The sequence below is a fragment of the Marmota monax genome, unplaced genomic scaffold (assembly GCF_021218885.2).
Source record: "Marmota monax isolate L192 unplaced genomic scaffold, Marmota_monax_Labrador192_F-V1.1 WCK01_AAM20220418_F8-fsc00022, whole genome shotgun sequence".
Lineage (NCBI taxonomy): Eukaryota > Metazoa > Chordata > Mammalia > Rodentia > Sciuridae > Marmota > Marmota monax.
Window position 1 is genome coordinate 3,157,080 of NW_026695215.1, and position 120,217 is coordinate 3,277,296.

General features: G+C 46.6%; 1 protein-coding gene across 1 annotated transcript; it reads left to right on the forward strand.

The window, feature by feature from the left end:
- The first annotated feature begins 16,011 nt into the window (after window positions 1–16,011).
- Arhgef26 (Rho guanine nucleotide exchange factor 26) lies at window positions 16,012–115,966 on the forward strand. The gene is made up of 14 exons (XM_046431591.2): window positions 16,012–17,578; window positions 18,814–18,853; window positions 22,122–22,267; window positions 38,290–38,346; window positions 41,421–41,581; window positions 77,270–77,422; window positions 80,229–80,358; window positions 82,805–82,879; window positions 85,649–85,738; window positions 88,021–88,175; window positions 103,852–104,061; window positions 111,931–111,998; window positions 113,060–113,164; window positions 113,893–115,966. The coding sequence occupies exons 1-14, from the start codon at window positions 16,550–16,552 to the stop codon at window positions 114,033–114,035; spliced, it is 2,562 nt and encodes an 853-aa protein (XP_046287547.1). The 5' UTR covers window positions 16,012–16,549; the 3' UTR covers window positions 114,036–115,966.
- Window positions 115,967–120,217: the final 4,251 nt, after the last annotated feature.

The window sequence follows — 120,217 nt, forward strand, 5'->3', positions numbered from 1 at the left end:
ACTCTATGAGGTGGGGCCTAGTAGGAAGAGGTGGGTCACAGGGGTGGGGTGAGGGAGTGGGCATGACTTTGAAGGGCATCTCTTGTCCCCAGCCTCCCACCCACTTTTTCTCTGCTTCCTGATTGCCTTGAGGGGAACAGCTTCCTGACTTATGCGCCTACCACCATGATGTTCACCTCAGGACCAAACTTGGACTGAACACTCTGAAACTGTGAGTCCAGATAAATCTTTTCTCCTTTGGGTTGTTTTTCTCAGGTGTTTTGTTGCAGTGATGGAAAGTTAATTAGCACGATGTTCACTTACAGGCCCTTGTAGGAACATGTTTTTTCATTTCATTTTGAGAGAGAGAGAGAGAGAGAGAGAGAGAGAGAGAGAGAGAATTTTAATATTTATTTTTTAGTTTTCAGCGGACACAACATCTTTGTTTGTATGTGGTGCTGAGGATCGAACCCGGGCCGCACGCATGCCAGGCGAGCGCGCTACCGCTTGAGCCACATCCCCAACCCCTTTCATTTCTCTTGATTAAATACTTAGGAAGGATATTGTTGGATGATAGAGTAAGTGTGTACTGAACTTTATAAGAAACTGCCAAACTGTTCTCCAGTGATGATTTATGAGAGTTTTGTTCACTCACAGTCTTATCGACACCTGGTATTATCAGATTTTGTAAGTTTAGCGATTCCAGTTGGGTATATAGTAGTGTGTCATTGTGTTTTTAATTTGCATTTCCCTATGACGAATGATGTAGACTGATTTTTCTTGTGTTTCTGTACATCTTTTTTGATTAAGTATCTATTCATATCAGCTGTCCACTTTTATGAGGTCTCTTTATATATTGAGTAATTTATATATTCTGAATAAAGGTCCTTTATCAGATATGGGTTTTGCAAGCACTTATGGTACATTCAGACGGTAGAAACAGTTCTGTAGAGATTCCAAAGCAGCATCACATTTTAAAACACAGGGGGAATAATGAAAAATCTGTTGGCATCTAATAGAAAACAAAAGCAGTGATTTAGAAGGTTGTTCAAAAAACTGACCCATTCCTTAAAGCAGAAGGACCTGAAACTAGAAGAAAATAGAGAATACACTGGATTTACAATTGAGTAAGTGGGAGAAATATCAATGAACTCAGAAAATACATCATTCTTCAAACTGAAAGGACAGACAGAGAACTGGGAAATTAAATTAATTCAAAGGATTAAGAAAAATAGGTGAAGACAAGTAGTTAACACTTCTAAAGGGGTGGGGAAATAAAACATATCAACTTTTGAATATTTTCTGACATTGAAAATGCAAAAATCATTTTTAAAAGGAACAGATCTTACTGTTATAGTTTTGAAATGTTGGCCCATTTGTGAATCATGGAATCAACTGAGTTGTTACCAGCATTTACCTTTAGTCTAAAAGAACAAAATAAAATGGCGATGTGAAAGTACCTAGGATGTATTAAGTGTGAGTAAATTTGGTGTGTGTGTGTGTGCTCGTGATACATACACCACAGAGTCATGAATTGAAAGGCATTTCTAACTGCATATTGTACATGAAAATGCTCCAGAAATAATATATGAGAGATACATTCTGTGGTTCTGACAGAATGTGTCACACTCATACATTATCTCTGATAAAAAGCACCCAAATGAATGTGACAGTTGATTCACTAGTTAAAAACAGGATCAAAATAGCATTAAACAAAACACCGGTAAGCACTTACACCAGTTGGGGATCTGGTTTTCAAAGGCAGACATGAGTTGCTTCGACTCAGGGAGATTTGAATACAGCAAGGCCTATTGAAAGCAGATCCAGCGCTGTATATGAGTCACCTACACATGTGTAACAAATCACCTCAAAACTTGGTGATTTAAAATGACATTTATCCTATAAGGGTTATGTGAAGGCCCACTGGTGGGTCAGCTGGCTCTGAGCCTCCCTCGGCTCCCATGAAGGTGTCCTCAGGGGCTGTGGTCAGCTTGAGGTTCCAGTGGACATGATGCATTTCCGGCTCCCTCAGGTGGATGTGGTTTATCTGGGCCAATGGACCCAGGGCCGTGTTCCCACGGTTCCTGTGGGGTGGCAGGCATCCCACTGCATTGCTGGCACCGTTAACTTGACCAGTCCTGGACTCCAGATGCTTCTGCCACGTTACTTAGAAATAATGTCTTGCTGGGTGTGGTGGTGCATGCTTCTAAACCCAGCAGCTTGCAAGGCTGAGGCAGGAGGACCGCGAGTTCAAAGCCAGCCTCAGCAACTTCGAGAGGTCCTAAATAATTCAGCAAAATCCTGTCTAAATAAAATACAAAAAAGGGCTGGGGATGTGCATTGGTGGTTAAGTGCCCCTGGGTTCAATCACCAATATGAAAATAAACAAAAAATAAAAACAAAGCAGTAATGTCTCAATATCTTCAATATTTTGGGGCATAATCTACAAAAATTATAAAGACCAGAAGAGCAGCAGTTCTTTAAAGAAAACATACAGAAATTAAAATAATTTTATTACATTTACAAATGATAATAACCTGAAACTATATTATTAAACTATATTCTGTAAATACATCATTTACAGAATAAATAATGTATTTCTTCTGTAAGGGGGAGAATATATATGTGTATGTATATATACACACATATACATATATGTACATATATATCTTTTATTTTTATTATAAAAACTTTCAAGCATAAACAAACAAAAAAGAAGAATGTTATTAATCCTCATGTATCACCATCCAGCTTTGGTCATCATCAGCTTTCTTGCCCGTCCTGTGTCATCTCCACCATATACTTACTCCTGGTTAACATATTTTAAAGACTAGTCCACACAACATAAATCATATTATATTGATGCTAATAAACAAAAAGCACACAGAATGGTGTGTAAACTGTTTAAGGCCTTCATTAAATGTATATTTATTAAATTTCTACCACGTGACAAGCATGTAGGCAAACCAACTGAGGTGAAAGCTGGAGTCTGGTCTTCTAGGGAGTGTTTAAGTATTAAAAAGCATAAAAATATATGTAATAAAGTCTGCCAGAAAGTATCACAACAGATTGGAAGGAACTGACATGAGTCTGCTCCAGTCTTCTCCAGAGCAAGTTAACAAGTCATGCATTATGTAATTTAAAAGCTTAGTGTATGCATGGAGTTTTCTGCAGCACAGGCATTATGTTTTTCTTAAAAAAAGATCCATGAAGCATTTTATGGAATGTAGTAAAGAAAATCTTAATAGAGTCCAAATAGTCCAACTGGTAAAAGCACACTCCAACCGCGACCTTGTTAAAGCAAATAATTGTACAGCAGCAAAGTGCAGAGAAACACAAAATGAAAGTCCACTTATTAATTAAAAATAAAACATATGCAACTATTGAGTCATAGAAAGCAAAGCATTAATAGCAGACTCGTAAGAGCAGCAGCCTGTATGGAGCACAACGTATCTGAATTTAAGAAGTGCACACAACTGTTCTCAGAAAGACATGTAACTTCTAATGTTTGTTATTCAGTAAGAATTAATGAAAACATGTGCACCTGTTATTCATTAATTTACTCTCAGTTCCAAATTCACACTTTTTTTTTTTGGTACTGGGGATTGAACCCAGGGATGCTTAAACACTGAGCCACATCCCCTGCCCTTTTTTACATTTTATTTAGAGATAGGGTCTCATTGAGTTGCTTAGGGCCTCACTAAGTTGCTGAGGCTGGCTTTGAACTTGTGATCTTCCTGCCTCAGCCTCCTGAGCTGCTGAGATTACAGGTGTGTGCCACAGCGTCTGGTGAAATTCACCCTTTGTGATTGCTCTCTGGGTCCTTTCAAGAGTTTCTGTTTGCTGGAGGCACTGAAGCATCCTCCCGTGAGTGTGCTGGAGAGACCCTGCAGTAAGAAAGAAATTCCTGCAGCTCCCTGGCTCTGGCTGCTGCAGTGGACTCTCTCCAGCCCCAGCTCCCTCAGCATTTGCAGCCCGTGAGGGATTGAGCTTCTGCAGTTCATGACAGCTGGCAACACCTATGGCGGGGCGGGGGGTGCAGAGCTTGCCTCCTGCTGCCTGCATCTTCCCCAGTTCCAGAGGGAAGCTCTGTCTCCTGGGCTTGCTTCTTGTGCCCCAATGGACAGTGGTGGCAGGTGGTAAAGAGCTGCCCCAGGAGCCCCTCTGGGCACTTTTGCAGTGGTGAGACACCTACCTGTTTACAGCTCTCCCTGGCATCCTAGAGGATTTCCAGCAAGTTCCACAGAGCAAAGCCACAGGAGAAATTCAAGAACTATCCTCCAGAAAAGCTTGCTTCATGTGGTTCTAACTGTTTTTTCAACTTTCAAAAATCAGTTGAGTCTTATGCTGTTTAAACTGTTTCTGAGCATAAAGAAAACTTCTCTAGGTCTCATGGTGAAGTACAGACTGCAATACCCACTGAGGTGGTTAAGACCGATAGAGTCAACATAAAGTATGCAACAGATTCCGTGATTACAACCGGTAACAAGAAAGATAGGAAGGTAGCAATATGTCCCTATTCTAAGTGGTAAAATGCCTACTGTGAGACATACCCTCTCACTGTAAATGTCCCAGAAGAAAATTTGGGAAATTTTTGAAAATAATCAAAATAGGAAATGCCTTTCAAAGTATGACATAGAAGAAAATACCAAACCATTTGCTGTAGATCTGTATAATAAGGAGCACTAAAGAGAATAACAGACAACAAAATGAAAAATATTTGCAAAATGTGTAATGAGCAAGGGACTATTTTCCCCAATACTTAAGGTGCTCATACCAAATTGAAAAAGCATCAAATACCTAAAACAAAAACACAGGAAGGATATAAACAATTCATGCTTGATGAATTTATACATACACACATGCACACATCAGAGCTTTGGCCAGAAAAAAAAATCTTTCTTTTTTGTTTATTCAAATTCTATTTATCATGTTCTCAGGAAAACTTGCTAGTCTTCCCAGAGAAATCCTTCAACATCCCTGGCTTGATACTCGATATTCACATCCCCTCTGTTCGTGTGGAAATACTAAAGGCTTCTTTGAATGAGTAACATCTACACATGAGACTGTTAATGTTACCCAAAGTGAACCTCAAGTGTTCTTAAAGTAAGGACCTAGGGCCATATGCATCAAAATCACCTAAGTATTTTATAAAATGCAGATTCATGGGCCCCACCCTAGACCACATATTGAAAATCTGAAAGTTGAGGACCAGGATGGTCTAGGCAGGCAGTAACCTCCAGTGCTCTGAAATGCTTCTGAGACCATCCAAGTGTGCCCCTGACTTTGAGAATCCATGTTTTGTATAGTTAGTCTATAAGGTGCTTTCCACAGCACTTTCTAATTCATGCTCATGTATCCTGGGAGACTACATGAGCTGGAAGAATTAGCTGCACTTTAAAGATAGAGGCATAAGCTGGGGGCAGTGGCACATGCCTGTAATCCCAGTGGTTTGGGAGTCTGAGGCAGGAGGATTAAGGCCAACCTCGGAAACTTACTGAGGCCCTGAGCAACTAAGTGAGATCCTGTCTCAAAATAAAATATAAAAAGAGCTGGGATGTGGCTCAGGGTTAAAGTGACACTGGGTTCAATCCCTAGTCCTCCCAAAAATAAGGTCATAAAATTCAGGGTGATTTAGGAACTTGCTCAAAGAATCCCCTGAAAATGGTGGAACTCAGTTTAGATATGGGTTGTCCCCTGAAAGCTCCTTTGTGAGACCATCTAGGAAGGTTCAGAGGTGAAATGATTAGATAAGAAGAGTTGCAACCTACTTAGTGGATTAGCCATTGGATGGATTAATAATTCCACGCCCTTCCACCACGAGGCTCTGCCTCACCTCAGGCCCCGAGCAAGGGATTCAGCTTGACCACACACTTGGCCTCTGAAACCATGAGCCAACACAACTTTTCCTCCTTTGAGTTGTGTCTTGTCAAGTCTCTCGGTCACCGCCATGAATAGCTGAGTGACACCCTGACACGGAGTTCAGGTATGCTTCAGGACCCCTGAGCTGAACACTGTCTAGCAGTAGCAGCAGGCAGAACAATGACAGCGACCTCAGGACAGACAAGGAAGTGACCACATCTCTCACAGCTTCTGCCTCCACAGGCTCCTCTGCTTGAGGCACTGCGGGTCCTGCAGAAGCTTTCTATCCAGATTCTTCTGAATCTACCCACAGCCTGGCCTGGGAGTCCCGGCATCAAGACCCCAGGCTTGGTTCTAGAAGCTCCAGTTTCATATTTGCCCTCTGCTCCCTAAGCCAGGGACTCCCTGTTGGGATCTGAATGCTCCTGTACCTTCCCTTCCTCCCTCATCTACAGACCCATCATGGCCTTTGTATGTGTACCTCTCCCTTGGACACCATGATGCCTCATCCCCAGATGGAGCTCACTGTTCCCATGGGAACTAACCCAGCACTGGGACATTTCTGAACTGCCGAAAACCTGTCCACTGAAATGTCCATCCCCAGGGAAACCTTGACCACACCCCATGACAGCTGTACCTTGGTGAGATTCGCCCACTGGCTGAAGATGCTGTGTGCTCCTAGCTGCATGGAATTCCACGTGGGCTATATACAGTACTTTTATTTTTATTTTTAATTATTATTATTATTATTTTATTTTTTAGTTGTAGTTGTCAATACCTTTGATTTTTTTATGTGGTGCTGAGGATAGAACCCAGGACTCACACATGCTCGGCGAGCACTCTACCGCTGAGCCACAACCCCAGCACCCTATGTACAGTACTTTTCAATCCATTCTTCTATTGGCGGATAATTGGGTAGTGTCCAATTTGGGCACGCTACAAATATTGCTGCTATTTTAATAAATTTCTGTTGCATGGCTAAGAGAAGTATTGCTATATATTCAGCCTTAAAGATGATGCCAGAATGTAGCCTTGGTGGTTAAACCAGTTACTCTCACAGGCAGCAGGAGAGTGGCTGTAGCTCATCCCACTGACATTGAATTGTAAAACTTGAGTGTTTTTTTCCAATTTGTTGACTGCGTGCTTCTAATTTTCACTTCTCTTATGATCAATAAGATGCAGCTCTGTGGACATGATTTCTGGCTATTAGATTTCCCTGTCCTATGCACCGTGCCCAGGAGGTTGGCCAGTTTTCCTATCAACTGCAATGAGCTCTTTATGTAGTTTAGATACTAGTCCTTTGTCCATCATATGTGTCCCACACATTTTCTTCCATCTTGTTCCTTGTCCTTTCATTCTCTCTGGTGTAATATTATTACTATTGTTATTTTTATTGATTATTTTGGTACTGAGGATTGATCCCAGGGATGAGCCATATCCCCAGCCCTTTTTGTGATACCAAGTGTTGACTCCAAGGATGCTTGATCATTAAGCCACCTCCCCAGCTTTTTTTTTATCTTGTATTTTGAGACTGGGTCCCACTAAGTTCCTTAGGGTCTCGAAAATTGCTGAGGCTGGCTTTGAACTTGCAATCCTCCTGCCTTAGCTTCTCGAGCCACTGAGATTACAGGTGTGTACCACCACACCTGCCAGCCTTTTTTAAATTGTATTTTTAAATTTTGAATTACATTCTTGCTCAGTTGCTGAGCATCTCATTTTAAACTTGTGACACTCCTACCTCAGCCTCCTGAGCTGCTTGGATTACAGTCATGTGCCACTGTGCTTGGCCAATGCATTATTTTTAAAAAAACATAGTTATTAGGAAACTTTTGTTCCTCAAGAAATAAATGTTTTGTTCTTTCATTTTAATAAACTAAAGTGATTATTTGGATAAAGGAGACAACGAGACATTAGACATTTTCTACCAGACTTTTATATGATATTTGAATTTTTACAGTAGTCTTCTATTCCTTCATTTGAAAACATTTACCAAGCACCTAATATTGTTAAGAACTGCCTTAGTTTCTAGAGATTCATTGATACAGACAAACTTTGATCTTACTGGAGTTTAAAAGAGGAGGCTCAATGTTACTTTTATTTTTAAATATTGCTTTTATTTCAAATTGTGTAAGAGAGAGAGAGAGAGAGACCCTTATTTGGTTTCTATTCAACTTATATTTTGAGTTTTGGGGTGACTATGTATGAAAACAACATGGTTGTTGTATTATCTGTATACTCAAGATGCTGGTATGACATTTTGATGCATTTTATACAAAATTTGCTTCTGAAATCATTGACAAATCAGTAGCATCCTTGATAAAGGCCTTCTGCTTATCTTTGTTGATGTTCACTCTGAGTTCTGTACCATGTTGGTACACAACTAACCTGCTGGGTTAAGTTAAGGAGGAGGGCTGCAGACCTGGGGCTGGGGGGCTGGGATTCAGGCTGACCGCAAAGTAGGGGAGCTGGGCCCAGTACTGCTGGCCAGGCAGGGCCTTGACAGAGCCTCTGGATTCCAGGCCAGCTCCCACACTGGCGCAGGCTGGTTGAGGACTGGGTGGCTGTGAGTGGTGGTGCCAATGCCCTCCAGCAGTCCCAGGCCACACCCTCCCACCTGCCCAAGGCTTCAGAGAGGACATTTATAGAGAGGGCTCTGCCTCCCTCCTCCACCTCAGAAATAAGACAACAGTTATGTCATGTCCCTCCCACTTTCTGCTGGGTTTCTGAGCAGCTCTCTCCTCATTACACATGTCCCCTAAGGGACATCCCTGCCCCTGCATGCTCAACCCCTTTCTTCTTTGCTTCTCCTCAGTTTTGCTTTCCTGGGGGCCAACCTTGGAGGGATTTCTTGTCCCCTCTGGTATCCCTGCCCATATTGTGGTCTCAGGCCTCAGACTACTTCACAGGCCCCACAGCCAGTGTTCTGAGAATGGTGAGCTAGCTCCACAGGTCCGTGACCTCGAGGGGCACCAATAAACGGGTCTGAAACGTATTCCACACACTCTCCTTTCCCCTGCACTACAAAAAACCTCTCCAAAGTAGGGTAGCCAGATTTAATGAATAGCAATGCAGTCTGCACAGCTGAATTTGGATTTCGGGTTAACAACAAATCATTTTTTAGTGTAGTATATCCACATCCTTATTTAATCTGCCAGTTCTACTCCAAAATGGGTTAAATTAAACAGTCTTCCTAATTTGCATATCTTTGCACTAAAACAAAGATCTAGTCCTCCCTCCCATGGTGGTGGCCCATACCCAGCACAACATCCCACCAATTTCAACACCGGGCATTTGGAGTAGCCTTGGGCCACACTGCAGGAAGATTTCAAAGTGGTTGCTAGGTGGCACTTCTGCACTCTGGAAAGCATTTTCCACATTCTATTAGCACGGCTGTGTGAGACGAGCTTGGTACTGAGCCCAAATGTATGTGATTACGAGCATTTTACTCTGTTTCTTTTCTTTCAATTTAAAGATCTATGGCAAAAGCATAAATAACAAGTCTAATGCACTTGGTCTTTTGAGCCAAATGCCAGAATGTCTAGGGAAACACAGAACCAAGTCATCACAGGGCTTAATTTATTTCAGGTATTTTTCCCTGCTGGAGTTTTGAGATAGGCAAGACTGGACGTCTTCCAAACAAATCTGGGCAGGAGACAACTTGAAAGTGCCGGCCGGTCTTGAGTGTCCCCACATGACTCCTGATACAATTCCACCTGGAAAATGGAGTGCACACAAGTTTTTCATCTTGAGTTCTTTTGCAAATACCAAATTCCTCCCATGAAGGGAACAGTGTGGCCTCTTAAGAGACTGTTTTATACAAATTACTTATCAAAGTTCACAGAATAGGAGGTATGATTCTAATGCTGTTTGGTTAATCCAGAGAAAGAGCAGGATCCAAGAAAGGACAGAAGAGGGGAACAGGCACTGGAAAATAACCACCAAAGAAGCGTGACAGCCATGGCAGCAGTGTCCCCAAAGGACCAGAGCTCTGCTTAGCGCCTGTTCACGTGTGTGCCTGTCGTTACATCTTACTGAAAGCCAGCCTCACGGGAAACACAGCTTGGTGCCCCTAAAGGTCCAGTAGGTCAGGCTCCAATCATTCTCACTTTGGTCGCTAGATGTTGCCTGGAAGGGCTGGAAACAGGACCCCTACACCCAAATCCAGCGTTCCTGTGACTTCCCTTAGGTACAGCCCCAAGGAGTGCTATGGGCCACTTGAAGGAGTCCTATCCTTTACTCATTATGGTCTTTTTTCTTTACCCTGGAGTTAGAAATAACAGAAGTTTATGTTAATTATTTGCTGTTCAAGTCAAGGGAAAAGTTAATTAGAAAATACTTGGCAATTACTTAGCCTGGTCCCGCCATTGCTCTGTCCTGCTTTCTCCTTCTGTGTTCCGCTTTCCTCCGCCCACTGGACCAGCCACATCCAAATTATTATAATCTGTGCCAGTGCTCCCCAAACTGTGCGGGTAGGAGGAACAGCTTCATTTTGTGGTTAAAGAAACTACAGTCATAGGGATTAAATGACTTGTCCTCATTCCCACAGTAGGAAAGTAGCAAGCACACAGCTTCCTGACCTCCAGTTTAGTGTCCTTGATCTTGAAATGAAAGCCACTTATTTCTAACCTCTCCTCCAGCTACTGCTCCATTTCCCTCCTCCCTTTTAGTGTCACAATTCCCAAACTTGCAGCTAAGGCCTGGCCTGTTTTCTAACTGCTTTCTCCACAAGCCCTGCAAGCAGGACTCCAAGCCCACCAAGGCATTAGATACAAGCAGCCTTGTTGGGATTAGACACTGTCCATGTTGGTCTTTCCTGCACACCATGGCAAGGGTCAAATGTATTTCTCCACCAGTGCATTTAAAACCAACCCAGGCCTGGCACCAAGAAAGAGCTGAACCCATTTAAGGTGGCTATAAGAACACTTATCTCCCCCTGCAGAAATTCTTCCTTCCTTGGGCTCTGGGGTTCTCTTCTTCCTTGGATGCACCCTCTTGCTTCTCCTATTCACAGATCTGGGCATTACACAGAATGTCCTACTTTGCGTTATGTAAAACTCAAGCTGGGACATTCTGTATAACAGGTTTAAAAGCAGCTTTTGATCATTTAACAACATAGGTTGAATTTGTAAATGAATAATGTTGTATCTAGAACCTAATTTTTGGTGGTTGTGTTGCATATCATTTCTATTAACTAGTCCCCTACCATAGATACCTAATTGGTTTCTAGGTTTTTCCCACCATAGAAATGGTTTGATGAACATCCTTGAACATACTGTTTTGCACACATGGATTATTGCCACAGAATTAGATCTTACAATTACTAGTTTTGGTTAAGTATCAGTTTGCTCTCTAGAAAGTTGTAGCATTTATATTCTTACTGTGAATAATTCAGAGTTCTCTTTTGTTTGCACTTTTATTAAAAATGGATATTGCCTTAAAAAAAAAAACACAAAAAACTGCCAGTCTACTGAATGAAAAACTATCATCTCATTACCTTTTTTTTTTTTGGTACCCTGGTACTGGGGATTGAACTCAGGGGCACTTAACCACTGAGCCACATCCTCAGCCCTTTTTATACTTTATTTTGAGACAGGTCTCACTAAGTTGCTTAGAGTCTTGCTAAGTGGCTGAGGCTGGCCTCGAACTTATGATCGTCCTGCCTCAGACTCCCAAGTCACTGGAATTACAGGCAGGTGCCACCACGCCTGGCTCATCTGGTTACTTTTTGATTTTGCTAATTGTTGAGGTTGAGGATATTTTGATGAGTGGAGAGTTGTGTCTTCTCAAAACAATTTTCCACATTTGGCTCAGTTTCATTATTACCTTTACCTTATTGATTTGAACATACATATTTATGTTGAAATACCTATTAATTATTTTCTATCATTTTTAATATCTATATAAACTTTTTCTCTAATTTCTCTTTAAGAAATAACCCTCAAATTTGTGTGCTTTTGTACATTCTTGCATAATGGTTATATTTTAAAATTGTCAAATCTGTCAATCTTGTTTTTTAAAATCTCTGATGCTGGTGCCATCAGATTCAATTTCTAAAGAATAGCAAAGTTGAAAACCCTTCGGGGAGTGCCAGATGTTATCCAGGCAGAATCCAGATACTTTTGTCTGTGTCCTACAACACAATGTAGTGTCACCATGTTCAGCAAAAGTGACATCCCACAGCCTTTTGATGCCAACTTGTTCTAGCAAGCTGCTTCTCATGTGTCTCAGTGTCCGGGCTCTGAGTGTCGTATCTGAAAAGCAAGTTAGGATTCTGAGTCAACCACTTCCAATAGTGTGAGAGGAGCTTTTCAGGTGCTGGCTTCTTCATATTTTAGTGGGATCAGGACTAGTGTGAGATTAAACCGTGGGTAGTGGATAGGTGGGCTTAACCCACAGCTGGAGTCAGTAAGTTCCTCAGTAACTAACCTCCCCACGGTTTTGCTCACATTGGGACCTAGCTCTGGGATGCCCTTCTCTTCTTTTCCACCTTGAAATATTTGGGCTCAGCTCTATCCCCATCACAAAGGCTCCCACAGAACTGGCAGCTTAACCATGTGTGTTACTCAAGTTGAGTGTCTTAGGTCATTATTTTAATATTCCAGAAATGTTTAATGAGCCAAGTTATAAGCTTTAGGGAGGCCTGGCCCATTGCTTCACATTTAAATATACTAAGTATTTGTAAAAGGTACAAAAATAAAAGAATCAAAAGATGAATGAGACATAACAGCACTGGTAATAAGACTAACAAATTGCACTTAAGTTAGCCTGATTATTATGCAAGACATATAATTGGTTCTGTAAATGTAAGCAATATATCATGCATTATGCCATTTGATATTCCAGCAGTTAAATATTACTATAAGTACACACCAGTATGTTCCTAATAATTCAATACACTTGAGTTTTCCAATTTTAAGGAGTATCTAGTCCCACCTTTTAACACCCTGTATCTTATGACCAAATAGCCATTGGCCAGGTGAAGTGCCCATAAATCTGGCATTGCATCTGTATTTGTGAACATGGTGATGACTCTTGCATTGTAAACATTTCTATTGAATTCTATGCAATTTAATCCTACATACATCAAAGGCATATGCCAAAAAATGCCAGTGAAAACACAAGAAATTTCGACATGAGTCACATCAGGTGAAAGAACTCTAAAGCGATGAGAGGCTGAGATAGCCAGCTAATGTACCTGCAGGACTAATGGTTAAGGCATGGAGCTGCAATTTTTAAAAAATATTTATTTATGTTTTTAGTTGTAGTTGGATACAATACCTTTATCTTATTTATTTTTATGTGGTGCTAGGGATCGAACCCAGGGTTTCACGGGTATTAGGCGAGTGCTCTACTGCTTAGCTACAATCCCAGCCCGGAGCTGCAATTTTTTAGGAACCTCCTCCTGGTCATGGATAGAAAGACTTTGTGGCTTTTGGAAATGCATGATTCAGTTGAATAAGAAAACTACATTTTAATCAATTAGGAAAGTGATGGCATCAGTTTTGCGGAATAATTGTCAAAAACTGGAAGAAAATCCCAGAGACAAGCCTGAAACAGCCTTTTAAGAAATGCTGTACTATTGACAATATTGTGTGAACATGCATATACACACGTTTAATTTTCCTTGATAACTTTCAAGGATCAAAGCATGAAAGGTTCAAAAATTAGTAAATGCAAACTCTCTCTTCTGCAGGTTTCCTAGTCACCCAGTTGCCCACAACTGCCAGTGTGTCTATCTCCCCGCTCTCTCTAATGCTCTGCATGGGAAGGGATTCTAAAGGATTAGGCTTGATGTACAGAACTACAATCAGTTTATCTTGCTTGTCTTTTCCTTTTCTATATATGCATGCTATTAAAGTATCTATGTCTATGTGTATGTAGAAGCACTCTTTCAGTAAATATGAAGATCCTATATGAAACCATACAGAGACATAGTTTAATTAGCAAGTCTTTCCTTTCTTTGTGGGACATACCAATGAAAATGTCTGAGGTTTGAGAACCTCTGACAAACTGAATGGAGGTTAAGATAGGCCTTGGGTTGAGTTTCCAAATGTCCCTTAGAGGGGGAACAGAACTTGAATTCTAATACTGTTGCTGTTTTGCTGGGCATTGTGTTGCTGCTCAGGAAGGAGGTAGGCAGACCCTGTGATTTCTTCACAAACATCAGGGACACTTGTTTATAGAACCAACATAATCTGAATAGCAGCCGGTTTCTCACATCACCATTTTAAGTTTGTAACCCAAGCTGAAAAATGCATTTGCATTAAACACTCCATTTGTCATTAGTTAAGCATTTTTTAAAAATAAACTTACTGTATTTTTCCAATGTAAAACTAATACAATTTGGTTTAGAAAATCCTCTATTTAAAAAAGTATCCATCATCATTATCCAAAGTACATGTATGAAGGCACAAATTGGTGTGAACATACTTTATATACAACCAGAGATATGAAAAATTGTGCTGTATATGTGTAATAAGAATCATAATGCATTCCACTGTCATTTATTCTTAAAAAATCAACTAAAAATTTTAAAAAAATAAAAATAAAAAAGTGTCCATATATGAATATCTAACTAGCCACATTTCTTTCAATAAAAATATTTGGTGAATTTCTTTAAAAAATTTTTCTCCTAAATGTCTTTTTGCCATTTCTTCTAGTTTTAAAAAAAAGTCTCAGATCAAAGTAATATGTGTTCATTGTGCAGTTTTTGGTAAGTATGGAGAAGTAGGGATTGCCTGCTAACATTTTTGGGCAGAAACAAGCAGCATAACTGAAACTCCATCAGGCTGAATGGGTGATGCTGGGAGAGAACTTGGACACAGGCCCATGAGCCTTGTTAACAGAACTGATTATACAGATCTGAGGTTTACAGCCACTTGTCTTCTCAAGTTTGCCTTGTTGTCCTCACACAGCAGGCCTTTGGCCAGGACACCACCAACTCTCTACTATTCAGCAACCAAGCACTGTGGGTGGGTGTCCTCAATTCATTCCTCTTATTCATTCATTCATTCACGTATTCAACAAACCTTCATGAAGCATAGACTGTGTGCCTGTAATACTTAGGGGGAAATAAATGCCGCCCTTGCCCTCTCTGTGGATTATAGTGATAAGAGAATCATAATCACATAAGTAAATTGATAAATTTCTCTAAATCTGGAAAAGGAAGAAAACAGGTGGTTGGGAAGGCAGTGGGGCAGCAGTGTCACCCAAGATCAGGAAGGCCTGCAAAGGCCATGGAGTGCCGAATCACAAGGACAAGAGGAAACAAAAGTGAAGGAGCTGAGGCTGTCAAGTTTTAAGTGCATGTGGCCAAAGAAGGAAGAGAAAGAGAGCAGGGCAGGCTAGGCTGGAGGTGTAGGCTCCCGCAGGGCCTCTGAACCTATGGTAAGGATTTCAAATATTATTCTATGTATAATTATTTTATTCTATCTGTGGATTTTGAATTTTATACTATGTACAGACAGTTGGAAACCAACACTTCTTTGTATTTTAAATTACGTTTAATTTTCCTTGATAACTTTCAAGGATAAAAGCATGAAAGGTCCAAAAAGTAGTAAATGCAAACTCTCTCTTCTGCAGGTTTCCTCGCCACCCAGTTACCCTGCCCACAGCTGCCAGTGTGTGTCCCTCCAGAACTACTCTGGGTACGAACAAGCAAATCAGTCTATGGTCCAAGGAATTTAAAGCAGGAAGCTAAAGAATCAGATTTGTGTTCTATGTCCATCCGAATGCCAAGAGGGGCAGGGCTCTCCCAGAGCTCCGATTTTCAAGATTTTCAAGCTGAGACTCTCATTTCACAAATCCTATTAAGCGGTCAGTTCAAGATTCCTCCGTGGAGACCCTCTGGGAGCGACGCAGGGCTCGGTGAACTGCACCGCGACAGGGCCCCCGCGGGTCCTCATTCTGTGCTCCCTGTCACGACCCGCCCTCCTGCTGGTTGCCTGCCGCTGCGGGCGCCGCTTCTGGCCACCTGCTGGTCGTCCCCAGCCACCGGCTGCACCGCGCTCAGGTGCGCACATTGGCTACCCCGAGGCGGGCGGACGCAGCGCGCGCGGGCCGGAAGACTCAGGCGGAGCCGGGTGGACACAGAGTGGGCGGGGCGGGGCGGGGCGGGGCGGTCCCGGGGAGGGGCCAAACTCGGAGGCGGGACCTGCGCCGCGGCGGCAGTGAAGCTCTGGCTGCGGCCGCTGCAGCGCTCGGTCCTTGACTCGGGCCACCCACCAGGCGGTGGTCGCCGCTCGGCCTCGGTCCCGCAAGTGCCCGAAGGCAAGTCCGGGCCGCTTGGACGCTGGGAACCCTCGGCGGGAGCGGACGGCCGGATGGCGGCGGAGGGGAGCGTCCCGCGGAGAGTTTCTCGAGAAGGCTGAACTCACCCCAAGTTGCTCGTGCCTTGGCTCGATCCCGGCGATTGGTGGAGGCGCGTTCCGTGCGGGTGGTCCTTGGGCGCGGGAGGGACGCGGAGGCGACGGGATCCCTCCGCCTGGGCGGCAGCCGGTTTTTCCCGGGGGCGCGCGGTGGCGGGCGCCGCTTTCGCCCGGGAAGGAGCGGTGGGCGCTGCGTCCGCGCCTCCGCGGGGTCCCCGCGCGCCGGGACTGGCCCGCCAGAGGGACCTGCCAGCCGCCTGGAGGAAAAACTCCGCAGTTTGTGTCTTCTTGGGCCGGCCCAGCCGGGGGTCGGCCCCCAGGGCTGACCGCGAGGCCCCGCCATGGACGGCGAGAGTGAGGTGGAGTTTTCCAGCAACGGTTTGACCCCTTTGTGGCGGAGGCGCTCGACCCCTCCGCCCCAGCTGCTGGCCCGCAGCAAGCCGAGGCCCCAGTCCTACCAGAGCCCCAGCGGGCTTCTGATCACCGACTTCCCGCTGGAGGAACGCATGGCGCCCCCCGTCCCGGCCGGCGGGACGGCGCCCCGGAGCCCGCTGCAGCCATGCACCCACGGGAAGGCGCGGACGGTCTCCCCGGACCTCAGAGCCGCCTCTCCTCGACTCCATCGACCAGAGTCGCCCCAGGTCCCCAAATCGGCGGCGGGCGGCTACCCGAAACCCGCAGCAAATGGCGTGGCTGCCTCTCCCGCGCCACAGCCGCGCACGTCGAGCGCCCCCGGCCCCGGCCCCGGCCCCGAGCGGAGCCCCGCAGGCTGGAGCGCCCGCGTAGTGCCCTCGCCCACTTCCAATGGCCATGTGCCCAAGCACAACTCTCCTGGCTCCGGCTCGCAGTCCAGTCCGCCAGTTAAGGACCCCGACCGGGGGCCCTCGAAACTCTCTCCTGTGCCCCAGAAAAAGTCCTCAGAACAAAAACTCCCTCTCCAAAGGCTGCCCTCCCAGGAGAACGAGCTCCCCGAGAACCCCTCGGTGGTCTTGAGCACAAACAGCCCCGCTGCCCTCAAAGTGGGTAAGCAGCAGATCATCCCCAAAAGCTTGGCCTCGGAAATTAAACTAAGTAAATCCAACAGTCAGAACGTGGAACCGCACAAGAGGCTGCTCAAGGTGCGCAGCATGGTGGAGGGCATCGGAGCGCCCCTGAGCCACGCGGGGGAGGAGAGCGAGGTGGAGAACGACGTGGACAGCCCGGGCTCTCTGCGGAGGGGCCTGCGGTCCACCTCCTATCGCAGGGCCGTGGTCAGTGGCTTTGACTTTGACAGCCCTACCAACTCAAAGAAGAAGAACAGAATGTCCCAGCCTGTTTTGAAAGCAGTGATGGAAGACAGGGAGAAGTTTTCCAGCCTGGGAAGGATCAAGGTAAGAGCGGCGAGCGTCTCTGTCATTCATCATGCCAAAAGTGAAGGTGTCGGTGGGAGGAAACCAGAGTGATCGTGCCTTTTCGGTTCTGTTTCTGCTGTGGTAACCTGTGCACATCTTTGGCTTGCCTTTGTGCTGCTGGCAGGCACGGAATGCAGTTCCATGCAGTTTTGTGGGTAGAAGTGAAGCCCAGTCACTTTTTAAACTCTGGCAAAAATTGAGGGAAGGAAAAAAAAATACTGCTAATTAAATATTGACCCCAAAGTTCTGAGCCCTTTTAATGCCAAAGAGGGTGGGGAGTACTACTCTTGCCTGTGGCCCAGCTATGTGGTATCCCTTTAGAGGTGACGGTCACAGCCCATAATGGGAAATGCTAATTCTCTTGAGATAGTTGATTATTTTTCTTCTTTTACTTGTTTTGTGGATGGTGACCATATACTTGACATCAGTTAAAATGTGAATTCCAAAGTCTATCACTAAAACCATGAAAGACACAGTTTGTTACCTTTTTTGTTGCTCATTTTTGTCATTACTGTCTTTAATTGTGTTTAATTCCTATTTTAAGCTCATGAATCCTTGAGTGCATTTAACACATGGGTAGCCCCAAACCTGAGATTTGGGTGTGTGGGATTGCTCCCTGATGTAGGCCTGGGAGTTGCAGTTAGTAACGGAGGGTCTACTGGGATGTAAAGACATAGGGAAACTAGAGAAGAATATTTTGGAGTGTGTGCTGCCTTCCCAGAAACAAGACCCATCTCAGTAATAGGGTGGAGATTCCTTTTGACAGACACATTTTTATATAGACTGGGCCCAGTCTATATAAATGTCACATATGTAATCATAAGCAAGCCTGTTTTGTTTTATAGTCCGTGGTCTTACGGAAAAGACATCACATAGCCTTCTCTGGGTTTTGTTGTCCAACTGTGTGAGTATAGCAGGGTTCTGGTCAACAGTACAGTGAATCACCAGTAGTGAAATGAGCTGAGCTGCCGGTCCTTGGAGGAGTCTCCCTCTGTTTTGACGGGGTGTGGGGGACATTATATTCATTTCTTCTACTGTTTGACTGAACTGTAGTTCTCATTTGAGTAAATTGCTCTAGGTATCTTCTGCTGTGTGCTTTTGGAAATCTAATGATTGCAACAAGAGAGTACTTTTACTTAAAATAGCTGTATTTTCTATTTGGCTTATTCATACATAGTTTGCTGTTTTTTTTTCTTCCTTTTCTTTTCTCTTAGAAAAAAATGCTGAAAGGACAAGGAACATTTGATGGGGAAGGTAAGTAAGCATGTAATTTTCCAGACTTTATAGCTGTTTCAATGTGGAATCTCAATTATAAGTTGAAATCCAACTGTAGGAACAAAAACACTCGAGATGAGAAAGATGGCCAGCTCCTTTCCAGATTATATAGAGTTCTGCACCAAGCTTTAATTTTTATCTAGTAATAACAGTGGTGAATGAAATTATTGACATTTTTAATAAAGTGATGACTTTTTCAGTAAATGTCTTGCAGTTTTTCTCTAATTTGATTCCAGTTCATCTCTCTGAAAAAACAGAAATTAAGATCAAGCTCTGGCTTTTTAGTTAGAAATTCTGAGGTTGGCATTGACATCTGAAGCCATATTTCCTTTGGTCACATTTCCTTTGGCTCAATAGTCTTTCCCCCCATATTTCCACATTTTATTTTCATTTCTGACTTCCTGTTTCCTTATTAAAGTTTTCATTTGGGAACATCTAACTCTCCTGGCTGTCAAAATGTATTATTAAGAATTTGTAACCCATATAGTATTTTTTTTTTTAAGGATTTCAGAAACAAAAGCGGCTTGAGCCAGGTGTTCAAATCCTAATCAGATTAGGGTTCTTTCTGTAAATAGGTGGGTCCGGTGTCAGCCAACTGGCAGGGCTTGAGCAGATCAGATCCAGCACGGCCCTCATGGGGCACAAGGGTCCTGGAGATAGTGAGACCACTTATCTTCTGTCATGCCTTGAATGCTGAGTGTGCCCAGCATCTAAAACAGAGAGGAAGGCTCTGCCTGGAAGTTCGTGTATACCACCCAGAGTTGTAAGTGGATGAGCTTGGGTGATTACAGAACATTCTCCTTATGTAATTTTTTCTTTTGTATGTTTGTGTGTGTGTGTGTGTGTGTGTGTGAGAGAGAGAGAGAGAGATACTGGGGATTGAACCCAGGTGCACTCTAGCACTAAGCTACCTACATTTCCAGCCTTCTTTATTTTTTTATTTTGAGACAGGTCCTCACTACATTGCCCTGGCTGGCCTGGAACTTGCAATCCTCCTGCCTCAGCCTCCCCAGTCACTGGAATTACAGGCATGTGCCACTGTGCCCAGCAGCCTGTATACTTTCTAGAAAGTTGGGTTTGACATTGTAACATTTAAAAAGGACTAATTTATAAAGTCTTCTCATCGTACCAGTCTTATTAGAGAACAATTGCTATGTGGAGAAGAAACCTAGGTATAGTGTATTAGCTAGTAAAAGTTCATTTCTCTGATTTCATAATTGAGGAAACTGGAGACGCAGAGATTTATCAGCTTGTGCCCTATGCCACAGCTGGTAGTAGCCAGTACTAGGTAGCAGGTTCTGCCTCTTGTACCACTGCGGATACGAGGTGAGCAGGGCTCCTGTCCAACACCTACCCAGGGAGGGGCTTCACATCTTCTGAAATTTGATATTGATGGTGTGATCTTTGCCTCAGCTCCATTTTTTGAGGTTTTTAAAAATCAGAGGGCAGATCATCATTGTCACCAGCTTTATCCTATTTCCTTTCACAAAAAGCTGTTTCTTGCCACTTCTCATATGCGCACACAAAGAATGCAGGATTCTCAACAGTTAATTAGGAGCCAGTCTGCAGATCAGGAGGTGGTGTGCTCCAGCTTGAGAACCTGTGACACTGGGTTTCTGTCCTCCTGCTTCTGCTCATCAGTTGAGTGACACTGAATGAGAACCTTATCCTCACTGAGCCCCAGTTTCATCCTGTGTGAATTGAGTGTAAGATTCCTGTTGTCATGTTGAGTGAGAAGGAATGGGACTCCCATCAACAAGGCTAGGCACAGACCCTCTGCCAGCCACTAAGTGCTTTCAAGCCTGGCGGGGGGAACCAGTTTTACATACCTGTTTCTCCTGTGCAGAAGACTGAAACTAAAATCTTGCTTAGACCCCAGCTACTTAAGACAGTGCCTGGGGGCTGTCTGCAGTTGGTAGGAGAAGAGGCAGGTATTTGCTTGACTTGGTAGAAAAGAAAGCCTTTCAAATTCCCTGGGCCCCAAGCCACACTCACAGTCATCCCCACTGAACTTGAATCTCTTCTGGTGTTCCCATCTCCTGCGTCCCAGTCGTGGGACCTGAAGACCTAGGAATGTCCTTGATGCCTCCCTTTCTGTGTCCCATGTCCAGGCTATCACCCATTCTTCTTGACCACACAGCCCAGGTCGCCATCAGCAGTGATACCCCTAAAGCATCCTGGCTAGTCTCTGGGGTAGTCAGTGCTGCTCTGCAGTCTAAGCAGGCTTTCCTCCAGCGGCTCCATTGTATTCCACACAGTGTGAAAGAAACTCGGTCCTTTTGTACTCTGGGTCAAACCCAGCTCTCTGACACTGCTGTAAAGCCCTGCATGATTTGGACTGTTTGGCTGGTCTCTGTAAACCCTCCTTGCACAGTGTGACTCCTAGGCAAGCATCTTAGTGACCCCCTTTAGTGATTTTGAGGTGTTGTTTCCTCTTGCTCCAGAGCCTGGCCTCCCTGCTCCTCCCGCATGCTGACCTACCAAGCAGACTCACCCCAGAGCCTTTGTCCTTGCGTTTCCTCTGGTGAGATGCTCTTTCCCAGCTGTAGTGTGGCTTGCTTTCTCTCTCTTTTATGCCTTGGATTAAATGTCACCTGTGTGAGGCCTTCCTAAACCACCTTACTTAAAATCTGCATATTGTTTTCCCAGCATTTCCTACCCCCTTTCATGTTTTATTTTTCTGCATGACAACTACTTCAGAAATCCTGTAGCAGTTACTTGCTTGAGCATTGCAGGGCTCTCTCACTTTAATGTCAGCTCCATGAAGATTGAGATTTTTGAAGAAATCTTTGTTCCTTGTTGTAGACCTGCCAGTTGCTGGTGCCCGTGGGCCTTGTGTAAATGCCAGTTGAGTGTGTAGATGCATGAGTGAACAGGACTGTTTTCTTACTAAATCAGCTCACCTGGGCGTCTTGTTTTCCATTTTACCATCAGACCCCAGTGCTGGGTAGATGACAGTGAGCAGGTGAATGAACGGTGGTGGACCTTGGAGAATGCACGGTTCACGCATCAACCTGACATGAGTAAAGTGACCTAAGAGACTGTTTTCCATGAGTCGTGGACAGGGATATGGAAACTGGCTTCAGTTGGAATGTCATATATTTTTCTTCAGTGACAAATCGGCTTTTTTTTTTTTTTATCTGTTGTTGATTAGACCAGAGACCAAGTGGTGTGAAATTTGGAGGTTTGTTTAGAACAGTAGTAGTGATTGGGGCAGCAGTGACACTTCGGGCTTTTTTTCTTGTAGAAAATGCGGTCCTGTATCAGAACTACAAAGAGAAGGCTCTGGACATTGATTCTGATGAAGAGTCGGAGCCCCGAGAACAGAAGTCGGAGGAGAGGCTTGTGATTCACCATAAGCCACTGAGGTCCACCTGGAGCCAGCTCTCTGCGGTAAGTGTCCATCTGCTGTCCCTTCTGAGAGGGGGAAACCATTGTGGAGATTTGCAGCGGCATGGCCTTTACTCTGCCTGTCCGTGATCCCAGATCTCTAAGGAGAAGGACCTTGCAGATTGGGAAATGTCTCTCGAAACTCCACAGGCGATAGTGAGAATGCGAACTTTGAACAGGAAAATTAGGTCTTGATAAGGCGAGGAGCCTCAGGACTAGGGTTCTGTGGACTCTGGAAGCTTTCTACACTGTATCTTTTCTTCCTTGTTTCTGTGCAGTGTATATGTGGTGATAATTCAGTGCTTCCTGAGCTTTGTCATAATCATGGCTGTCCTCATGTGTATGTGCATCTGCATGTATGCTTGTCTATACTTGTATACATGTGTGTTGCGTAGCTGTATGTATGTATATGAATTACCTATGCAAAATAGGATACTTATTACAGTTCTTCCTTGGACATCTCATTTGAAATAGACACATCTATATTTTCTTAAGGTTAATTAATGAATGTTCCATCTTTGTTTTTCTCTGCCTTTGGTACTAGAGATTAACCCAGGGGCACTCAGCTGCTGAGCCACATCCCCAGCCCTATGTTTTATTTAAAGACAGGGGCTTGCTGAGTTGCTTAGGGCCTTGCTAAGTTGCTGAGGCTGGCTTTGAACTCGTTATCCTCCTGCCTCAGCCTCTGAGCTGCTGAAGTTAGCGGTGTCCGCTACCACACCTGGCTGAATGTTTCATCGTGTGTGTGTGTGTGTGTGTATCTGACACTTACTTTTGGGTTGATGAGTAATTTCTCCTTTTTGCATCAAACATCTTTTTGCCTTTTTGCCATAATTTATTTTCCTCCTAGCTTACAGAATGTGGCAGTGTGATGCCTGATTCATCTGATGGGTTTGGGCAAAGCATTTGTGGAGATCTAATGCATTTGCAAGTTGATAGTGCTTGGCTGGCTTGGGCCGTGGGAACATGGCATCAGAAACAAGCCTGCTCACCCCCAGAGTCCTCAGGCACTGTCCTGGCAGAGACCATGCTCTCCTGAGCTGCAGTGACGGTCGCTCACCACCAGGAATCTCATGTACTTAGGGAACCCACCAGTATAGGAAGAGGACTCATGTCTTAAGCCGTACAGCCAGGGCCGTGACCATGCGTCAATACTAATGGTGGGGACAGCTTCTTGTTCCATCCGCCATCCCTCTTCCAACTGATATTAGTATTGAAAATTGTATAAACCAAGTCCTATCTCCCTCCTACCTCCCAATTTTGTTCTAAGAAGAGTCTGGTGCCCCCAAGGTAGCAGGCGTATGGATGAGTGGTGCTGTGGTGTGGGGTCCTGAGAGCCATAGGGCTGCGGTGGGCAGGCCTTGCATAAATCCAGCAGCTCCTGCCTAGCTCAGCCTAGGTCCATACTGGGGAGCCATGTTGCTAGGTCTTCGGGCCCAGAAATCTGTACTTTGATGAGTATCTGCTTCCAGGTTTTAAAGAAATGTTGTGTGAACATAGCAAAATGTCTTGGCTCTTTGCTAAGAGTTTGCAGACTTGGCTCTTTGCTAAGATTTTGCAGTTTCTGTGGTGTTTTATGATTTGTTTGTGGTGAGGTGGTAACACCTATCCACAGAATTGGTGTATTAGGCAGCTCAAAGCGGACAGTCATGGTCTGTGTGGCGCATCTTGTAGAGGACATGGACAGGGCTGCTCTCTTGCCTTCTCTGGCAGCAGCTGAGTGTGTTAGCATCGGCCTTTGAGTGGCAGCTGCACTCTGGGCCGGCCTAGCTGCAGCACTGACAGCGAGGCTGGCACGGGTATGCCTCCTGGAGTCTGCTGTTCTTTAGTAAGCACGTGCGGTGCAGCTGGACAGAGGAGCCTGTCCTGTGGGCGTGTGTTTTCACTTGGGAAAGGGCCAACCAGCTGATGTGCCTTCTGAGGACAAAGTTGGTTTCAAGGAGCTCTCTCAAGGTAAAGTGTAAAATGACAAAGCAGGCCGTCCCATGGGTACACATGTACCTTGGATTTGAGTGTTCCCAATTGGATTCTAGTGTTTGTTGTGTTGTTTTGGCACTTCGTTTCATCAAAGCAGTGTGATTGGACTTTGTCACCTAACATTGCTGAAGTATCTACCTGCATTTCCTTTGTGTTTTTTACATCTCCTTTCACATAAATTTTACCTTAGTTTGTTATCAGGTATTTGACATATACAGAAAAGTAATAAATAAAGGTAAAAAGTAATAAGTAGAGGTCATCGATGGCTGTACTCACCCCCCAGGTTGAACACATCCTCACAGTTTAACCTGTTTTCTTTGGGCTCCACCGGGGTTTTAGACAGACCAGCTTAGCAGCCCATGCTCCTCTCTCCTTTCCTCCTCTTTGCCTTCCCAGAGGGAATCACCATACTGGAGTTCTCCTCTGTCCTTCCCATATGGTTTTTCTGTCCACCAAGAAGGTGCAACCAGCTCTCGGTGTTAGGATAGTAGATACTTTAATGCCCAAATACAGCTGTCCATTAGTAAGTGTGCAGGTTGCAGTTAGGGCCCTAAAGAGAGGCCGCTTGGCAAATGATTAACAACCCCAGCTGTGCCTTACACGCGATCAGCACCTCCACCTTCCTGCCTGAGCTGATTCCCTGATCCCTCCATGGAGAGGACCTGCAGCATTGAGAGCTGGCCTCAGAAGGCTTCTGCTGTCCATGTGTTTCTGCATCACCCTTCTACCCTTCCATGCTTTACTTTTAATATATCAAATTGGTGGGGTTAGGGTTAATCTTTTTTTTTTTTTTGTACTGAGGATTGAACACAGGGGTACTTAATCACAGAGCCACATCCCCAGCCCTTTTTATATTTTATTTAGAGACAGGGTTTTGCTGAGTTGCTTAGTGCCTCACTAAGTTGCTGAGGCTGGCTTTGAACTCGAGATCCTCCTGCCTCAGCCTCCCGAGCCACAGGGATTATAGGAATGGGGTATTGTGCCCAGCTAGGGTTAATCTTTTATGTGTTGCTTTAATACAGAACTCTTTTTTGAGTAAGGCCATGCCCCACAAAGAGAGTAGGACAAGAGGTTTCTGCACATCTTGACTTCCTGCTTGGTCAGGAGTGGGTGACAGCAAGTGTACATTAGCCACGGTTGATTATTTTCTAAAAAATCTCTTGTCTTTATTGCAAACACCTTCCTATCAGTTGACTGTAAGAAGCTTCACCCCTCTAGAGACTCTTGATGTTATGGCTGTTACATAAGGTCCTGAAGCCTTCCTTTTGTTGTGTAACTTAGCTGTTTGTTTATATGTCTCCTTTGGTTTCATTGGACAGTGCCAGGTAGGGCAGGGACCAGCCACACAGGTGACAGACGGTTCCCATTTACAGTGTTGCAACAGGTTTAACTGTCGTGGTCATCTAGGAGGAAGGGAGGAGTAGCTGTGTCAGAGAGGCATTTCATGGGGCCTCAGCAGAGTTCTGGAGTAGATAGGATCGCTATTCTGGAGTGGATAGGATCATGGAGTGGATAGGATCATGGGGACTCTGTCATGCTGTGTCTCTGCCAGCAGACCCTCCAGGTAGAGGTGGGATGTTCTCTTGTGATCAGGAGAGCACCCTGGGCTCCCAGATCTCACTGGATGGGGACAGGCTCTCTCTTTGCCACACGATTGCCAAAGCATATAGATCTAGTCTTGGAAGCCAGGACGTCCTTTCCCGCGGGGAAGGCAGCTCCGTGCGCTGTGCTCTGGGCCTCGGGCAACACAGGGGTGTTTGACATTCCTGGCGTGGTCCTGGCTCCTGGGTTGTGGCTGGGTGATTGTGGAAGGGATTTGAGGTTTTGAACTTGAGAAGTCATTTTTTTACCTCGGAAAATGATTACCTGGCATTGTGCCTGGACCCAAGGAACCTGCCGCACAGGTGAATCGCCCAGTGACTCACCTAAATCAGCACATGGGGACTAAGCCAGCAGTTCTTGGACCTCTGGGAGAAGCTTGTGGGTTTAAAGAAAAGTCTCGATTGTGTTCGCCAGGGCTGGAACACTGGGCGCTGCCCCAGTGCCGCCAGGTGTTCAGCCAGCGGGGACCTGGGTGACAAGTGAGCTTCAGGTTCCCAGAGCCCATCCTCTGAAGGGACCCAGAAGTGTGGAGATCGTCCTCTTCACGTGGGAAGATTTTGCCTGGAGAGCTTTCTTTGTGGTTTCCTTGTCCCATCCCCCCCACTGAGAAATGCTGTCCTAAAGCCCGTGTTTGCTGGTTCTCAGTGGCAGTGCCAGGTGCAGGCTCACTCAGTTGTGCCCTAACCATGGTTATTTGCCATGGGGCGTGTTTGTGTACTTTCTGTCACCTTGAAATGCCGGGTACCTTTGGAGAGGGTGTCCAGGCTCCAGAGGCCCCGGCAGAGACGCGGGCACACTTTCCACACCTAATATAGTCATCCCCTCCCATCCTGGGGCACTTGCTGACGTGGGCTTCGTGGGCGATCTTAAATCATCTCGAAGGGTTCTTCAGCTGACTGTAGATTTTGGACTCCTCCGTGTGTGTGTGGGGGGGGGGGGGCAGTATATATTTTCATCAGCACCTAGGAGCCGAACATAGCATGGCTGAGGGTGTCGTGTGAGATCTGGAACAAGCCCCCTGGTCTCTTGCATCCTGAACTCAGCTCTTCAAGGCACAGAATTTACCTTTGGGAACATTTCTGGAACTTGCAGAATGAGAAAGGAAGAATTTTAAAACACGGGAATATAATTCCACTCAGCTCAAAATAAAACATACACTTTGGAGTCTTGCAGTTCAATCTGATGGCATTTATTTTAGAAATTCTACTCTGTGAAAGGCACAGTTTTGCTAAAAAAATCAGAGCTTGACAAATGTAACCAACCTGAATATCATTCCCTTTGCAGAAATGCTGAATGCACTTAGAGGTCATAGAAAACTTTCATTTTTTTTTTTTCCTAAATTTTCACTCTTGTCTGAATATTTACTTGTTCATTGTCTTGTTGTTTAAAGTAGTTACTTCTGCAGTAATAAAAATTTTCATTTACAGTCTTACAACACAGCAATCTCACAAAGCTATTTTTTTTTCCATTTTAGGTGGTGATTAATGCCTTTTATTATATCCTTTGTGTTTAAAATATAGAAAATGTTCTCATTTTCCATGTCTGGCCTACTTTTAGACTCGTGGTTTAAGCAGTTGGGCTGAACTTTCAGCCCACACTTTCAGGCTGGACGTGGGACTTGGGAAATGCTTGGCTTATCCATAGCAATGGAGTCTTCGTGCCTAGACCTGAGGCCCTAACCGAGGTCCTTTCTGGCTGAAAGGTGAAGAAAGAGGACGGCCAGCTCTGGGCCAGGTGCCAGGCTCTGTGTGGTTTTGCCTTTTCAATGTAATTAGATTATGCTATTCTCTTAACATCTTTGAGAATTAACTTTGACTTAAGTAACAAAACAGGCTGTGTCCTCCATGTGGAGAAGAATTCAAATAATTCGGATAAGACTAAAGCCTCCTGTCATCCCGACTACCATCCCGCCCTACCTCTACATCAGTCTCCTCAAAATTCACATATGTGTACTTAAGAAAAAAATGTAAATTCATGTATTTATATAAGTAATGTACAGATCATTTATTATACATAACTTTTTTTCCAGTTTTGGGGATTGAACCCAGGGGCGTTCTACCACTGAGCTTATTCACAATCATTCTAAAATATGTTTTTATTCTAAGATAGGGCTGACTGAGTTGCCCAGGCTGGCCTTGAACTTGCAATCCTCCTGCTCAGCTTCCTGCATTGCTGGTCTTACAGCCACCACGCCTGGCTCAGCACTTGCTTTTTCGGGTCTTTGTCTGAGCTACAGTGTTATAATTGTGCACTTTCCTGTTTGATGGGTGTACTTAGTCATCTTTCTTTTGTGGGGGTGGTTATATAGGCTTTGAGACTCAAAATATGAACCATGCACCTTTTTTTTAAAAACAAAGTTCACATAAATATATGTATTTATTTGTTTAGTTTCAGTCTGCGGTTATTTTTTTTCTTGACTTCATCTCCAAGTACCAGAATCCCTTTACCATAGCTGTATGTGTTGGGTGCAGTCTTTGATGTTCATACCATCTTGAAAAGTTTTCTTTGGACTGTAACTCAGTGGTGAGTACCTGCTTCACATGCATGAGGCCTGGGTTCAATCCCCAGCACCAAAAAGAAAAGTTTTTTTCTTAATCTCAATCACAGCAGCATTGAATTTTACATATCTGTCTGAAAAACAGAGATCAAGAACAAAACAACTCTGATTGGACTCAGTTTTTAAGGGCAGCACACATAGGACTCACATTACAGATCATCTGAGAGATGGGCTGTGTGTCTGAGTGATTTGCGAGTGACTTCGTCACTCTTCAAGTCTCCATTCAGGGCCTGCTGCCCAAAGCCCTGTGCTGGGCACTGGAGACTGAAGGACTGGCTCACCTTGCTGTCAGGAGTGGTGACTCAGACATCACCTGTCATGAGCAGAGGCAGAGCTACAGCTACAGGAGCACTGGGAGGGACATGCAGGTGCTGCCGTAAGGTCCTGTGGGGAGGAGCACCTGTCTGGGAAAGGTGCTGTCAGTGTCAAAAGAAGGACGTCATCGGCCACCTGAGGTGTCCAGATGGAGAACTCCTAGGCTGAGATGCCGTGTGCACCAGCCCTCAGCGGGGACAGTGGGTGGGAGGAGCTGGAGTAAGGTTGGCTCCTACAGCTGGATGCCCATGGGAGCTCCCCTGTTCCTCTCATTTCTGGACAGTGGATGGTCCAAGCTCTGTCCTCCACCAGGTTCTATGATCTGCACCTGTCATCTCCTCAGCCTGTGGCTGTCAATACACGCCTGTGACTCCCCCAACCTCTTACTGTGAAATCAAATTGAACTGTGGACTCAGTCTACCTAGATTTACCTCTTGAGCAGGGGGACAGGATGCAGTGGAAACCAAAAGCAGCCCAGTCGGCAAGAGAACAGCGTGTTCAGATACCCACAGAGCAGGCCCGGGTGCTTCAGGAGCTCCCAGTGGCCAAGAAGGGCCCCAAAACACGGAGCCTTGGATCGTGGCTTCCATCTTTCGGGTGTGTTTGCCCTCTTGACCTTAAAGTGGCCTCTCCCTGGGTCTCCTCCCTTTGTCCAATGATGGTACTGATTCTCAGGGCCTCCTGTGCACCCGGCTGGCCTCATAATGGTGGGAGAGCATCAGTGGCATGAAAATGGCTAAGGAACCTTTAAATATGGAATTAGTCTTTAAAAATTTGTTACTTGAATTTTGGCGTTTTATTTGGAAGAATTATAGCCTGCTGATGTTCTAGGTGATGAGTCTGTACTGCTTTTAGATTATTAGGATATTTGTTCCCTGTATTTCTGTTGTTTGAGACACTAAGAAGGGTGAGGTAAGTGGACGGTGGCAAGTGTTAGTGCCAGGAACAAACTTACAGCTTCACCCCCTTAATGCTGGCGATTCCCTGCCCTCAGCCCGGCTGTGGCAACAGCCATGGAGCCACTCTTACTCTGTGTGGCAGGGGGGACCCTTCTTCTGGTAGTGGTGGCCAAAGGAGCAGGTTTCTGTCTGCCCAGCAGAGCAACAGGGAGCCCTTCTGTCCATGGGGTCAGAGTCTCTGAGCAGGCAGGCAGGGACTGGCCTGCAGGAGGGTGCAAGCTGGGGGACCTGCTGGGGTCATCAAGGATCGATTGGTTTGCTGACAGTTAAATGATTGACCTGGTCTTTGCAGAGGACTCATCGCATGCTGGAGATCGTACATAACCGTTTTTTCAGCCTCAGGATTAGTGTGCGAGGGCAGGTGCTCGTCTCTGCTTTGTATCAAGGCAGCTGAGACTCTGGGATGTTACGCCTGACCGCTGTCTTGCTTGTCCTGCTGTCTTAAGGTCCTAAGATGACCTGGAGAAGAGCCTCTGAAGATTCCTCAGAGAGTGGACACATGTGCTGAGGTCTCAGGAGGGCAGGCACTGTTGCCCTCAGTGACTCTCTGCCTTCTCGTGAATTGACTTCTTTCCCTTTTCTGTGTGTCTGGTCTTCCTTCTGAGAGCTCTTATGCACTAGTTTGACTTTCTACCACTTAGACTTGAGGTCAACAAACAGGGCCCTCCCTGTCTCTTGAACTGTCTTCTTGAATTGTCCATATTAAACGACCCACTTTCCTCATGAGAGAGAGGATTATTGGCTCAGCCACTTCCCCACTTAGGAGGTCACTAAAAATGTGTTGTCCTTGGGCCAGGTACTGCTCTGTTCTGGGTGGCTTGGGCCTCCATGATGCACTGTGGTGTGGCACGTGGTAGCTGTGGGCAGGTTCTTTTGTATAAGTGTGAACAAGCAGCTTTTGTTGCAGAGGTCTGTGGGACTATGCTAAGTGACCAAGACTGGTCGGCGTTTGCACATCAAGGCATGGGTGTTGCAACCTGGTCTACATCAGTGGCTTAGAATGAGGAATACATTTTATCTCGTGTCCCCCGTATGTGGGTTCTAATGTGTATGTGGGTTCTAATGTGTATGTGGGTCCTAATGTGTATGTGGGTGCATGCTTATGTGTGTGTTCAACAAAAGTTTGGCCAACAGAAATTACTGTCGATACTTGGAATGCATCATGATATTTTGTGTTCTAGGCTTTCTGTTTTGCTACTTTTGAAGAAATAACAGTCGGGGATCCGACTGTTATTTAGTTTGAAGAGTGCTAGTATCTGACTTTGAACCTCGCTTGTATTCTGCTGCCTTGTGGTGGATGGGCAGGTGACACAAACCTGAAACCCGCTGAACGCCATGAACTTAGAATGTGGTCCAGAAGACAACAGGGGTGAAGTGCCTATGGAGGGTTTTGGAAGACTGTGGGGCAGAGTGACAGAGGGAACGGGGCAGAGCTCCGAGAGAGCAGGGAGGGTCGGGAGCTGTCGGCCAGGAACGTGCAGCAAAGCAGATGGGCCAGACAGGCAGAGGAGAAGCCGGGAACCAAAGCACAGCGCGTCCTAAGAGGAGCAGACAGGACGGTTCTGAGTTGCTGTCTAGGGCTGCAGACAGTGAGGTGATTCCTGTCCAGTGAGACCTCCATGCCTTATGCAGCTAATGGAAAGTTCCTTCTCCCTTGTTTTTCTGAAACAAGGTTTAGCTCAGGTTGGTTTTTACTGCAAACCTGAGAAAGTGACTTCACTGGCAATGCTGTTCTCCATCACTCCTTGTTTTGGATTCTGTCATTTCTGTGCATCTGCCGCTTTGTGAAAGTAACAGACAAAACCAGATGGGAGCCAGAGCGTCCTGCGGTCCCGTCCCACCTTTGCCCACAGGTGGTCTCTGCCAGAGCAGGACCTCAGCCCCTGTTGACTCAGGCCTGAGTGTGTGTTCAGGCGTCTCCTGGGCTCCGTCCCTCTCCTGGGCTCTGTCCCCACTCTGCTCTGCTGCCTGTCACCCGTCATTCTCAGCACTGCCTCTGAAGCCCTTGCCTGGTCTGGACCTGTCTCAGAATCTCTCTCTCGTCACCTCCCTTTGCCTTTGCTGTATTCCTTCTGTCTGTGGCGGTCACCTCGCTGTTCCCAGCTTCCCCCTGGGTGACAGCAAAGAAGCACAGGTGCTGCTGACGTTCTCACCCGGCTCCACTCTGTGCCCTCTTTATCTAATTGTTTTTAAGAGAGGATGTAGAAACACTTTAGTTTTTGTCATTTAAATGACCCTTTTATTTCAAAGCCAAGACATATTTATTATAGGAAAATCAGAAACTACCAGTAAAGAAAAAGAAGAAAATTAAAATGAGTTGAAATCCCTACTTTGATCCAATCACTATTGACAGTTGGGTAAATGACCTTTTAGATTTGTTTTGTTTTGTTTTTCCAAAATAGAGATTGTCTATTTTGTCTATTTGTTCCTTCCTTCCTTCCTTCTCTCTTTCTCTCTTTCTCTCTCTCTCTCTTTCTTTTTTTAATAGAGATTGCCCTTTTTTTTTTTTTAAAGCAAAAATTTAGTAGTTCAGGGACAGTTTTATTGCCTGGTTTTCCTATGGAGTGTCTTCACCTGAAGTTCTGTCTGTTTGTTCTCCGCACAGTGTTGTGGATGACTTCCGGTGTTGCTGAACTTCCTTCCTCACCTTTTTAAAGTGCACATACCCTTTTATCATGTAAGTGGGCACTTGATTCTTTTAAGGATTTCACTGATGTTAGTCAGAAGCTTGTTTATCTTTTGAAGTTCTTTAGAAGAGCTGATTGAGTTCTTTAAGTAATGGTGTCTGCATGCCGGTGGTGATGCAGATGCCCACTCAGCAGGGGGACCTGACAGCAGGCAGGCTGGCAGTGCTAGCCTCTGCCCGTTCCCAGTCTCTCGGCTGTAGCTGCCCTCAGGCTGGCCTGCACCTCCGTGGTTTATTAAATACTACGCTTTTTGGAACTGTTCATCTTTTATCACGTAACCTCATGGACTTGCCTCCTGCCCACAGCCATTCACTGTCACCCTGTTTGCTTCTTGGCATTGACTTTGCGCATGTGAACCTCGATTCCCCAGCTGACTGCTGTGGGTCTGTGAGAGCCGCTTCTTGTGCTCATTTAGAGATGGAGAATGAATAAACCCAGGCTCAAGTTCAGTAGCCCAGAGAGTCAGAGAGATGAATTCATTTAGTAGGAGACATTTGAGGACCAACCTGAAAGTTAGATCCCCGGGGGCCCTGCTGCCAGCAGAGCGTCCCCCCTGCTGCGGGAACCAGGAGTGCACTGAGACACGGTTTTGGGGGTGTGCCTCAAGGGGACTTGATTCAGGGCAAGAGGAGCTGCAGATGATAACTCAGAAGTTTATACCAGCGTTTCAGAGGTCAGCGTGCTTCTGTAGTGAGGAGCTCAGGCCTGGCAGGGCCAGACAGGCTGGTCTGAGCAGCCGACTTGGCTGTGTCCATGTTCTTCACTTGTAACCGGGCACAGTAACACTCTCCTTGCAGGGTTCTGAGGCTCAGAGGCTTGGAAAGAACCGTATCTGGTGCACGGGAAGCCTATGGTTGAATGGTAGTGTGGAGGTGAATTCAGGCCATCAGGTACTCTGGATGGGGAATTGGCTACAGGTGGAGCTGGCTGCAGATGAAGGCTCTAGTCTTGTCACCTTCGTCACGCACACAGCTGAGGTTCTCATACGTTTAATTTCCTTCGCATTTGTGGTGTGTGCTCTTGGCTCGCATCTGTGTGGCTACCCGGGAGCGCTGGCCTGCTCTGCCTGGCTCACCTTTGTTCTGCTAGGCCTGATGGTGCCCGCTGCAGCCAAGGGCTTGCTGTTTCTTGAAATCCAAGAACTTCAGTAGGGTTGGAGAATTAAGCTGATCAACAGAAGATCAGACTTCAGAGTCTTCTTGAACAAATGAACCAGGCATGTCACTGGGCACAGTTTGTGAAATGTGCCCGTGTTTCTACTTTCCTTGGTTCATTCCTGTGTATCTATCTATATATATATATATATATATATATATATATATATATATATATATATATATTTTATTTTAATGTATTTTTTTCTGTATTTACATTTTATTCTTTGAAAGAATGATGCCCTCCCCATCTTGACCTTGTCTGACCTTTGTGTACACAGCTCTCTGACCCGTGATGTTCTCTGGGAGCGTAGCTTAGGTCACGTGTGGTATCTGAGGATCTTTCCCTGTGGATGAAGTGGGGCTAGAGCAAGCCTGTGGGGTCTGGTTACAGAGGACCCTATTTCTGGACCCTGACAGATTGTTCATTTGGGGGACATTAAACAGACTCTCATGGTTGCTGTCTCCAAGTTAATTGCAGTGATAACCTCTAGATCTTCTGTAACTCAGGGGTGAGTCTGGTTGTGTTGAGTCTGAAGATGGGCCCGGGGGTATAATTTTACTTTGCAGTCTCTTCCCCTTGAACTCTGGGGTGAAGAGGTTCCATCATGGAGCATCACCCAGGAATAGCAGCTCATGTTCAGCAAGTGGGTGAACCAGGCACATTGAGAGGGCTTATTTTAAAAGGGTATCCAGTGTGAGTGAGTGCTGTATGGAGCCCCGAGTGGTCCTGCATTGTATACAGCCGGTGTCAGTTATAACTGGCTGTGTCTCTGAGTCTGGTTGTTCAGTCTCTGGGGGTCCTCCCATGAATGCTCTTTTCCCGGCTGTTGGGGAATACCAACACCTATCTTCTTGGGAAAGGGCATCAAGTTACGGAGATGCCCCAGCACATGGCCCTGTTCTCCACACAGAAAATGATGATCTGATCCACCAAGAGGTTCTGTTCTTCTCACTCTCCATAGAGATGGGACTGACTCTATGCACAGACAGGCTGGGTGCAGAGGGTGTTGGTATTCTGTGTGGGGCTGAGCTTGGCTTTGTCACCTTTTTCTGTCTGGGCCAGAGAACACTGAGCAGTGTGTGGATCTCCTGACCTGGTTCACTGCAAGACAAAGAGGTTTAGAGTGACTGGCCGGTGCGCTAATGGAGCCTCTGGCTGAGGCTGTCGGTCCCTTCCTGGGACAGTCATGTGTGAAGCTCAGACTGGCAGATGCCCTAGTGTGGGCTGCTGCCACAGCTGCCATGAACTGGGTCACTGTGAACAACAGAGACTTCCTCCTGCAGTTCTGGAGTCTGAGCACAGTCAGGCTGACTTGGCCCGTGGTGAGGGGCTGTTTTCTGGCTCATACAAAGCTCCTTCCTGCCATGTGTTCACATGGTGGCAGGGCCAGGGGTCTCTCTGGGGCCTATTTTTATAAAGGCAGTAATCAAGCTGGCCTGGTGGCACACGCCTATAATCCCAATGACACAGAAGACTGAGGCAGGAGGATTACAAGTTCAAGGCCAGTTTCCTAATTTAGCAAGGCCTTAAGCAACTTAGTGAGACCCTGTCTTGAAATAAAAAGGGCTGAAGATGTGGCTCAGTGCTAGAGCACCCCGGATCAATCTCTGGTACCAGCAAAACAAATCAGCAAGCATAAAGGTGCTAATTCCATTTGCTGGGACACTACTTTCATGATCCAATCACCTCCTCAAAGATGCTGTGGCCTAATAATATCACCTAGGGTCTGGGATTTGAATGTGAATTCTGGGGAGACACAAACATTCAGACCATACGACGAGATGTCAAGAAGGAAGTTAGCATGAGTTTTAGATGAAGGGTCTAATAGTTATTTAACTGTAGTCAGTTGTTAATTTCTGTCTCATTTGAATATGCAAAATACATAGGTTTCAAATATCATGGATGAAAAATTTTAATATTGATTGCAACAGCAAATGTATATCTTACAATTAAGAATTTAGAACTTTGACATCATCAATGAGTTCTCTGCATTCATTCTCTTGAAAAGCCTCAGATATGTCTTCCTATTTTTTAACAGATTAGAAGAGTAGTCTGGCAAATTCTGTTCTTTTATTTAAATTAATGTTTAAACGTTGAGATACTGACATGTGTTCAACTTTGTCTAGAGTCTGCCATGGCTAGATTAGAACGGCTTGATAGGTTGATTAGATCATGCCAAAGCCAAGGAGTTCTTAGAGCTTATAGACTGTTTCTGCAATTTTGCTTGTTGCGGACGTACCTAAATCACCTTACACCATCAAGGAATAGGAAAGATCAAGTGAGTTGCTTGGCTAGCTGGGTGGTCCTATCTGTATGCAGTTGGAGCTTCCAATATGATTTTTTTGTTTTTGTTTTTCTGAATAGGTCTCAGGGTATGGCCCTTGCTGGCTTCAAGGTCACAGGCATAAGCCTTCCTCCCACCTCAGCCTCTAGAGTAGCTGGGCTTACAGGTGCACACCACCTGCATCGGCTTGGCTTCCCTGTGTGGGAGGCTTGCCCTGTGGCCTCTGGGCTTGTCTGGGAGGCCAGTTCAGCAAGCATTGAGGGGAAGAGTTCAGCTTTCAGCTTGGGGATAGGAGGCTGTGTTTGGCCTCAGGTCTGAATCCCATTTTTCAAACATGGTAGACAGTGAAGCTCATACTGTGAGCTTATTCTGAAGAATTTTAATTTCTTTCACTTTTTGGTACCACAACAGGCCTGGTAGGAGTTAGAAGCTGGTTAGAAGTTTTCCACAGAAAATCTGGGCCATGTTAAACTTGACAGTACTTTAGATTCTCTTAGCAAAGACTTGCAAACTGCAGAAAGCATTTGCATTTTAAGACTACGTAGGTGCAAACACGTTTACACACACCTTTAAAAATAATGCATAAGAAGCCTGGGCCTCCAGTGGTCCTGACTCAGGTTTACTGAGAAGGTCCCTGTTCCCAGTTGGGAGGTTTCCGAGGGTGTTTCTCAGGTAATAACTCCTGTTCTCTTCTGGCCCTTGCCCTCCTTCCCGCCCTGTCTGTCTCTACTTGACGTTGTCCCCTGTGGCTACCTCCTCCTCTGGCTTTCTCTGCCTTCTGTTCTGTCCCCAAGGCCCCCTTCCAGGACTGTCTTTTTCTCCTGGATCCTCTATCTCCACACAAGCCCCATCCTCTGAAGGCATCCGGCCTGCTCATAATCTGGAGCTCCCAGACACCTGCTCTCAGGGGCCTCAGGAGGACAGAATGAGTCCTCTTTCTTTGTCCTGTGCACAGTGTGGAAGGTCCAGGCCAAGAGGGCAGACGGGGAGGACAGGCCCGGGCAGTGTCCCGGCAGCCAGCCAGGAGGGACTGCTTTGTCATAACCCTCCAGAGCAAACTCCCAGACTCCCCACATATGCTCCAGTTCAGCTGCCAAATCATAATTAAAAAACGCTTCCTGGAGTCTTTTTTTTTTTTTTTTTTTTTAATGAGGGTCGGTAGTTTTGTGTGGGTTGCTGGGATGTTAGTGGGACTGTGTGGCTGAAAGGGTGTTTTGCAATTTGTCATGTTAGTATTAAAGACGGTGACGGTTGTGTGCACTAGCGCTTTACCTTCTGCAAATGACTTCTCCCCCAAAATATCAACTACTTGAGCTCTGGGTCCCCCCTGACTTTGGATGGGGGGGCCAGACTCTTACACCTCAGCACAGGGCTGGTGCCTAGCAGGTGTCTGAGTCCAGGTGCTTCATCCTCCTCCCCTGAAGAGTTTCAGGAATGAGCTGCATCTGGACGGAGATGCCAGTGGCACAGAAGTCCTTGCTGTGACCTCACCTGTGGATCTTGTGGACACGGTGTCTGCAGGTCCCTGTGTCAAAGTTGTGTCAAGCAGGAAATCCTGTGCAGTCCTCACCGGGGTCAGCAAAGGCAGCTCTGTAGGGTTTCATTCTGTTTGCTAGCCTCCCCCCTTATTAAGAGTGTGTGGAAGGCTTTTGCCGTGAATTCCTGCTGACAGGTTGACCCAGGGTCAGGATGGTGGGTGAGGCTGAGGACATTCCATGATATGTGTGGACAAAAAAAAATAACAAATGGAAAATTTGCTGGGGGGTAAGAGTGTGGCTTCCCATCCAAAGTCAGGGGGGACCCAGAGCTGGCATGAAAAGGGGTCTTGGTGCTGGTACCTCACCAGAGATGGGGTGCTATCTTGAGAGCAGGGGCCTTGGGCCCTCGGCCTAGGGCTGTCAGGCCTGGATGCAGACCCTGTCTACTCCTGTCAGCTGTGGACTCAGTTCATGCCCAGAGCAGCTGCTCATTTTCTATCTGATTTTCTCATTTATGATTTGGGAGATTAATTAGATAACTTACTTTAAAAATATCCAGAACCAAGAGTGGAACAAAAATGCTCAACCTGAAAGAATTGTGTTGTACATACTTCTTAGTTCTTTAATGCTGAACAATGCACATTTATTATTGTGACTAAACTCTGAGGATTTGAGAGCTCCTAATTTGACATTTTGCAGATTTTTTTTTTTTTTTTTTTTTTTTTTATGCTGGTGATTGAAACAAGGAACACTTAACCACAGAGCCACACCCCCAGGCCTTTTTATTTTGAGACAGGGTCATGCTAAATTGCCTAGGGCCTCACCAAGTGGCTGAGGCTGGCTGGGAACTTGCAGTCTTCCTGCCTCAGCCTCCCGAGTTGCTGGGGTTACAGGTCTGCACCACCACACCTAGCTGCAGAATGGATTTTTGAGGGCAGAGTTATGCTTTATGTAATAAAGAAATTGTCAAAGTAAATGAGTTCAACTCTATTTTGCTTTCTCTCCTAGGTAAAAAGAAATGGGTTGTCCCAGACAGTCAGCCAGGAAGAAAGAAAGAGACAAGAGGTACGCTTCCAGAATAGGTGCTTGAGCTGGGGTGTGGGGGGTGGCTCCTGTGCACTCTGTGGTATTATTCTCTGAAAACACGTTTGTTTGTTTTTTCTTTGTTTTACAAAAACAACATGTGGCCATTGTTAAATAAAGCTACCCACACAGAGCCCTCCTAAAAGAAAAGTTTTATGTATTTTAACACCATTTGCCTTTAAGCAACAAAGTACCTAGTCTAGGAGTTTAAAGTGGAAGAAATATTTTGAAAAATGGAACAGTCTAGAATTGACAGGCAGGTTGGTGGAAACACTGGCAAGGTCCGAATGAAGAGTACACGCTGATCTGTAGACAAAGGGACCCTGGGTGTTAATGTCAGCAGAGGAAGGCTTATGTGAGGCTCTGAGCTCTCTGGCAGTTTTCTGTAACTCAAAAAGAACAACAGAATGCAAAGCTTATTCAATGAAAACTAAGATAATAGGGTTTTACAACTTGAAGTTTAAATCAGTGCAGCTTAAAAAAAAAAAAAAAGAAAACTGCTCATTGAGGTAAAACTGTGACATTCTTAAGAATGTCATTCCTCTGTCTCAGGCGTGTTTGTTTGTACACATACAGATGTGAACACAGACTCATTCCTCCAAAGACACAGGAATGTTTATTTCACTGGAATAAAATAAAGCCAAAGAAAGGTCCAGTGTATTGACTATTTAAGCTTAAAGAAAGCGGACCAGAGTACAGAACTTCCGTGTACCCACCACCGAGAATCAACAAATGTATTACATTTAAAATTTTCCTTTATATTTTTTAAAAGAAAATAAAACTTTTGACAAAATAGAAGTCCTGCATTCTCTTGATAACCCCATTCCCTTTGTCTCCCCAGAGACAACTATCATGAATTAGTGCATAATTTTCCAACCAATCTGTGTTTTAAAATCATGCATTACATGTACATTTGTGAGTACTCGTGTTTTAAAAAATGATATAAATCTGTACATATTTTTCAGTTACTTGCGTTTTACACTTAACATTGTTTTTGAGAATCATCTGTTAAATGTATATTAATCTGAATCATTCATTCTGGCTACTATGTAGTATTCCACTCTGGGAATACCACCTTTTCAAAATTTTATCTATTTTCCTAATGATGGACAAGTGGGTGTTACAGACTTTCCCCCTCTCTTGTTAACATGTGCCATAAGGAGTTTCTCTCACCTAGTAGACAAATTGAAGAGCTTCTCCAAAGTCCTAATTCCATTAGAACATTCTTTGTCTTTTAAATCTTATTCATTTGACTTTATCTATTTCTATTATAATCTGAAAATGTCTGTTCGGATTTATGACATAAAAAAGTAATGACAGCTGGTTTGGTGGCCATGCTTGTAATCCCAGCTATTCAAATACCTGAAGCAGAATTGCAAGTTGGAAGCCAGCCTCAGTAACTTGGTGAGACCCTCTCTCAAAATAAAATGGGCTGGGGATGAAGCTCAGTGGTAGAGCACCCCAGTCAGTCCCTAGCACCATTGCCACCAAAACGAGAGAAAATAACACAGACACACACACACACACACACACACACACAGCAACAGGAAAACCCCAATAGTCCCAAACCTAACTTTGTGGTTTCTTTCATATTCTAAATAGGTATTTTTAGTAGGTGTAACTTAATTGGCTAGTTAGACTTGGTTGCAGGATATTTTAGCAATTATTGCATTAACTTTATTAAGCTAGTGCTTTTCCCCTTTGCTGTGATCTATTCTGTGTAGTTGATTATATGTTCTTGCTTCAGTCTTTGTGTTTTGGATCTGACTACACAATCCTTTGCTGTTGATAGTGTCTGAAGTCGTTCTGAGCACCATATCCAGCCATTATTTTTGGCCAGGAAGGGAATTTTCTTTAGTGCCTTATAGTTCTTGGGGATAATTGTATTGATGGAGTAGTGATGTAATAGATAGGTTAAGTGATGTTCTTACTCTTAAGATAGTAACATCACTTCATTCCCCAGAGCACAGCCTGGGCTCCACCAGCACACTCGAAGTAAGATCTAAGGCTCTAAGGCCTTGTTGGATGCTCAAGAGGGAGGTGAACACCAAGATTAGCCCAGGAACCTATGTGCACACTGCAGCCTGGGCTGCCAGCTCCCACCCTACCCCCAGGCCATACTCCTTGGGACAGGGGCCTGAGGGGAGGGGGCTAGAGGTGAGGGTGGTGAGGTTGCCAGGAAGGAGGTTAGTCTCTGGCCTGCAGGATGTTCACCATCCCTCCAAGGAGGACCTCCCCCTGTGTCATGGACCTTGGAGGCTCTGTAATTGACCCTGCGGAGGAGCTGCTGGATTCCTCCACAGGGTGTTGTTGAATATGCACAGGTGGGGTTGGCATGTCCATCACCCACACTTATCAGGAAAACCAGAGCGTGCCTGACATCAAGAGTTCTGCAGAGAGTCCTTTGCTCCTTCTTGAGACAGTGAGGAGAGTAGAAAGAGTGGGTGGCTTGTTGAACATAGTTACTCTCAATTATGTGAGTTTGTATGAAAGAATTCCTGTGGCTGATAAGAACCTTTTGAAGATAGGTGCAATCATGCTGGAATATTTGCTATTGTTATTGACTAGTTGTTTATTTTTTAAAAATCAATTAAAAAATTAAAAAAAATAAGGGAGAGAAAGAGCACACACTGAGGGGAGGGGAGGGGAGGGATGTGGAGGAAGGGATTTCTGAATCCCAAGGGATAGCCATAAATTCTTCCTGTCCCTGAAGCAGCATGCTTTGAAAGCAGTGCTGGAGGGGATGACCCCAAGGTTAATTAATGTCCCACTGAGATTTTATGACACCCTGGCTTCCTCCCAGATTCCAGCCTCTGCAGAGGCATGGCCTCAGGGCACAGTCCCTCCTGATTCCCACTGTGCACAGAGGCTGTCTCAGGATTTGGGTATTTGGACCTTACAGAAAGACAGGACTGGGACCTGCGCCTTGAGCGTTTCCCGGTGCTGTCTTTTTTGTGCATTTTAAGACATCAGGCCATTTTTACAGCAGGATAAAAAGCTATATTTGTCCTTCAGTTAAACTAATTAGTAAAATAGTTCTTTTTCACTCTTACTAGGCCATCTTTGAAGTCATATCCTCCGAACATTCGTATTTACTCAGCTTGGAGATCTTGATACGAATGTTTAAAAATTCTAAAGAACTGAGCGATACGATGACGAAGACTGAGAGACACCACCTCTTCTCCAACATCACGGACGTGTGTGAGGCCAGCAAAAAGTGAGTGTGCTTCCCTTGGCACTGCAGGCCAGGCGTGGCTGGCCTGTGGACGCCCTGTGCCTCAGAAGGCGTCCTGTGTACCCTTGGCTCCTGCCATAGGCCTCTGTCTGCATTCCTTGAACAGGTTTTAGGCTTTGTTTCAAGTGGCTGGTGGGTAGACAGACTCCCAGCAGGCAGCCGCGAGGGTCCCTTCACTCCTGTCTCCCCACGTAGGTTGCCTCTGTCGCTTCTGATCACACGGACAGTCTTGGTTCGTTGCCAGTAGGAGCTCTTGTATTTTAGAAATAAAGAAAGAGTAGACTCACGCTCCCATCTTCTGTGGGCTTGTCTGGCTACAATGGAACATTGTTTTAGTTTTATTTTATTTAATGTTTTTTGCTTTACTTTTTGTCATGAAAAGTAGATGAAGTTGCGTGATTTTCACACTCTCAAAGCTACGAGCTTAAGAATTTTCCATATTTGTTTATCTTTTCTTTTTGGTTAAGTATTTACAAGTTTACAGAGAGTGTTTTATTTATAACTACTTCAGTATTTAAGAACATTTTTTTGCATAAATTAGAGTATTATGATCATACCCATCATTGCTCATTTTTCACTTATTTTATTCTTTTTTTAAAATATAAATAATAGGTTCACATACCTTAAAAATCCATAATATACAAGGCTCTCCAGTCAGATGTCCCTCCTGTGCTGTGGTTCCCTGGCCACCTGAGAGATAAGAAAAGCACCACTCTTTTGGTGCATGTTTTTAGAACTCGTTTATGATTCTTTATGGAAATGTCTTTTTGCCTTGTGTTTGTTTAAATCATAGCGCACTGTAAACATGTTCCGCTGCTTGCTTTTTTCACCTGAATCTTGGAGATCATTACGAATCTACCCTAGAATTTCTCTATCCATTTCCACAATTTTCCCTTCCAAGTTTTAACTGAGGAAAGCAGGCTATTGGTCCTGCAATACTTCCCAGGAGGCACGTGACGTGTGGCTGGCGATCGTCATCAGCTCTGTTAATTTATTGCACTAATGCTTTCTAATTTATTATCTGATTAAATGTTGATGTCATCTAATTTATTGCTCCTTATTCATTTACTAGCTGGACTATTTCTGTAAAGAACAATGTACATCCACCTAATGTTCCTAGGGGGAAAATTCAAGTTATATATTTATTGATCCTTCTCCACTTTTACCTTAGCAATCTTGGATCATGTTCTTTGCTGTCTGGAGCGTTAGGAGCTAGAGGATCATGGTTTCACTTCTTCCCTCTGGCGTGGAATTGGCCATCTTCCCTGGTGTCTTGGTGTGAAATAGTGTTTTAAGACTTCAAGGGAGTGCCCCAGGTGCTCAGTGCTGAGTGGTTTTCCACTGTTTAGTACATAGCCAGAGAGAGGTGTTCCTTCCTGGCAGATGTGAAGGTTCCCCAGCTGGAGTGTGGGGACAGCTGTTCCTTCCCAGTAGATGTAAGTGTGACTCTGCCTTTAGAAGTGGATTAAACTCTGTTCCTCCCACCCACTTTCTGGGCTTTAGGGTATCTTTGGTCTCACTATTACAAGGTTCCTGCTTTGTTCTTCTATCATTCTGCATTGTTATTATTTTGTCTTAGGGGTGGTTTCCTAGAAGTGGAATTGCTAGGTGTAAGTATAAAGGCATATAACAGTTTATTATTTTTTGTAAATTTCTGCTCATCACAGTGGTGCCATTTTGCAGGGCTCTGGAGCAGACAAGCACCTCCTTCCCACAGCCTTTCCAGCAGAGAATGCCAGGAGAACTCTAGGTTTTTGTCAACTTAATGGGCAAGAAAGATTGTCTGAGTAATGTTTCAGTTTGTATTTCTCTTACAAGTTTTTCAGGTAAATAAGAGCCATTTGAGATATATGTTCAGTAATTATTAGCGGTGCTGTTATTTCTCTGTGATGTTGAAATTAATTAGAATTTGAGAGAAGTGCTTACATCACCAAAAGCAGGGAAAGGAAGGAGTTTTCTTCTTGCTGAAATCCAAGAATATTTTTGAGTCTGGCTCAGCAGGTGGATGTGCAAAGTCAACTTAGTGAATCCCAGGGAATCACCTGCTTAACAAGGAGAGGCAAATGTGTTAGCATTCTCCTGCTCAGAAAGAGAGAGGCCAGTACAGACATCTTGTGTGAGAAGTTGACAGAATCACGTGGCAAGTGGAAATGATGAAGGTAACTTGAATCCATCAGACACCAAAGCATTAAAGTGCAAGGTACTCCCTTAAGCTTGAAGGGTGTGTGCCTGTGCCTTCATTTGTTTGGTGATGATTTGAGTTATTTGGTATAGGGTGCTTGCGATTTGTTTCAAGCCTTTGCAACAGAGTGTGCTGATGCAGCTTGCTAGTGAGAAGGGTTCTTGGAGTCTCAGGAGGAATTGCAAGGGTGGTAGCATATGCACACAAGCCAGGCGGCCATGAGGTTAGGTTCTGCCACCAGTGTCAACCTAGAGCAGCCTAGGGCACTGCAGCTTCACCATAGCTGTGGGTCACGAGGCCGTGAGAGTGGGTCAGCTCCCCTATATTCTCATGGGACACTTCCTATGCTCAGTCCACTGTGGCCCCGAAGAGTCAAGCAGTGCGTGTCAGTGTGAGCTTGTGGTCAGGAAGCATGTGGACCTCATCACTCCCAGTGGGTGAAAAAACAAGGGTAGGAGATTCTAGAAGGATTGAGAAATGTACAGTGATGGTTTATGTCATGCATATCTACATAATGAACAATTATACAACCAATAAAAATATTTAGAGAATTATTTAACCCATTTTATCCCATCATCCCTGATGCACAACACCTGTAATAACTCAAACTGAGAAACAAATATACCACTTGTTTTAACTTTGAAATAATATTTAAATATTTATCACATTCACAGAATTGAAAACTGGGGGCTTAATGGATTGATAATATGATAAAATTTTTATATTTCAGATTCTATAGCAGGTCCAAAGACTGGATTTTAAATTTTATTAGATTTTAATAATGGGGAAGGCAACTTATCAGAACGTAAAGGTTGATAGAATTGTGAATCTTTTAAATTTCTTCGTGTTTTTCTGTAGTCTCAGCATGTACAACACATATGGTGTTGACATAGAAAAGGAAAAATAGTAAGAGATAGGAGCCAAGACAAAACAGGGGAGGAAGCTGGACAGGTCAGTGCCTGACAAATCACAACAAGTTAATCCTGAATTACCTCGTTGTGCTTAAACCGTTGATTAAATTCTGTCTTAATTTTAATCATTTGCAAAATTCAGATCCTTCATGATTTTATTGAAAAGTTTTCATTAATATTGTAGCTTATAGTAAATAGCTGGTTTGAACTTGAGAAGAGGATGGGATCGGGGAGGGGAGAGTCTGGGGCGAAGGGGAAGGCGAGGGCCGTGGCATGTTCTGTGCGTGCACCAGTTGACTACAGCGGAACCCTTGTTCTGTGTGATTAATATGCACTAATAAAAAAACGCCAACTTCTCAGCCTCCATTAAAGGAGAAAGACCGAGATACCCTCATCCTTGACATTTTCGCTCTGTTTTCACTTGAACTGCTGCAGCGTTTGAGTGGGTGATATGTGCCCAAGTGAAGTGTGACTGTCACATGACACCCAGGCTCTGAGGTGACTGACAGCACCACGGCTGGTGTGATCCACCTTGAGGCGCTGGTTCCCTTGCAGTCCCACACCGCCTTCGTCACGTTCAGAGCTCACTCCATGGTGCTCTGCCTACTGGTGGGACTTCAAGAAGGACTCCAAGGTGTTCCCTAATATTAGTGTGCCACCAGGGGAGACTGTCTAGTCCCGAGGAAATGTGAATTAAAAATCTCCCAGAAGCACGTGATCAGTGTCTGCGGTGATAGCAGGAGCCGGGTTCAGCCGTGCTCTTGGTGATCACAGCCAGGCTGCCCAGGTTGCTCCTTCCTCACCTGGGGGAGGTTGGCTGCAGGTGACGGCATGTTGAGTGGAGGTGGAGGTCAGAAAATCCTCAAGAGCCAAGTTCACAGTGTGGTCTGTGCCCTTTGTAGAGGTCCCCGTTCTTCACTGTTGCCAGTGATTAATACCAGGAGTCCCTTCTGTGTGAGCTGACACGGCCTGAAAACAGGCAGGAAGGGACAAAGTCCACTCAGGTTCTGGCTGATGCTGTTCATCAGGTGTGTCCCTCCCGTGTGGTCAGCACTCTGAGCCTCTTCCTCTGAAGGCTCCTGGGTTGCAGAGCATGTTAGCTGGTCCCGTCTGTCCTGCAGCTGGAGGTCATCTGGGCCAGGGGTGGCTGGGGGAGGATCCTGGCCTGTGTGCAGAGGCACCCCAGTACGGGGCACTTCCCCCCAAAATGGGCAAGTTTGGGTCTCACTGGAGGTTGTGGATGTAGGGCCCTTGGGGAGCCTGGGGGAGGCCTTTGTGTGTCTGAGGAGTTTCCAGTCTTGGCTGAGGAACCTCAGCATTGCTGATGTGGAGCCTTGTAGATGCTAGGTAGAGGCTGGTGTGGCTGCACTGGGGAGAGCAGAGTGGGGTTACTGTGGAGGGATTGAGGATGATAAGATTGGAGGCAGTCGCAGTGGTGGGTTGCGGGGAGGACTCCAGATACTTAGACCTGGACTCGTTTGCACCAGGTGGGAAAGGCAGGGGTCAGCTTGCCTTGAGGTCTCTGCCCGGTTGACTGGTGAGGTTGTGTTAGCCAGGATGGAGGAGGAGGAGGTTGGGGCTTTGCAGGGGAGATAAGGGAATCACTGGTGGCATGCTAAGTTCTAGTGGCTAGAGTGAGAGGGGGAGATATATAGATGAACAGAGAAAAACGGAAGAGAACTCTAGAAAGGGCTGCAGTAGTGACGCAGATTGGAGCCCCTGGGGTGGCTCTCTCGCTGTGGCTTTAAATGAGATTTTAGATGAGGTAGCAGTGTTTAACCGGTGGTGGTTTTAACCCCCAGGGCTATTCGGAAATGTGCTTTTTGGTTCCCCCAGTGACATGGGGGCTGTGCTGGCATTAGTCAGTGAGGGCTGGGGTCCCAGGGTTCTACAGTTGGTGGAAGTCCCAGGCAAACATGAGTGATCCCTCCCAGATTCCTGTAGTGCCCTTGAAATGAACAGGGGGCGTAAAGAGAAGGTCAAGGTCAAGGTTTGGGCATGGAAGCATCTCAGGAGCCTTGAGTTGGGACAGAAGTACAGTAACTAGGGTAAGTGGCCCTTTCTGCAGTCCCTTGGTGGTAGGGTTTGCCCCGCCTCCTGCTCCCTTGGTGCTGGGGCCTGGCAACTGTTTACATTCTGCTGTCTTTAATAGGTGTCTATGGGGACATCACCTACTGATCCTGCCCACGTCCCCTCCCAGGGAGGGTGCCATTCTTTTTAAGAAATACTTTTATTCATGCGTCATAGTTATACATTAATTGTGGGGTTCATTGGGACATGCCCATGCATAAACTAGAACTGGCCCCATCAGCATCTAGTATGTCCACTCTCCCTCCCCTCCTCACTCTTCTGTTCTGGTCCTCTGCTCTACCTCTTCCTTCTATTTATTGTTTTTAATCAGTGCTTTATAGAGACACACGGAGGTGGCAGTCACCATGGTGTGTTCGTATGTGTACGGAGCATGATTTGCTCAGTTTCATTCCATTCTTCCTCCTTTTCCCTCTGCCACCTGTCCCCCATCCCTTTTCTCCGCTCCACTGATCTCCCTTCTATTTTCCTGAGATTCCCTCCAACTAGTCTTTTTTCTTATTTTTGTTTAGCGTCCACATAGGAGAGAAGACATTCGACCTTCAGCTTTCCAAGTCTGCCTTATTTCACTTAGCACGATGGTCTCCAGCTCTATCCATTTACTAGCAAATGCCAAGATTTCATTCTTCGTTATGGCTGAATAAAACTCCGTTGTGTATATGCATCACAGTGATCAACCCATTGGTCTGTCGATGGGCACCTGGACTGGTTGCATGACTTAACTATGTGGTTGCACTGCTGTACACATTCATGTGTCTGTATCACTACAGCATGCTGATTTTAGTTCTTTTGGATAAACACCAAGGAGTGGGACATCTGGGTCACATGGTGGTTCCATTCTTAGTCTTTTGAGGAACCTCCGTACTGCTTTCCAGCATGGTACCTAGTCTGCAGTCCCAGCAGCCATGTACAAGTGTACCTTTCCCCCACATCCTTGCCAGCATTTACTGTGACCTGTATTCTTAATGGCTGCCATTCTGACTGGAGTGAGATGACATTTTAGTATAGTTTTGATCTGCATTTCCTTGATTACTAGGGATGTTGAGCATTTCTCCTTACATCTGTTGACCATTTGTGTTTCTTTCAAGGAATATCTCTTTGGTTTTTTTTTGCCCATTTATTGATTGGCTTATTGGTTTTTTGGTGTTTATATATATATATATATATTTTCTGGGTATTAATCCTGTGTCAGACGCAGCTTGCTAGGATTGTTCCCACTCTGCAGACTCTTCACACTCTCAGTTGTTTCCTTTGCTCTGCAGAAGCATTTTAATTGGATGCCATCCCACTTTTAAATTTGGTTCTTGGTTCTATTTGTTTGTTTGTTTTTTATTGGTTGTTCAAAACATTACAAAACTCTTGACATATCATATTTCATACATTAGATTCAAGTGGGTAATGAACTCCCATTTTTACCCCAAACACAGATTGCAGAATCACATCGGTTACACATCCACATTTTTACATAATGCCCTATTAGTAACTGTTGTATTCTGCTACCTTTCCTATCCTCAACTATCCCCCCTCCCCCCTCCCATCTTCTCTCTCTACCCCATCTACTGTAATTCATTTCTCTCCTTGTTTTTTTTTTCCCATTCCCCTCATAACCTCTTATATGTAATTTTGTGTAACAATGAGGGTCTCCTTCCATTTCCATGCAATTTCCTTTTTCTCTACCTTTCCCTCCCACCTCATGTCTCTGTTTAATGTTAATCTTTTCCTCCTGCACTTCCTCCCTGCTCTGTTCTTAGTTGCTCTCATTATATCAAAGAAGACATTTGGCATTTGTTATTTAGGGATTGGCTAGCTTCACTTAGCATAATCTGCTCTAATACCATCCATTACCCTGCAAATTCCATGATTTTGTCATTTTTTTTAGTGCTGTGTAATACTCCATTGTGTATAAATGCCACATTTTTTTATCCATTCATCTATTGAAGGGAGTCTGGGTTGGTTCCACAGTCTAGCTATTGTGAATTGTGCTGCTATGAACATCGATGTGGCAGTATCCCTGTAGTACGCTCTTTTAAGGTCTTCAGGGAATAGTCAGAGAAGGGCAATAGCTGGGTCAAATGGTGGTTCCATTCCCAGATTTCCCAGGAATCTCCATACTGCTTTCCAAATTGGCCGCACCAATTTGCAGTCCCACCAGCAATGTATAAGTGTACTTTTCCCCACATCCTCGCCAGCACTTGTTGTTGTTTGACTTCATAATGGCTGCCAATCTTACTGGAGTGAGATGGTATCTTAGGGTGGTTTTGATTTGCATTTCTCTGACTGCTAGAGATGGTGAGCATTTTTTCATGTACTTGTTGATTGATTGTATGTCCTCCTCTGAGAAGTGTCTGTTCAGGTCCTTGGCCCGTTTGTTGATTGGGTTATTTGTTATCTTATTGTTTAATTTTTTGAGTTCTTTGTATACTCTGGATATTAGGGCTCTATCTGAAGTGTGAGGAGTAAAAGGCAAGAAATAATTAAAATCAGAGTGGAAATCAACGAAATGGAAACAAAAGAAACTATTGAAAAAATTGACAAAACTAAAAGTTGGTTCTTCGAAAAATTAAATAAGATCGACAGACCCTTAGCCATGCTAACGAAGAGAAGAAGAGAGAGAACTCAAATTACTAACATACGGGATGAAAGAGGCAACATCACAATAGATACTACAGAAATACAGAAGATAATTAGGAATTATTTTGAAAACCTATATTCCAATAAAATAGAAGATAGTGAAGACATCGATAAATTTCTTAAGTCATATGATTTGCCCAGACTGAGTCAGGAGGATACTCACAATTTGAACAGACCAATATCAATGGATGAAATAGAAGAAACAATCAAAAGACTACCAACCAAGAAAAGCCCAGGACCGGATGGGTATACAGCAGAGTTTTAAAAAACCTTTAAAGAAGAATTAATACCAATACTTTTCAAGTTATTTCAGGAAATAGAAAAAGAGGGAGCTCTTCCAAATTCATTCTATGAGGCCAGCATCACCCTGATTCTGAAACCAGACAAAGACACCTCAAAGAAAGAAAACTACAGACCAATATCTCTAATGAACCTAGATGCAAAAATCCTCAATAAAATTCTGGCGAATCAAATACAAAAACACATCAAAAAAATTGTGCACCATGATCAAGTAGGATTCATCCCTGGGATGCAAGGATGGTTCAATATACGGAAATCAATAAATGTTATTCACCACATCAATAGACTTAAAGATAAGAACCATATGATCATCTCGATAGACACAGAAAAAGCATTCGACAAAGTACAGCATCCCTTTATGTTCAAAACTCTAGAAAAACTAGGGATAACAGGAACTTACCTCAACATTGTAAAAGCTATCTAGATGCCAAGCCTCAGGCCAGCATCATTCTGAATGGAGAAAAATTGAAGGCATTCCCTCTAAAATCTGGAACAAAACAGGGATGCCCTCTATCACCACTTCTATTCAATATAGTTCTCGAAACACTGGCCAGAGCAATTAGATGAAAGAAATTAAAGGCATAAAAATAGGAAAAGAAGAACTTAAATTATCACTATTTGCGGAAGACGTGATTCTATACCTAGAAGACCCAAAAGGGTCTACAAAAAAACTACTAGAACTAATAAATGAATTCAGCAAAGTGGCAGGATATAAAATCAGCACACATAAATCAAAGGCATTTCTGTATATCAGCGATAAAACTTCTGAAACGGAAATGAGGAAAAACACCCCATTCACAATATCCTCAAAAAAAATAAAATACTTGGGAATCAACCTAACAAAAGAGGTGAAAGATTTGTACAATGAAAACTACAGAACCCTAAAGAGAGAAATAGAAGAAGATCTTAGAAGATGGAAAAATATACCCTGTTCATGGATAGGCAGAACTAACATCATCAAAATGGCGACATTACCAAAAGTTCTCTATAGGTTTAATGCAATGCCAATCAAAATCCCAACGGCATTTCTTGTAGAAATAGAGAAAGCAATCATGAAATTCATATGGAAAAATAAAAGACCCAGAATAGCAAAAGCAACTCTAAGCAGGAAGTGTGAATCAGGTGGCATAGCGATATCAGATTTCAGACTATATTACAGAGCAATAGTAACAAAAACAGCATGGTACTGGTACCAAAACAGGCAGGTGGACCAAAGGTACAGAATAGAGGACACAGAGACTAATCCACAAAGTTACAACTATCTTATATTTGATAAAGGGGCTAAAAGCATGCAATGGAGGAAGGATAGCATCTTCAACAAATGGTGCTGGGAAAACTGGAAATCCATATGCAACAAAATGAAACTGAATCCCCTCCTCTCGCCATGCACAAGAGTTAACTCAAAATGGATCAAGGAGCTTGATATCAAATCAGAGGCTCTGCGTCTGATAGAAGAAAAAGTTGGCTCCAATCTACATATTGTGGGGTCGGGCTCCAAATTCCTTAATAGGACATCCATAGCACAAGAGTTAATAACAAGAATCAACAAATGGGACTTACTCAAACTAAGAAGTTTTTTCTCAGCAAGAGAAACAATAAGAGAGGTAAATAGGGAGCCTACATCATGGGAACAAATTTTTACTCTTGGTTCTATTTGTTAAGCTTTCTTTTTCATGGGATGCCAAAGTGAGGTCCTGTAAGTTCAGGTAATACCAGTATGGCTTCTGGTCAGTGCCGGGGCAGAGCCATTGACCTCCTGACTTTGGGCTGCTTTCTTCCACCTCAACTGCTGCTTCAAGTTCATGAACTCTCCTTGATTCCTGATCTGCCTATCTTTTAAGGGCCAGTAATGTCCTAAAAGGCTGGTCAACCCCTGGAAACAGGAATGAGGTGGCTTCTTCCCCCTTAGAAGTGAGGAGACTTTCTTCCTACCTGTACACCCCACAAGTCAGATGCTTTGTGTCTTTGTTTACTTTTCTTTTTCTTTTCTTGTTTTTTTTTTTTTTTTTTTTTATATCAGAGATTGAACCCAGGGGCGCTTAACCACTAAGCCACATCCCCAGCCCTTTTATTTTTTTTATATTGAGACAGGGTCTCACTAGGTTGCTTAGGTCCTCCACTAAGTTGCTGAGGCTGGCTTTGAACTTGTGATCCTCCTGCCTCAGCCTCCCAAGCTGCTGGAATGACGGACATGTAGCACCACGCCCAGCTGCTTTTTTGTGTGTGTGATTATTCCTTCACGAATATACGTGCACTCAGAATAATTTACAGATAATTGCCGAATTAGTGGAAAAGATCTACAAGTGTGATTAACCTATATTAATTTGCAGCAGGATATAATAATTCCAGTTGTTTTTGAATTTAAGATGTGCCCCTCATGAAAGATGAATACTATCAGGAAGAGAAATGGTCTGTTGCACAAAACTGAATATTAACCCTGCTGTTCTGTTTAGAAGCTCTAAGGTCTAGGCAGGGTCTTCTGTGTTAGAATGTTTTCTAAGAAGGAAAATTAGGTGACTTTGATATTTTGTAAAATGACATATTTCTACCCTGAATTCTGGGTGTTCACGCCTCCTTCTCAGTGATGCAATAGTGTTTTGTGCTGTTATTTGTACCTTATAAAATTGGCTGCTGAGGAACTTTGCAAGGATTCTAGTTTCTCTTTTTTCCATTAAAAATTAAAACATGAGTGTTTCTTTGGGAAGCCACTTGAAGCTCAAACTATGCTTGTCTTCAGTTTTTGTAGACTAAAATAAAAATATCCATCAATGTGCTTTTGTGTCCCGTGGAGCTGAACTTGTTCCCAACATATAATGAGCAGCCGATGCCAACTTCTCCAGTTCCTGCTTTGTGTAGGAGAGTAAAGCAGAGTAAAAGACAAATGTCGAATGGGAACAGCACTTACCCAGCACTTGCTTCTCCACAGGAATTTTTTTGGCCTGATTTTAATCAGAGTATAGTAAAATTGAAACATCACAAGACGTAAAACACTGTTTTAAGCACACATGCTTTATGACGTGACTGGATGTTACCAAAAGTGGCATTTTCTTCAATAATGGCTCAGTGTATCTGCATCATGAAATATGCTTTCTATTTAGTCATTAAAATTCTAACCTCCTCAGTGCATTAACCAAATACCAGTAAACTTTCAAAAGTCTTTAATAGAATTAATTAGCCTGTCATCCTTCCTAACTCATAAAACTAAATTTTAAAGGAAAACATTTACATTTAACCAGGCCAGAGAGTGTGGAATTCAAGTTGTGGAACCTGTTTAGCTTTTGCCTAGAGTGTGGCTGTGGGTGGAGTTTCCCGCCAGGCTGGGTTCCCTCTGTATGGAGCTCACAATGTCACCTGACTGTCATAGAGCCCTTTCCCAGCTCCCTTAATTTAACAGACAAACCTTATTCATTCTAAAACCTGTTTCTTCAGCTGATGGTTGAAAGACAGTAACACCCAGAAGCTGCTCCTGCTGACTGTTTTTGACGCTGTCTCTGTCCTGGGATGAGTGGTCAGCGTGCCTTTGAGATTACCTGTAGGCATCCCACAGAAACATGGCTGTACTGGCCTGTTTGCTCAGTCCCGGTCAGTAACCAGCATCTGACGTAATAGTGAAAAAAAAATAAGTGGAGATTTGTGTCTCATTTTAAGTAGAGATATAAGGACTGTAGATGTCATAAGAATAAAGAAAAGCATTGCAAGTGGTCTGAAGTCTTTGTAAAGTTGAGCAGGAGACACTGTCAGTCAAAGATGACTGATTAGAGACCTGCACTGACCTTTGCTCTCTTCTGAAATCCCAGGAGAAATAACCAGAAAGTCAGTGCCAAGTTCACAAGGATAAAGAAAATAAGGAAAGGTACCAGGGGGCATGCCTGTGAGACCCGGGGACTTGGGAGGCCAAGGCAGGAGGAACACAAATTTGAGGCCAGACTCAATTATTTAGTGAGACCCCCTTCTCAAAATAAAATTTGAAAAGCGTTAAGGATGTAGCTCAGTGGCAGAATGCTTGCCTGGTGTGTGTTTAGCTCTGCTTTTGATCCTCAGCATTGCAAAAAGAAAGAAAGAAACAAACAAAAACAGAGACAATAGCAACAGTTTTTTGGAACCTGGAAGTTCAGAAACTATTTCAGGAAGTTGTTTAAAGAATGTTTACATTAAAACCAGCAAATAAGCAGATTGAATTCTCAGAGCCTCTCCAAGGTGCAGAGATTGATGGAGTTGGGATGAATCTCTGACCAAAGACAGGCCCTTTGAGAAAGTCTGTTTGAGATGTCATCAGACCCAGATTACTCTGGGGAGCTGGGCAGTGCCCCTTTCTACCACTAGACCCAGGAATCCAGGCCCACATGGTAGGGTGGCAGATACCAAACAGGTGACAAGGACAGAATGACAGAGATGCCTGGAGCTTTCTGTTCCTTTGGAACTCTGCTAGCCTTTGCCCTTGTTCATCAGAGGATGATTGGCACTGTATGGGTTAAACAGCATTTTGTAGGTTTTATCAGTGGTATTTACATTCAGTTATCACGTTATTATTATCATCAAGTTTTATAGGAGGCAACAAGTTGAAGTTTACAACACCCATGTGTAAATCCTCAACCTTTAACAGTGTATCCATTTTAGTAACAACATGGAGAAGTACTTATTGACTGTAAATCCAGCTTTTTCTTCTAAGGGGAGGATGGTTTATCCAACCTTACTAGGTGGTTTTGAGAATGAAAGGAGAGCACACAGGTAACGTGTTTAACCCGACACTAGGTGAGCTCTCCAAAGGCAGATACTCAGTTGATGGTGCCCTCATGCTGATCATCTGTGCCTGATCCTCTACAGTGTCTTGGGTTTTGCATTTATTGACGTCTGAGTGGACATCATCTTTGTCCCTGCCATCATTGATCTAGCTAGGTTAAAGAACAGCTTTTCTAAACAGAATTTAGTGCAGTGATTTACATGAGTTTGTTTTTAAAGATGGTTATGACACAGTATTACAACATTCTAGCACTGATGTGTTATTTGTTGAATGAAGTTAAAGTAAATGGATTCTTACATAATCATAAGTAGCATAATTTCGTTGTGCCTTAGGCAAGAACTAAAGTCTTGAGTCGTTGCTTTCTGCCAGCCTGGTGTTTTCTGAGAGAGAGAGAGAGAGATTTTCTGTGGACAGTGTTTCAGAGCAAGCCTGGGCCTGCCTCGGCTGCCAATCACTCTCCTGGGTAGACTGGGCAGACCTTTGGGTTCACGTCTTGGTCTTTGCCTCTTTGCCCAGCTCCAGGAGCCCATGGGTTCTGAGTTGTCCCATGGAGATTTCGGCTTGGATAACTTCCTGGCAGGGGCTGTTCACAGGCCTAGTCACTAGCTGCTCTCCATCTTAAGCTAGAGTGGGACTCTGGAAAGAGCCACAGTGGCTGGGGTTTGGTTGCAGTGTTTGGTCTGCATTGCATTTACAGCTGTGGACTTTGAACCATTACATGGATGTTGGATTCTGCCAGTTGTGAGTGGAACAAGCAGGACCACACAGTTTTTCTGGCTGAGGGAAAGATCTTAATGTAAACTTTGTGATCCAGCCAAGTCAAATCCTGCACTTGATTTAAGCTCACCGAGAGATGGTTGGTGGATTGTTTCGAGAGCAAACTCCCATGAGTGTTCGTTGCTCATGGTGCGGCTGCTTCTTCTGCATACACTGTTAGCATTTGAGCATTGACTTTTTTCCTCCGGTACTTATTTCATCTGATTTCATCTTTTATAGGATGTGTGAAGTACCATCATTTCCCTTTTGCTGATCTGGATATTGAGGCACAAATTAATTATATTAATCTGCCTAAAGTCTTTTGCTTAAATGGGATTGAAACTAGTGGGTGCTTTGCTTCTTCACTTGTGCGAAAATACACACATAAGGTATTTTTAAATTTTTTGATTAATTTATTTTTTTGGTACCAGAGATTGAACTCAAGGGCACTTAACCACAGAGCCATATCCCCAGCCCTTTTTATTTTTATTTTGAGACAGGGTTTCACTTTGTTGTTTAGGGCCTTGCTAAGTTGCTAAAGCTGGCTTTGAACTTTGTGATCCTCCTGCCTTGGCCTCCCAAGCTGCTGAGACTACAGGCGTGTACCTCCTCACCTGGTATATGTACAGCATTTTAAGTGCAATTGGGAGTTTAGTCTAGAAAATAACTTTTGGTTTAGGTCTCTAAGGATCACATATCCGGAACATCTTTGGGAATCGCTCCTTTTGATGTACACAACCCAGGGAGCTTGACAGGGAGACAATAGTTTTATTTTCCACAGGAACATCCTTGACCTCTTAAAATAGAAGGACCTTAAAAGCCAAGCACATCTTATTTCCTACAATAGCTCTGTGGCTTGCTGTGGATGTCACCACCCTGTCCTTCCCTCAGGTGCCATCCCTGACCCTCCAGTAAGGGCTGTTGTGTTTCCATCTCAAACAATGTATGCATGTGTCCCCACTGTTGCAGGGTTGCAGGGTGCTCTAGAGGTAAGCAAATGATTACAGGAGTGTCCTGGGGTTCACGTATCATCAGGTTAAAAAGATGCCTGAATAACTTCTGTTAAATTCCTTAAAGTACTTCTAGATTGAGCTGAGGAAGAAAAGAAAATGTACGTTTGGAAAGTGCTGACTTCATTCAGAGTATAGTTATTTTGCTTCTAGGTCTGAAAAATGTGATGTTTCCAAAATAAACTCTTGTAGAAAATTTTGTAAGTCTGTCTTAGGAAGTAAAGGTCTTCTTTGTCCCTTAGGTGGTAGTGTAAACACTGAGCAGTTCATATCAAAATTTATTTTAATTATTTAGAATGTCAACTGTGTAAAATGCTGCAAAGATAGAATTTTCTTGATAAATTTTGAAGTCACTTGTTTCTGTATTCCCAAAAGTTGGGTGAATACTGCTTTAAATATTAATTCAGTATATTATTACTATGTTCTGTCATGTTTTTTAAGAATGTGGATTAAATCATACAGCTTATGTTTTTGGATTTTAGAAGTATATTTGTAGAAAAATATCCTGAAGACCATGTGTTCATGATGGATGGTATTTGTTAAAGAATATAACGGAGACTTTATCTATACAGTGTTTTCTTTGGATTTCAAAAAAGTTTCGGGAAATGATTTGGACTTGGAAAAAAATCTGGTGGAAAAGTTCCATGAAAATGTCAAGATTGGCTAAGATTGACCTTGTCACTTGTGGGGGATTCAAACAAAGGTCCCTTTGTAACCAGAAAATCTGTCTCTGTATTGGGAGTTCATTGGAATTTCTTCTCCAGCAGATGAGGGTTATCTGAACCACCAGGACCGGGCACAAAGGCAAGGCTTGTGCTCACTGCTGCGCTACCCTCCCTCTGTTCTGCATCTTGTGTGTGCGATGCACACCCTTTGGCTGTGCATGGCTGATACCCGCGTGCTGTAAATGGATGTTTTCCAGGACACCCTCCTTGGCCCATTCTCACAAGATGAGATTTTACTTAAGTCCGTTCTGTTGAAAAGGACGCAGGAATGGCTAAGTGGATTTTGCTAAGTAGCCTTGAGTTAAAGATTTTTAGGAGGACAGCCAGGTGTGGTGGAGCCTACCTATAATCCCAGTGGCACAGGAGGCTGGGGCAGGAGGGTTGAGGTTCAAGGCCAGCCTCAGCAACTTAGTGAGGCTGTTAAGCAACATAGTGATGCCCTGTCTCAAAATAAAAAATAAAACAGGGCTGGGAATGTGGTTCAGTGGTTAAGCTCCTCTGGGTTTAATTCCTGGTACCAAAAAAGAGAAGGAAAGATCTTTAGGAGGACTGGTTTTTAAACTCTACATATAGATTTATCTAAATCCGTATCATTTCCAGAGCATCTGATGTAGTCATTGAGGTCCGCATTTTGCAGTTTTGACAGTGTTTGGCTTAAGGGAAGCCTTTGTCTCCTCTTGGTATTTGTGCCCCTATTGTTGCTGTGTTTAAAGGCCTCCTGGTTGGACCTTAAGCTTCTTTTTCTTCCCTCCTTTCCCCCCTATCTTTCTGGCCAATATCCAGTTTTCTTGCACAAAACTACTTTTGTGATCAGAATATAATTTTATTAATTTAGAATATCAGAATATCTTTTTACCATTTATTGGTAAATTTAGAGATCAAGATGTCATTTTATTAATACTTCTGGGAGCACATAGGAGGTGATTTTCTGTTACTCATGAAACGTCCTTTCCAAGAGAGGGGGAAAATGAGTAGTTACTTAGACCCTAACCCTCCTCCCTGGAGTGCTATGCTATTGAACAGAACAGTCTTCTAGACTCCTTAGAGGCCTTGGCATTTGGAAAGTCAGATATTCAAGCTGGAGAAGCTCATGCTTACTTTTGCCTGTTGTATCTCAGGTGGTCTCAGCATGAGCTAATTTCCAGCCTTAACTAGTTTTTGTTGATCATATTTCATGTACCTGAGAAGGGAGCAGGGAATCTTCATCTGTCCTTCCGCAGGTCACTTCCTCTCTGCATGCCAGCTGCTAAGTGAGCTTCCCATCAGCAAGGAACTGATGTTTCTTGGAATAACTGAGGAATCTAAGACCAGGGTCTTGGGTCCCGGCTTGCTGCAGATATGTTACCGCCTGCCCCTAGGAATGAGCTTCTTCCTCCCAGTCCTTTGTGAGGCAGTGCATCTTCCCTCTGGAATGGGGTTCAGATAGTCTGGCAGAGGGCAAGCCTTGCAGTCCACCTAGGGCTCAGAAGTCTCACTGAAGTCTGGATCTGGTTGGCGAAAGCCTTGGGGGATAGTGTGTGTGGCTGCAGGATTTTTTTTTTTTTTTATTAATGTGGAAGGACTTTTTAAAGGAAGTAAAGATGGTTCAGCACGACTCTTGGTTCGTCTGCAAGCTTGCCTTTTCCTTGTGAGCTGTGTGGGTCCTTGGCAGGGATGGGGTAGCGTTGTCTGCCTGGAGGTCGCCGCCCCGTGTCACAGATCCCAGAAAGGTGGCCGATGGTTGAGAGGTCTGCCCACCATACTCAGATGAACACACATGGAGAAAAGTCAGGTGGTGCCAGCGTGTGCAGTGACAGGTCCGTGCCCTGTGCAGCTGGTCTGGGGCAGTACCAAAGGTGGCGCCTGCATGTCCAAACTCAGTTTTTAACCTGACAGTGGTCTACTGCCTGTGCCGTTACTCCCCACCACTTGTCTATCAAGTGGCCAGAATTTCACATGAAGAGTGACACTGGGCATCCTCCTCTCCCTCTTCCTCTGCTCCCTCTCTGAATGAGCCCACCCTTCCTCTATCCAGTTTTTTCCCTCAGAAACTTCAAATGAATAGCTCCACAGGAGCTATGAAGTTTATTTTCTTAAGGTAATAGCCAATTCTCTGAATATGGGATATTTGGAGCATTACGTCTTGCTCTTTGATAAAATATTTTAAGTTGAGTTTTTGTTTGTGGATTATTTATTGAGCCCCTACTGTGTTCTAGGTGCTGAAGACAGAAGAGTCAACAGGACCAACATGATCCATCTTTGTGATTTGGTGGGGTAAATGTGAGGGGCAGGCGCCTGTCCAAGTGGGACCTGCACCAAGGACCCAGGGAAGTGGCCCTTTCATGCCCCTCACTTTCTCTTCTTTCCTCATCAGAATAATGTCAGAAGATTAATGGCCTTAGCTGTATTTAGCAATGCCGGACTAGGCTTGTTAGCTATTTTATGTTTATGTTTGCAAGTAACCATTGAATGGGCATCTGGGATCCGTGGAGCCCGTGATAAGCCAACATTTCTGTCGCACTTAAACTGATCAGTTAGCTACAACGTGAGTGTTTTCATCTAAAGAAAAGTCGGTCCTGGATATGTCACATTTCAAAATAATAAGCATGCTTCTAGTTTGCAGGCATTCTTTTTCAGTTTTCTTGTTCTGAACAAGTTATGCTCTGGGGGATTTGGTCCAGTTGATCTGTCTAGCTTGAGGAAGAGTCTGATGTCCACTTAGGTACACTAGAAGCTCCAGGACACCAAGTCTCAGGTAGTGCTCAGTTTTGTTAGGCCTCCTGTAACTCAGGATTGCAATTTTGCCTTAGACCCTCCAGGTCACTAATTTGAAATAGGAAGTAGCAATGGTAACACCTGTCTGCTGCTTGGCCACTGGTTCTTCGGCTGGACCAGGCTAGCTCTCCCCTGCTGTTAATTTATCCCTGCAGGGCCCTAGTGGGCCTCAGCTGCTCCTCCTGGCTCTGTGGGCCACCCTTCCAGGCTCTTGTCCTGTTGAGGGGAAGCAGCGCCCGCCTTTCTGTTTCCATGCCCATGTTGTAATCAGGCGTCCTTCTCATGGTCACTGAGTGCCACGCTCTTTGCACTTTGTGTTATGGTGGTGATTCTGCTGTTTAAAGCTGTCCCCCAGCTGAGGTGCTGTGCAGTCTCCCAAGTGCAAGAATGTAGTGCTATGCCGTGCAGAGCAAATGCACGTGCCAGATGTGCTCAAGGTGCTCTCACGAGTTCTAGTTGCAATGCTGCAGGCCGTGGGCTCGGGGCCAGTCTCAAAGAAGCATATATACGTGTGTGTGTGACAAGGTGTCTTTAGACAAAAGCATAGTGCAGCCTTGCACGTTGATGGGCTGATGGAAATGTTGTTCCTGGATGCTTTTAGGAACCTAGCCCTGGGTTTCAGTAGGAGTGACGTGTTGCTCAGTGTTCATCAGTTGGCATTCACAGGGCATTCACAGAGCCTGACTACTGTGAATAATGGAAATTAGAAATAAACATGGACCTGGACGTTGCCCGCTCCCTGCTACTTCTAGTTAGGTCTTTTTCTCTCGTTATGCCCTAAGGTACAGCAAGAAGATTTAGTTTAGGTGTAAGAAAAAATGGTTTGAAGTAACAAAATAACTAAGGGCCACGAGAACCTGCAGTTACACTTGAATTGCATGTTTCAGGTGTCGTCAAGATTGAGACTTGGAGAATTTGATGGGAGTGGCATTGTTGACAGTGTAGGGTGGTCACTGAGGGTCACCTGTCCTTGATCTCCCGCCCTGTGTGGCCTGGGTGAGCTGTCATCTTCCTGCCCTAGATTCACGTGTGCAAAGGGAGAGGGAAGCAGGACCTGCTTCTCTGGTCGTCATGGAAGTGAAGCCAGTTAGCGCATGTCATTACGGAGCCTTGTCTCTGCCAATTTCACACACAAGTAGTGAACGAGGGCATTTGAGGAATGAAGGCTTTGCTGCAGTTGACTTTCAGGGGTGGTGTGTTGGCCAGGGCTATCAGCACCTGTCTGTACCTCCAGAGGTTTATCGGTGACTTTCCTCCATAGCCCCCTTCCAGCCCCTGCAAATCCACCGTCACTGCCTTGGACTTTTGCCAGCTTGGTTTAATAGTTGGACTTAGCGTCTGATATGGTTTATCCTGGCTCAGATCATGAATGAAAATTGACAAGATTTTTCTGCTGATTGTAATTCACCAAGACTGCATTGAGAATCCAAAGAGATGGCTGGGTTTAATCTCTCTTCCATTTACTCCTTCTGTAATTGAGCTGTAAGAGTTCCTGATTAATTACAATTCTTAAGAGGGATCAGTGATGGCAATTTGCAAACTCTAAAGCCTTTATAATCAAAGACATATGTTTTACAGCCACACATTTGTCAAAATTTGATGGTAATTGCAGCAATTAATTTTTCCTCACAGTTAAATACCATTTTGCAGGTTAATGAAAGTTTATATTCTGGGGTTCCTATTTTTATATTAACATGAGACACTTTTCAGGGGTCTGGGACAGATTGATTGATAAACATATCAAACTATTTCAGATAAACAGTGTGTTACTTTTCTTAGCAACTGAATGAAAACCAGAGGTTGTAGAGGTTCCATTTGTGTGGGGAAATGGGCTTGTAGATTCCTGACAAGCAAAAGCAAGTTTAATTGATCCCTAACATCTCAGTTTGTTTCTACATAAAACATAAATTTGGGAGGTTGAAATAGATTTCAGTAACAATTTTGGCTTCAGTGGAAGTCGTCTCAGGTATCCCTTATGTGCCTTGTGATTTGATGATGATAATAAAAGCAATGTCTACCACCATGTATCTAACTGGTTGGTTAATGCTTTGTTATTTAATCCCTGTCCCAATGCATACAGGAGAAGGCTTTTCTTTCTTAGCAGATGAGAAAGAGATTAAGTAAGTTGTACCCAGGTGCTAAGTACTCCAGTGCTTATTGATAAGCCAGACTTCAGACGGGATCTGATGCCGGAGTCCTCTGCAGGTGATAACCAGTGAGGCCCTATGGCTGCGAGGGGTGGGGTTGGGTTGGGGTTCTTCTGAGTGGTGGGGACATCAGGAACTGTGGTGTCAGGCAGGTCCAACCACGCTGGCTATAGTGGCTCAAGTGTGAGCTCAGTATTGCAGATCTTCATGTGTTTTGGGAAAAGTGGGGGAACCGGATGTGTGGGTGTGCTCTTAATTTCTAAATGCTGGAAACTGATTCAGATTTAAACATACGTGCGTTTGCCCATGTTAGCACAGTTGCCGTGCACAGCCACCTGTTTGAGAGCTGAGCTGCACACTGCACATTGATCATTTGGTTTGAATTAGCCTGATCAGGTGGGCGGGACTTGGCCTGGGAACAAGGTTATGTCCCAAGCTCCCTGGGACCTCCTCTGCAAATTTAGCCAGGCTTGGAATGAATAAAGGAAAATATGTCTTCATATATTAGGGTAAATGATGTCACCACATTTTAGGGGAAGTTCAACAGAAGAACTTTCACATACACCTATCTGTGATATGGGTAATTTGAGGCATTAACAAAACACAGTTGTGTAGCTTTCAAAAATGTGGGGTGCTTAGCGTTTCTTCACCCCCACCCCACATTAAAATCAGATGGACAACATTTAAATAATATTCCTTTTTAGATTTATTTTTAATATTGGAGCAACTAAGGGATCAGGTATATTATCGGTCTGACCACATGAGTATTTATATATACTGGATTTTCCTCCTGACTTAAGAAATTTGGGTAGCTCTGGCAAGAAGGCAAGGCAGCTACAGAGAACACTGAGAAAAGCTCAGCGCTGGAAAATACGTGGATGAGAGGAACCCACCTGTGAACACACTGGGAAGAAAGTGGCGAAGGGGACCATCCCGTGTTAGTCTTTGAGGGTCCTGGACACCACAGATGTGCCCTGAGCATCTAGTACAGTTTCCCAGGGGAGGGTCTCATCCATATCATGCCTCTATTTTGTTAAAAAAAGAAATTAAATTTGCCCCTGTGTCTTAAGAGTAGAGAGAGGGTTAAGTTCAGGCCTTGAACTCGGGAAAAGGTGATGACATTGCTTTCACCCATTTCTCAAGTTGTCTATATGTTGCCATGGTTAGACGTTGACCCTGGCTCTGCGTCTGCAGCCCAGTGCAGAGCAGCATACCTGGGCCAGGGCTCTTTCTGCTGCTGGAGAGGCCGTGGCCCCTCTTGTCTTGCAACTGAGGTGTCTCTTAACTCCCTGGGGGGGGGGCACATTTCCTTTCCTTTTCTCCCGCTAACCTTCAAGTGAACCTCCAGAAACAAAGTTCCTCAAGGAATTAGTGTACAGAAGCCTGGGGATTCGTAAAAGAAAAGCAAACCTTATGGATTCTATTTTTCAAAAATCTTGAGATCTTTTACAATACATACAGGTAGTTCTCTGAAGATAAATTCTCCATCCCTTTCAAGGAAGGTAACTTGCCTCTGGTTGAGGGTTGTATCACTGACAAAAACCAGAAAGAAGACCGATAGATCTATAAAGGATTTTCTTTGTTCAAATATGCTTCCCCCAGTACAGTTCTCTGTAACTGAACTAGGGTTTTTAGTCTCCAACCCCACCAAAGAAAACTATTATATATATAAAAAAACCTATTATATATATAAAACTATTTATATGTATAAAAAACTATACACACACACACACACATATACATACATATATATTTTTTTTTAAGCAAGAAGCCAGTTGTTATGATTTGGATGTGAGGTGTCCCCAAAAATCTCATTTGTGAGACAAGGCAAGAAGATTTGAAGAAGAAATGATTGGGCTATAGCCTTAACCTGATCAATGAATTAATCCCTGATGGATTAACTGAGTGGTGACTGGAGGCAGGTGGGGTGTGGCTGGAGGAGGTGGTTCATTGGGAGTGTGGCTGTGGGGAATGTATTTTGTCTGGAGAGTGGAGTCTCTCTCTGCTTCCTGATAACCATGTGAGCTGCTTTCCTCTGCCACACTCTTCTACTAGGATGTTCAGCCTCACCTTGAGACCCCAGGAATGGAGCTGGCCTTCTGTGGACTAAGACCTCTGAAACTGTGGTCCCTAAATAAACCTTTCCTTCTCTATAGTTGTTCTGGTTGGGTCCTTTAGTCACAGCAGTGAAAAAGGTGACTAAAACGTACCCGTGAGTGTCTGTTTTGCATATCTGTATTGAGTTCTGAGGAAAGCGCTTGGAAATGGCATCATGTTTATTGGAAAGATGGGCAAAACCACTTGGAAGTACACAGCATTGTAGAAGGTACCGTTCTGCCACCAGGTATGATGGCAGATAGCAGATGCTGTGTAAGGATCCTGGCTGTGGAAATGTATGGGGCAGTGTTCTGCTGGTGAGCAGACTGGGGAGGGAGGAGGTTGGGGTGGGTCACAGGTGCCCTTTTTCCCCATAATTGGAATATTCTGCAGTTTCTCCCAGGAACTAGTTAAATATCTAATACATGTGCAGTGCCTAGCTGCTGTAGGAATGCCCTGCATGAGGACGATTTGAGCTAGAGTCTCATCAGCCTTGACCTTGATCTCAGGCACTCGGCTTCTGGGAATAAAGGAACTCTCTGGTTAGACAACCACAATGTTTCACCAAGCTCCACTGAGCCTGAACCTGTCCACATAAGGTCACTTTAAACAATGGACTTTCTTGAGTGCTACACAAAGCTCCTAATATTGCACACTGCAACTGAGGAATAAGCTGCATGATGTTGCTAACTCTGTAACCTGCCTGGTGACACAATGAGCAGTATGTACTACTGATGCCTGTGACCTGTTGTAACCTATTGATATAAATAAGGCTGGCAGCTTGGACAAGGGCTATCTGCCCTCCTGCTGTTCTGCCTCTTTGTCTCTGCACCTGGCTTCTGTCTCTGCTTGGTTTCTTACAGTGCTGTCCTCTGCAGCTGAAGCCCATGTTGGCTTTGTTAGCATTGGTGCCAGGGCACTTTCAGTTTCTTGCTCAGGAGCAACAAGAACATCTGCAGACAGCTCCTGTCACCATGTGCCAGGCAGGGCTGTCCAGCTGCACCATCTTCCTCCCACAGGTGGGCCTCCCTCCCCAGAGGACATGACAGACACACGGCTTCTTTCTTCTTTCTCCAGTTTCTGCTGCTAGCTGGGAGCTGGCTCTGCCCCTGTGGCTGATGGTGAGGCGGGAAGTTACTCTTGGAGTTACTCTTGGAGAAGTGACCTCAGTATGAATGTGTGTGTATGTGTGTGTCCTATGCACACTACCCATTTCCTCTCTAAGGAAAGGAAACTGGAATTGGCAAAGTCTCTGCCAGCCCTGGGGGATCTCCTGGCTATGAACAGGCACAGTGTGTCCTGGTGAGTGGCACAGTCGTGGGTGAAGCAAGAGGTAAGGAAGATCCCATTGTGACACCATCGTTCCAAAGTCCCCACACAGGCCCAGACACTACCTGCAGGGGCTGGGGAGGATTCCAGGAAGGTGTGCGTCAGGGGTTTGCTTAGAAGATGCTGTGTGGTTAGCAGTTTGGTTGGGGAAGCTGGATTCTCTTGTTTCAGAGAAGGAAGGCGATGTCCCCAGAGTTTTCAGAGGAGGTTTTGGTAGGTTCTGTAAACGTGGGTTGAAGCAGGAAAAGAAACGGGCGGGGAGACCAGGAGCAGCCTGATGCAGAAGCTGTGTGCTCTGGGGCCAGGGCTCAAGCAGAGGAGTGAGAGAGAGAAGGGATGTGCAGACAGAAGGCAAACGCCGGGGGAGGGAGGCTGGGCATGGCTCTTGGATCACTGACTGGCATGAGACGTGCAGATTGAAGCGTCCACATACTGTAGAAATTATCTAAAGTGACAGATGGCACATTTGTAATCATTCACCATTACTAAAGAAAGTTAGAGGCTCCAACGGTAGGTAAGATTTGGGGACAGGAGAGAGACTTTCTGAACATTTTTCCCCTTCTGGAGTAAATCGCCCTCCATGGGGCCTCTGGAGGGTCTTGGGAGGGGTGAAAAGCAGGCCTTGCTCAGCTGCCTGGAAGACCTGCATTCCTGTGGTGGTGTCTTGTGGTGAGGGGGAAGGATGCAGTCGGGACCTGGCTCAGGGCTGTGAGTGGGGTCAGGCTGGCTTTGCCGAGGACGTGCTGTCTCTAGCCTCCTGTGTGACCCAGGGCATTCTGGCTGGCCGTTCTGTCACCGACCCTACCGACCCTACAGAGAGGCTTAACATTCCTGGTTTTGTTCGCCTTGGGCTGTGTAGACTGGCTGTTGATCGAGTTCCGTGGGCCCAGAGCCAGTTTCGTGCCTGCCAGTTTGGGTGTCAGGGAGCCGAGCAGCTGGGCCCTCGACCCTGCCTTAAGCAGAGCAGCTATTATGGTATGGATGTGAGGTGTCCCCAAAAGCTCATGTGTGAGTGCAAAAGGATTCAGAGGGGGTGATGGGGTTGTGAGAGTCTTAACCCAATCAGCGAATTGCTGATGAGATTAACCAGGTGGGCACTGGAGGCAGGTGGGGTGTAGCTGGAGAAGGCGGGTCATTGGTGTGTGGCTTTGGGGTGTATATTTTTATCTGGAGAGTGGAGTCTCTCTCTGTTTTCTGATCATCATGTGAGCTGCTTCCCTCCACCACACTCTTCCACTAGGATATTCTGCCTCACCTCGAGCCATTAGGAATGGAGTCAATGGTTTATGGACTGAGACCTCTGAAACCACCAGCCTCCCAATAAACTTTTCCTCCTCTAAGTTGTTCTGGTCAGGTCTTTTAGTCATAGCAGTGAGAAAGCTGACTAAAACAGCAGCTTTGCTTGGGACTTTTTAAAAAGAGTCACTTGAAAAAAGGGATGAAGCACATCCTAGAGGTGCTATCCAGAGGGACAGGAAGAGAGCTCTGTGCACGAACACAGTTAGCATTGAACTCTCGCCTCCATCAGTTTCCCTATGACTGGTCTCCTAGTACCTGAGCGCTCTAGCTGTAGCCAGTCTCCTAGTACCTGGCCCTGTGGCTGTGGCTGGTCTCCTAGTACCTGGGCACTATAGCTGTGGCAAGTCTTCTGGTACCTGGCCGTGTGGCTGTGGCTGGCCTCCAGGTGCCTGGCCCTGTAGCTATGCCAGCCTGGCTATGCTCTCCTTTGTACCTCACTTTAGCCCCCCGCTGTGCTTCCCACCCCTCACCCTGCTGCCTCCAGCTTTCCCTTGTAAAACTCCAGAAGCCATGGGGTCCTGTCCCTGAGCAGAGACATTGAAGCTGCTGATCCTGACATGCTGAGTGGGCAGTGCAGGTCCAGACTGCTCTTGGATTTCATCCCCAGAGATTTCCTGGTTTCCCTACAGGGTTCAGAGCTGGGCGTTTGGTTATATAGGCCATGCTTCTTCAACTCTTTGTAACATGGACCTCAGTGAAAGTCTTCTGGGAGTCATTGATTTCTTACTTCCTTAAAAAAATGCATGCCTAATTGTGCTGGCACAGCAACCTGGCATGCAGGTCCCAAGGATTCTGGTTGCTCTGCAGCCCCTTGACCAGCCTTGGTGTTCCTGGGCACAACCAGAGTTCTCTTCCTATTATCCCTCTCCTGGGCTCCCTCGTCCCCTCCCTCCTTCCTTCCTCCCTGCTCCTCCTTGGTGGCTGCCTAATGTGATCATTTGTGTTAGGTCCTTGGAGGACCCGGAACAGAAGTTTCATGTCTGCGCTGGTCATTGTCGATGCTGGCCTGCAATGGGCTGGGGAACAGAGGGAAGGGGACAGAAGCTGGCCTTCCTGGGAGCGAGGATGTGAGCACCTCAGAGGTGGGAGCTGGAATTGTCCAGGGTGTACCTTGTGCTCCTGAAGTGGAGCTGGCTCAGAGTGGGCATCAGTTACCTGGACCCTGAATGAGCACGTAGGGGAGGCGTTCTGGGATGGGAGGACCTGTAAAGTAGGGATCACAAGTGATCCTAGTGTCCGTTGGACATTGGGGCGGGAACAGGCGGTTAGAAGTTTCTAAAATGAACTAAGGGTATGTGTTTGTTTCCTCTTGCTATGGTGACAGATTACCACAAATGCAGTGGTGTAAAACAACCCAAGCCTACTCCCCTGCGATTCTGGGGTCAGAAGTCGGGGACCAGTTTCCGGCTTCTGGAGGTCTCTTGCTTCTCTGCCTTATGACTCTTGACTTCGGAGCCAGTGGCGGTCTCCTCTCCTGTTGGATTTCTGCTTCTGTGCTGGCATCTCTGCCTCCTGCTTCCCTCTGATGTGGACTTTGGTGACACTCTGTGACCACTTGGATAATCCAGGGTAATTAACTCAGTGTCACTTGCCACATAAGGTAACATGTTCACAGGAGGGGGACACCTCAGAGGGCCACTGTTAAGCTGGCCACAGAGGCTGTGAAGAGAAATAGGGATCTGTGTCCCTGCTGGACCTGGCTCAGGGCTCTTAACTGGGACATGATTGCTTCCTACAGTGATCAGGAGGCCGGGACCAGGATCACTGTTCATGCGCAGTGAATGTTCTGCTGTGACTCCCCGTGGAGAATCACTCGCCTTCCCTGATTGGTAGCTCACCCATTTGTGACTCACCAAGGAGGCACAGGACCTCCAGGCCCAAGCTGGACCCTCCTGATTCCGTTGAGACTGAGCACCCACTGCGTCGCATCTTTGACAGTGGTGAGAGTGGACGCCTGGGATGTTGAGGGATCCAGGCTGGGGCAGCATTAGGTGGCTTTTGCCACCCAGACTTCCCTGGGGAAAACACAGGCCTGCCGTCCCGGGACGGAGAGGACTGGGACAGGAGGAAGACTTGCTAGCACACCCTTTGAAAGGCGTGCAAATCATGAGTTCACGTGGATCTTGTTGCACTTCGCATGTGCCACCATCCAGGCCATGTTCTAAGTACTTAAAATGTTTAGACTCATTTTGTTGTTGAGAGCCTCGTGAGCGCACACCACACTCATTCCCAGGCAGCTGCCCAGAGCCTGCCTCCGGAACACTGGTTTTCCAAAGGTGGGATGGGCAAGGTGCAAGGTCGGCCTGCTGCAGTGCGCACAGTGTGGAGAGCTGGGGAATGACTTTTCCAGAAGCGCAGTCACTTACAGGGGTCATTAAGGGGTCCACTACGCTCACCAGTATCAAAGGGAAAGGAAGGCGTGCAGGTGGAGAGACACAGCAGAAAGCCTGGCCCTGGGCCGAGGAGGAGTGTGGGGCCTTGGTCATTGCGCTTCCGCTCTCCACAGCTTCCCCTGCCCTGTTGCAGCTCCCAGGGTCTTTCTGTCCCTCCTGCCAAGTCCCCTCCTCACCTGGTTGCCGTGGTCTTTCCACCACATGTGGGGAGATGGAAAGTGGGTCCTGTCCTCGGCACTCCATTACTTGTTCTGCTTTAATAAAAGAAGAAATGGGGTTTATCACTTTTCTCAGGTCACTGCAGGAACATGCTTACCCCAAGATCCCATTCTTGTGATGCTTTGCTGACCAGGGCTAACAGCTGTCTCCTAAAGGCCTTGGTAAAAGCTGGAGGGGAGGGCTGTTAAGGCAGCTTGCAGACGCTGCCCACAGCCTGACGGGGTAATGTATATAAGGGTTGGAAACGCAGAGAACCGAGTTCCGTCGCCCTCATGCAGACTGCAGTATTCCTCTTAGTGGGTAGTGGAGGAACCTGACCTTAGGATGGTCAAGGTTACGTGTCTTGGTTCCTTTTTCCCCTTTTCTTAAGGACACTGATGAGAGCCGTAGAAAGCATTCCTTTCTTTCTTCAGGACCACTTTGAGGAGTATATTTAAAGAAAATCTGAGGGAGCAAAGATTTGGGGGTTTTGCCTGTTGACCAGGTTCTGACTTGAAAGATCATGGTACTCCCTGGAAGGTTCTTGCAACAGTGCCCGAAGAGAAACGCATGCTTTCCTGTACTCATTTTTATCCCAGGGCGACTGTTCCATGGTGGGAGAGGGGGGCTTTGGCATGGAAAGGCTTCTCTGTTGAACTTGACCTTGTTCCAGCTCTCTGTAAATGCATTCTTAGTGCTGTTTCCAAGCAGCAAGCGGGAATCTACATTTTCCTAGTTTGTTTTTAATTTATAATTTATATGTCAACTGTGTCTCTGAAAGGTTCAAGGCAACTTTGAGTGAAAGATGTGTGCACAGGGTCCCGGCAAAGAGGGCCCATGTGGTCGAGGGAGGGTGGAACACATAGTGCCCTCTGGGCCACCCAGGTGCAATGGCCGTGGGCCTGGTTGGAATCCCACCCCCTGGAAGGAAGCCATCCCTCAGAAGTCGCAAACCTTGCCCAGATCTTGAGATTTCCAAGAATTTCGTCCAGGCAGTGTCTGGGGGACTTCTTGAGGTGTCAAGCCCCCGAGGCTGGTGTCACAGATGCTGGGAGCAGGAACACCTGCTGTGGCATTCACCCTCCCTTCAGGGCCCAGCCCAAGGACCATAGTGGTCCCCAGTGATTATGTGGTCATTGGTTACACCTGGTGGATGCTGCATCGTCTCGTCCTCAGTCCCCATCCTTGGAGGGTGGCATTTTGGCAGTGGGGCAAGGAGGAGTAATGGGGATCTGGCACTGACTTGTATGACATACTTACTGAGTGCCTGTTCCTGGACAGGCCCTGGGCATCCAGCAGGAACCAGGCATGCCTGGTGTCAGTCTTCATGGTCGTATGTAAAGCTCACAGGGAAGGCAGGATTTTCCCATTAGATGAGAATCAGCACACACAATTATGAATTGTGAAAGTGCTCACAGTAACCCTGAGCCCACAGGTCATGCATACCCAGACTTCCATGTCTCCCAAGGACTTGTCCATGAGCATGCTGGTAGGTGCCTTTTGTCATTCTTATAGTTTGTCTTGTTTCTGGGAGAAATTAAAGTACGATGACTGCAAATGAGTGGCACGAAGCAGAAGAATCAGGTGTGCAGAGGTTTCCTGGGAACAAGCCCCTTTACTTCTTTTCTGTGAAGCAGGTTCAGATGACAGAGACTTTGAATTCACAACGTAAAGCAAACACTCAGTCTAATGGTGTTAAAGTGTCAGGGCCTTTTAATGCCGTTCTCCTGCATCTGTACAGTCCTGTTTGTGTTCCTTCTAGCGGGGTTCATCATCCTGAGAAGGACCAAGTTACTTGGAGCCTTCACTGATGGGGCAGGGGCAGGAGAGGCCTTTGGTTTCCAGGCTTTCTGTCCCCTCAGCTGGCCTTTGGGCTTTGCTGGGTGCCTGTGTGGAGCTGGACTGAAATCTAAACTTTTTATTGTGAGGTATCACAGGCAAGAAAAGCCTTTGATTCACAGTCCTGGAAATAGCGTTAGCTTATTAGCTGTTCTGCCTTAGTCTCTTCTCCCACGTAGTCAGGCAGATTTTTAAAGGTTTCAACAGAATGATAACCATTTTTAACACTGACCATCCTAGAGATTTTAAAAAGCAAAATAGGAATGGGAGCTAGGAATGGGAGCTATCTGGACATTTTTGTTTAGAACGATTTTTCTGATATCCTAAACCACTTTTAATTTCAACCCTGTCCTTTTATTATCAACCCAGAGAGGTCATTTCAGAAGGAAAGGATGAAGTCAGATGTGAGAAGACAGGCTGCTGAGGAAGAAACCTCTCGAGACCTTCCCAGGGCAGGGTGTGGGATGTTCTGGCTGAGAAGGAGCAGCTGTGTTGTTATGGAATCAACATGTTTCTTACCAGTGTTAGTCTGGCGAAGGATCCTAGGCGAACTCCATCCTGTTCATCATTGGTTTTGATTGATGGGTCCTGGCTTCCCGGGTGCAAATCCTGCCCAGAGCAGAGTGCCTTGGTGGGTTCACGAGGCCCATGTGGGTTGGTAGTGGGGGTCTTGCCATGTGCTTGCTACCCCTGATCCCGAGCAGGAAATAAACTGATGCTTATCAGAGTCAACATGACCACCAGAGAACCCCCCCCCCAGTGAACACGCCCCAAGTCTCACTTACGCACAGCGGAACGTAAGTTCGTTTTGGTAGAGCACAGAGTGTTCTGCTGCTGTTCGGTTAGGATTGCCAGCAGCGCTTTCCTGAATGTTTCCGTTTATACTGTGTAAGGCAGCCTGGACCCACGAGAGGTTACATGTGTCCAGCCTTCGTGTTTGGCAGGGTGCTGTGGCCGTCTAGGCTCACAGATGGCACCTTCCGTGAGGACCAAGTCTCAGGGTGCTGTGAGTTTGCTGTGTGTGATCTTGGGCTCCTTTCAGTGACCCTGGATGTGCTGGCCAAGCTCATGTCTTCACTGGTGGCCCTCGCCGTGACTGGGTAGGGGTAGGAGCCCAACCTATGGTTATTAAGTAACTGATGTCTTACTTGGTGAACCACTGAGGAAAGCCCTGTGGGGGCGGGCCGGTCTGTGAGTATTGCATTCTTGGCAAAATCATAGTGAAACAGAGATTTCTGAGCAGGTTTCATTTTTATATTTTTTCTGTTTCAAACAGAAAATTTGATTTATTCACTTGTGCTTTTTCTTATGAAATATTCGACTGTGTCCTACATTCCAGGTGCTGTGGTCGGGTCCTGGGTGTGCAGAGGTGAGCAAACACAGGGCTCCCATCCTCCAGAGGTTGTTGAGACACACAAATAAACAAAATCCATCAAGATTTAATGGTGATCCAAAGGGACCCTGAAGAAGTTGAGGGAGGGGGTGTCTGAAGTCATGGAACCTGAGTCCAGTTCAACCCAGAAAGGTTAGCGAGGGTTTCTGGAGGAAAGGAGGTGGACCCTAGGACTAGGAGGAGGAGCAGGCCTTCCTTAGGAAGGGGGGGTGGCAGGGGCAGGAAGACCAGAATGAATGGCTCCTGAGGGTTCCCCGGGCATGGTGTGCCAACCTTCCATTGCTAGCTGACCTTCTATCGCGTCATGTCAGCCAGGACCAGTGCACCTTGTGGGCCACAGCTCTCCTGGTCCCTTGCCGGGAGGCTGCGCCCTACGTGGTTGTGGACTCTTCTGCCATGGCCTGACCCTCCTGTGCGGGTCCCCAGGCTGATTCACATGACCTCCTTGCTGAGATGACTCCACAGGTGGCCTTCTTTGGGGCTGCAGCTGTTATCCTCCTCTCTGTAGTCTAGGTGGAGGTTTGGCCTGGTGACAGGTGGGCAGGGTCGGCTCCCCAGTGAGAGCCAGGGCAGTAGGGGCAGCTGGGGCAGCAGAGCGCAGGCTCTGGGCTGGGAAACTATGACTCTGGGTTCGTGGGGAGGCTTGGTTATGAGAGTTTGGACTAGTGCTGTTCTCCTTGTGGTTTTCTTGTCTGTAAAGTGGGTACAGTGGCCATCCCCTGAAGCAGGCTGGAGGATGGGGTGGGAGGAGGCTGGGCCTGGGAAGCACGTGGTGCAGGGCAGGGGCCGGTGGTGGTCAGGCTGGTCCAGCGTGAGCTTCCTGACACCCCCCAAGTCCTTGCTGGGCAGGGGAGGAGATCCTGTCTTGTTTTTGTCTGCATTGTGTTTTCAGCTGCTTTCTAAACAGGTGGGCCTACTCTCCACCTTCTCAAGAGCTGAACCGTCGAGATGGCTCAGGCGGGCTCTAGTAACAGATGGTTGAGGGGAGGTTCTGGGTCCTGGTCTGGGGGCCGCGATTGCACCACACCCGTAGGTCTCTTCTACCTGCCGCCCAGTGTGAAAGCCAACTACTGGGCACCAGCCCTGAGTGCCGCCATCAGAAGACCTGCCTTGCTGGCCACTTTCTGTTTCCCTCAAAGTGCAGCTCCACATTTAAGGAGCCCCTGGATGAACAACTGCGGAGAGCCTGTGCTCAGGCAATGGGAAGGGACTTGCCTCCATTGCCTTCTCCAAGGGGCCTGGAGCTGGGTCCTCCTGAAGCCCTACCTCCCAGTGGCGCTGCCCTGGAGAGCCCTGGCCTGGGCAGGCTGCAGTCCTGGCAGGCATCCTCTTGTTGTGGGAGTGGGCATAGGAGCTGAAGAGGTGAGCCTGCAGGATGACAGGTGACAGGGACGCTGTGTTTCCAAGCAGCCTTTACTGGTCCTCGGTAGGCCTTCAAGGTCCAGACGTTAGCGATGAGGTTAGAACTTAGAAAAAAGAGGGAGAGGTTGTGTGGCCCTGGTGGTCTGAACCCCTTGGTAGTGCTACAGAGGGGACAGAACACAGCACTGTTCCCCAAGAAAACGCACAGAGCCAAAACATCTACTTCCCTTAAAAGTTGCCCCCAAATAATCCCTGTCACCTCCTAGACTCTTCTGGGGGTCCGCTCAGGAACAACGCTTTGCTTCAGATTTGATTCAGTGCCCCAGCTTGCTGGGCCCCTGAGATAACAACACCTCACGCTTCAGAAGTGCCTTCAGCTTCCTTAGTGAAGTATGCAAATTTGCCAAAATAACTAGGAGGTCATTTAACATAGACAGCCCTGAATTTTGTCTTAATTTTGCTAATGTCAACATAAAGGCTAGGTGGCTTGGCTCAGGCCGTGCTGAGGTCGCAGCACAGACGGATGCTTGGTTGGTGCCTTGTTTTTAGTCTAGGACTTTGGCAAACCCTGTACAGTGATAAATGAAATTTTCCTTTTGGTTGGAAAAAGCCGCGTTACTGTTGTTCTTGGTCGTGTAGCTGCGTTCCTTCACACTGTCAGCAGCCAGCTACAGGACAGCCTCTGCAGAGGACACTCGCCTCCAAGACATTTATGTCCCAGAATTACATAATGACGACCTTATGTTTTCTTCTGTTTTCGGTTTTCTTTGAACATTCTCTTAGAATTTGCATTTAAGAAACCAGTTGAAATTAAAAGAAGTTTCAAGTATTTTGCATTTTTACAAAAATCAGCTAAGACGAACTAGTCCTGGTTACATAGTCCCTAGAATTTCAGGGCCTCTGGCTTCTGGCAGATGTGTGTTTTCAGCTGTCCATTAACATCTCCCAGGCAAACTGATTCCTTCCTGCAGCTTCCTCCTCCTCAGTCCCTGCCTTAGGAGTGGCTCAGTGGCCCCCTGTGGCCTGGAGGGGTAGGCTTGAGAAGCCAAGGACCTCCCTGGACTTCCCACGGAGTGCCTCACAGTTTGTTATGTGACCTCCAAACTCTCGCCCAGCCTTCATCCCCTCTCCTTGATCCCCCACTGCAGGCTTCCTTGTCACCATCCCAGATCAGCCATCCCATGGGCCTGCCTGCCATCTGTCTCATCTACCCAACCCTCCCTGTCCCAGCTCTCTCCTCTGGTGGGGACTTCGTGCCTCCAGAGTTTCTCCTTGTCAGCAAAACCTCTAAAGCCCAGCCATCGCAGCTCTGCAGGCTTCTTTTGTGCCCGTCCCTCCTGCAGTCTACACCTCAGCCAATTCTTCGAGGAGATCCGTCCTGTGCCATGTGCTCCCCGTCTGCCCTACTCTGCTCCCATTGCTCCATCCTGGCTCCTGGGCCTGGGACCCTACCACACTGTGTTCTGTGCTCTCTGGAGCCTTCTCATATTGCCTCTGGAGCTGCTTCTACTTCCTGAGCTTCAGACACCTCAGGCCCACCCTCCAACAGCTCTACTGGTGCCCGGGTGTCCAGCGGTCCCTTCCTGTTCTGGTGCTGGGTACCCAGTCTAGGCACACTCCGTGGGTGCCAGACTTCGTCCACAGACTGCCATCCCTTCAGACGTCAGTTGCAGACGCTGGGTTCCCAGGTTGCCCGTGAGTCTGTCCCGCCTCACTTCAAAGTCAGGGTCCCCATCCGCCTCCCTTCCCGGATTTGCTGGAAGCACTCCCAGGAGGCAGGAGGGCATTTTGCTTGCCTTTGCTGTCAGATCATAAAGGCTGTACCTCGGGGACAGCCAGCCAGGAGAGCCATCACACAGGCAGGGTGACTGCAGGCAACCTGCAGACCTCTCCCATTTTGTGGGGTGAGGGGACGGGCTGGGATCTTCAACCCCATAGTGAGGGCCTGGTCTTCCTGGTTGCCTACCTCACCTGAAGCTGTTCGGGGTCCCCCGACATCTCCTTATCATACAAGACTCCTTATTTCTGGACATTTCAAAGGAAGAATAACAAAATTTGCTGAAATTGCTGTGCTGCATCTCAGTGACATCCTGAGCTATAAATGGCTCCAGGCCTCTGCAGCGCCTGACTGTGTGTCCCAGGAAAAGTGTCATTTCTCACCTGCCTTCCACCTAGTGAATTCATTTCCTGGTTTCGGATCAGCTCCCCTGCCTGGCCCTTGGGTTCACCGTCCTGTCCTGGTGCGAGGACCCTTGCTTACACACTCCATGCAGGGGCGGCTCCATCTTTAGCTTCTGCCCCAGAGATTTGGAAACAGACATGAACAGGTAGCTACAGGATAAAGTTCATGGTGGCTTTATGTGCATCAGTCCAGCAGTGACACCTCCTGTGCCGTCCACAGGTGAATGTGCAGTGGCTGCCTATGTGATCTGTATCCTGTGCATGACAACACACATACTAAATCTGGGGGCCTAAATTGCCATCTTTACACCAAATGTCATAACCCTACATTTCAGCCTAAATACACTGCGAAGACTTCTAAATATCATGCATATGTATTTTATATGCTCTTTCTAGATATACATGACGGTAGGTATATTTTGACATATTATACACACATAGAGTAAGTATGACTTGTTCAATTAGGATCCCGTTGTTGCGGTTGTGTTTGACGTGGTGTTATTGGTCACACGTTCATATATAAAGGTAGGAAAGGCATGTCCAGTTCATTCTACCTTCTTTTCTATTCCCATCTCCCTCCCCCCTTCATTTTCCTTTGTCTAGTCAAGTGAACTTCTAATCTTCCATTCCCTTATTGTGGGTTAGAATCCACATATTTTTAAATTTGTTCCAATTAGTTATACATGACAGCAGAATGCATTTTGATTCATTGTACACAAATGGAGCACAACTTTTCATTCTCTGGTTGTACACGATGTCGAGTCGCATTGTTGTGCAGCCATACATGTACCTAGGGTAAAGATGTCCATCTCATTCCACCATCTTTCCTATTCCCATCCCCCCCACCCCTCGCCACTACGGATCAGCATCCACCCATCAGAAAACACATATTTTTAAAAAGATGATCTTATTTACTTTGAGAGAAAGGACACATGAATTAGGCATATTTAAGACTGTTTTTTAGGCATTTAATTTGGTGTTTTGCTCACGTGCTTTTCAGTATAATAAAATACAGAAGCATGAACTCCCTGCTCTCCTATTTGTTGGATTCTTGAAAAATAGTGAAATCTACAATTCCGAATCGTACCTGAAGGTGCAGAAATGCCTGGGATTATCGATGTTTTAAAGCCATATACTTGAAACAATAAAGCTGTTCATATGACATATTTAAATTGAAACAAAATACTTGCATTTGGGTTTTTTTCTTTTCTTTTCTTTTCCTTTTAGCACCTTCTGAGTTGGTTCTGTGTACTGCGGGTGTTTTTAAATCCTGTATGATAGCATTACATGAGGCGATCTGGAAGAAGTATAAACAGTTTTCATTGATTTTTCAGATTCTTTACAGAGTTGGAAGCAAGACACCAGAATAACATCTTCATCGATGACATCAGTGACATTGTGGAGAAGCACACGGCGTCCACCTTTGACCCCTATGTGAAGTACTGCACCAATGAGGTCTACCAGCAGCGGACGCTGCAGAAGCTGCTGTAAGCCACGGTTTGGGTCATCCGGTAGCTTGTGCTCATGGATCAGAATGAATTGATCCCTAAATGATATTTAGAAATGCTTCCTGGTGAGCCGTTTTCCAGGGAGAAATATTTAAGAGGATTAATTTTGGATGTTCATAGATGAAGTCTAGTCTGTGGGGAGCTTTTCTCCGAAACACATGACTTTATGGTTTGCTGCTGTCCTTGGGTTTGGTTTCCTTTTGTTTTCCTTAGTTGTTAAAAGGTACAGGGGTGATCTGCACTCACCCCTCAGTTTTCTAACCCAGTAACTGGCAATATATTGTTTGCCTGGGGCCCAGAGCGGGTTCTTAAGTGAGTAGGATGGAAACAGGGCTCTGGGCTTCTCTGCCTGTGGGCACTCTCTCTGTTGACCACTGGAGTAAGTGCTTCATAGGGGCTTCAGAGTTCCTTCCACCTTTGTACCTGTGCTGAGGAGAGGAGGGAGGGCCTAAAGAATGAAATAGGAAAAACTGTTCTTGATGATTTAATTATGCTGCAAACAGGAGTCCAACATTAACTTTCCCGCCAACCTTTTCTTTCTGACCTTCTGAGCTGCCTGAGCTTTGGTGTGGGACAAGCCACCCTGGAGCTTCAGCAGCGTCGTGGGTTTTATTTTTAGGGTTCCTCTTGATCATGAGCAGCTTTTGGCATTAGAAGGCAGATGTATTTTGCTCTCACCCAGCTTGGGGCCTCTGAAGGTTGCATCTTGCTTGCTGCAGTGGTGGTGACCATCAGGGAGCTCTAGCCAGCTCTGTGGGGTGGGTGCTGAGGTCTCTCTGGAGGGTGGGGCTGGTGATGGCCCTGGTGGCTGCATGGAGCAGTAGCCAGAGCCCCACGTTGGCTACCAGGATTGATCATGCCCTCTCCCCTCACCTTGCTGAGAAGTTCGTGGGGGCAGGCTGCAATGTTGCCAGCTGCTGATGAGGTCTCTGGTATAAAGAAGGGTTTGCATGATGGACATTTGGGGCTGTAAGTCCTTGTCCCGGAGCTGTCCTGTGCACTGTAGGATGTGTAACAGCATCCCTGCCCTCTGTCCAGAAGATTCCAAAAATGTCTCCAGAAGTGATGGAAGTTGCCCTAGGGGGCAAAGTCACACCCTTTACTTCCCTAATCCCTGCTTCTCTGGTTGCCGTGGAACTGCTGGAGAATGCAAGTTCATGTTGGAAAGCAAAGCCCTGAACCAGAGCTAACTTTAGTTTGCATTTGGTTTTGCGGGATTTAAAAAAATGTGAATAGTTGCTGCTACAAGTTAGTTGACTCCAAAATAAAGATCCTGTCTAAGTCTCCTGACTGCTCCCCTCATGGGGACATTCTCTTGGAGGTCATTGTTAGCTGTGTTTTCAGGGCTTTGTGTAGTTGATGTGCATCGAGGTTAGAGCAGTGACTCTTAGGGACACTAGAAATGCTGGGAATCTTTGAAACCAAGTAGACAGTGCCAAATCCATCTCAGACCATTCAGTCTGAACCCTTGGAGCAGGAGGAGGGACTGAGACCTGAGTGATCCCAGTGTGCCACCAACATGGAGTTTGCTTTTAGCATCCTGAATCTTCTCAAAACTATCAGGGAAAGGACATGTAAAACTTCTCAATTTGAGAAAATGAAAATAAAACATTTCTGTTATTTGTCATTCTATGTTTTTACTTTTTGTAGCCTTGATCCAAATCATCTAATTTTCAAACTTTTTTCTTTCTTTTTTTTTTTTATAATTTTTGGTACTGAGGATTAAACCCAGGGGCTCTAAACCACTGAGCCACATCCCCAGCCCTTTTTATTTTTCCAGTTTGAGACAGGGCCTGGCTAAGTTGCTGAGGCTGTCTTTGAACTTGGGATCTTTCTGCCTCAGTCCCCTGAGCCGCTGGGATTACAGGTGTGCGCCACCGCTCCTGGCAGTGTTTTTATTTATTTACTTTTAGTCATTGCCCCATCCTGCTTCCTGGTTCTTTTTCTTGCTTTTTTCAAGGCATGGGAGTCCAGTTGTGCTCCCTGGCACCCCCTGCCCCTCCCCTGGGAAAGGCAGGTGCACTGGAGGCCGCAGACTTCCACAGGGGGCTCAAGGGGAGGGGGAGGTGGCACAGGTGCATGGGCTAGTCAGCAGACCTGGGAGGTCTTACTTTGGTTCTTTTCAGGCCCCAGGTCTCCTAGGGGTGGAATCAGATACCTCTAATCCCCATTCTTTTCCTGGGCTCCTGTTTGGCCTGTAAAAGTCAAGTGCATGGATCTTCAGAGTGGTGTCCTTGGGAGTAGCTATAAAAACACCGTGGCCCGATCATCTTGTTCTTCATCAGCAGAGGAGGAGAGGTGTGCTGGCTTTTGGTATGAGAAAGAGGACCTTAACAAAGGGCCAGATGCCTCTTGGTGCCAATTCCAGCCCCAACAATATGTCTTTCCTAGGTGGTGGGCCAGGGCCAGGGCAGGGGCTGCAGCATGTTTCAGTGATGGTGGTGTGGCTCCAGGGATCCAGAGGGGCAGCTAGTCTGAATACTAATTTATACCTGACACGTTCATCGTCACACCACCCAGTCCTCTTCCTCTGTTTATGTCCCAGTTCTAGTAACAGTATTAATAGTATTGCTAACATTGTCACATGACACCACATCTGATCTTCAGCCTTGAAACATGAGAAGCGGAAGGGCCATTTCTGTTTCCTGGGTTGATGTTGTTTTCATGTGTTTCAAAATCGTTGAGAAGGGGTGAGCGCCCTCGGTGTTCCCTGGTACAGTTTCTCTTGCTGCTTAGCTGGATAAGGAAATATTTTGAAGTTTCTCTTTGCTTTGTTTCCCCTCAGAGCCACCAACCCCGCCTTCAAGGAAGTACTGTCACGGATCGAGTCCCATGAAGACTGTAGGAACCTGCCCATGATCTCTTTTCTCATCCTCCCCATGCAGAGGGTGACCCGCCTTCCTCTGCTGATGGATGTAAGACCTGATCTGTGGCCTGTCCCCTGGGTAGCCGTGCTACTGTAAACCTGATAAGCAAATTAGCCTTATTCCACTTACACTGAGGCATATTCCTTCTGTAAAACCCTAATCCCACGAGAAAGTGCTCTTTGTTGGAAAGTCTTCCTGTGTTGGATGTCTCTGGAATTTATCTTCAGTTTATGCCTGTGCCACCCCTCCGGTGGAGCTTGATCACGTTTCCCACCCACCCGACATTGTTGAAGTGGGAAGTGTATTGGCTTTCTCAAGGACAGAGCCCTGGTTTCTCTTCTGGCTGAGCTGAAGGTAGGACCCTGGGCAACTCACCACTCTGTGTGAGCCTCAGTTTGCTCAGCCTGGTCATTAGGACCCCTCCCATTTGGGTGTTCCAGGGTGCTCTAAGGCTTCTCTTTCCCATGGGAGGCATTACAGGACACAAACCTGGGCTTGCTATGCAGGGCACACTGGTTTTGGAAGCTTAGCATCCTGAGTATGTCAGTCAGAGTCCCTCTGGGAGCAGAGCTGTGCATGCTGGGCAGTGAGCAGAGGCTGCCTGGCACACCCTGCAGCTGGAGAGCACCTGGCTCGGGGCAGAGGCCTGCATGCCAGGTGTGCCAAACTGCAGCAGATAGCAGGGGCAGGGTGGGCAGTGGAGGACAGCCAGCTCCACACAGGTCTCACCCTGCCAGTGGGCCAGGCAGCGTCTTATTCTAAGGGATTACCCAGGGATTGTTATGTAGCAGGTGATTGAACTGCAAAACCTGAAGTTGTGAAAACCACATTGCTTGTTCTCAGATGGGTGTCCATCATGTTTAAGGACAGAATATAACTGGGTTATCAAAATGAAACTTTGAGACTATTGCTTGAACAGAATGGGACTCCAGAATCAAAAGAACCATTTTTGTCCAGTGCTGGCTGTTTAAGCCAAGATTGCCTGGTGGGTCTGAGCTTTTCTGGGTCACAGACCCCTTTGGGATTCTGAGTAAATCTATAGTTTTCATTCCTAGAAAATTCATACGTGAACAGATTTTTATATAAACTTGTGTGCCTAGGCTCCACCATGGGGTGCCTGCCCACAGGGACACAACCAGGATGTTTCATGTTGCTTTTGTAGCTATTAATGGGTCATACAATTGATTTTCAAATCACAGCAGTTTTTGAAAAATGAAGTAGAGTGGAATATGAAGAGCATGATGTGCACATGTCTCATGATATGTTTAAATGTTATTTCATTGAATAGTCTTGTTTCGTTTATGTGCACATGTGTGCTGGTTGCAATATAAATTTATTTCTTACCGTGAGTGGATCATGGTAAAATAACGGGAGAACACTCACGTAAACCCACTGTGGTACATTCTGTGCTTCTCACGTGGAACAGTCTGAAGCCTGACTTTCTGGTACTCAAATTTCAGGTCCTGATGGCTTGTGGGTTACCATACCTTCCACCCCTGCCTGATGCTGCAGACCTCTTCTTTCTGCCATGTGCGGGAATCAGGCCATCTGGGCAGAATCTAGATGTACTTAAAATATTATCTTTTTAATTTTTAAAATTTTTCATTTGGAAGTTTAATTAAATTTGTTAACCAAAAGGACCATTTTCAATAATTAACATGGTTCCCTGGGCTTTGTGTATCATTTCAAAAGTTATAAGTACAGAGTGAATATCTCCTATTCAGAATTCTTGGGATGAGATGTTTCAGATACTGGAATTTGTTTTTTTTTTTTTTTTGGATTTTGGAACAGTTGCATATGTGCCCTGAGGTTACTTTGGGGAAGGGCCCATGGGTAAACAGGACATCTATTTATGCTTTATGCACACCTTCTGCACAAAGACTGAAGATAATTTTATACAATATTTTTAAAAATTTCATGCATGGAACAAAGTTTCATAGTGTGGAATTTTCCATTCTGGTGTCCTGTTGATACTCAAACTTTTGTGGATGTTGGAGCATTTAGGATTTCAGATTTTCAGATTAGGCACGGTCAATTTGTAATTCAGTTTACCTTGAGTTGACCCTCTTCAAGCCCAGTTTTACCTTAGAACTAACTTGTGCTGTATGCCAGGTGCTTAAATGAGAACTTTACGTGAATTATTGTTTAACCCTTGCAGCAACCTATTATGTAATATTGACATTATTCCAGTCTGACAGATGAAGAAACTGAGGCCAGTACTGACTGGTGACTTGCCCAAGGTCATGTAACTAGCACAGGGCCAACCTGTGGTTCCTGGGGTTTGGAACCAGGCTGGAGTCTGTCCGCTTACGTGGCCATTCCCTGGACCGTGGGTGTAAAGATCGTTTCCCAGCTTTTTCAGTTGGGTTTTAATGTCGTCCTTGTGCATCATGTTGGTGCAGCATGCCATGTTCTGTGAGTGAGAGGATGTGGATGAGCGTGGTGTATTTTCCTGGGTGAGTCAGTCCACCATGTTGTTTCTTCTTTATTGCAGACCATCTGCCAGAAAACCCTGAGGGACTCTCCCAAGTACGAGGCCTGCAAGAGGGCCCTGAAGGAAGTGAGCAAGGTGAGCGCCGGTCCCGGTGGCCCTTGCGCCCCAGTGGTCCCCCGTGGCCCCACAGTGGTCCACGGTGGCCCCGCCGCGGTCCCAGAAGGAGCCTCGTGTTTCTGTGGGTCAGCCGTGCTCGCCCCCTTGCCCTGCGTTCTCCACTTAGCTGGAAAACAGGAATGTTTGCTGTGTGCAAGTGAAATTGGTTCTCCCTGCTCCAGACGGTCCTGGGTCATGGCTGAGCTGTCTCGTCCGCTCCTGGTGGTGAATAGCTGCTGATCCGACCTCTCCTTCAACAAATATTTATTGAGTATCAACTACTGGGCTGGGCATGATGCCAGCCGCCAAAAATATGGCGATGAATAGGACCAATGTGGTGGCATCACTCGTGATGTGTGCAGTGTAAAGAGGAGGTCGGGCAGTAAACAGAGACGGTGGCGAGTGACAGGGAGATGCTAGCTGAGGGTGAGCATGAGGACAGCCTCCAGCCAGGGCTCAGAGAGTGGAGGGACCCAAGGCCAGCGAGTGATGGGAAGCCTGAGGAACCCAGGCCAGGAGAGGGCAGTGGGCAGGGGGCTGGCGTGGGGGTCAGTGACTTTGTCCTGAGCTGGTGTAAGAAGTCACAGGGTATTGTGTGAAGGTGACAGTGGGGACAGGACCAGGGAGAACCCAGGTGTGGAGTTCAGGTATCCTTGATTCGGCAGGAGGCGAATGCCAGGGAGGAGGGGAGCAGACCTGCGGGTGGGCTGGAGGTGGGTGTGGTGAGCATGGTAGGGTCAGAGGTCAAGGCAGATGGTCTCTGGCTGGGCAGCTCACTCGCCCTCTCACAGGACAGAGGCAGGTGCTGTGAGTCCCACTTTGCACATGTTGCGATTGAGAATCCATGAAACACACAGGTGGCTGGAGAAACAAGCCTGGACTTCAGAGGAGAGGCCCAGATGGATGTGGGTTTAGGAATCCTCGGGACGGGAAGGATGGGGAGTTGGGAGCTGGGGTGGGAGGAGCAGGCTGGGATTGAACCCTGAGGTGCTGTACCACCCCGGCCCTTTTTATATTTTATTTGAGACAAGAGTCTCACGAACTCACCGAGGCTAGCCTGGAATTGTGGTCCTCCTGCCTCTGCCTCCTGAGCCTTCGGGATGATGAGCCAGGACTCAGAGGTCTCTCACTGTGATGCCACGATGCCCTGGCGAGAGGTCTTTTCATGCCCGTGGCACCCGTATCTGAAGGGGTTGGTGCTGCTCTGCTGCACACCATCAGTGACTTCATTGCTCAGGACGCCTGGGGAGCTTCTCCCTTTCTAACCTACCCTGGGGGGGCTACCTGGGTTCCTCAGAATCCCCCTCGTGGGACAATTCCATCTTTTGCTAATGGATTTGCTGTTGGGAAGTTTGAGGAATAAGATGGTGATCCACACTTAATAATGTCATTTTCTTACATTTAAAAAGTGATGCTGGGCCTGGTGGTGCACACCTGTAATCCCAGTGGCTCAGGCTGAGGCAGGAGGATCATAAGTTCAAGGCCAGCCTCAGCGGTTTAGCAAGGCACTAAGCAATTTAGTGAGACCCTGTCTCAAAAGGACTGGGGATGTAGCTTAGTGCTAGAGCACCCTTTCTGACCTCAGTGTGATTGGTGTGTGTGAGTATGAGTGGGTGTGTCCTCTGATTGTATTATAACCCTAGCACCTAAAACAGGAGGTGCTAAGTTAACTGCTCTTTTTCAATGAATGATATATTGATAAGGGCATCTATTTCTGTATTTGTGGGCTCCTATTGCAGAAGGCCCCTCCTTGGGTTCTATTCATTTAGTTCTGTGTTATAATCAGCATTTTATTTTATTGTAATGTGCACATATTATTTTATCTAACAAATCAGTAGCATTAAAATAAAATTTCCAACCTTTATTATTAACAATCATATTCATCTTCATGGCCAGTGACCCTTTTGTGGACATTTTTTTTTCCAGATTTTCTAGTTAATAAAAAGTTAGAAATTAAGTTTGTTTTGATATTGACCAGAGAGTCAAGTATATATTAAGTACTTGGCAGAAGCCTGTGGTGGAGGATTCAGGGCTGCAATTTAACTGACTTCCTTAGCATGGCCATCCTTGGGGTCCGTTGGCCATCAGGCCCCCCAAGACCTCCTCTTTCTGCACCCCATTTTTGATCCCATGCTGCACACAGCCTAGATTCCGCCTCTGAAGTTTGGTGGTCTGATTCCTGCTGCTCTGGTCTGGAAGTGGGCACGGGTGCAGCTGAGGAGGTTGAGTGGGGTTCCCAGCATAGAGATGGGAGCAGGGGACAGGAAAGGGCGGGATGGGTGGAGAGCATGGTGTTGGGGAACACCTGAGTGTCAGGGTGTTGCAGACAGAGCCTGTGTGCGCTTGAAATTTCTCAGGACTTTTTTTTTTTTTTTTTTGGTGGTGGTACTTGGAATTGAACCCAGGAGCACTCTACCACAGAACTACACTCCCAGCCTTTTTTATTTTTTTGTTTTTAGAGAAGTTCTTGCCAAGTAGACCTGGCTGGACTTGAACTGGCCATCCTCCTGCCTCAGCCTCCTGAGTAGGTAGGATTACAGGGTACCACTGCACTTGCTGAGGACCTTCTTTTCCTCCCGTCTGGCCACACTGCTTCTAACTTAGTAGAGCATCTTAACTGTGTAAAACTGAGAGTTCTTTACCCATGGGGGTGAGTCCTGGGCCTTCCTAGGTGCTGTCAGTCCTGCGGGACCTGCAGTAGAAGTGAGGCTTCTGCCTGGCCCTCCTAACCTTCTGCTTCTGTTCCAGCTGGTTCGACTGTGCAATGAAGGAGCCCGGAAGATGGAGAGGACGGAGATGATGTACACCATTAACTCCCAGCTGGAATTTAAAATTAAGGTATCCTTGTGCCTATGTTAATTATTCCTTTTGCTTAAATCTTATCAAAATAGGGACAGTTGAGGGCAGCCAAGTGAATAGGAATTTGCTTTTCAAAGAAGGGCCCTCAATTGGTAAGAGAGCCTCAGCTGAAGCAATTCTGACCCTGCCTCTCCAGACAGAAGCACCTTGCTGGCCAGGAGCTCTGTTATCTAAGGTGTACCTCCAACCCCTTGTTCCTGTCCTAGGACACCAAACTTGAGGGAAGGAGGTAGTTAAAACAGTAGAATTTTAGAGTTGAAAAAATACATTTGTCTAATATTTTCAAAATGTCCTGCACACAGTGGTACCCCATGAGCTGGGCCAGGGTGTTCCCCTAAATCAAATAAGGGCTTTTTTTTTTTTTTTTTTTTTTAATCTTTGTAACAAACATTGTTAATGGAAACTTTTTATTTTTAAGTTCATTTTTTTCCACAACTTTTTCTGGACGTGTGCTGCTGTCACGGCCTGTCTGATGCTGCTCTTGAATGGATGGCAGGGTGAACAAAGAGGAAAGTGACAGTTAATGGCAAATGTAGGTCAGGGCCATTCTTTGTTGGCTCCCAGTGAGTTCTGAATGGGAGAGAGGGCTCGTGATTGTGGTTCTGATTAAGCAACTTACAATGACTGCCCAGATGTTTTCCTAGAAAAAGTGTTTCTAACTCATGCATTGGAATTAGAGGGATCAGAATTTCATGGTGTTCTACAGAAAGAAGGTTCTCTGCCACATCCTGAGTTTTAGGACCACTCTTTTTTATAGTCACACCATTTAAATTTTATCAATGAGGAAAATGAAGCTGGAGAGTAAGTAACTGTCAGCAAAGTCACTAGGTGAGTGGTGGGAGATTCAGGAGCCGAGTCCAGGTGCCCTGAGTGGTAGGTTGGAGTGAACTTTTCTGTTCTAACCCCCTGACGGCAGTGACGGGGATGCAGAAACCTGGCTTACAAAGGGAGATGAAGGGTTAGCTCAGACCGCTTGGAAACACTGGGGAGTACTGATTAGAAATACAACATCTGAGGACCTTGTCACACCTCAGGGATAAAAGCTATTTCTACCAAGTTCATTTTCAAGATGAGAAAATAGGTTCAGAGAGGCCAGGTGATTTGCTCAGATCCTCATAGCAGATTTCCTGAGCAGTAGGAGCTGTACAGGGGCCACTCGGGAGTCACGGGAAAGTTCTCATTAAAGAAGGGACCCAGGGCGATGTGGTTCAGCAGGACAGCCTCAGCGCTGTGGGAAAGGCCCACCAGCTCACTCCAAATCCAGACATATTAAAAGAAAAGGTGCTCATTTCATCTATCTGAAATTTCACTGTGAAGGGAAAAATAAAAAGCATAAAAAGGTAGTAAGGTAGGTAGCAAACTGGGAAGAAACAGTTGTAACTCACATACAAGTGAAAGAGATAATGTCCCCGTTATGTAAGATGCAAGTGATAGGTATATTAGAAAATTACAAGTTAGAACGCAAAGATGCTTTACTTCACTGAGGAGAAAATCGCCATTTGAAATTAGGATAAAGAATTCCAGCCTTTAGCTTTATACATGATCCAAAGGTTTGAGAACACATGTTATTGATGAGGTTGTAGGAAAGGGGAATTTTTGCATGTTGCTGGTAGAAAAGATTGTTACCACCCCAGTGGTGAGCAGTTCGGAAAATACCATCAAAATTACAAGTGCAACTTACTACCACCCAACAGCTGTACTTCTGAGACGTCATTCTGTACTTTGTGTGTATAAAATGAAATAAATAGTTACTGTAGTATTTGTAACAGCCAGAAGATTGGACATAGTCTCAATGTCTATCAAAGAGAATGATTCAATAAATCATAGCATTATATGAAACATACATTGTTACAAAATAATGTGATATAACTCAACCAGGCTTTCAAAGAGAGTGGTGAACGGGGGCACCCACATGTGAAGCCGTCTGTACACATCACTATTACATATTGATTAATGCCTACTGTTGGTAAGGATAGATTTCATTACCTGGTTTTTCAATCTTAAGTGACTCCTCTTTAGCTTACCCTTTCAGTTATGATCCAGTGACATTTTCTCACTGACTATGGGGTTTCTATACCAGGGACCAAGGTGTCTCCCTTTCTCCTGGAGCATGCACTCAGTGATTCTCCAGTTGCACTGCGCCTGTGCCGCACTGAGATGGCGCGTGGCTGATGCCCCTCATTGTGTGAAAGCGCTTCTCGTGTTTGGCCATGGCTGAAACCGTGACCGTGACTGGGCTTGGCCCTGTGCTGTCTCTGCAGCCCTTCCCCTTGGTGTCCTCGTCCCGGTGGCTGGTGAAGAGGGGGGAGCTGACGGCCTTCGTGGAGGACACGGTGCTCTTCTCCAGGAGGACCTCCAGGCAGCAGGTCTACTTCTTCCTCTTCAACGACGTGCTCATCATCACCAAGAAGAAGAGGTGAGCCTTGGTGAGCCGCTGCCACCAGACCCCCGGCCCAGGAGTGCTGGACCCACTGGCCTGCTGGGGTGACCGCCCTTGCAAACCCGGGGAGGGGAGACTCGGCTTCTGCACAATGGGTCGTGGTTGTGTCTGCACATCGTTCTCCTTAGATGGCCTCTGGTAACGGGGTGAGCCATCTAGCCGACCTCGGTGGGGCTTGCACGGGGTGCAGGCCACACTCCTGAGCTTTCACCCTGTGTGGCAGTCGGTCCTCCACAGCCCTGGGTGGGCACTCTCATGGCTCCCATTCAGTGTCTTTCAAACTCCAGTCACAGGGCTTCTGTATAAAACAGATCACATGGCTAAGGGACAGTACCAGTGCCCCTCGTGGCATACTTTGAAGTCCGCTGTTCCTGATGACTGCTGATTTCAAGGCTTGCCCATGACCTGGTTGTGCAAACCATACTCCCTTTACGAGGCACAGAGCTCATTAGTGGGTGGCCAGCTGTGGCTCGCCTCTGCTGGTGTGCTCACGTCTGGCCCCTGGGAAGTGGCCAGGAGGAGTGCCCTGGAGCCTCTGCTATAGTCACGTCACAGACTATCCCCCCAAGACACGCACAGGCACACACTCCACACCCTCCTTGGCTCTGGGAACGTTTTTTATAAATGTGCCCAGTGAAGTATTTTCCTGCTTATTCTGTACTAGTATTTTATCTTCCCTAGAATCTGGACTTGGATTTTACAAAAATGTGACTCAGTGGTGTATTTCCATGTATGGAGGAAATAAGGATGTTCTGAACTGGTGGCATGTGACAGGCTAGGCTGGTTCACAGGGTAAAACTAAGCAGCGTGGAGAGTGACATAAACAACCCTATGAGAATAGGAAATAAATGTCCAGATTTATCATGAAATATCAATTTCAGTGCTGCTTCTCAGGTGCTTACTTTGTAGCTTGATAATTTGAACTAAATTGAAACACAGATTGAGCTTTACCTCTATTTGTTTTTTTGGAGACAGGGTCTCACTGAGTTGCTTAGTGACTCACTAAGTTGCTGAGGCTGGCTTTGAACTTGTTGTCCTCCTGCCTCAGCCTCCTGAACCTCTGGGATTACAGGCATGAGCCACCATGTCCTGCAAGCTTTTCTTCTTTATCAGATCATATTATGAATTACTCAGCTATTTGGCTGTATAGGCAAAGGAAAACTTTAATATTGTTTACTTTGAAAAGCCATTCTGTGACTGAGACAAATGTGTAAATATGCCAGTTTTTATTTTATGAAAACAGTGTTTCCATATCTGCAAGGAAAGGTTATTTCTATGAGCTGAGGCAGTCTAAACTTATAGTAGCTAAGTAAATTCCATAAATAAAGATTGGAGAGAAATTAAATTTTTGAATTCTTGTATTTTATATGGCTCTCCCATGAGATAGCATGTTTCTTTGGCTATGCAATGTTTTGCTTTTAGGCGAGGGTGATTATACATTCTCTTCAAATGCCAGAATTCTTGACCTTTGAACATTTTCCATTTGTTGAAATATTTGTTCCATCTCAATGGATCAAAAGCTTTAATTAATCTCTTGACTTAAATATGACTTAAATAAAATAGTATAGAGCCAGTCTTAAATAGTAATGCCATTTTGATTTTGATGACTTCAGAAGCTCGAAGAAAATCCTGAGGGTATTTGAAACATCACTGTGTAACTTATTTTCTAATCTGTACAGACTTCTGGTCATTAGGACTAAGTTCTGCACTGCCCCCATTGGCCTACTGCATCCGCCAACACGGGTGGGTTAGCCGTTGTATTTAATATTGCCACCCAAACCACCCCACCTTCGTTTGCTCAGGTGTGTTTGAACTTGTATTCGGAGCAAGATATTCAGCTCCACTGGAGAGGGCAGCCGAGAACCTGCCTTTGCTTTTACTCTACCTGGGGTCTCCTGGCCTCCCAGTGAGCTCATCGCGTTTCTAAGGTGCTCTCACTGAGGGAGTAGCATCAGAGGCTCTGCTTGCTTATGGCCGGAGATGTGGTGAAAGGTGACAAGAGACCATAGACTCTTGATGAACAGGCTGGTTAAAAATGTACAGTATGCACAGCCGTATTTACACAATTGCTTCCAAGAGGCAACTGCAAATGCTTTGCATGCCAGAGATGGCAGCAGCGGAGATACAGCAGCTTTGAGGAGGGCCATACGTGAGACGTGGCCATGAGCTAGAGATAAGGAGTCACTGCCTGTGCCAGCTGAGGAAGGGTCCACCCACCCCCTGCTGAGTGCAGTCCCAGGTGCAGCCCAGGGCTTAGCCGCAGGGCCTCCAGTGGCTTCCAGCTACCAGGCATGGAAGGAAGCTTCTAGCTGCAAGGCATGGCTCTTCAGGAGGACATTTCTCCCCCTCCTCCCTTCAGACTGGCAGGTGGTTTATGCTGAGTGCATTCAGAGATTGCTAGGTGTGTGGCCCTTGGCTTTAAGGATGTGTTTTACTTTTTCTAAAGAGTGCAAGTTCGGTCTGACTGCCGTCCACGAGAAGGTGAACTCTTTGGTTTTTGCAGCTGTGACTGGAAGCTATCCAGGGCATCACAAGAGCAGATGGTTCAGCTCGGTACCACTGCCGATTGGGCCTGATGATGCTCTGTTTGAGATGCCCTGTGCCCAGGGGATGTTCGAAAGCATCCATGGTCTCTGCTCACTGTTGACTGGTGGCACCCTACCCCTAGTTGTGACAGCTGAGAGCATCTCCTAGAACCACTCTTAGAGCAGTGGCAAACAAAATCAGCTTCTCCTTGGGTCGGTAAGGTGCACAGGCCTGGCCCTGCAGTAATAGTGAGGCTGTATCATAAAAATGCATAAATACTAGCTTGATGTACAACCCAGCTTGTGCCCAGTGACTTATTATAACAACCTGATTACAGACTGCAGCCACGTGTACAGCCTAATGGGTTAGATCCTGTTGTCCTTATCGTGTAGTTAAAAACTGAATCTGAGACCTCAAGTGGTTCGTACTCCCAACAGGTAAGTTTTGCAAGGCAGTTGACTATCTCGTTACTCTTCTCATCCAGTGCCTTATATCTGGCTTTCGTCTTGTTTTAATCCGATTTTTCACCACCGTGACCAAGAGACCCTACCAGAAAAACTGTAGAGGAGGAAAAGTTTATCTGGGGGCTCATGGTTTCAGAGGTCTTAGGCCATAGAAGACCAGCTCCATTCCTTGGGGCTCAAGGTGAGGCAGAACATGATAGCAGAAGAGTGTGGCAGAGGCAAGCAGCTCACAGGATGATGAAGAAGCAGAAAGACACTCTACTCTCCAGGTACAAAATACACACCCCAAGCCGTGCCTCCAGTTCCCACCTCCTCCAGCCACTCCCCACCTGCCTCCAGTTCCACTCAGTCAATCCCTATCAGGGGATGAATTCATTGATTGGGTTAAAGCTCTTGTTGTCTCACCTGTGAGCTTCTGGGGACCCGTCACATCTAGACCATAACAGGTCTTCCTTCCCAGTTTTGTCTGAAGCCAGAGGCAAACTTTTGTCCTGGTGCTTGTTAGAGTCCTGCAATTGCTCTTTCAGAGACCCACAGAGTGCAGTTTAAGACAATATTTGCCTCTCTCACAGTTCAGTAGGCCAGAAGTCCCAGATTAAGATGTTGGCAGTGTCCCCAGCCCCTCCGAAGGCTAGATAAGAATCAGGCTAAGGGCTTCTGTCATCCCCTGACTTGTAGACCCTCCCTCTGCTCTCCGTCCATGTCTCCATGTGGCCTTTGTCTCTCCAGTGTCTCTGTGCCTCTAAATCTGCCTCCTCTTCTAAGGACACCAGGTATTACCAGTAGTGTAGGCCCCCTGTAACAGTATGGCCTTAACTTGATGACATCTGCAAAGACCTCATCTCCATGGAAGGTAACATGCAAGGTAGATCTATATTTTTTTAAATTAATTAATTTATTTGGGATGCCAGAGATTAAACCCAGGGCCTTCACATGTTAGGCAAGCACTCCACCACTGAGTATATACACCTCCATCTGAGGTCTCTCAGATTGCTTTCTGTCCACATCTTCTCCATTAAACTCATTCCTTCTCTGGGGTTTGTTCCTTCTGTAGTGAAAGGCATCTCTGTCCACCTCGTTGCTCCACAGTAACCCTGGAAGACAGCCCGACTTTGTCCTGTCACTGTGACCCTTGCCTAGTCACACCATTCTTACAAATGGCTCATGAAATAGCTTTTCTCCATCTGTTGCCACCACCCTGGTCCCGGCCCCTTGAACTCTTCCTATGAGACACACCCAACTGGATTCATGGTGCCACCCTCATCCATTTTACATCCCACGGCCAGGGAACCAATTTAGAAGACAAACCTAGCCTCGTGCGGCAGTGCACACCTACAGTCTCAGAGACTAGCCTGGGCAACTGAGCAAGATCCTTTCTCAAAATAAAATAAAAGGGGCTGAAGCTGTATGTGCTCAGTGGTGGAGTGCTTGGCTAACATGTGAAGGCCCTGGGTTTAATCTCCGGCATCCCAAATAAATTTAAAAAACATAGATCTACTCGTCTGTCCCTGGCGAAACTGCCTGGCGGTCTTAGCTGGCCTTTTGTAGGAAAGCTTCAGGCCACCTCTGCCTTGGGCAGTTCCTCACCGCCAGCAGCACCCAGCCGAGGCCTGCTCTGAAGAGTGCGCCTGGAGCCTGGAGGCTCTGCCTGCAGGTCGCTTGCTCACTGACCGCAGCAGGAGGACTGACACTGACCAAGGGAAGTGGGCTGCAGGCCTGCAGCGGCAGCTGTTTCCTTTGAAGTGAGTGCGCGTGTCACCCTGTTCATCCTGAAGGCCAAGGGCCGGTGCTCCCAGAGCTCTTCCTGCTTCCCAGGCTGTTGGAGATGGACATCTGTGCAGAAGGGGCTCTGCGGTCACGGCTGGAGCTATTAGTATCTGTCTAGCTTTGCCACCCTGTCCTGCTTCTTGCCGTCAAGCCCTCGTGCCCAGGCCCGGGTGCATCTTGACTGACCCAGGACGAGTGTGGCTGCTCTCTTCCTTTCCCAGCCTGCCTGTGACAAGGAGTCTTGTGACCCAAGAATGAATGTAAGACATGGGAAGTCTTCTGAGGACTCTCTGGGACGTTTGTCTCTGCTGATGGAAAAGAAGAGCCACTCGAAGACAGCTCCTGGGCAGCCTCTGCTGCTCACCTGTGGTCCTTCCTGCGTCCTGATGCCTGTGCCTGGGGCCAGGGTGAGTGCAGAGCAGCTGCAGAACAGAAAGGCACTGGGTACGACCCACTGAGTCTGTACTGCTCTCCCAGCTTCTGTGCTGCAGAAGGGACTGTCCCATGTCAGCCGCCCTCGCCTGAGAAGTCTTTCCAAACCTCGGGAACTCCAGCAGCGTCTCTCCCAGGGGGAAAAAGTATCTGTGGGGCTTCCCAGACCCGCTCAACTAGACAAAGGGAGATAATTCAACATTTTTATTGCTTAAACCTTTTGTCTGAGAACGCGTGCTGCCTAAAAGTTAGTTGATCCAGGAATACAAACCAGAAGCCAGTAAAAAGAGCTTCCTCTATTGAGCAGCTTCGCAAATCCGGCCTAACGCGCTCTTTACCTTGAGGCTGTGTTGTTTCTGGAGAGATCTGCAGGTCACATTTCAGTGCAGTGAGGAACCACCTGATCAGCTACGCTCCAGATTTGTTCTGGCCAAAGTTAAGTAACCAAAAATGTTCATTTACCATTTCATGAAGGTGGCACCAGAAGTGAAGACGGCTGTGCCTGCCCGGCCCACAGCTCTGTCCAGGTCAAAGGCTCCCAGTTGCAGGAAGACGGTGAGGGAAGGCACTTGCAGACACAGGGAGAAGAGCCACACATCCCCACCTCCTGGTGGTTGCCCAACTGCGTTCCACGTGTCACCCATGTGCCCTTGGAAGAGCGTCCCCAGAAGAAAGAAGCCGGACCACCTTGCCTCCTTCTGGCTCACCCGATCCCTGAGTCTGAGATAGCAGGCCTTGCACCTGTGCTCACTATGGCCCTCAAGAGCAGTGGACACCAGATCACACAGACTCTGATGCTTGTAATCCCAGTGGCTCGGGAGTGGACACCAGATCACACAGGCCTGCAGGAGAAGAAATCGTGAGCTCAGCTGGCTCTGGATGAGAAGCTGTGCATGTTGCCGCCAAACACGGGAATTATCCAAGCGGAGCTTGGTTGGCTGACAATAAGTGCTCATTGTCTTCAGCCTAAAAAACCCTTTACTTAAAAGTGAATATATAACAAGAATAGAAGAGTAAAATACAAAAATTGCATGTCTTCTAAAATTAAAAGAGAGTTGAAGGAAATTTCAGCATGGAGGTAAAAGGGAGGGGGCATCTGCCCGCTGAACAACGCTTTCATTTGAATGGCTTACCTTCCAGCACCCACCCTGTGGGTCCATGTTCTGCAAGTGTTTGTCGAATGGTCCTCATGCATGGGGCAGGACGCCTGTAATCCCAGCGGCTCGGAAGGCTGAGGCAGGAGGATCATGAGTTCACAGCCAGCCTCAGCAACATCGAGGCTCTAAGCAACTCATTGAGACCCTGTCTCTAAATAAAATACAAAATGGGGCTGGGGATGTGGCTCAGTGGTCCAATGCCCCTGAGTTCAATCCCTAGTTACCCACCCTCCCCAAAAAAAGACCCTCCCACACTGGGTGCTTTGCTGCATACTGAGGAAGCAAAGGTCAGTGAAACAGACATGGACACACAGTTGACTCCAAGTGTTGTAGAGAGGGAGGTGCGTGGGTGTGCAGGACTACAGAGCAGCAGACATCATCCCCGTGCAGAGAGATGGATGGAAGCTCCCAGAGGAGGTGTCAGTCAATCTAAAGCCTAAAGCTTGAAGAGGACTTTGCCTCACAAAGGTGCGTGGGAGGCAGATCACTGGGCACAGAGCAGAAGAGGCCAGAATCTCGTCGCGCCACGTTCCCTATCGCAGCAGGTAGAGTCCTCTCTGACTGGTTTCTGTTCATCTTTTCAGCCCTCTGCCTCCTGATGATCTAGCCATGATGTTCTCAGGCACTGTTTCCCGTCACACCAGTCAGTGACGGTGAAGGCGGCAAGAGCCCAGGATTGGAGAATGTGCGGGGTGTGCCCTGCCCACTGTTCAGAGTATGTGCCCTGCGTGGGTGGCTCATCACAGTACCCAGGACTGTTCCCACGCTACAGATGAGGGCTCTGAGCGAGTTCAGGTGGAGCATCCCTGACCCTAGAATCTGAAATCAGAAACGCTCCAGGATCTAATACATTGAGTGCTGAAATGAAAAGTGGAAAATTTCACACTGGGCAACTTAATTTCATGCACAAAGATATTTGAGGTACCATGTAAAATTACCTCCAGGCTATGTGTATAAGGTGTGCATGAAACGGAAATGAATCTCAGGGTTAGACTTGGCTCCCTCTTCAAGATTCATCATTACATATATGCAGATACTCCAAAATCTAAAAATAATAATAAGAAGAAACCCAGCACACTTTTGATCCCAGGCATTTTGGGTCAGTGGTACTCCAGGTGTCTCAGCCTTGCAGGGTCTAATTTAACTCTCAATTTCTTTGTGTTTGTTACTTTTTGGGTTTGTGCATCTGGAGTATTTTTCCTCATTCCATATTATCACTGGGAAAAATGCCTAGAAACTTACACTTTTTTTGTTTGCTTTGAGAAGCACCATTTTCAATGCAAGGTTTTGATATTCTATAGTTCTGCCAGTTGCAGGAAAGGGGAATTGGCACCAACTTGTACTTGCCAGATTTTGTGTACCTTTGGCTCATCTAGCATGGGACTCTGGGGAAGTCTCCTTTTGTAACATTTCCTTCCTGCCAACCTCCAGGACAGTGGATTCCCACTTCCTGGTGCCTGTTCCATGATCACAGTGTGTGTCGATAGAACTTGAGCTCTGTGACTCGTTAACCAGTCCGCAGGCTTAATAAAAGGATTTTCTGTAATAGAGTGCCACCAGGCCATCCTTGCGAGCCCAGGGACTTCAATCAGAGCTTGCATTTTCTGAGGAGCTTGAATGCAGGAGGCTTACAGCCCTGCAGGCTCCCTGCAAGGGTCGTGACCTGGTCCGGTTCTGCTTTGAGGTTTTCTGTGAAAACGTTCTTTCCATCGTAGAAAACCAAAGTCCCCTGGTGTCGCCTGTCTTCCTTTGCAGAATAAACTCCTTCCTTGGGAAGTGAAGAGAATCTTGGATAAAGGGAAAGCAGCAAAACTAATTTAAAGCCCTTTTCCTCCTGGAACATTAGATTGCGGTGTTTCTGACTGTCAGAGCATTTGGTTCCAACTTCACGTGGTGAGGTGGCAGTGGAGGAGGAGTGTCAGTTCTTCCTCCTCTTCCTTTGTCTGTGTCACTGTGCCAGCACTCTGGAGTTCTGTGACATGGTGAGATGTGACTTCCTCTGAGTCTGTGTGGAGAGTTGACTTTGCTATTCATTGTTGAAGCTGCCACTCATGAGAAGCACGACATGATGCCTGGGGTCAGACAACCTGGGCATGTGACCCTGGACTCCATCTCTCAGTGCCTCCGTGTTCTCGTCTGTAAATTGGGACCATAGTGATATCTTTATCATGGAGTCCAGGAACATTAAATCAGGTGATGCCTATTAGGCTTTTCACACTATGAATGGTCCCTGCTAAGTAAGTAATTGATACATACTGTCAATTTGATCTTCAGTATTGTGCTTCTCTCCCTAAAGATCTTGCTATGAATCAAATTGTTGCCCTGCTAGTGTATTTTATTGTCTAAAAATTGCGATCTAAATCTGCCATTGGTGTACATCCAAAGGCATGGCACTCTCTAGACCCAGAACTGGGCTTATGGCTTTCAAAATCAACAGAATTTAGGAATAAACACCTTTATTTGTGTCTTCTTCTCCAATTAGCACAACAGATGGCACATGGGTGAGTGGTACCTGCCGTTCTACTTTATTCTTTATAAAATCACTTTTATAGTAATGACTTCTCACAGCGTCCCTGACCCCTGATGACAGTCATGTCACGGCTGGCCCTCCATGTCCAAGCCTTCCACCAGGGCTGGATGGAAAATACGGGGAAACCAAACCAAACGAGTGGTGTCTGCACTGAACATTCCCAGAGCTTTTTCTTGTCATTGTTCCTTAAACAGTGTGGCACAACCACAGTCCACACGGCACCTGCATTGTCTTGGGTGTGGCAGGTAACTGAGCAAGGATATGGGTGTAGGGGTGAGGGTGATGTGGAATGTGTCCCTTTACATGAGGAACATGAGCACGCACACCTCTTGGCATCTGGGGTCCTGATCTACCCTCTCAATGACCCCAAGGGATGAGGGTGAGTTTTCCTGTTCTGAAGGCAGTAGTGGCAGTCAGGCTGAAACCCGTGGAGGGACTTATCCACAACTGAAGTGACCTCATTACCCACTTGGGAAGCTGCCTGTGGCCCATCCTGTGCTCCATCCTGGCCACCCCAGTGGCATCCCCAGAGTGCTCACGGCCTCTCTGAACTGCCCGTCTCTTTCTTTGTCCAGGATGATGGGTGTAGAGCATCCCTGGCAGTGTGGACCTGCTGGGCTGCAAAGCCAGGCCTTCCTCAAAAGTCCGAACAGTTTAAATGGATGATACTATTTTACAAAAGTAAAAAGTCATAACCAGCAGTGACTGGGTGTTTGCTGTAAGCCAGGCAGCATTGTGAGAGCTGTACACACGGAGATAAGAATGTTGACAAATCTAGCAGTGTTGGTATTTTTACCCCCACTTTAAAGATGGAGTGAAGCACAGAAAAGATCAGTAACTTGCTCAAGTTCACAAATCAAATAAGTGACAAAATTGGGATTCTCATCAGACACTCTGAATCAAATCTGTGCCTTTACATGCTCGCTGAATACTTCATTATGTAGAATTGTATACTATTCCACTAAAAACTTGTTGGTATAGTTCTAAACCAGGCTTTCAAACTGAAGTCCAATCTCAGTCAGGTGGAAAAGTGTTTTAATCCCATAACTTGACATAAATGTCAGCGTAGTCCAGCGTCCTTGAGCGCAGTAGTGTTGGTCTACGGAATTTTCATTCCCCTTAAGCCCAGGATCAAGCGTGGGGGTTTAAAGCCATGTTTTTTGAAGGGGAAGGGAAGCAAGTTGAAATCTGCAGAGGGAGAGCTCTCGTGCATGCTTGTGCCAAATGACACAAGGAAGAGCTCCCCCACGCACTCCTGGGCCACCAGTCCTGGGAGATTGGCAGGTCCTGGCGTCCCTGAGGAGAAGCAGGAGGGTGTGCAGGATGGCTCTGAAGGGTGACACACAGCTGTCCCCGAAGCATCAGCTGCAGGTAGTTCCAGTGTCGCAGATGCTCACTGACGTCTGAGTCCTGCAGACTCCAGAGGAGAACCGTGGAGCCCAGGGCTGGGACCTGGTGGAGCATGGGAGTGGGAGGGAAGGCAGGCAGCTGCCCACTCATGACCTTTGCTTTCCTCCAGCACCTGGGAAGGGTCTTCTTCAGGACGGAGTGTGCTCATGCTGAGCAGCCTATGGCAAGGGAGCCTCCGAGTGGGCGGAGGGCAGTGTGTCTGTCTTGTTTGGATCCTTCTCCCCAGCATCTTTTCCTTTCAGTTTATAAAGGGAAGATGGAGGTGTGACTTGGGTTTTCATCTATCAGACCCAGGCCATGGAGGGGTCCAGAGCACTAAGGTGTGTGCGACCAGCTCCGGGCAGAGCAGCGGAGTGCTGGCCTTTGCAGACCGGCTCTGCCCAGCCTCCAGCCCACCTGCCTTCCCCCTCCAGGGACCACTTTCCACTTTATCACTCATGCCCAGTATGTGCCAAGACATTGGCCAACAAGCCTTAGGCGGGCCCTCCCCAGGGACCCACGTGTTGAAAGGCTTGTCCCACCACAGGCAGGACAGGCTGGTCACCCAGTTGGCCTGTGACTCCCCCACACCAGGGCTTGGTCAAGGAAATGGCTGAGGAGGGGCCAGTTACCTTTAGAGGCTTCCCCAATCCTCTTAGTGTTGTTTATTGAAAAACTGTCAATTCCCTGTGGGTTGGAAGAACCACCTCTGTCATAGACCAAGTCCCCAGCTATGCTTGTGTCGCAGTGGGTGAGCCCTCGATGCCCCCCTCCTCAGTCCCTCTGCCGGCTCTTGCCCATCTGCTGTTGCATTATAGTGTGTCGTAGTATGTCATAGGGCCAGTTCACGCCCACCTCTTTCCATCCTTCTGGCCATTTCTTCACATCAGTTTTTCCCATTATTTTAAAATCAGCTCAGTTACTCCCCCTCCCTGCCACCCCCCTCAAAAAAATTTGAGTTGTGTTAGAATTATAGATTGATTTAACAAGAATAAATACCTCTGTCACATTGAATACCCCTTCTTTGTTCACATAGCAGGAACCATTCAGTTTGATCCTAAATGTTGTGTGGGTATTTATTAATAAGACAGAGTCATTTTATCTAGGAAAGCCCTCATTTGGGTCTCACCCACCACTTATCACTCTGAGCTCACATCTCAGTCTGTGGATCGCAGCCAGTGGTGCTGCCTGCATGTAGCCATTAGGATGGAAAGGACCGTCTCTCACCCAGAGGGCCCTCCGCTATTCCTCCAGCACCTGGAGACCCCTGAGTGATGGTGGCCTTCACATCTGTGCATCTGTGAATTTTAGATCTTTTACTTATGAAATAGTTCAAGCCTGCAGGAAATCATCAGCTGCTAAGAGCTCTATCCAGATTTGACAGATACCATTTTTTCCCCCGTGGCAACATTACATGCCCTCCTTTAAAACAACAGAATAGATATAAAATACTGTCGATGACCTGGAATCCCTCCACCCTCTTCCCTCATCCTCCTTCTCCCAGGTAAGATTCATGTGCGGAAGATGATGTCTGTCCCTGTGATCACACTGCACATAGATAAGTCATTTGGGTGTTTTCAAGGTGCATTTGTGTTACATGGTCTTTGAAGATTTTCCTGACTTAAAGGTAATAAGTGTACACCCAATGGGAAAATCCCTCTGTAGAAGTTCGTAGCACTCTGCTTAAGAACGCAGCTGTTTACAGTAAGGCAAGGATCACTTCCGTTGCATATAACAGAACCAAACCTCCTCTGAGCTGCCTGACAGAGTTCTTCCCAGTGGGAACTAAATTGAATGGTGTGTTTGTCATAATACACTGCTCTCTATCCACAGTTCTTCATTTTGTTAAAAAAGAAACCTTAACTATCAGTAGCTGGACGGTGTTTCAGCAGGGACACCACCCCTGTTTGTGCACAGAGCCTCAGGCTTCTGTATGTTTGATGGGGGCTGATGGGGGCTGCCGCCTGCCCCTCCCCCCAACCAGCCTGGAGGAGCAGCTGCCAACTTGGAGCACAGATGAGACAATGAAAGGAAGTGTCCCCGTAAACGTCTCCTATAAGGAAAGGTGGTTTTTCCATTTGCTTTTTCCCTGAGCAATCTGACTTCCTAATTCCGTGGTCCTGATTGTTGCAGAGCCTGTGTAAACCATATGTTTGTTAAATGACAGCCACAGACGGGAAGTCTGATTCCCATCAGCTTCCCCAAGGCAAGGGGCTTCTCACCCAGCCCAGCACAGGCTGCCCGGTACCTTCTGGACCTGAGTAAGAGGAGGAGGAAAATGGGCGCTGCATGGTGGCATCCGGCCCTGGACCTGCTCAGCCTCCTCAAGCTCCTGTCCCAACACAGCTGTCCTTATGCACTGTGACAGAGGAGTGGCAGGTGCTGGCTGGCCTCAGGACAAGGCTCTCCATCCCAGTCCCACGTGAACCTTCGGGAGGCTGTGGGCATGAGCCTGTGGGAGAGAGAACACACAGGAGCTGGCCAGAGCCGATTCCTTTTCACCGGGTGTTCCATTGAGTTCCATTGGACGGTAGCAGACCAGGAAAAATAACCAATTTACTACTTTTGAATGGAATCAAGATTTTATTTTTATATTAAACTCACTAAGAATGTAGCAAAGGGCTTGTAAATCCCTACAGTATTTATTATACGCTACAGAAGCTGACTGGCCTGGATAAAATGGTGGTATTGGAGGATTGATGGTAGGTCAGTTAAAACATAGACAGGCAAACATGTTCCTTGCATCCTGTTTGGGATCCAGAAGTCAAACTGGGCAGAGTTCCAAGGACTTATCCAAGGACATGCTTTGCAGGTGGGGAAACTGAGGCTGGAGATGAGCTCCAGACTGGACGTCTGAGAGGGCCAGGACAGAGACCTGGTCTGTGTTAGTGGCACGGTCCTTCTCACTGCTCAAAAGGACAGTGGGGAAACATTTCTTAAATTTACCTTCTTCTGACTCTGTCCCTGCGAGACAGGGATCCACAGCTTGATGAAATAGGCCAGCTGGGTTTGCATTGAGCAAACACTGGGGGTAACGGGAGCTCTGACAACCAAGAGGAGGAGTGAAAGCTTGGGACTCGTTCCCCTGGTTCCCTCGGCGAGCTCCTGGTCTTGCCTTCAGCCTGTGGTCTAACAGGTGCTGCCCCCTGATGCTGAGCTCTTGGACTCCAGTCATCTTGAAAGACAGCTAGTTCATCTCTTTGATCTTATTTCTTTGGAAGTGCCTGTGATGCCATGCAGTGGTGTCCAGGGCCTACCTAGATGCCCATATCACAGTGTTAGGCCCTCAGTTGCTCTGTCTGAAGGGAAATTCACGCTTTTGACCCATTGGCCCTCTCTCTTAATTTGTGAATTGGGGCAGAGGCATAATTTGGAGGTGCAGAGAGAGGACAGTCGCAAGAAAACCCCCATTCCTCCTCTTTCTCACTTGCTTTTGATGTTATTGTTGCTGAGATTTTGCTAATTTTTAAAGCCTTTTTTCTTTTCGGTTTTTACCCTGTGTCTTGAGCTGTCGAATCCTGTCTGTTAAATCCTCAGGACGTTACAAACTTCACATCACCTACTTTGCTTCTGGTGAAGGAGATCCTTGAGAAATGCAGCCATGAGTGTTTGTCCATGTGGCCTGTTCTTCTCCTAGAAGCATCTGTGTGCCAGATGCACCTGGTTCTGGGTATGGGAAGTGTGTGTCCGGTGTGGGAGGGCTGAGGAGGGCTCTGGACACGAGATGCCACGGGAAGTTCCCATTATATCACTTGTTACCTGAGCAACAATAGTCTTCATCAGAAGGCAGTCTTTGGCTTTTATAGATGATGACGGCATTTGCTGTTTTGTGAGGGGATGGTCTATCTAAATTTTAGAAAAGATAGCTTTTTTCAAAGAGAGTTGCAAGGGAGTGGTTGGTAGGTACCCTCATGGAATAAAAGAAATTCCAAAATCTCTTGAACAAAGAGGCTTGTTCTGGAATTCCTAGTACATTTGATCAGGCACAAGGAATTTTATTTTCCCTCAGCTTCCGTGAGTTCATGTATTTGCATTTGTTATTAAGTAAAGTAATGATTCAGTGTTCTGAGAAGAGGGTCAGAATGTTTTGAATCTATCCTTATATTTGACAGCTATCTGTTGAGCTTTCCCACATCCAGCTGCCAGGATGCAGAATGGAAGGAGAGCAGTGTGCAACCAGGATTCACCAGGCACGCACAGCGTGGGGACATGCACGTGTGCAAGGAGTGATTATGGCTGGGTTACAAGAACTCGGTCACTGTGTTTGATCAGAGGACACAGGGGATCTGAGGAGGGGAACAGTGGCAGGCAGCGGGTTGTGGAACTGGGGGTTAGGACAGGGGTGAGTGGGGAAGACTGTGTGCTGGAGGGAGAGGTTGCAGTTGGCGGTGACAAGGTGACTGATGTAGAGCAGAGGACAAGGTCATTGGGATGATGAAGTAAGGAACTAAGAGACCAGGTGACAGTAGGGCCCTCTGCATGGAAATTCAGGGATGATGTAGGTAGTGCTCTGTTGTGCAGGAAGGAGGCCGTGACACCACACTCGTGGGGAGGGACTCGGGTCGTGGGGGTGGCAGCAGCATCAGAGCTGAGGTCTTTTCCGGAGGAGGAGCGATCGCTGTCTAGAAGCCAGGAGGAAAGCAGGCTGCAGAGAGCGGTGGGGGTGCAGCGCCCACCAGAGAACTGCACTTAGGGAAGATGCTGAGGAGTCGGGAGCTGTCACCAATTCCTCAAGGAAGGGCACTCCCAGAGGACACCATGGGAGGTGCTCGGAGCAGCCTAGCTGCTGAGGGAGTGGGCGCTGGACTAGGCAGGTTCACAGTGGGTGGGAAGAGAGTCCCAGAATGGAGGACCCTGGGGTGCTGGGGTGAGCAAGTTCAGGGCATGGCCGGGTTAACCCCGTGGCTTTTGAAGCAGGTGCCAGGGCGGGGAGGGTGGGAGAGCAGGGATGGGCATTGGGCCAGGAGCAGGCAGGCCTCTGAGGTTCTGCTTCCCTCCTCTGTCCTTGGGAGGTAGAGTGCCTGCCAGGCCCGTGGCTCCTCTTCATCCTGGGGGGAGTGCGCGGTGGAGCGTGACCAGGAGGCATGGTGATCTCATTCGCAAGACAGTTCCAGGATGACATCTGATGACACCTAGAGCATTTGAGACTCTAAACACTGCCCTTACACCCCAGAGGCCATTTAGACTGTTATAATTACAGTAATAACTAAGAGGCTTAATTAAGGGGGATCACCTTGGCTCACAATCAGCAGATATTATTGAGGTTCCAACTCACACTGTAAATTAGGTCTTTCTCCTTCTCCTCCTCCCAAAATGTGATTGGGAAGCTGACAGCATCACCGCCTCGTCCAGCGTAATCAACACGTCCTTTTCCCATTTCCTTATAGTGAGGAAAGTTACAACGTCAACGATTATTCCTTAAGAGATCAGCTGTTGGTGGAATGTTGTGACAATGAAGACCTCAATTCCTCTCCAGGGAAGAACAGTTCCACCATGCTGTATTCACGACAGAGCTCCGCTAGTCACCTCTTCACCCTGACGGTCCTGAGTAACCACGCAAATGAGAAAGTGGAAATGCTGCTGGGAGCCGAGACACAGTGAGTATATGCCGGGAGGTCAGCTGGAAAGGGAGCTCCTGTTGTGTCTTCAGCTGAGTACCTACTGTGTGTGAGCGGGACACCCATTACATTGTTGAGTACCTAGTGTGTGCTATGTGAGGAGGGCACCTGTTATTTTGTCAAGTACCTACTGTGTGCTATGTGAGGAGGGCACCTGCTACGTTGTAGAGTACCTACTATGTGCAAGCACAGACCCATTATGTTGTTGAGTCCCTACCATGTGTGAACATGGCACCTGTTGTGTCATTGAGTACCTACTGTGTGCAAGTGTGGCACTGGAGACATTTCCCCTTTGTGATCCTCTCAGTATGTCAAAGGAGGGATGTTATTTTTGCCCCTGTAAGTTCCAGCAGATACATTGTGCTTTTTAGTTGGTGTGGATTTTATGTCTATAGTGGGTTTTAAAATCATTTTTTTATTGATGAAAGTATGAAGCCTCAGGCTTAGGGAATCGTGCTCAGTGGTAGTTTAGTCCACACTGTAAGTCTTTTTCCTGGTGCTGAAGTCTTTCCTGTCACCTGGCTTTGGTCCACAGAATGTCCAGCTCTTCTGTCAGGAGAGGCACCGGGGTGGAAAGGGCCTGTGGACCCTGTGTAGAGAGGCAGAGCCACAGGGGTGTTCTATGTCACCAGTTTACCATGCGGCCCACCCAGCCCTGGCGATTTGGTCCACCTGGCGATTTGGCCCCTTGAGGGACAGCCAACCAGTTCATTTGCCTGGGAGGAAGCCTCCCTGCAGAAGTCCTCCAGGGCAGGTGTCAAGGAGGGTCAGGTGCAGCTGAGGAGGAGCTCCCTCCCTCCTTTGTTCTCTCAGGTTCCCACCTCTGCCAGGGCCCCCAGGTGGGGTGGGTGGAGTGGATGGTCAGCTGGTCGGCGACAGGCTGAGACTAGCAGACTAGGGTTATCTCAGAGAGATCTCCACTCTTGAGAGAGGTCTTACCGTGTTCCTGAGTATGAAAGAGAGACATTAGGAAAGTGAAAATCACAAGGCGTCCACATACAATGTTACATGGTCGTTTCCTTACTGTTGGCAGTAGGAGTTAACTTCTAGGGTGGAGAAAACCGGGGGTTCAGGCTGAGGCAGGGCTGAAGGAGATTCCCCATGCACTTGAGGCAGGCTTGAGGAGGAGCCTCTCCCCGACAGGCTTCCTTACAGAGCACACACGTCTTTCCTGGGGTCCCCGGGCTCTTCCCCAGGAACTGTGAGAGCCACTGTGCTGCTCCTTGTCCTTAGGTGACCTGTGTGGGACATGCCAGGGCAGTGCTTCATCTCCACAAGTGACTGAAGCCTTTAGCCAGGAGAGAGAGAGCCAGGCTTCCTTTGTTTGGGGGAATCTCTTTTAAAATTGGAATTAATAACATCTGAGCTTTGGATTTTATGGACTTTGAGGATAAAAAGGCTTAACCACTTTGGAGGTTAGGACTGGATGGACCTTCTAGAGAATTCTCAGGAACTAGAGAAGCCCCTACTCAGTTGGTGATGGTGAAAGTCCCTGGGTCTGTTTACAGGGACCCTTTGTTCTTCATTCAGGCCCCGCTGACATCGGCAGGGTGCGCCTGACTGTCCCATTTATAATGGATGAAATCCCACCACTTGTTTCTTGGCTTGCTCCGAGGAGGTGACTGGCATGTCTGCTCCTTTCTACGACAGTTTGGCTTTCCTGGGACATTGTCACATTTTCTGCCGTCTCGCTTTGGAGTGGTTTGTTCATTTCCTTAATCAGACATGCTCTCAGAATATTTAGCATGTCATCTGTGAGCCCAGGGCTATGACTCATATTTGTAAGTTCTTTAATTACTAGCAAGAGAACATTCCAGAAGGGGCAGAGGTCTCCCTGGGTACAAAGGAGGGGAGCTGTCATTCTCCTCCCCTCCTCTACCCTCAATGGCAGTTGAGAAACAAATGCTTATAAGACACAAAAAAGGCTCTGATAGCGAAAGGAAATATATTACAGCCAAGATGTGCTTTTCTGGGAAAAAAAGGGGGGTGCTGTTTGAAAGCATAGGAAGTTGTACGTCATGATCAGACATCGGCAGGCCAGTTCTGCATCTTTCTTTTTTTCTAACTAATAACATAAAAACATGAGCATTGTCCATGCTCATGGGGCGCCACGTGGTGCTCACTGTGTGCATACATTGCAGAATGTTTCAGTCAGAGCAAGTGTACTTATCTCCTCACACATTTCCATTGCTTGTGGTCTGGGCTGCCTGGTTTTGAGCAGGAGGCTGGGTCTGGCTAGGAGTGCTCCATGTTTCCCAGCTTGTGAGGTGTGTGGATGCGCATGTGTGTTGGAGGGTTTCTGCCTCTGGGTCCGTCTTGATTAATACCATCTAGCAGCAACCTGGTGGAGAAGGCAAGGTTGGCAGTACCCTGCTGGCTGGAGTGACAGCTGAACTCCAGGGTGGAGTGTTTACCCTTTGGCCTGATTCCATGGCCTGAAAAGGAATGGGATGCACAGCTCCCTATTTGCCTTTGAATAACTGTCCTCTGGGGGGGGTGGGGGGGGGGTGCACCTGGGATGAGCAGGGGTGTGATCTCCACAGCCTGTCCTGTGGCTGTTTGCACAGGACAGCTGAGCCCCTTGAGAGGGTCAGCTGGGGCACAGTGCAGTGTCTTTGCTTATGTGAGCAGTGAAGGCACCATCACCAGGCTCGGCCAGCGCTTGGTAAGCGACAGGGTGTGCCAGGCGGCCCCCGCAGGCCCTGCTCTCTAGTAGGGCACTTAGCCTTACTGAGAAGCTGCCAACCAGCAGACATTTCCATGCCCCCGCACCAAGATTTCCCTTTCTCAGCTTCTTATCTGTGCTCCCATGGCTCACCTCCCTGTCTGCATCCACTTCTTTCCTTTCTCCCCTCCAGAAATATAGCCAGGCACAGTAGTCCCAGCAGCCTGGGAGGCTGAGGCAAGATCACAAGTTCAAGGCCAGCCTCAGCAACTTAGACCTTGTTTTAAATGAAAAATGAAGGGGCTGGGGATATAGCTCAGTTGGTAGAATATACTTTATATACAACCACAGATATGAAAAATTATGCTCTATATGTGCACTATGAATTGTAATGCATTCTGCTGACATATATAAAAAATATCAATAAAAAAAAGGAAAACATAAGAAATGAGAAGGAATGAATATGTCTCTCAGTGGCAGAGCACTTTCCTAGTCCACATGAGGCCCTGAGTTTGATCCCCAGTACTGCCTAAAGCACCCCTTAAAAAAAAAAAAAAAAACCGAGCCCCATTCTGTTCCCTAACGCACACATCTGTAAATGGACCATTTGTGTGTTAGTCAGCTTTCCATTACTGTGACAAAACAACTGAGAAAAACAACTTAAAGGAGGAAGGTGTTTTGGCTCATGGTTTCAGAGCTTTGAGTCCATAGTAACTGACTGTGTTGAGGCAGAACTTCATGGCAGGGAGCAGGGGTGGCCAGGAAGAGAGAAAAAAAGAGCATGGGGCAGGATACAGTAACACTTCAAAGGCATGCCCCCAGCAAGGGCTCCTCCAGCTAGGGTCACCTCCCAGTTTCTCCCCATCCCAACAGCACCTGCCTCTGGGGGAATTCCAGCCCCAGATGTCACACCTTGGCCTGCTCTTAGCTACCCAGCCTGGAGATTTGGAACCATTTTTGATGCTTCTTTGCATAGTCAATTTCTGCCAGTCCTTCTATATGTGTTCACCTGGGAGTGTTCTTCCCAGGTCAGTTCATGGAGCTGTTGGCGCGTGAAGGAATGGACGAGGCCACCTTCACAGGTGGGGGCGGGGGGTTCTGCCACATTTTCCACGTTTTCCACCACCCGTTTCCCAGGCTCTTGTCTCCGACCTCCTGAGGCCTGCTGAACACTGTCGTAATCCGGTTGGGCTGCTCTCGTACTCATCCCCAGTCTCACCTCCATTCTGCACCCCCCCTTTTGATCTGTATGTAGCAGGTTCCCAGTACATATTTTTGGAATTGACCCCAAATTAGCACACTTGGCTTTTCTGCCTCTAGGACAGGTAGGAGGGTGGCCACCTGTGGTCAGTCTGTGTGCTGACCTTTCTATTGTTGCTTAGCAGTCTTCCCCCAGTGCCACTTGTTCCTCTCCCTCAGCTGGGCTGTGGTGTGTGGGGCTAGGCCATGCATGCTGTTATGCCCTCTGTCCCCAGTCCTCAGTCTTTGTGCTGCTAATGAGACAGGAGTCTGGGGAGAAAAAACAACTCACCCTTCCTAGAAGGACAAAGGGAGCCTGTTTGCACTGTCCTGCCTTTTCCGGGGCTTTTCAGGAGGAATGTGGGAGTGGGAGCCCCTGTGTCTGCCTTCATTAAAAGGAAGCCCACTGGGCTGCCCTGGGTGGGGGCAGGGGGACAGGCGTGGACAGTGGCGTCCTTGGCTTCCTGCCTTTCCTGTGGTGGAAACGATCTCACTGGGGTCCAGTGGATGCAGGGATGGGCACCCAGGACAGGCTCCAGAGGGACCCAGGCTTCCTTCAGCTGAGGTCTGTCGCCTCAACCCATGACCAGAGCTGATGCTTCAGGGGCTCTTTCACAGAGCACGGAGCCTGGCCAGGGTGGCTGGGCCTTCACCCTCCAACCCCGCGCCTGCTGATGAAGGGGCATTGTTCGCAGGGAGTCTTGTGAGCTTCCTGCTTCTGCTAATGACTTAATTAACAACAGGAAGCAACTCGGATGGAGTAAAGTTGTCAGTGCTCTGCCAGACACAGTCCTCTCCTTTGTCTTTTAAGAAGAAGCACAGAATGCACAAGACAGTTTATATGGAAGGTGTTCATTTTAGGGGGCAGTGTGTTTTCCTGGTCACATCCAGAGTGTCACACCAGGCTGCTCGTTCCCATTTGCTGGGAGGGAGCAAGGGTTTTTATCACTTACCAATAGGTAATTGACCCAGCCCAGGGTGACTGGTGGGAGTGATGCAGCACATCGAAGATCTCAGCCTAGAACTCCTTTTGGTGGCTAGGGAGGCTCATTGGCTTGGGTGGGATTGTTTAAATGTGGTAAGGTGAGCCTGCCTCCGGTTCTGTGGGGTGTGTCTCTGGTGACTTGTTCACCTGGGAGTGTTCTTCCCAGGTCAGTTCACGGAGCTGTTGGCATGTGGAGGAATGGACGAGGCCACCTTCCCAGCTCCACTCCTCGTGCTCCAGAGGGCGTGTCCCCAGAGGCCTCTGTTGTAGACGTGTCCTAGGAAACCACAGCTCACCTACAAGCTGTGAGGACGAATGCAAGGAATAACTGACCAGCGCCGCTGTAGGAGGATGAAAGGGAGGCTGGGGTCAGCAGGGTCTCTGCAGAAGCCCTCGCCTAGGGTGGGACGTCCTTCTCCATCACTCCCCGGTGTACTGGGCTCCTTCTGGGCAGTCCTGCCTCTGTCACTAGAACCCCTTCCAACCTCCCCAGTGCATCCTCCTAGCAGAGGCCTGTCTGCAGTCAGGCCTTGGCCTCTGCCTCTCCTGCCTTCGTGCAGTTCAGTTTAGACCTGCTGCACTTCTTGGTCTGGCAGGGCTGGACAAGGTGCCTCTGCTGGTCACTCTGGAGTCAGAAGCTGGAGACAACATTTCACACAGGGCCGGGCTGGAAGGCTCGTGCCGCCTGTCCTTAAAAGAGGCCCTTCTCCACTCGACCTCTCCCTCCCCTCGCACGTGCCTTGGGCAGAGGGCTCTGTCGCACACATTGCGGGTGGAATTAGCATCCGTATGAGTTGTTTTCTCTTCCCCATATCGAGGGCTGTGACAAGCAGGAGACCCCATTTTGTTCCGCTGGCGCCCCCAGCCTGGCACAAGGCCTGTGCGCTCGGTGCATGTGGTGGAAGGAGGGATGGATGGGACGGAGCTGTGGCAGTTGGGATGGGACGGGCATCGGCATGGCTTCAAGGGGAAAGTCAGCTAGGTGTGCACTCAACAGCACAACCCTCGCCATCCTTGCAGTGTCCCTGGAGAAGCAGGTGCCTGTTGGCCAACTGTGGATGTGACATCTGAGGTGGCAGTGAGCAGTCCACGCCTGCTCTTCTTGTCCTTGGAGTTTGGTCTCACAGCGAGCGGGTTGCCCTGTCTCGGATGCTGAACTTCCCCCTGTGGGGTGGGAGAGAGCTCCTGGGCGGGCTTTAAGGCCTGAGGAGTCCATGGCTCCGACAGCCTCCCTGAGGGGGAGGACTGACTGCCTGGGAGCTGTTTCAAGAAGCCGCTCCTTTCAGCAAGGGCAACAAGGAGCGTCTTGTTCTGTCCTGGGCCCTGGGAGGGGCTGCTGTGTCTAAGAGATGCCGTGGGCATCTAGGCAGCACACCACACAGTGGATGGTTCCCTCTGGCCGTCTGGGCCCGTGGCAGGCTGAGGCCACTGGACACAGGGCTGGGGCTGGGGCTGGCTCATGTCGCTCCCAGGTTCTGTGGCCAGGCGGAGGAAGGAGGCAGTGGTCCTCTCAGGTAGGACCTTGTAGAACCACCCGGAAGCCCTTTGCCTACAGACAGAGGCCAGACTTTCCCAAGCTGGGTAGGCCATCATTGTCCGTAGAACGCCTGCGGATTACAGCTTCATACGCCAGCCTGGCAGAGCCCAGCCCGTTCCCTTTGAATTGAGCATCTGTCAGCGAGCGATGGTCCTTATGTGACCTCCTTGTTTCACAAGCACCTGCTGGGCATACCCCCTCTTGGATCCAGAGCAGGGTGCTCACCTAGGAGCGGGTACTCACCTCTCTAGGTGAGCAGTCAGAGCCAGGCCTGCTGACAGCGCAGTGTCGTGTTCTGCAGGGAGAAGAACGGGCTCTGCAGTAAGGAGCAGACGGTGATAGGTGTGACGGGCGCCTTGGTGCCCTAGGTGAGCTGCTTGCCTGGCACGGCAGGGGGATGCCCTTGGGGGAGTGAGGGTGGGTGGCAGTGTCAGGAGACTCAGAGGCAAGCAGGCAGTAATGTCAGAAAACGCCTTCCCATGCATGAGCATGAAGCAGTCAATCATGCGGCGGTCCCTTCCTAAGCAGGAGGACTGTCACCTTGGAGGTTGGCCCAGTTAGGGTTGCTCAGAACTTCCACCTGGCCAGCGCCTCCTTCTCCAGGCTCTTGGGAGGGTGTAGGGAACACTAGACGTCCCCTACGTTGGGATGTGGCCAGTGGTGCCTGCACTGACCCGTGGGTTTATTGTGTGCTTCTTAAAGGGTGTTGAAGTGTGCATTTGTGTGGTTTAATTAGTTGTGATTTGAGGTTTTATTTTCAAAATACAAAGCTGGGGCTGATTGTTAGGGAGCAGGGCTCACTCACGGGGAACTTTCGGTGTCAGTTCATTGTTTTATTTCATGTAATTATAACTACATCCTGTATTTTAAAAAGTCTTAGGTGTTTTGTTTTTTTTTTCCTTCTTTTCCTGTACTCATGAAATCCTTGTAGAGCATTGGAGAAGAGTCTAAATAGAGTCAAAGCCATTTTATTCCAGAAAGGGTCATACTTAGCTGCCCGTCCCACTCACAACATATCATGTTGAGTGTCCACTCTTGTTTCCCTGGGGTGGGGGTCGTGTGTGAGGGGAGGGAAGCTGTGGACAGGGCTTGACCTGGAAGTCATCAGGTCCTTGTGAAACATGAGGTTTACCTTTGGAGACACTGAACACCCTTTTAGGAGGGTGCTCCATGTCAGTAATGATGTCTTGGTGTCATCAGCCCTTTACTAAATGGCAGACTGTCACCTGAGAAATGCCATTTAGCCAACAAGAGCTGAACCATGAGGGACCTTTGATGATGAGATTTTCTGCCTATTTGGGACTGTGGCCCTTACATTGCTTGTTTTGAAGGCCAGCCTCCCTTTTCTGGATGGGTGTGGCGGGGTGTCTGGAGCTCTGGCCATCTGCCCAGCGCCCTAACCCTCACTGTCTGCCTGTTCAGGAGTGAGCGGGCCCGCTGGATCACCGCCCTGGGACACAGCAGCGGGAAGCAGCCTCCAGACCGAACCTGTAAGTCCCTGAGGTAGCCTTCTGGGAGTGGGAGTGGCTGCCCTTTGCTGGACGCTGGGCCATGGGTGGTCTCCACCCCCACCTCTTGCTTCCCTCCTTCCCCGGGTGTCCTTTCTGAGCCTGTTCAGTCATCTGCAAGTCAAGAACATCATTTATGTTCCACATGGTTCCTGGGAGGGTGGAGGTGAACCCCGCTGCTTGAACTGGCTGTAGTGAATGGGCATGTCCCAAGTTTAGTCATCTCCATAGCAACAGTTGGGATCCAAGCAGGAAGTTTTCAACCTAAAGATTCCTTTTGACCTCTGTTACATGGTAAAGTTAAGAACATGTGCTCTTTTTTTCCAGAGAACTGGGGGCCACTGCCGTAAAGGGTGGTGTCCTGTGCTTATTTTTAGCTCCTTAACTTTGGCATTAGGGATGATTCTGTTTGAAAGAGGGTCAAATCCAAAGAATTAGGTCATCAAAACAGGTTAGCCTGGAGCATCAAAAAATCAGCTTTTGGACAGAGTCAAAGCCTGATGGATCAGCCTTAAGTCAGATTTCATATTTGCAAGTGAAGGAAGAAGCCCTATCACCCAGCAGCGCATAGCTGGGGTGTGGTTTTGTGTCATGCATCAGCATGGGGGAAGGAAACCTGGAAACGTCCCCTATGCCTCTGGTTGGCGCTCTTATGATTCCTAGAGGTTGTCGCTTTCACGCGCTACTCCTGGTGGGATGGGGACACACTCTGGATGAGCCAGAGCACTGGGAGCTGCTGACTTGACCGTCAGTTGCATGGCTGTGGCATGTCACCTAATCTCTCGCCTCAGTTTACACAGGGCACAGTGGCCGTTTTCTGCTTGTGTATGACATGATAGTGACTCCTGCTCCAGGGGACGAGGTTCTCAGGCAGCCCAGGTGCTCTGGAGTCTGAGCTTCTGCAGTTCCTGAGCAGGACAGAGCTTCCGCTTCCCAGCTCTGTTCCTTAGGGCCGCCCGGAACTGGTGAAGGCTCGGTCTAGTCTGTATCTGCAGCTTGCTGCTGCTCTGCCATTGCAAGCTCAGTGTGTCCTTTCCCCCCAGCACTGACCCAGGTGGAAGTCATCAGGTCCTTCACAGCCAAGCAGCCAGATGAGCTTTCCCTGCAGGTGGCCGATGTGGTCCTCATCTATCAGCGCGTGGGTGATGGTGAGTGGGGTGTTCCTGGGCACCTGGGCACTGGTACAGACGAGGAGCCTTATCTAGCCGCGTGGCAAACCCCAGCACGGGAATGAGCCCCGGCTGCCACCTGGCTCCAAGGCTGCTGCTGCCTCCTCCCCATTCTTATTCCTTCTCTCTCCTGAGATTTCATTTCCTGCATTGGAAGCTTCTCAGGCCCTAAAGATGACAGGTGTTTGGGGACACTAATGCATTTGAAAGCTTTTACCAAAGTTTTTATGTAGCTTCTGAAAGGTCTCTTGAGCTACCTGCCGCCCCTCTAGCTACAGCTGATCAATTATCCACACATTTGCTTTTGAATTGGGACACAGGCACGAGAAGTTTGCTTTCCTTCCCATCCCCAGCGACCTAGTTCTCTCCAAAGGGTCTTCCTTACTTTCAGAAGAACCAACTCCCCAGCCCCCGTCTCTCCCCCTTGTGCTGTTCTTTCCCAAAGCACCCCCTGCCCTAGCACCGCCCAAGTTCTCAGACTCCCTGGACCTCCTTACCTCCAGGGCTCTGCTCACATCCTGTCCAGCAGTGCCATTCATCCTGTCCTGAAACCTTTCCTTCTCTCTCCCCTCTGCCCACACACCTTCATGACCAGGGCTCCCACCTGCAGCCAGACCCTGCTTGAACCTGAATGGCCCCCCATCCTCCTCAGACCACCCCCTGCGTCTGGCTGGGTGCAGACTCTCTTCTTCTCTTCTTCCTTGCAGGCTGGTATGAGGGGGAACGGCTTCGAGATGGAGAAAGAGGCTGGTTCCCTATGGAATGTGCCAAGGAGATAACATGTCAGACGACCATTGACAAGAACGTGGAGAGGATGGGCCGTCTGCTGGGACTGGAGACCAACGTGTAGCCTCTGGATGGCCTTCTGTTACTGCGAGATTTGCACGTCGGGATGGGGGGCTGGTTGGTTCTGTGCCAGTTTCACTGTTAATTTTATCACAGCCTGTTTAATTAAAAGAATGAAAACCGTCGCCTTTAAGCTTGCCAAGTTGCTCTGCTCTCTCAGGAGAACAGCTTCCTGGCAGAGTTGGTCCAGGAAGCTGGGTTTCTACCTGCAGTCCCTGGCACAGCTCTCTGGGCACACAGAGCAGGCCCCTGGGGCTCCTGTGGACTCCGCTCTAGCCCCACTGCATTCTGGTATGAAGAAGTCAGGGACGTGAGATGCTGGCCTCTGGCCTAAGAACGTAGCCACGCTCCATTCAGCATCTCCTTCACGGGGCTTTTCCAGGATTAGCGGTTTTGTCTTTAAGGAATGCCCACTTTTGTAAATAATTTTCCCTGCCTCGAGTTCATTTCAGAAAAAACCTGGGGTTTCAGAAAGTAAGCTGTTGTGTTTTCTAAACCTCTTCCTCCAAAAAAGGGAAATTGACACTTGAAGTGTTGCCACTGTTTTCCTCACTACAAGGGAAGTGAGGAAGCTCCTGTAGGAAGTTTTTGGTAATCCATTTCATTCACTGTTGGTCCTCGAAAAGTACAGTTTAATAAAGCTAAGTTACTTGGCGTAACATAGAATTTACATGGTTCACATGTGAGGAAAATCGTAAACACAGGACAGGGATCCTGCTTTTTTTCATGTTGCCCAAAGAACTATAAAAAAAAACTGACCTAAGGCTGCTTAGCCTTCAATGATGCGTGGACTGTTCCCACCTGTTTCCGGGTAGGAAATTGGCTGGAACATGCTTTAGCCGTCTCCAGGAAGAGAAGTAAAGCCTTGGAGGTATCCGGAAGCTGGCGTGACACTTACTTGAATGGTTCTGACCTTTGCACCAGTAGCCTTGCTTGCTGGGCTTGCAGTCTCTCTGAACCATGAGTTTCTGCAAACTTACTTTCTTTCACTAGTGCAAGGAGAGACAAAGGTCATTTAAGTGCCATTTTGTCAAAAGGGAGCAAGGGTTTGGAAAACTGGGATGTGAAATGGGAGGGGAGAAATGATTTTTACTGGCAGCTCCATTTCCCTTTCTATTCCATTTTCTTCAACAAAGGGATGAAATCTGGCAAAGTAGATATTGCTGGAAGACCGAGACCTGTGTCTGATGTGTCCCAGATGCTGTCTGCTGACCAGTCACTCAAACTGTAAGGCCCCAGTAGGTGTGTGTGGCTCACAGGCCCTCCCTTCTGGGCAGTAAACCAGGGTGGACACCCTTGAGTTGTTCGTCACCTGTGCATACTTCCTGGTTCTAAAAGACATTCCAGATCCCAGTTCCTTGAGGCTGATCAGTCTGTGATTGAGGCAAGAGCAGCCCACAGCAGGCTCAGTCCTGGGCTCACAGAGGAAGCCGCTCCTCTTTAATGACATCACAGACTTTTCAGAGGAGAGGGAATGAGTGGAAGTAGCTAGTGTCACCTTTTCTTTAGGAAGGAAGGTAATTTTGTTGCTTACAAGGGGATCGTTTTGCATTATCTTTGCTAATATTGAGTTGAAGCTAAAAAGCAACTGCATGAATCCTGTGAATTAATTTATAAGTGGAAACGTTGAGCAGTTTTGGAAATGTGTGCATTTTATAAATCAAAGCAGGAGCTTAGTACTGTTAGGGAAGGGGTGGCTGTGTGGCAGATATTTGACTCATTCACAACAGGGTTTCCTTTCAACCGTGAATTGTTTTTCATGTGACACAGTATTTTTTCTCCAACCCAGTTCAGTTTCTTTGAATACCTTCTCTGAATTGTACAGTGACCATTCATGGAAAACAAAAATGTCACTTTTGTTCCAGTCAGTTGAGACTGCTTGTACACATTCAACAGAATTTGTGAATTTATATAAAGATTTTGGATAGACCTGTCCTCTTGTGCTGGTGTGACTTCATTCAGTTCTGTAGCTAAGCTGGTGGTTTTCTGTGGCTAACACTGTAGGGACGCATCTGTTTTCTGTGGGCACATCCTGGCATCAGGTGCCCTAGAAGACTGGAGCATTTTTTTGAGTTGGGTCATGTGCTGTTGACACAAAACTGCAGGACTGAGTAGCTCATCTCCATAGCACCCGGGTCCTCTTGCCTCCGGAGATTCATCTTGGCCACCCGGCATCTGATCCTTTGTTTTGCCATCCTGTCCATCTTGGTGAAGGCAAATGGAATCCTCCTTTATTTTCTGTTGCCACATAATGAATTACCACAATCTCCATCAGGTAAAGCAATCTCCATTGGCATCTCGCAGTCCTGTGGTCAGGACAGCACTGCCTCTCAGTTCCCAGTTCCCAAGGCTGAAATCAAAGTGTTGGCTGACTACTTCCTCATCTTGACACTCAGTGTCTTCAGTCAAGCACACTGCTGTCACAGAAGAATTCCTTCCTTGGGTTTGTAGACCTGAGGTCCCTATTTCTATGCTAGCCATCTGGGGCTACCTGCAGGGAGCTCCTAAGGCCACCCCTATTCCTCCCCACGTGGCTCCTCCCATCTCCAAGGCGTGATGCTTCTCACACTTGGCATCTCTATGCCTACAAAGGGAGAAGACTGTCTTTAAAGAGCTCACATAATTAGGTTGGGCTAGAGGAATAACTTCCTCAATGATTAACACTAGATGCAATTTCAGCGGGCATCATCTTTTCAAGCACACGAGATAGTCACACTAGGCTGTTTCCTGGGCCACAAGGCAAGTTTCAACAATTTTTAAAGGACTGATTTTATAAAGAGTTCTTTGACTGCAATAAAATCATGTTAGAAATCAGCAACAAAAATATCATTCGCTTGAAACTTAGACCTAAATGGAAAATGCAAGACCATAAATCCATAAAAGATGAGACAGGAGAAAACCTAGGTGACCTTGGTTTTGGCAATACATAACACCACCAAAAGCACAATCCAAGAAAGAAAAAGCTCGTGTTAACAGAATAAAAAGACAAGCCCCAGAGAGGGAGGAAATCTTTGTAAATCATAATTGATAAAAGGTTTTCCTCCAAGACATAAGAACTCTTGAAACTCAACAATCAGAAATCAGCTAGATATTTACATAATAGGAAAATAACTGCATCATCAGATATACAGGTAGCAAGTAAGCATATGGAAAGATGCACACCATCAAGCCAGGGAACTGCAAATTAAAACGAGACCCCTTTAGATATGGTAAGATAGCTAAAATGTTAGTGCTTAATCCCCATCTGTTTTCTTCTCTCTACTGGAGATGGAACCCAGGGTCTCCTGCTGCTCTACCACTGAGCTATACTACACCCCCCACCCATTTTTTTTTTTTTTTTTAAAAACAGTGTCTCGCTAAATCACCCACACTGACCTCAAACTTGCCATTCTCCTGCTTCAGCCTCCTGAGTAGCTGAGCTTATAAAGGTGCCCCCCCCTGTGCCTGGATATTAGGATATGAAGTAGCAGGAACTCTTATTCACTACTGATTGGAATGCAAAAGCCACTTGGAAAGACAGTTTAGCAGTTTCTTATAGAATTAAACACTCCTACCACCATATGATCCAACAATCACACTCAGTTACCCAATTGCCCGAACTTGGAAGCAAGCAAGACATCCTTCAATAGTGGAAGGATAAGCTGGTACCTCCATATAATGGAATATTAATCAGTAGTAAAAGGAATTAGGCCTAAAAAGACAGGAGGAAACGCGGATTGCTCAGTGAGAGAAGTTGATCAGAAAAACTGCACACTATGATCCCGAATACATAGCATTCTGGGAAAGGCAGACTACAGGTGATGCTTGTGGGTGGCTCCTGGAGGAAAGGAGGAACAGGAGGAGGACTGCCACAGCAAGTATAGCAATGGTGGATGCACGCCAGTGTACACTCCCCAAAGTGTACAACAAATGGTGATCTCTGAACTGTGCACTTTAATAATAAAGTATTAATATTGGTTCATCAATTATAAAATACTGCATAATAATGTAAGGTGTTAATAATGTAAAGTGGCCGCGAAGGTTCTATGGAAACTAGGTATTTTCTGCTCTAGATGGCTTAAAGTGAAATTATATCTTCTGACATGGATCTCAATGTATATAAAGGAAATATTTAAGAAAACTAAATTATGGGAAAAAAAAGAAAAAGGTAAATGTGCCTAAATGGTGGCAAGGTTCTCAGACTTCACTTGAAGTCTAGTGGGCTACAATACTGTAATCTATACAGCAGTGGCAACTAGAACACACCAACCAGGGCAGGGAATATTACAGTTTCCAGGTAAACCACAGGAAGGTGGGAAAGGGAAACAGGAATAAAAAAGGGGCAAACAGGAAATGAAAACAAGACGGCAGACTTCAGTCTGCCATGCGTCAAGGAACACAAAATTTGAGTTCTCTGATACTTTGGCAGACAGTGACTGAGATTTTTAAAATGACCTAACTATATGCTACCTGAAATACATTTAAATACAATTACATGGGTAAATTTAAAGTTAATGAAAAGAAAAATATATCCAGCAAATACGAATTTAAAAGAAAAAGCTTAGAGTGGTTTTATTATTAGCAGATGAACTTCAATTTGCCAAGGACAGAGGAACACTGCTTAAAAATAAAGGGTCAACATACCAAAAAGATATAATGATCTTAAATGGGCATGTACCTGATAAGAGATGCAAAATACATGAAGTAAAAACTAACAAAACTAAAAGAAAAATACAAATGCAGAACACCTAGGAATAGGGTCTAACGTTTACAGCACACTCTACCCAACAACAGGTTCCTCATTCTTTGCATGTAGCTAAGGAACATTTACTGAGGTACATCGTATTCTGAGTCATAAAACAAAACATTGAAAGAAACTGAAATCACACATAGAATATTCTTTGACCAAAATGGAACCAAGCTACAAGTTAATAACAGAAACAAAAAAGGAAAATCCCCAAACACCTGGAATTTTTAAAAAGTACATTCCTAAAAAAATCTCTGGACCAAAGACTAAAATATTGAAAAGAGAAATTAAAAATATACATTGGATAACATGAAAATACAACATTTCAAAACATGTAGAGTGCTAGAACAATTATTTGAGTATTATTATTCGAGTATTATTAGAGTTACACAAAATACTGTAGCAAATAAGAAACTAAACTCCATCTCAAGAAATAAAGCACAAAATAAACTTACAAAGTTGAAAAGTGCAGAAATCAATAAAATTGAAGACAGAAAACCAGAAAAAAATAAATGAAATAGACAGTTTTTTGAAAAGATGATTTTCATAGGCACAACTTCCAGCGAGATTGACAGAAAAGACAGAAGATGAGTGGAGAATGAAGGCGTCCCTACCCTTACAGTCCCACAAACATTAAAAGGACAAGAGAGGGATACTACAAACAATTTGACACAAATTCAACAAACTACATAAATGGACCAATTCACTGATAACCACAGACTATTAAAACACTGATAGTTTAGTTACTAAACAAATTTAATGTGTAAATTTTTTAATTTTCTAAAAAGAAATCTCCAGGTGCAAATGGTTTTGTTTTGTACTAAACATTTAAAAAAGAATTAACACCAATTCTACATAATCTCCTAGAAAAAACAGGAGAAAGGCAACACTTTCTAATTCATTTTAGGAGCCAGCTCTGTCCTACTTGGAAAAACTTTAGACTGGCAGCTCTCATGAACCAGAGGCAAAACCTTCAGCAAAATATCACCAAACCATAGTCAGTAACATCTGTAAACAATTACACACTGCAGCCACGTGGATTCTGGGAATGCAAGGCTCCCTCAGTATCTGTAGAGCAATCGGGGAGAGCCACCTGACTGCTTTTCAGATACTGACAAGCTCAAGAAAAAAACCATATGGCTACACAAACTGATGAAGAAAAAAAATTACTTAGGAAAAAATCCAGGTTCAAAGTCATCTTTGATATTTAATTTTATGCTGTTTATTTGGTCATTATGAATGCAGGTGTCTCAAGAGAGGACAGACATATTTTATTCCAGTTTGTAAAATTGATTTAAAATGTAAAAATACTTAAAAGTTGGCCTCCACTTGTATTCAGTTTAGATACTACAAAAACATTAAGTCTATTCCACCTTTCCCTTAAAATCAGAAGGAAAAAATGTCCAATAACTGTCTATTTTTCTTGAAAAGAGAAATGACTCTTGAAAGAAAACGGGTGA

What these genes read in the sequence shown, in the direction of transcription:
- Arhgef26 (XM_046431591.2), top strand. Translation starts at nt 16,550, where the DNA reads ATGGACGGCGAGAGTGAGGTGGAGTTTTCCAGCAACGGTTTGACCCCT. An exon ending in CCCTGAAGGAAGTGAGCAAG is followed by an intron (nt 82,880 to 85,648) that starts GTGAGCGCCGGT and finishes CTTCTGTTCCAG; the next exon opens with CTGGTTCGACTGTGCAATGA. An exon ending in GCAGCCTCCAGACCGAACCT is followed by an intron (nt 111,999 to 113,059) that starts GTAAGTCCCTGA and finishes CTTTCCCCCCAG; the next exon opens with CACTGACCCAGGTGGAAGTC.